Here is a 144,179-nt window from a genome sequence, read left to right on the forward strand (position 1 = left end):
ATGCCTCTGCTGTGTTATGACACATTACTGTACATCTGTAAAGACACTAAAGAAGAAGCTGACGGGAAAAATAAATCACTTTGATTGCGACTCGTTGTCACACGTCATTGTTGTGGTAGTTGAAATGAAATATTAGAACATGTGTGTTTCAGAATAGTGATTTTATCTGTCACGTCTACAAAAAAATATATAGTATAGAAAATAACAAGGAAAGGCAGTGAAACCTAGTTTCAGTAACTGAATATACTGTGGTGGTGGTGGTGGTGGGAGAGTGTATGCGTGTGCGTGTGCCTGTGTGTTGGGGCGGGGGGGGGGGATTGTCGGTCAGCGGTGTCTGACTGAGGTCGAAGTATTTATGAGAAATATAAACAAAGGGAACTTGCACACACAGACCTGTGCAGAAACCAGACCTGACCGACCTGACAGATTAGACAGAGCAGCAGAGCAGACCAGCAACCAACCCGGCAGACAGACAGACAGACAGACCAGACAGACAGACAGACCAGGCAGGCAGACAGACCAGGCAAACAGACAGACAGACCAGGCAGACAGACAGACCAGGCAGGCAGGCAGACCAGGCAGACAGACAGACAGACCAGGCAGGCAGACAGACCAGGCAAACAGACAGACAGACCAGGCAGGCAGGCAGACAGACCAACCAACCAACCAGGCAGGCAGACAGACCAGGCAGGCAGATTAGGCAGGCAGACAGAGGGTTAAGTTCCCCAGCAGCGGCTCAGTGACGAGCAAGAGGGCTGCCAGTGGTGCATTACCTCCAGAGTGCACCCAGATCCGCCAGGATTTGTAGCCTGTGCTGGATTCACGTGATTGGCTCTACTGCTGCATCCCCCCCTCCCACCACACACACACACAGACACACACACACACACACCCCTTCCCAGCAACCCCCCGTCCTCTCCACCCGCCTCTTTTTCCATCCATCCTCTCTTGGAGAGGGAAAATGGGTCATATGTATGGCAGTTAGTACTCTGAGCACGTACCGCCAGCTTTATTTTTAGGATGTGCCAGAGAATTCTCTCTCCCTCCCTCTCACCCCCCCCCCCCTTTCTTACACACACACACACACACGAGCCACGATGCATGACACGGAGCTTAAGTTTGCCTGCGTAATTAAATCCCTTCACTGCCGCCGCAGAGGACAGCCATTATTATTAGCACTGCTTTGACACGACTCGTATTTCCTGTGCCTCTCTCTCTCTCTCTCTGCAGGCATGACAGTGCCTTTCGGTTTATTTTAACTCCCTTGCGCGTCCCCGAACACCAGGCTCACTGCTCGCTCTCTGGCTGGCTCGCCAAGCTCATTTCTTTCTCCGCCCATGGCGGCTTCACCTTGGCTGACGCAGTCTGCTGAGCACGGCGATGGTGGCTAGGCTGGGCTGCTGACTAGGTGCCAAGAAAAAAAGAGAGATTCAGTAGAGAAAGAAAGAGAGAGAGAGAGAGAGAGGAAAGGAAGGAAGAGAAAATTACATACTCCAGCAGGCACTGAACTGTGTCTATATTCTACCACGTTTGGACTTGTTGTTTACTTTTTTGCTCATTCTCTTTAACCCCGTTTGTGGTTGCTAGGTGGCAGATGTTCCTGCGAACTGGGGCTATTTATGTAGTCGTGGAAGTTTTTGTCCCAACCCAGTGATCAGTGGGGTTATTCCGAGCGGCTGCATTCCAGAGTCCTTGGACAGGGCTGAAGGAGGGGGGTGGGTGCTGAAATCCTGGCCTCCCTTCTCTCTCTATCCCTCTCCCTCTCTCTCTCTCTCTTTCTCCTGGCTCTCCAGTTTCATCCGCACTATTGTTCTCTGCAAACCAGACAGAGCGAGCTCCCGCGGTTTAACAGTTTGAAGCTCGAGAGCATAATGCTTCACATGACACGCTGGCTTTGCCAAACAAACAGGCCGATATCCTCTCCACATGCAGAACATTCCCTGTGAGGACAGCCAACTCAGCCACGGTCAGGGTCAGACTTCATATGGATTCAAAAATACAGTATCGACTACAAAACTATCTTTTACAGGATTGATATAGACGTTTCAAATACTTTGAAAACACTAGGAGGGTGCAAATGCATTGCACTCAGGTACCTATGCTAAGATCACCAGAGGTGATCATTTACAAGGCAGGCCTCCAAAGATTTCTGTCCCGTTGAGAAAGCATTAAGGTTCATGATTTTTGCTTTGTCTCAATAACTCCCTACTGTAGACTTCACGTTTTATAGAATCTGTTAGTAACAGGGAGGTTCTCAAGTTGAAAGCAACCATCATGTTTTCAAAGAGCCCATTTGGCCATGAGACAAATCCACTGGAGCAACAGTGCCCCCTACTGAAAGCAGTAAAAACAACATCACTAAACAAACAACAATGAATTTTGTGCACATCTTTTCTACCTGACTCCCATGCCTCATTAAAAACAATGATTCCCTGTAATATAATCTGTTGAATCATTATTTACAATAAAAATGTGGGGGTGTAGGGAACTGGAAAGCACACACTCTCGCCTGCTCATTGTTAACACCTTCTGTTTGCGTGTAAAGTAAATTAAAATTTAAATCAGTAACTGACACATAGGTCTGATTCAGTGTCATATCCCAGCAGCATGTCAGTGCATGGCTAATGGCTAATGCAGCGGCGCTATTGTGGTCTGGTCTTGTCCTCTTCACTCCATGCCATCAGTGAGTGGTTTTTCATAGCCGGACACTGGCACTACCACGGCTGCCCACTCATGCATAAGGATTTTGATCGGGGAAACATCGTCAATGAGACAGTGAGCATCCATTTTATCCATGAGCTGCATGCCCTGCAGCAGTAACTGTGCCCTGAACTCTCCGACTCTGTCACTTTCTCTGTGACCCTCTCCTCCCTCTCTCCTCCTCCCTTTGGTCATCTTTTCACCGAGAGGGCTTTGACGTTGAAGCTAATTTTGCGACTCGTTTAGAGGGAGCTGGAGAGGTCTGAGAAACAGAACAAGGGGAGGAGAGAGGAGGAGGGAGGGAGAGGACGAGGAGGAGGACAAGGAGGAGGTGGTTGAGAGACAGAACAGTGTCTTTGGGGAGCTGAGCAGGCAGGGCCGATTGCCTTCTATGACCCCTTCTGGACAGAGTGCGACTGTGCTCGCTCGGCAGCTGGGGAGGGAGGGACCGAGGAGTGCAGGATGTTTATTTACCAAGGAAACAGGCAGCCGTGCACACACACACACGCACACACAAACACACACGCATGCACACACATACACACACGTGCACAGACACATACACGCACGCACACAGACGGGACTTGGCACTCACGCCCAACAGCTCTGACCAGAGCTCCAGGTTCCTGCCTGACCCCAAATGTATCCTCCTCGGCCCCCTCTACGACCACAGACCCACACACACCCCAAACGTAGTCACTAGCATTCTCAAGTATCCTCCACGGCCGCCTCTTAGACCACAGACACACAAACATAAACACAGACACACACACACGCACAAACACAGCCCCACAAACACATACACATAAAAGGTCTTTACACAGTCCTTTGTGAGTTTTTCCCCACATTCCATCCAAACAGAAAAAGGTATGTGTGTATGTGAGACAGAGAGAGAGGCAGAGAGAAGATTGGAGCAAAAGAGAAAGAAAACAGCTCTGGTATGAGTGTGTGAGTTCATGGAAAACACAGTCTTCCATTTCGTTTTGACTTGACGTTCCGGGCCGCCGTTCAATTTTCATATTTCATTCTTATTGTTGGGTAGGATTGTCCAGTTCCTCCCGCCTGGTATTCCTGAGAGCCTGGTCGGCGCTGCCAAAGACCAGTAATCATAAAAAGGATGGATAAAAATAATTAGACCTCGATTTGTCGTCCAACAGGGAATCTTCCAGGCCAGCAAACAGAGTATGTTACCCTTGGAGAACTTCACAGGGAAGCATAATAACCCCCTCGTGCCTGACATACACTATGCGTACATACTTAGGCTCCTGGGTATTTACACAAAAGGGAGTAGCGTTGGTAACAGGTGAAGTTGACAGCTCCTCAAAATATTCAACAACTTTGTCCAGAAGCCAGCTGTCCACCTTCTATAATCCACAACAAGAAGCTGAGCACCACTCTTGGGGGATTCCATGCTGTTGCCATGGTGACCCTAATCTGTCGCCCCCCCCCCCCTTTTCCCAGAGATGGGGAGATATGCAGCAGCAAGTACTCCTGTGAGTGTGATAGGAGGCAGGGGAGCGGAGGGGAGTAGTGCTGACTCATCACACTTTATTGACAATGACCCAGAAAAATAAGCGAGGCGGCTGAAATATTCATGCTTCGTCTGGCAGACCCATGGCCCAGCCCATTTTCAGTCAACAGACGCGCCCTTGAGCCGCTAGTGTTTTCAAAAAGCCAAGGTAGCTTTAAGCAGTTTCACCTTTCATCTTACAGTACCCCTTTAATGTGCAGGCACGACTCCAACACACATACTGTACATCTTGATTTTATTGCACTTGTGTAGAGGCGGGAAGCTTACATGCAAATGCTTATTCCATCTGTCTTTTTTACAGCTATATTTAAACGGACTCCTCTATGTTATAACCTTCCTAACTGGCTTTATGTTGGCAAGTATAAAATGCACCCCTGCTGTTTGGCAGTATACCCAACACCACATCTATGATGTGGAGTTGATACTGAGGAAGTATCCACCCTTGGACCACTGACAGAGACCGTGTTCAATAGTGGCTCGCGCCCTGCTTGAACCTCTGAGGCGTCCTGTTGGATGGTAATCCAATCCGTGTGTGCACATGTCTGTCTGTGCACACAGAAAAAAAGGCCTGTCAGGAAACAGCCAGATTTTCCATCCTCCTCCTCCTCTCCACATTTCATTCCAGTCCCCTATCCTCCGGGGCCATCTGGCATACGCCGTGCCAGGCTGAAGGTCTCAAATGTCGGGTTGTCTGCTCTTATGTAACTGGTGTGTCCTCAGAAATTAAAACAACTAGGCTGTGTGTGTGTGTGTGAGTGAGAGAGAGAGTGTGTGTGTAAGTGGGTATCGGTGTGTGTATGTGTTTGGGTGAGAGAGAGAGAGTAAGTGTTTGTGTGTGTGTGTGTGTGTGTGTGTGTGTGTGTGGAGGAGGTTATAATGGCATGAGTCATCTGTTCAGAGGGCTTGTCGTCCAGCAGCCAGCCATCTTGTGCGAGCAGATATTCCATCTCTCTGACCCGCTGCTGCAACTCTCTCTTAGAGCTGATGACGCAGCTTTTGTGCCTCAGAGCACACTCAGGCTCCACACAGCCTCTCTAAGTCGCTCAGCATGTGTGTGTGTCTGTATTTGTGTGCCTGAAAGTGTGTCCTTGTCTGTGTGTGTGTCTGTGTGTTGGAGAGAGCGATAGAGAGAGAGAGCGAGAGAGAGAGAGAGCGAGAGAGAGAGAGTGTGTGTGTGTTTGTGTCTATATGTCTGTGTGTGTGTCTGTGTGTTGGAGAGAGCGATAGAGAGAGAGAGCTAGAGAGAGAGAGTGTGTGTGTGTTTGTGTCTATATGTTTGTGTGTGTGTCTGTGTGTTTGTGATAACCTCAGAGCAGTTTGTCGTCTGAGCAGCTTAGCAGAGACCTACAGCTGGGCTGAGACGCCAGGTCAGAGGAGGACACAGGGGCAATGAAAGTGCAGTAAGTCCATGACTGACCATCCTCACACTCATTGTACGTGTGCTGAAAGCAATCAAATGGCACTAAAGAACACTGTAAAAAACAATAGTAAAAACATCTGTTTGCCTCATGCACTTGACTCAGGCTACTAAAGTGCTTAATATAAGACCCTAATACTACTATTACCTGACATTATTTAAAAAACTACATGAATTGAGATAAAATGCTTACACCAAAACGACTGGATAGTAACTGGTAGCCTACTGATGCACTGCAGACTGATGGCCAATCAGGAGCTGGTGTGCAGCAGTGAGTGCACAGCACACACAGGGCTTTCGACACAGCCAAGTGTAATAGGCACCACTCTCCACCATCACCACCACAACCCCCGCCCACCGACAATGCCATTCCAGGAAAGTCTGAGTGCAGCTGGCCTGGAAGGCTAGTGGCTGGGTTTTATTTATTTCCCCTTCAGTGGCATCACGCTGAGCAGGGCTCTGCTCTCTCGCTCTGCACCACTCCTGTGCGCCAAGGCAGCCGCTCCAAAATACATACATCAGACAGCCCACTGCAAATACTCAGGGCTGGGGGGTATACTTCCCTTTAACTACGCAGGTCAGGGTAGAAGTAGAATGCTGAGAGGAAAGCGAATCAGATCACCTTGCTGCCAAAAGGCTTAACGTTACTCAAAGACAAATATTCAGCTATTGTACAGTTCTGCAGTACAGGCAGGTCTTGAAGCGCTAATATTTGAGTAGTTATGCTTTTAATGTTGTAATTTATCATGTTCAGAAGCTGTACTTGAAATGTTGCCAAAAATTAAAGCCATATAAAAGCCTTGTTTCGTTTAATTAATCCAGCTGTCTCATGCTGCACAATTTTCAGCGCCTGAACAGAATACTAAAAACCCGAGGAAACCAATAATTGGCCTACGCTGAGATTAGGCTTGGTGTAAGAATAAATATGCAAAACTACTGGCATATATTTTCACTCACAACAGAACAAGATTTTTAGGCAAGGTTAACCACAAAATCCATTTCCCTATACAATCCGGATGCTAACGTGTGTTACTACTGCCATCCAGTGGCTATTGTTTTGAATGGCTTTATTGCAAAGGTGTATGTTAATTAGGCTACTGTTTCACATCATGTCGTATCAGATAGGTCTACATTGCAAACACCTACTTTGTAAATGAAAAACGGAATTATTAAGCAGGTAAAATAAGATATATTTTCAGGTTCCTCTGTGGATCAATGACGGTAGGCTAGGCTATTGTAAGTTTTGGTTTAGCTATAATAGCAAGTAGCATTTACTTTCATTGGCTTTTGATACACATTTCAGTAGCCACGTGCTTGTCTTTCGGCATCATTCATCTAGCAGAACACGCCGACTCGCGCCGGTACGCTATTAAAATGTACTTTTAAGGTCTTAGACATTTGCTACACATTTATTCTATCAATAGTATTATTCAAGTTAACATACTCTTACCTGGCGTGGAATAACAAGTATCTGTCAACTGGTGTTATGAAGAGCACTGACTTTATTCTGTGTACGAGGTTCCAGTTTCACACACACACGTGGCCGGTTCCGTCAAAGATACAATCAAGTATATCCGCTTTCTCACAATGATAGAACTCATGAATGATTGTGCAGTAGACGGGGTGTAGCGGTAAAATAAGAGGTGGGTAAACTATGAATAATGTGATCACGGTAAGGTGAACTGCGCCATCGGATTCTTTTAAAGCCATTCAGAACACTGGTGTTGGTTAGTGTCCAATGTTTATAACAATACCAGCGGTATTAACTGGTTCCTACTGTGTTGAGTGTATTGTGGATAATACAGTGTGATTTTTGAATGTTTTTTCTGCGTTTAGCCTCCACTGTTCTGAATGTTCACAATCTGAAACAGTCAAATCCAGACATATAATATGAGCTTAGAGCTGGCAACACAGTAAAATATTGAAGAAATTGAAAATTGGGGAGGGAAAAACACTCCAAATTCACCTAAGCCAATGTGTTTTATTGGTACTGTTGACATCATTGCCTTGTCTTAAGATTAAAATGCATCACAAAATGTCAGTAGCCTAGCTTCTACCGTCAATTGGGTTTTGGACATTAACCCAATATGGCCTAAAGCAACTCATAGGTAGTTTCCAAAAAACTGTCTTTGCTAAGAATGCACTGTATTTGGATGAACAAGAACTGCTACATTAACGATAAATCAATTAAACTGGTGTGCTGAGCATGACACTTGTTGCTATGACGGTATAGCAGGCTACGGAATACACGTGTGAAGATCACGGTAGGAAATGAGGAAATAAGACATGGCCTCCCATGTGTCAGTTCATCAAGGCTTCTGCTTTCAGAGTGTTTGCTTTGATTATGACAAGGTCATCAAATGTCCCCAATATTATAGGGTGATTGATTTTTGTGTACCCCATTTGCGTACAAAAGAAAAAAGTAAAAACACACACAGAAACAGACATATGTGCCAAATACATTTCTTCGCCAAAATCTCGAAGACAATAGAATTGCATGACCAAAAAACAAACAAACAAACAACAAAAAAAAGACATGGAAATCTCAATGTCTCTGGTCGCATCAGAGAGCAGCCTCTTGGTCTTGCAGCACTGCGCCATCTGCACCGCCGCCAGTGCCACAGAAGTAGTGGGAACAGGAGGCAGGGCAAGGTCAAGAGCAGCCATCTTGTTTTTGTCCCACCTCTCTCACTCACTCACACACTCACACTCACACACACACACACACACTTCACATTTCAATTCTCACTCAATGTCATCTTCTGCCAAACTCTGAGCACTCACTATCCGCTGAAATGACAAGAGGAAAAAAACACTTTCAGGGTCTTGCACATTCATGCACAGGCATTCCACAGAAAAGGCAACCTTGTTCTCTGTTAAATATGTTCTAGAGGTGAAATAGTTTGAGAGCCACTGCAGCAAGACCCTCCACTTTGGATAGTTCTAGAATTGTTCTTGCATTCTTGCTTGTCCCGAAAGCTACACATAGCATACGGGGGGTTTTGAAGAATGCGGCCAACTTCTTTTATTTATTTTTTTGCCTTCACGCATACAATCTTACAAGTCTTGTATGAACACGTCAACACAAAGATACAACCCCTGTTCTCTACATCTATTCCACCCCAAAACGCAACAATTCATCAGTTTCACTGTGTGCCACAGTCCACACATTACCACATATAATGTCATTGTGACAGGAACTACTACAGCAGTGTTTCTCAAACTTTTTTTCTGGGGACCCACTTTTTAAAAATGACAGACTATCGCGACCCAACTCGTGACTGTGGTAGCTAACAAACTAGATCAGCGGTTAACTTTTTCTTTCATTCCCCACTTTGATCAAGGTGCATTCTCGAGCCCCACCTGTCCCTCATCGCTCTAAGAAAGTGGTAGGTCAAGCTTAAAATTGTCAAATTTATTGAAATAATGACAAGTTCTAAATATATCCTCTTCAACAGAGTTAAAATCAGCTGGTGCTGCAGATATAATAATAAATAAATACATAACACACATATTTCTGTTTTCCAGCAACATATTAGAAAGCATAGGCCATTTTACAGCATTGTACAATATATTCAATGAAATACCAACATGCTGCATTAAATGGATCCATAATCCAGTCATACTGAGCACTGCTGGTTGGGAAATATTTTTGAAATAAACTTTGCAGGGATGTGATGTAGGCCTACTGTTTAATACATGGTATCACAAGAGTGCCTCCCAATCAGACGTTTCAGCGATTTCGCTCAGAAATCTCAAAGGCATAATACTGTCGCGATCGAGGGGCCTGTCCCATACTCAAGTTTTTTTGGTGAATGCAGTAATCTTATTTGCTAGGTGAGGTAGGTGCTTGTCTTTGCCTTGTAACTGGACATTTAACTCAAATGTATCGCTAAGATATATCAAATATATCGCTAAGATAGGCCAGCTTCGTCAAGAAATGTTCATTAGTGAACGTGCTTGCAGATCTAAACATGCGCTCTTCCTCCAAGAAGAGGCGACTCGGAGCTCAAACACGCGCGACAGCACTTACCTCGGGAAAGCCACCTTGCCTCGCTGTGAAACAGTAGCCTACAGCCTTTTGGTCAGCTACCATCTCTTCGCAAAGTGCGGAGAATAGACGCGATTTTAAGTGCCGGGTTTTTATGATTCACCACTCTCATAACAACGTTCAAAATCTCATGTAGGTCGGGACTAACTAAGCTGCCTTGACACGAGCGCTTCCCTGTGAATAACTGCGTCCATTGCACATCAGGTGCTACCTGGGCCGAGGCTACAGATAAAAAAATATATTAAAAAAACTCCTGTTTTTCACGTCAGTTCGCGCCCCACCTGGCATGTCTCCGCGACCCAGTAGTGGGTCGCGACCCAAAGTTTGAGAAACGCTGTACTACAGGGACTAACGGCGATGCCATGTCATACCATATACATTGTCTTTTAGCTTACGCATTTATCCAAAGGGTCTTACAACAATCAGGGTACAGTGCCACAAGGATATTGTTAGTCCAGCAATAAGTACTACAGAAGAATACTATAAACCATACGACTGCATACCAGGAAAGAGAATTTCAACATCAACATCATAATTTCAACATTTCAGCACCCATGGGCCTGTAGTACCTGCACAACATTCGACACACTCACCTGGCTGATAGTGGGGAGTTTAGTGAGGAGCATCTGGAAGACGGGGGGAGGCAGGGTCTGCTGCAGCACCTGCAGAAGCTGCTGAGGCTGCCCACACACTGCAATGGCATTGGTCAGGTGATCGACACCTTTCTCATAATCTCCTGTGAGTGCGGCATGGAAATCAACCATTAGTAAATCGTAGCAGTTGAATACATGTGGTGTGTGTGGTCACATACCTATTCTTGAATTCTATAATAAAACAGCAACACTTGTGAAAAGTTAGTCTATATCTTTAATGCTACTCTCAGTAATCTAGCAACCCATTATTGTAACCTGAAGTTGTATGGATAAACCTCCATCTGAAAAGAGATTGAGATGGGACAGTCTCATCCCCTCTGGGAAGCACTTGTGTTTTATGCTCTAAAAATGTAACAGCCTGGTTGCCAACATTTCTCTGAGTTTATGCTGGGTTGCTGGCGTCTGGTAATCAATGCATTATTACATGATAAGATACGCAAAGACATAACAGATTCAGCTTCCGTCATCCTCATAAAGCTTTGCTGACGCTTCTGTTAAAGATGTTCTAGAGGTGAAATAGTTTGAGAGCCACTGCAGCAAGACCCTCCACTTTGGATAGTTCTAGAATTGTTCTTGCATTCTTGCTTGTCCCAAAAGCTACAAATAGCATATGGGGGGGTTTGAAGAATGCAGCCAACTTCTTTTTTTTCTTTTCCCTTCATGCATTCAATCTTACAAGCTGTATGGATAAGAAACCTCCATCACCGAATAGAGATTCAGAAAAGACAGTCTCATCCCCTCTGGGAAGCACCTGTGTTTCATGCTCTAAAAAGTTAACAGCCTGGTTGCCAACGTTTCTCTGAGTTTATGCTGGGTTGCAGGCATCCTGTAATCAATGCATTATTGCATAATAAGATATGCAAAGACAACAGATTCAGCTTCTGCCATCCTCATAAATCTTTGCTGACGCAGTAAATGTGTGTGGTCATCCCCCCAGCTGGTGTTGCTGTCTGAACCCTGGGGGGCGTACCTTGGGCCAGGAGTTCCTCTCCCAGCTGGATCTCCTCCAGGAAGAACTTCTGCACTGCTTCAGCATCCTTCAAATCAGGCAGCTGGAAGACACAGAGAATGGGTTTAGTACTGACTCAGCAAAGCCTCATACACACCCCTGAGCTATGGGGTGTGGTGTTGTTAATGGTTGTTTCATAAGCAGTCTGGCAGCTAGCAAACTTACAACAGACTACGTTATCATAACTCACCTTGGCAAGTCCAGTCTTTGCTTTGGCAACTTTCTGATTCTTCCTTCCTAAATTGAGAAATTTTAAAGAGGTGAGAAGTAATACATACAATTTTATTTGAGTATTTCAATTACACACACGTGCCATAACAAGTAGTACAATTCCTGTGTACCAATGTTACAAAAGAGAAATGCTAAGCAACTGTGTAATTTCCCGAATTAAGGTCCAAGGTTACCCTGACTTCAGTCCTTGGCCCAAAATGAGTAGGCAACTAATTCTCTTCTCACTAAAGAATTTACATCTTCAGTCATATTAACTAACGTTTCCAAACACGCCTTTACTGTTAGGCTATCCATATTTGCTTTTTCAGCCAGGTTGATTAGCTTTAACACAATTCTTCTGCTCACAAAGCTGGCATCAGAACGTTAACGTTAGCAGCTACACTGTTTTCGTAATAGCAAAGTTACACCGTAATGTTCACTACATTAGACGATTTGGACCAATATGAAGCCAATTTACCTACACACACGAGGTCGTTATCTTTATACAAGTGTAACGTTACTCATGAACGAGTAACGTTAAAACTAGCACGACAACCCTAGAGTGACTAGCATAACGTTAACTGCTACACACACATTACCGAGTTCTACTATCGAATAAGCCACACTGTCCGTGTAAATTTAGCGTTAACCAAATATTGCCCATAGGACGAGCATGACAGAAAGATGGGTCACCTTATTTTCCACTGGTTAAAGGTTTTAACGTCACGTTGCATGAAGCTCTGACTGTGCTAGTGCTAGCCAATGCTAAATTCGGCAGCCGGCACGGCATGAGCTAGGACTCACGTTCAAGCAGTCTTTTCTTAAAGTTTGGATCACTCCGTCGTTTTCTGTCAAAATAAATACAGTATCCGATGACCAAGGCCCCGCAGACACCAGCCGCAAGCGTGCTTGTCCTACTGCCCATCATCTCCAACCAAAGTTTGGAGGCTTATCAGAATTATACAGCCGACAGAATTTGCTGCCAAGTGCTAATGCTAAGCCTCCATGCAAAACACCACATGACATTGGACGCAGGAGGAAGGACCCGTTCATGACGACAGGAGTGACTGTTTAGGTATCCTTTCAAATGCCTGACTGTTTAGGATCTGCTGCAGTCTGCACCATAGACTGTATATGGTCTGCACACAGCACACTGATGATATCAAAAGTACAAGAACATGGCATGTTCTTAAGATGGATCAGTGCCCTCTGACAGTATTTATAAAGCAAGAAAGATATTCAATGAAAACCAAATTAAAAACATATCCTCAATAGTTTATAACGTAGTGTGAAAAAAAATGTTATAAATGCAGCCTTTAACAGCCAATCCATTTGAACCTTAAAGTCCCACTATGTAAAGTCCACATAGCTCGCAAAATCTCAATCCTCAATTATTTGTAGGCCTGGTGTACATGAAAACAGCTTTCTTCTAAACAAAAGTTATGGTTGAAGTTGCAAAATACACAAAACTGCTACTTATCATGGATTCAGATTCCTACCACCACACCACCGCCTCTTCATAAAGTGTCAGGCCAGTAATCTGCCATTGTCCTCATAGCATAGGCCTACTTACACATTCAGTGTGTCTGTTTGGCCAGGCAATCTACAACCACAGATCGGGCCTGCATAGGATGGGAGAGGTCTTAGACCTGCAGGTGCTTATGAATTAAAAGGTATGCTGTGCAGTTGTATGAACAGAAGTTAATAGTGTTTCATGTTAATCATACGGTACAAACCAAGTAGTGGGCTGGAGCATGACCCGTTGTGCTCAGATTGACTGTCTAACACAGTCCACAGATAGTGGCCTTGTGACAGCAAGTATTAGACTACTAGAGGGTGGTAATAATGGCCATATATTACCACTGAATACCATAACACTTACCATAACATACTTTAATATTGGATAGTATATCAGTTATCTAACAATAAGTATAAGTAGGATACCCAAAATACTGAAATTAGTACCGGTACAGAATTAGTACAACTACTCTAACCTATAGTGCTGGTCAGCATAGTTATCTGTCAATTTAGTAATAATTTCAAACATTACATTAACAACATTTTTACCTATAAATGTGTGGGATATTTGTGTGATTGTGACCAATATTCATTGTCACTGTGCTTTGAAAACTCATCAAACATAGTCATTTAAGTTCACAAACTATGGCATTTATTTCAAACAGAGGCTTCCTTTTGCTTACATTTGTACAATAAATTACACAATGTCCATCGTCTGCAGCGCCTAATAAATACTATAGAGCTTTCTTATAAGCTTTACCATTTTCTCTTTCTTCTTCGCTCACACTCTCATCCTGTCAGACCACATTTTTGCAAAGATCCATAAAACTTTACAACCCATGTACATATTTGAAAATACTTTTCAAACCACGATAAAACACAAAAGGCATCTAGTACAAGCACAACTAATCTAACAGAAGAAAAAAAATCAGAAACTCAGAAAGCATGTGTTGTTGAAATAATGTGAACAACTATAAACGAACCGAACTGTTCATACTACCGTATATATGAACTGAAATGGAACTCACATTAGGGAACGAACTAAATTAATGCAGGAAATAAAGACAGACAGAGAGGGGAAGAAAGAAATAAAGAAAAGAAAGAAAGGAAGAAAGAAAGAAACACATGCTTTTACCTTCAGAGTGTACACAGCAACTACAGTTGAAACAGTAAAACTGCCTGTACAGAAAAGTACATGGTACAAGATATTAAATAGCTTGACTTAAAACACACTTCTCAATATACAAATGTATAACAAAGGCATACAGTTACATACAAGTGCCAGACGGAACAGACCTTCAGGCTATGGTACAACAGGGAGTCTATACAAAGGGAACATTGGAGATTTCTTCAGTGATCTTTCACATACCTATGCCTCATTCTAAATCCACACTTAAACATTATAACACTTTTCTTGGTCAGAAATTGCAAACCATATTTATACGGAGTAGTCTTTTTTTGGAAGAAAGGCAATGCCTTTCAAGTGTGAACCATTTTAATAAAACGCCACAATTTGAATTACCCAGTCTTGGTTTACGAGGTTCCAGGGAGAGGTGTTATCTGAGAGCTGTGGCAGGTCCTCTCCACTCAATAGTGATAGACTCTTATTCCGAATCATTTCCAATTACCTCTTACTCAAGCAGAGAAGAAAAATAAGGGTAACAGAGTGTAGTAGGGATTACAAAAGACATCACAATGGATCACAACATACTTTCTATCGTCAGAACAATCAGACCTGGCAATCAGGAGCTCCAATCATACATATCATTCTGTCCACTGTTGTGAATATCAGGCCACAAAGTACTCCCTTTGACAACAATAAAATCTGGTGCAGTTTTATGAAGTGCTTTTCAGTGGGCGTGGAGTGTCAGAGGGTGAGACGTTCAAAAAGCGACAACAGAAAAGAAAGAAAGGAAGGAAGGGAGGAAGACACAAAAGAAAAGGCTACATGTGGAATTGAACAGATCCTAATCGGTAATAATTATCTAATCGAGACAAATACTAATAATAACTCTGTCACTGCACATCTAAATACTGCCACGTTATGGTTGAGCCCCTTTTGTCTGGGGCTATGTAATTATTCAGTAGTAAGAAACATTTAAAATGGCTGCCAAGGATGTTGATTTGCTTATTACTCTATGATCATCTTCAGGCTCTGGCCTGATTAACCACTCCTGCCCAGTTACTTCAGTCTTTTGTAAACAAGACAAACATGTCTTTATCATCTGAAGGGTGAAGAGAATCGGTATAGGGCGGCACATTAGGTGAGGGGAGTCTGTATAAGGTCTTCATAAGGCTCATCTAAGCTTTAAATGACACCCAAACGTTAACTGACATTCATAAGGCATTGTTCCAATTCGTAACACACTTTTTGTGACAGGAATTAACATTATAGTTCAAGCTGTAGTAATGGCATGGTCAATATTTACAAGTAGCACCATTTAACTCTTAAGAAAGGCTTTATGAAGGCCATATACATGACCCTTCACTGATAGGTCATCCAAACCATTCAAACTCTCTTTGCATTGTTTCCTCAAAGTGCCCAAAGAGAGGAACCTACAAGGCACTACAGCATTGCTCAGTATTCATCCACTTATTAGCTGTCAGTGAATTATCCCCCTGCTACACACCTCTGAAGCCCTCCCTTCTTTTTGCCTTCCCCAAACAATTGGATGACGTGACTCAATCTTTAATGGTCACTGCTACTGAAATGGAGCTTAGCTGCTCTCAAAACAATGGAGATCCCATTTTTGTTGTTGGTTCTGATTTCTGTGGATGTGGTTGGGCATATTACGTTACATTACACACAAGAGGAGAGGCTAACGTGACTAAAAAACATAGTGCTGTTCTATGTTACTTCAAGAATGCTGCTGCTGCACTGAACTTCTGGATGAGTTATGATTCTGTAGGCCCCACAGTAGATAGTGCTGGCCAGCCAATTACTTTAAGGAAAAGAAAAACACTTAATGGACATAATTATTGCTTAAAAAGAAGATTTCTGAATAACAACAACAACAAAAACAGCATTGTACTTTTTTTTCTCTCCTGGCTCTCCCCTCCACATGTCTGCCTTTGAATAAAAGTGCACTTAAGTGCAATTAGCTTGCCGAGGAAACAGTTGTCGATAGAAAATAGTGCTTGTTCAGGTTTTTTTTTTTTTTTTTTCATCTTGATTTCCGGTCAGTTTCTTGTGCCCCCAGCGTCTGTGTGGGTTTGTGTGGGTCTGTCCTGGTTTGTCCTGTCGGGGAAAGGGCAAAGGCAGGGGCAGGCCCCCGGGTGCTGGTTAAGTGCTCAGAGCGCTCGCCATCGTCTCGCTTCCTGTCACCTGCACTCCACTGACACACCAGAGTTCTGGGCCGAGCTGGAGACGGTGGGCTCGGCCAGGGTCAGCATCACGGCTGCCGTCAGGGAGCTGGAGGACGGAGAGGAGGAGGAGGACGACGACGAGGCTGCCACCGCACCTGCTGAAATGGCACAAGTCATTACAAACCGTCCACCTGGCAAATCCGAACAAAGACACACAAAGATGCTCATCAAATACCCTTTTCACCTCTATGACCTGGGTCGAACTACGGTTATTTGAGCATTTAAGCATTCAATGACACCCAAATTTTAACTGACATGGACCACGGCTATGCTTAATGTGTGGCAATTCATAGCGTTGACGCCTGAGAAACGGTCGGCCCAGGTCCAAAACACAAACCCGATGCTGCTAAATCCCTCTACAATTACTAACTTGGACATGTAGTTAAAGAAACTTTCCAGACTGAAAATCAACATGGATTTAACCTTGGTGGAATTTATGAAAGAACCTCTGATTCAAGCAGTGGCTCAAAACAAAGATATTACAGATGCTATAGGTCTCAAGTTCTTTAAGGTAGCCATTACAAAAATAACAGTAACTCTAACGGTTATTTTCATTGTCAATCAATCAGTTGATTATTTTCTTGATTAATCAATGAGTTACTTGGTCGATTAAATGTCGATCAAATAAAAATGGTGAAAAAATGCAGATCAATGTTTCCGAAAGCCTGAAAGATGATTTTTGTTGCAGCTCTACTTTGATGAACCAATTGTACAGTTGGACAGTAGACTTACTTTCTCGCTCCTTCTTCTTCATACGCTTTCGTCTCCGGTCGATGGACGCCACCTCTGACTTGAGAGAGAGATAGTGATTCCGGATGTCTTGCAGCTTCTCCTGAAGGAATGATATCTTTTCCAAGCTGGTCATCTTCTCTAGATCAGCTGCATAAAACAAATAATAAAAGCCATTAGGAAAATCATATAGTTGTTAATGACCCAAGTTTAAACTAATGTTAACATTTATAACTCCTTGGATCCTTATTTCTCACATATTATGCAAAACTAGAGAAAAAGCCCTTATTAACACCTCTATGATTCAATTTCATCTAATTATTTGTGTGCCGAATATGTTTTGAGGTCTTTATAAAAAAACAAAAAAACATTGGTCATATCAACTGTATGTGGGTAGTGAATGCACCAGAATATATCTTGATTCTTATTTTCTTGTATTGTTGATGAGTATGTTCTGAATGTTAGGATTTATAGTCGTACTACATATAATCTAAAGACTGCTTTGACAATATGAGTGGCTGTTGGCCATGCCAATAAACCTAAAGATTCAATCAGTGTTAGGACGGAGATGTGGGTTCCACTCACACATCTGGAAGCTCCACTTATAAACGCGTGCGGAGCGGCCTTGGTGCTCCCGATGGTGGTGGTGGTGGTGTGTGTGCTCCCCGTCACCGTGTTTGTGGTACTTGTGTCCCGACGGGGGGGTCCTGCCGGGGCACTTGGGAGAGATGGCTGGCTTCAGGTCCGACGTGTTGGGTTTGGCGGTGGGAGACTTTGACGCACTCTCGCTGACCGAGTGGTCCTCACTGTCACTACTGTGGGCTGTTGGGGGGACGGGGACAGGGTCAGGGGACAAAGTGAGAGAAATTTGTGAGCATCAATTTCCTCAAAGTCTTGCATTAAATGTTAACCTTATTTTTTTCCTTTAGTAAATCAGAAATATTGTTCCACGTCACCTGGAACATCACTTTCATTTTCCGCATTGTCTTTCCACTCTATCATCAGCATCTCAGTAGCCCAAGTGTTCACTTATCTCTATGACCTAACCAAAATCACTTTCTTCACCATATAGTGTTACAGGTTTTGTTTTGAATCCTGTATATTTAACACCTGGGACTTTAACAATAAGCCTATTTGAGGACTGGACCCAAAGGCCTGAAGGACCATGCAAAATGACAGCCACAAATAATAAATTAACAGCACGTTTATTTGGAGACTGGGGAGCCTGGAGCAGCCGGCCCTGTGTAACTGCTGCTGGTTAATGTGTCCGTAAAGCACGCTGTTACGAATCAGAGGCTCATTATGCTGCTCATCTCCATGCAAATCTGATCATTATCTTTCTGATAGAGAGGAAGAAAGCGCTAGCAGCTGGTGCTACACATGGCCGACACAGAGAGAGAGCCAACAGCACTCCCGAGCTGCACCGTGTCACCCAGCGAGCCAAAAGGCTTCCCAGCCTCCCGGGGACTGACAAACTACACATCCAAATGTTCCCGCACATGTACGTACACGTACCTGCTTTTCGGTTCTTCTTAGGATGCAGGCCTATGCTCTTGTGACTTCTCTTGTGTTTCTTGGATATTACGCCACCTTGGGATTCTTTCTGTCGTTTCTGACCGGCTGAAGCTGCCCAAGGAAAAGATGAAAGGAAATGAGCGGTATGCCAAGACCATGTTTAAGCTTCTGTGTTCTACTCTAAAAGACTTCAAGCTAAATTGGACTACACAGCACGTTCCTGATGTCGGGTAAAACACATATTTTGGTCATGCATTTCAATTCAGTTCAAAGCACTAGATTCAGCCTTTGTAGTAGCCACAACCTTTAGGAGAACTGATAGGCAAACCAACTGAAGAGTTCATATGCAGAAACAGGTAAGTGTCATTGTAATGAATTCATTTTTTTATTCTAAATTTCAAGAAATATCAATCAAACTGAGAATAGGCTATTTTGATTAAAATATTTGTACTTAATCAAAACAACCCAACTGCAGTTTGACAACCTGAAATGCACAATAAAAAGGATGATTTTTTAATATTTGTATAATTTGCAAGTAAATTCAAATGAACTTCAACTGTGCAGCATTGGATCCTCACCTTTGGATTTCTGCTCGCTCTCCTGTTGGCTGCTGTGACTGAGGTCCAGGCTACAGGTGCTGTTGCTGTTGCAGGAGAGGCTCGTCTCAAATGCCTTCGAGGGGGAACCAGCCCTCTCCTCCTGGGGGGTCATCTCCTGCAGCTCCCCTCCCAGACTCTCCACCTCCACCGTGCTGCTGTCCGACTCACTGCGGCCCAGACGACCTTCACGGCGCTCCTCCAGCATCGGCCCCGCCGGCGAAGCCGCTGCCGGGGAGCCAGAGGCCGGGGTGGCGGGGGCCTGGGGAAGAGGCGTGGGGCTACTGCAGGCCGGCGTCCGCCCAGGGGCCTCCGTGGTGCCTCCTCCTCCTCCTCCTCCTCCTCCGCTGCCACTACCGCTACCGACGCCGCTGCTGCTCAAGGTGGGGGACTCGGGTGTGGTGGGTGGTGTGTTGATGACGGAGTTGCTCCCACTGCCGCTGCTGGTAGGGTACTCCTGCATCTTGTCCTCCTCGATCGGCTCCTCCTCGACCGGCTCGTCCTCCTCCATGTGTTCCCCGTCGGCGTCGCCGTCTGTGCCTGCTCGGGGCTCCTCGGGAGGTCCGACCGCCGGCGGTGGTGGCGGAGGGGAGTTCTGCGCCTCCGTGTCAGAGTCCGAGAACAGCTCCTTGAGCGTCTTCTTAGGCCACTGGGCCTGGATGCTGGACCACACGTCCTTCTGGCCTTTGGTCCGGCAGCCGCCTGCTTGCCGCTCCTCCGCGCCGCTCGCCGCCACCTTAGCTCTCTTGTCAGGGATCTCCCAGAAGGCAGAGGAAGAGGACCGCCCGCCCTTTGACTTCTCCTTCAGGCCGTTGTACTTCTTGGCTGGGGAGCCTTTGGTCTTCGGATGCCCCCTCGGCTCCTCCTTGGCTGTGGGCTCGGCGGCAGCGCTGGCCTCGTCCTCCGAGCTGCTGCTGGAGGCCTCTCCTTGCTCCTGTCCGCTCCCTAAAGTCCTCTCCTCTTGCTTTTTTGGCGAGCTGCTGGGCAGCCAGTCTCCAGACCTAGTGCTCCTGGATTTGCTCTTGGCCTGACTCTTTGGAGTGCGATCTGTAACCGATGCGGCCTCAGCTTTCCTCTTGCGTGGGCCACTCTCCGCCTCGGGCTCGAATGCCAGCCTGCGCTTGCCGGGTTCGGGTCCTTCCTGACCGCTCGCCTCTTGGGCATTGGCGGTGGCTGGCGAAGCCTTAAAGCTGTCCGATGGGGGCCCTCCCTCCCAGCGTTCAAGTGCGTGAGGGGGCTCGGAGGAGTTGCCTTTCCGGTGACTTCCTCGACTGACGGGACCCTCAACTCCATCATGTTCGGCCTCGTCCTCCTCCTCCCTCTCACTGTCATCTGATGAGCTCTCAGAACCTGTGACACAGAGGACACCAGAAAGTTAGGAACTATGAGCAAATCCTTCTGCTTTTGATAAATCTCATTACAGGAATTAAAATAACACCAACGAGCATTATTACTGTGTGACTGTGGGTATGTGCCAAGTGTCATACGTGTGTATACAGTACTGTGCAACAGGCATTGTCTTTCTTAAGTTATTCTAGTCTCCTGTCTTAATGTGTCTACATTTAGGTTTCATATTCTTTTGAATGCACATTGTATTGTTGTTGATTGTTAATCGATTGTTATTTCGAAAGCATCCTTACTCCACGGCACTGTTTTAAACGTGCGTAAAACTGTAGATTGCGCCATAGCCCCTCAGGCCTAAGCCAATGACTGGATATAAAAGTTTGACAATATGGTGGCGGAACAGTGGCTTCAATTCTATAGAACATATCTGAATGGAGCCACGATGTCCATCTATATGTAGTCATTGGCCTAAGCATTTCTAAACTGTGCTTAAGGAGCAAACAGAGCAGGAGCTACACTTGCCTTGAAGGCCATTGAGAATGGATTTGATTTCGCTGGACTTGACTGGACTTTGCTGGTTACCTTTGTCATCACAGTCCTCCATCTTAGTGAAAACATCGTTCCCGGCATTTGGTTTGGGGGATCGGTTGACACGGTTATTTTTAGAGGGCGTCAGGTCCTCTTTGTCACTGAGTCTCTCTATCCTGTCTTTCTCTTTTTCTGCTTTGTTCTGAAAAACATTAAAAAAGAAATCAAGTTGTAGATCAAGTTGTAGTGAATTAATCAATTAAATATCCGTGTTCACAGATCATGTAGCCAAGACTCCAAGATGGACACCTACCTTTATTTTTTTACGATGCTTTATTTTAGGTACATTCTTATTGGCTGGGCGCACAATCTTGTCCGCTTTGATCCACTCGTCATATCTGATTGGGAAAATAAAATGATCAACACTTCCATCATCACGGTTGCCAAAGGGCTTACAAGGACAAAACTAACAAATGCTACACAAACAAGCATCAGCAATACAGCTACCACACACACAGACAGACAGACAGGCACACACAAACACACACAAACATTGACACGCACACACACACACATACATTGACACACATTGACACACACACCACACCCAAACAGAAATGTCACACAGCAAGCTTCTTCATTGCCAGAAAGCCCTATCTAAAAGGTGAAAATGGAACGACAACATATTGTCCATCACAACAAGACAGCAAATAATAATCAAAAGCCAAAATAAACGAATAGATTCTGATTCTTATTGGTTTGCAAAGCCCACAATATCACAAAATACATCTTCTATGTCATCCCTAACGTTTAACCAACAGACAAACAAGGCTATTCTCCAGTCATTACAGTCCCATTCGGCTACACTCGAAGAGATCGCAAAGCTCTCTCACAGCTACAGGGGGACCTCTCCTTGAGCCTCCTATGTAAGTACGCTGAAGACACATCTGGGGGACTGAGAGAGACTTGCTCTACACAACAGCACCGCGGTATCACTGAGACGGGCATCTTCACAGACACAGAGACATGGGGTGAGTATGGGGGGGGGGGGGGGGGCATCCGAGCATAACTGCAACACATTATTGTCTCTCTGTGCCCTTCTCTCTTCGCCAGGGGAATATCAAGCTGTCGGCACTTTAAAAAAGGTCAGTTCACTTGCATTCAATCACTTTCGGTTTCAACCACTAGATGGCCACAATGCAATCTGCTAGGAGAATAAAAATCATCGAGGACATGGATGCACCTCAATCTGAATGTAGGATTTATTGAAAAGAACAATGATCAGGAAGATGATTTTGTTTCTCATGTGTCATTGACACCCATGGGGGGCTGGGGGAAATTTCCCAGTGTTTGTATTTTTTTAATTTCTTGTTGGTGCGTGTTCACAAATGAAATAGGCAATAGGCATGAATCCCCAGGTCCTGCCTTACCTGACGTTCCAGCCACAGTAGTGAACCAGGTAGAGCACCTCTCCCCCCTCCAGGTCTGACTCTTTGACAGTGGCTTCGTACGTCTTCAGACTGCGGCCTCGCCCATATCTCACCTGCACCTTCATCCCAGGGGGGTAACACTCAAATTCCTCCCCCTCCTCCCCCTCCTGACTGCTGTCAGCCCTGCAAGAAAGACATTTCAGCACTTTCCTAGCCCTAGGTCTCCCACAGAACACCACAAAACCACCACCACAACCATCACTAGGACCACAACCACCCCTCCCATCCCACCCAATGGACCCCCTGACTAGCTTCCTAGCTCCCTAACATAGCCTACTTCCTGTACCTGTACCCCCCCCCCCCACCCCCACCATTCCACTGTTTAAAAGCTCAAAAGGCCACAAAGGGGGGTCATCAGCCAGCTACCTGACCTTTACTCTCATCCCCTTACATACACACACACACCCACACACACACACACACACACAACCACTCCTAAACACAAACTGGACTTTACAAACTTAAAGGACAGCTGATTTAAGTGGTTTAAGGACTGTTAAAAAGGATTATCATAGGATAATCCTGCATGAACATGTTCTACTATTAATTGTACGGTTATTCTTTCATTCAGTTGTCCCAGTTGTTATATCCAGCATTTAAAGATTAAGAAAAATAAACATGGCTGCCTATGATTAAGAATCTCTTCATTTCTCCTCCCCCTTCAGACTGGTTGAACCTGATCAGGTTTTGGTATGTTTGACCACTAACGGCCATTAATAATGGTTTGCTGTGGGCAGAGAGTATGGGGGAGTGGAGGGTGGGGATTGGTCGGCAGAGATTGGCACAGAGTAGGTCGGCACAGCAAAGCACAGCACAGCAGCTCAGGCCACTACACAGTGATGTTAGACAGCAGCACAGTGAGAGAGGCTAGAAGTTTCTAGAGGCCGCAATCTCCATGTGAGACTCAAGCACACACATACACACACACGCGCACACACACACACACACACACACCGCACACGCCTACGATAAGGACACAATATAATGATACAATGTCTGGTTTGTCCTCAAACGTCTCGCCAAGTCTTTATCGCTTGCACAAATGCAGCAGATGCAACTCTCCCTAACTGCATCCCTAATGTGATGTTGGCTGGAGTTGGTGCTGCCCAAGACAACAGCGACCACCGTGAGTGCAGGTGCAGGGCAGGACCCAGGATCCAAGCTTATTGATTGCTGAGGTAAATTAAAAAACACTTTAAAAAAAAAAGGGGGGGGGGGGGGGTGGAGCTGAGATCTACCACTGATACCACGGATATGGCAGGTTCCTCACTGTTACTCAGCGAACACTACAATTCACACCGTAAACCACTAGGAAAAGTAAAAGTAGTGATGAAAATTAAACCAACGATTAAACCAAAACAACAATGAAATCAGACAAAACAATGACATCTTCACAAACAATGGAAGAAAATGTTTTGTCTAACTCTAAGCTCAGGACTCATTTTAAAATGAATACTACCCATGTTAAAACACCTCAGTAGCAGCAGACTAATTATTTCAAAATACACCAGTATAAAAACAAAACCATACTAGGCTGTCAATGACAACAGCAATATAAAATGCTGTGTTAAACCTAGCTGTGGATTGGGCATGACAAAATGGGACTTTTTTCCCATAATTACATAATTATAAAGCTTTTGAACTGAATGTCACAAAGCTACACACTACCACAGAAGTTAACACCACTGCAGCTAAAAGAACACCTACAGTCAAATTACCAACACAAAGCCGCCTTCAAGACCTACTGATAAATCAAACTATGGATAAAAAAAGGTAGTACCCTAAAGACAACTGCTTTACCGCCAGTCCAAAGAGAACAGAAAAAGCTGAAAGCAAAGAGCTTTGGGGGAATTGAAGCTTCCACAGCAGAAGAGAGAAAGAAAGAGAGAGAGAGAGAGAGAGAGAGAGAGAGAGAGAGATAGAGACAGAAGCAGCAGCAGTATTTCAACAGGTCTCACATCTATGCGCATGTCTCGGGAGATCTATCCTACCTGTTCTACTTTAAAGGCAAAAAGATGGAAAAAGAAAGGAGAGAGAGAAAAAGATAGGGAGAGAGAGAGAGATAGACAAGGGGGGGGGGTTAAGAGAGAGGTGACAGTGGAAGGGGTAACAGATGAAGAGTGAAAGAGAGAAACAGAGAGAGAGATGAAGATAGAGAGGGAAAGCGAGGGAGAGAGGAAAACAGATGGAGAGAGAGAATAAGAGAGAGAAAGAGAGAGAAAGAGAGAGAGAGAGAGAGAGAGAAAGAGAGCGAGAGAGAGACTGCACACGAGGAGCTCTGCACAACATGCAGTTTAGATGGAGGCTGTCATGCTTTGTCTCCTCGAGGCGTTTGAGCCGGGGAGCAGGGCAGCCATGCAGGCGACTGGAGGACTGAGGAGCTGCAGTCTCTCCCACCGAACACACAGCCACACAGAGGGTATACAGGACTAAGATGCAGCCAATGGAGACAACACTCCTCTCTCTCGCTCTGGTTCTCCATTTCTCTCTACAGAGGGCCCACACGCCACATGCATTGATTGCACACAGTGTGTAATGTTCCCTAAATGGGGAACCTGCAAGCACACTCGTTCCACCTACCCAGATAGGTCCTTGTTTTCCGATTCGTCGTAGGGTTCCGTCTTCACGCCATCTCCTTGTTCTGCTTCCTCAGTTTTGCGCTGGCGACTGACTTCCTCTTTACAATCCATCTCTTCTTCGTCATCATCATCATCACCGTGGTCACCATCGTCGTCATCGTTAGCAGCAGTCCTGTGGTTGTTGTCTTCGCGCTCTGTGTTTTGGTTTGGACCACTGGTTTCCACGCTCTCCTCCTGTTGGGGTTGAGGCAAACAGCACACTGATAAAGCTCAGATGAGCTAAATGTCTTACGTTTTAAAATGTAAAAAAAAAAAACATTCGCTCATCCAGTGTCAGCCTTGGTTGAAGTGCTGGAGCTTAAACAAATTAACGGAATGTACAAAGTTGCACACTCAAATATGTGCAAAAATCATTTAATCTACAGATATACAGTATGGGGCAGGGGCTATCTAAACGATAAGGGAGATTTTGGCTAAATGCAGTAACTATGGCCATTTCACATAAAAGTAAGATATTAAGACATAATAAATGTAGTAGGAAGTATACAAATAATAAATGCATAGAATAAAAAACTAAATGACTCTAAAAGTATAAATAACAATAAATTTCATAAATGAAGAACTACACAATTCCTCTCAACATTGTCTGCTGTTAGTATCAACTTCGTTGAAAAGAGCTATAAAAAACTTTCTATCAGGTGTAAATGCAACTGACACTGACATCCATCAGAACAGGCAATGCTGCTCCTATGATGTTTCAGTGCAGTCAGTCAGAGCTAGCAAAGCCCCCTGTTGCTCATCACTCATACAGGCAAACCCTAACCAGATGAAAGGCCTGGGGCTCTATGAAGAGAGCCAGATGAAGACATGAACGGCCGAAGGCTGGATGAAGAGAGAGGTGGGAGGGTCGGTCCCGGTGTCACTCACCCTGAAGGCAGGCTGGGGGCCACTGGAATCTCCGTCTTTGCCTATCTTTAGTTCCTCCCCAGGGATGTGTGTTGCTTGGGTAACGCTCGCTGCCCCTGCTACACCGTCAGCCTTTCCCTCTTCCTTTGCACCTGGTTTCTCTGTGGGCTTCAGGGGGAGGTCCATTCGAAAGGTGATGGCCGTGGAAGTACAGTACTCCTCAAAGCCGTACAAGTACCTGAGGAGGAGCAACACGAAGAGACAGGCTAATAAGCCACATATCAACTCTACATATACATGTGATACATATAATACTACACACACACACACTTTACAAAGGCAACATTCACAAGCATGAATAGTCAGATATTAACTAGCTAAGGTTGCTAGCTAACCAGCTAAAAAGTTCAAAGTGTGGATGCCGGTCAGCCACGCAATTCTCTTCAGTCTCAACAAATCAGTATTTCCTTAGAAAGTCAAGAGCCAGATCCACAAATACAGACAGAAGTGAACTGGCTATCAATGCGCTAGTGCTAGAGAGGCTAGGTACGGCCAGGGGAGGGTTGGCTCAGGGCCCCTGACACCTACACTGACAGTGGGTGCTCACCAGGGACTGGATACAGAAGTGCTTCTCAGATAATCATTTAGCGAACGACAAGATCCTCTACCTATTCCGAGAACTGCGGCTGTGAACATACTGACACTCACAGAGCTGACACCAGCTAATGAGCACGTCGCTGTACAGCTCAGCTGCCTCAGTGTGTGTGTGCGTGTATATGTGTGTATATGTGTGTATATGTGTGTGTGTGTGTGTGTGTGAGAGTGTGTGTGTGTGTGAGAGTGTCCGACAGGGAGGCAGAGAGTACATCAGAAACTTCGGTGCATAAAACAATGCTCACTGCTCCACTTATCTGAGCGGTGTTAAAATGGCATAGACAAGGGCCCTGCATCACGCGTAGTGCAAGAGCTGTAGAACCACTGTAAAAATTGCTTGGGTGTGATGTGATGAAAAGGATCAGTCAGTATCAGTCAGTCAGTCAGTAGCACGGGTAACCACTTACTTCCTGTAGGCACATTTCACATTGTAGCCAGCAGCGGAGTTGAGTACAGGAATCCCCAGGTCCTGATACACCTGCTTCCAGACAGACCCGCTGTCAATCTGAAAGACAGAGGAAACTTTTAGTGGTCTCGTCGGGAAAGATTAAAGCATTGTTATGGAAGAGGGGAAAAAACAGAAGATGGATAGATGGTAGTAGTAAAGAGAAATGTCTTACGCTGTCAAAACCTCCAAGTTTGTTAACAAGTCGGTAAAGCTTGAAGAGATTGAGGTTTCTGTAGCCGAGGACTGGTCTCTTGTTGATGGGCGTCCCTGTGGTGATGCAGAGTGATTACTGAATAGAGACGCACATGTTAAAGCAACACCAAATAACTTTTCCTCAGTCGCACGCACGCTATTTGTTTATCCAGCAACGGCTTTGCAAATAATGATGTCTATAGACAAGGTAGAATATGTTGCATGATTTTATGAAAGTACGATATATTGCGACATCATGCAAGTCAAATTTGTAGTTTCTTATGTCTCATTCCATCGAACTACAAACCCGCTACCCGATCTGGCAAACTTACATAGTGCGGTTATAGCCGATAGAGGGCCGTGAAGCGAATGCAGAAGTGCCGTTCACCCTGTTACGAGTTGATGAACCACGGAAACAATTTTGGAAACATTATTTTAAGGTAGAAAAACTCTTTGGTGTTGCTTTAAGAACGATAAAAATGCAGATTTCGGGGGGAGCCGTGGCGCAGTGACGGCATCGGCATCCCGTAACCATGAAATGGTGATGGCAATTGCAATGTTTTACACAGGAGCCCCGAGTCAGACAGAGCGAACGTGTTACACATTATTTCTGGATGTCAACACTGTATGCATCAACTGTGAAAAACTGATCTATGGACAGTAACCAATGCATGGGGGGGGGGGGGGCTCTCCTCTGGGCCAGGCCTCTGGGAAGGGAAGGCAAGCAGTGAAGACTCACTCACCTCGATCCTCCATAAACTTGTACAGCTGCTGGAGGAAACTCTCTCGCTCCTCTGGGAAGGGCTCCACTTCCTCCTGCGGAGACAAAAACAAGACGAAACAAACCTAAATAAAAGCTGCTGCTGGAGATGACACATAACGGAGCCATGCTGTCATTCCACTGAAGAAAATCTGACACAATTAGGGTGCTGGGCCAATGGAGAAAGACAGACGGGTAAAAACAAAATCACAGTAAGAGGCGCAATCAAACATGCCACTGGCAATAGGAGGAGAGAGACAGGAGGAAATCACACTCTCTGTGATTGAATGAGTTGTGCGATTGTGCGATTGTAACACAAAGGAAATGCAATGCCCAAGGTAAGAAGTGTAATCAATATTGTAATGACTGTGTTGAACTTAATCGCTCAGCCTTTCCACGGAGTTGGCACAATAGCTCCTGGACCCAAAACACATTTTCACACTCCACTCGGAATAGCTTCAAATATTTGTGAACGCTTACTTATTTCCTGACTCTTTTTAGACCTCAGGGAGGAAATCATTTTCAAAGACATCTCTCCTCTCTGTCAGCTAGCCATCCACAGTATGATTTAAACTTTTCATATCTACAAAAATATATATGTCACCACATTACTAGACAGTGAAATTGTTGCAAAGTAACGGAAGGTATATAAGGCATATAAATCAGAATATTCTTGAAAGATATAGAGAAAGAAAGGAAAAAGGAAAAGAAACATGTATATAAAATCAACGATAAAGAGGCTTAGATTCCTTGTTGTTTCTGTTCATAAAGATGGCTGTCACTAAGGTGGCAATACACACACAAATATACAGGTGGGAAGCTGACATAATGTCAGATAAATGATGTGCATAAATAAGGTTTAATTTGGCTTTGAAATGTTTTTATGAAATACAAAAGGCAGCATTGCAATCTGTGCCTTATATAAGCTAACAGCTCAGTGGGATATCAATATACGATTCAAATTCATTTTCATAAACTATAATGAAGTACACAGAGACTGTGATTTATTTAGGAGAGATCAAAGGAGAGGCTTGCAGTCAGATGCTACCTGGCTTTAGAAACCCCAGTTCTTAACATGTGTAAATTTGATGAAGCCTAATGCGTCTGTGTACACACACACACACACACACACATCCGGAAAACTACCGGTAACCTATGAAGTGGAAGTGACAGCGATGACCTACTTTCTGGTTGTAATAAAGAGTACCGACTGCAGCAGGCAATGTGAAATTCAAACAGGCTATGTGGCATCATTTAAAAATTTAATTACAGGCACAGGCTCTCTCTCTCTCTCTCTCTGTGTGTGTGTGTGTGTGTGTGTGTGTGTGTGTGTGTGTGTGTGTGTGTTGATATTACCTCTTCCTCTTCGCTACTTCCATCTTCGTCTTGCTCCTCCTCCTCCTCCTCTTCGTCTTCCTCGCTGCTGGAGCTCTCGTCTTTCACCTCCGTCCTCCAGGTGGTTGGGACGGCGCCGTTTCGCTTAAAGTCCCAGGCTGCATCAAGAGCTGCAGCACACAGATAGCAATAGCAGATGAGGTCTGAGGTCTGCTCAAACTGCACCAAGCAGCCCACATTCTTGCACTGAATCACACTGAATTACCTTCACTTGATAGCTGTTATTTGTGAGATTTAAATTTGTGGGGGAAAAGTGCTTTTGCTTGATTGATAAACACATACTCTTCAATATTAGAGCACCAGTCATTATTATATTCTGGTAGTTAAACAATATTTTTGAAAATCCTGAAGGGTAACTCAAGGTAAGAGCATAGAAATGATTTCATGTGTGACCCTGAATGTACTTAAGCTGCACCCCTCCGACAACCTGAAGCCTACTGCCTTTTACACATTCTGATTCAGATCCAAGACTTTCAAAATAGTCACCTGGCTAGAATGGCCTGAGCCCGGTGACATGAAAACTACCCATAAGGCAATGCTGTTTTCAGCTGGTGCTAGGAACGTAGTGATGCAGAATTGACTGTGAGGAGTAGTAGGCGACTCATAGAGAGAGTGTGATGCGGTTCTCACACCGGAACACACACTCAGAGGTGGCAATGTCGCAGTATCTATCTAACAAGCAACACATTTTTATACCAGCGCCTCACACAAACACAGCAGGCTCCTTTACAACTGGAGACATGCGCCGTTACCACATCTCATGAATCTGATCCCCCATCCATTCACCTCGCAATATTCCACAGACTTTCAGGAAAACAGACTCATTACTTGATATACATGTGAGAGGGTGTTTATTCAATACCATACGATACGATACTACTATTATTTTCAGTCTACACTGAAATTTGTTTAGCATCACTGGGCAGCCAGTTCAAAAGAAAAACGTACACATACCAGAACATACAGATACCCATATCAATATCTTAATGATGTCCAAACAGGCTATGTGATAGAAGCAAAGGTTTGTTGAAATGTTCTTGTTGCTTGCCATTTCGTTTACAGTTTAAAGTGAACAACTAACCATTTTTAAACAAAACTTTCTAATTTAAAAGTTAAAAAAAAAAAAAAAAGTCATGCATGTTCCCCTTTGTTTGTGAAATTTGAACACACTTCAGAATTTAAAGTCAACACACCACTAATCTCACTTCATAGTATATCCCAGGAACTATAGAGAGAGCTATCAAATAGAGTATTTTTTCCAGTGCACACACAGTGTGTGATAAAAGGAGTTCAAAGTTAAAGCTGACTGATATTTTATCCAAAGCGTCAAGGACTCGCAACGGCGGGAACTGAACCCAGCGGCAGGAACCGAACCCGGGTTTTTGACGCAGTCTGTCCCAGACATGCTCTGGCCACTGCACTCACCTGCTTTGAGTGCTGCGTCTGCTTTGGGCGCCGACTCTCCGTCTAGTTCCCGTACATCCTTCCGTAAAACCGTGGTGCTGCAAGAACCACATAATAACAAGCCACCATTATTCAGAAGTCTAGCCTCTGAGGGGATGCAGTGCACAAGATCTTGTCTAGTCGCACCAGAGAGCAGTCGAACAGAAAGCAGACCTGCAGTATCACCGCTCAGTCAGACAGGTGGAAGGAAGGGAAATTTGTGCCCCATTCACTGGAATGAATCATTACTAAAAGTTCAAAACAATCGGTTTTGCATTTTATAGTCTGCATCTTCAGAATCATTCATACATATTTTGCATGTATGTATTATCCTTTTTATTATTTTGATGTATCTGAAGGAGTTAAAAATCCAAAATGTACATCATTCCCTGGACACAGGTTACATTTTAAGTCTTGGTCTAAACATAAATTATAATAAAACTAAGAATTTGGTATATGGGCTGAAGAAGAATGTGGGCAAAACACTATGTGGGCAAATTAAGAGCCCTACACAATATCCTTTGTTGTTTTGATTCAGAATGTGAATCACAAGGTTGCATTTAACTTGGCATAAAATGTATTACACTATTTACAGATGCAGTTGATTATTTTCCTGTTTCTGCTCTGTAGAAGCCTCTGGCTAAATGCCACTGTATGTATTCAGGTAATAAGTTTAATGGTCCCATTGATTAATTCACAGAACACATAATACCTTATGAGATGTGAGTGTGGGATTTAACTGTTATATGCAGACCTATTGTGCACTCACGAAAGTATGATAATTTTCATAATGGATGCGTTTCTGAATATATTCTTGGCCACCCGATTGCAGAGCTTCCAAAGAACTTTTCTCCACATTAACCTGGTGACTTCACAGTTAGTCACAGTGGCACCAGGTGTGCTGGTCGGTACAACACTACACTGAAATCACAGCCTCTGTTTTCCACTCCCTCACTCCTACAGCTCTCCTAGATACAGGGCTGAACACTACAACCCTCACTGCTCTCCTAGATACAGGGCTGAACACTACAACCCTCACTGCTCTCCTAGATACAGGGCTGAACACTACAGCCCCCACTGCTCTCCTAGATACAGGGATGAACACTACAACCCTCACTGCTCTCCTAGATACAGGGCTGAACACTACAGCCCTCACTGCTCTCCTAGATACAGGGATGAACACTACAGCCACCACTGCTCTCCTAGATACAGGGATGAACACTACAACCCTCACTGGTCTCCTAGATACAGGGCTGAACACTACAGCCCCCACTGCTCACCTAGATACAGGGATGAACACTACAGCCCCCACTGCTCTCCAAGATACAGGGCTGAACACTACAGCACAGTTTGTTACTATGTCACTGCTGTGGGCTTGTGCTTTTTGAGGAGCACTCAGAGCCCCGTTTCAATCAGACAGTAGATTTGTGCACTCCAACACACCTGTCCACAAAAAGTGTGCAAAGGTCCTTTATTTATCGGATGCATCATTATAAAACAAGTGACCCGCTGTGACAATTGGAAAGCATCAGTGTCACAAACACACGTGTCCCTTTCTGTGACAGAGTAAAGTAAGTAAAGAAATAGCACATGCTGACCAAATGCAACAGCATGTTCGGTGCCTACCAAGTCATTAATTAAAAAACACTTGTTTTTTACACACCCGTAGTAGATACTTGTTACAAAGGGCAGGGGGATTTGTTTAGCTGGGCTTGTCTGTAATCAGCAGCCACCCAGCCAGCACACTTTGTTTGGCAAACACACAGCTTTTGTTTTGTCTCGTTAGGTAAGGTGTCAGTGCATCTGTACTGGCCAAGAGGGGGTGTGCGTTTGTGTGTGTGTGAGTGTGAGTGTGCGTGTGTGTGTGTGTGTGGGGGGGGCATCTTTAAAAGCAGCCCAGTATGTGGGTCAAGACTGAGTGAAGGGAGCATGTTAGGTCAGTCAGAACGGAAAGGAAGAGGTCCTCCCCCCGCTCGCAGAAGCATGACCAGATTCCCTGTGCTGAACGAACATTCCCCTGCAAGAATAAGACTCTGCAGGGAGAACTTCTTTAAGAGCAGTTTCAGCTTCCAGCAGACTCAAGGCCTTGCCTACCCAGTGCTAGATTGCGTAGGAGAACGTTTTGGAGAACGACTTACAATTTTCCATCCTTGAATGAGCGAACAAAAATGCTGTCCTTCTTCAATGCTACATCTTCATGGCAGTCAGGAGAAATGACCTTATTAGAGAAAGGAGATGGAGAGGAGGGGAAGGAAATGAGAAGAGGGGATAGTGTGATGGAGCAGAAAAGAAAAGAAATAGTTTCATATCAGGAATTATGCAGCATAGCATGACTCATTTACATTGTCCACAGTCCACAGAAAAAATCTAAAACATATCTAACTAGACTCCCACATCTAGTGACTGACAGACAGCACTGTCTACCAGCATAGTCTGCAGTGCTAAAAAGACCCTCTAGAAACCCCAGATGGCCAAATGTGCTGACTCCTAATTCAGCTGTTTATCAAAACAGTGGGAGGTATAACACCTCATACTGATAATAGAAGACCTTTATCAAGACAGAGTATTATAGTGTGTGAGCGAACAAGTCCATACAATCACTCCCCTGGTGTGTACACACGCCGGTATAGCTCCTTACATACACACAGAGAAATTTATATAAACGCTTTGCTGCAATAAATAGAGAAAAAAAACAAACAAACACATTTACTTGTGTGTCCTCATGCTCTCATTAGCTGTGCTGTGGTGTGGTGTGGTGTGCGTGTGGTCAGGACACTCTCCTGCGTGCGTGCCTGCCTGTCTCCCCACCCCTATCTGTGTATGTCACTGCCCCCTACTACAGGGCTGACGTCAGTCGAAAAGCCCCTGCTTGCATTTCTGTTTTTTCTCTCTCTCTCTCTCCCTCCATCACTCTGCTTGCTCACTCGGAACTCTCCACTGTGATTATGTCACAAGGCAACACGGCAACCAATCGGGTGCTTTGTTGTCATGCTGCGGCTGTGGCGCACATCGGCCATGGGGAGGCGACAAAGAGCATGTATCCCAGGCATGCCAAGAATAACAACCGGGAGGTGGAGTCATGCTGATTTCACAGAAACAAGTAAAGGGACAGAGTCATGGCTTCTCTCATCCTCCCCTGGTGCACTTTCCCTGCTCTGTTCTCCCCTGGCTCGACCTCACAGCTTACAGAGCCATCGCTGCCAATTCAAAACGAATCAGAGTCCTTGAAGAACCATCCCTGGAGCAAGAACCTTGTGCTTACCCATTTATGCCAACAATTTTCACAATGCACAATATACATATTTAAATGAATGCCTCATTCATATGTATGGTAACCTTGGAAAAAAGTCTTGGTGTAGTTCCACAACGCAATAATTCAAAATAAAACAGCATCCTTGAAAAACCAGCCTGGGGCAAAACAAGCATTCTTTTAAATACTTAATTATGTTCATTTATGTTATTATCCTTTCATATAGATATATGACAGAAGCAAACTTGGGAAAGCTCTAAGAGCCTTGAGCAGCTTCACAGGCACTGAAGTTAACCGTTGACTCACCAGGGCAGGGTACCATGACGTGGTCTTCTTTTTGTCTCCTGTGGCCACCACGTCCACACACACCACCTTGCCAAACAGGTCTTCATTCTGCCGCTGGTCACCCTCCTCTTCCTCACTGGAGGAAGATGACGACTCCTCCTCTTGACTGGGGAAAAGACACGACAGATACAGATACATTAATGGCAGGAACCACAAATTACAAATACACTGACACATACACTTATCCATGTACAGAAATTATTCCCGGAGATAAAGGAAAAAAAAAGAGTGTGTCCACAAGCTCACACACTCGTACACACATGCACTCATACTGGCACACACACGCACACACACACATGCACGCACCTGGCGGCAGGCACACCTTGACCGAAAGTATACTCGCTTTTCCGCACGCCTCCTTTTTTAAGACCACACCACGACCAATGAATTCATTCCTGTTGGCTCTCGCTGCCTGCGGTGCAGTGAGTGGACAAGAGCTCTTGAGCACTGGTCAAACACGGTCAGTATAGCCGCTCGGCTGCACGGCTTTCGGTGTGAGCGGCAGTCCGAGACGGCAGAGAGAGAGAGAGAGAGAGAGAGAGAGAGAGAGAGGGAGAGATGGGAGAGCGCTCCTGCTAACAGCTGAGCGGAGCGGCTCACACTCTTTGAGTACTCCCAGCGTATTACAGCCGGGGATAATGGCTAATTAGGCTTCATCTACTGATGAGTCCACACATTTGCTCCTGTTCGATATGCTATGCGACTCACTGGCCTGCTTCAATTATAATGCACAGTTCTTTCATTCTCTTTCATTCTCTCTCTCTTTCCCTCTCCACCCCCCCCCCTCCCATTCCGATTCCTGCCCTCCCATTCAGAGACATTTCGGTCTTCATCATCTGTGACCAACTACCAGTACTTGTTTACCACCAAGACGTGCATCTTACATGCAAAATATCTTCATTGGGCAATACAAAACTACTGGCCTTCAGCATTTGTGTTCCAGTTGACAGCGATACAATTAAAATAAAGAAGTGAAATAGAAAAGGGCACGGTTTTTCACAAGTGAACAGGCTTGCTTCAGGCTAGTGTTATGCTATCAGGAAAACCTCTTCTTAAATGGCACAGTGACGGCTGAAGTAAAGACCCTTTGGGAATAGCAAGAGACTGGGCTTAACTAGCACGTCTCTGGGCTAGATAACTGGCCCACTTGTTCCAATGCCACTGGGAACACCTCACTCCAAGCCCAATTCTCAATCATTCTGCAATACTAATAATGAGGAGGAAAAACGTTTTTCTTTAAAAATCATCATAGGGATATCACATCACATTCCACAACAGAAAGTGTCCACATTTTTCAATCTGAGTTAACTGAATGAGGGCCAAATTCTTATGGCCGCAAATCCAAGGCCTCCGCTAGCTAGCTCTCATCTGGAATACCTCCTCTCTCTCCGAGCTGGGATCAGGATCAACAATGCTTAGCACAATATTCCAGGTGAAAAGTGATTTGAGGCCTGCCCATGGCTGCACAATGTGCTGTCTGTGCTTGGAGTGGGCCCTTGCTACCTCCGAATACGACTCCCAACCCACTCCTAAACCGTGAGCTCAAGCATGGTCCCATAATCACCTCTGTCGGCCGATGCAGTTGAAGAGAAATGGCGCTGAGGATTTCAGGTCCATCGCTGTGGTGTTATGGGTGGCGGGAGCGGTGAGAGACTTCCATTTGTTTAAGACTTGCCAATACCGGCACAGACTACTTTTTGAGGTATATTTTTATGGGTGACTAGTTTTGCAATCATCTTCAAATTAAAATAATACAGCTAGCATGCTGTAGCAGGAAAAGTTGTGGGTTCAATGTGCCCTTGAGCTAGGCACTTAACCCTGAGTTGCTCTGGGGAGACTGGCCCTTGTAAAAACTGATGTATGTAAGATTATTTGGATAAAATCAGGCAAATGAATGTGGCAGGAAGTAATGTGCAGGACAGAGACAAACACCTGCCGTTCTCACCACAAGTCCCCTATGCATTATGTACTTCTGTGTTTTACAACTGCCCAACAAAATGGAAGCAAACTTTCACAGCACAACATCTCAAATAACAGTACATCAGCAAAAGACACCAGTCAGCATGCTGGCAAGCCTTTATCAGGATCAGCTGTGGTGGTGATTGGCGTTTGCATGCGTTTTGCGTAGTTAGTTCACTAGTGCGATACCAGAACTTCTTACTACTGCTTGTGCTTTTTTATTGTTGTTTGTGTAATGTTTGTGATATAACTGTCATGTGCATAAATGTTTTAATGTGCATAAATTTTAATGTGTTTTAATGTGCATAAATTTCTGTCATTTCTCAAACAAACCTTAGCATAATCCCCCATGGCCGCTTGAAGAAAGCTCTAGAAAGCTATTGACACTGACAAAGAAGAGGATGGGCTTTTCTGAGACTGGATACTCACACTGGATTGGATCGTCTGCCCCGGTTGCTCTTCTTCCCGATGACGGGCGTCCCAAAGTGCTCTGGGTTGGTGAGTGGGAGCCGGTCCAGCGTCTGTGACACGGAGCGAAGCGGAGCACAGGGATTACAAATTAATCCCGTGGAATGACATAGTGAGCTATCCAGACCTCATGGTGCTCAATCAAGTGTGAGCACGAAATGTCTCTAAAAACCGAATGTTTAACCCCCCCCACACAAATCTTCAATTTAGCTGCTAGCAAATGACCAAAGGCCAAAATATATTTCTATACGAGTACATTTTGTTTGCTTCGCCTACAAATGTAGAACAAGTGTGGAGGGGGAAAAGTACAGATGTGAAGGACAACAAGGAGGCAAACACAGAGGACTTGCCTCGCTCTCTGCGAAGTGACGTGCTCCTTTTAGGCAGAGCGACGAGCGCCTCAGGGTCTTCTCGTCACCGTCATCGAACACTACAGGAAAAAACACAGCATAGAGAACAAGCAGCTTAGCTTGTGTTGCTTCTTGCTTCTCTGTCTTTCTCTCTCACTCTCTCTTGTTTATTCTCTCCCTCTCTCTTTCTCCCCCTGGTGCCTCTTTCTCTCTCACTGTCTATTTCTGTCTCCCTGTCTCTATTCCTATCCCTATATTTCCCCTTATCTATCTCGCTCTCTCTCTCTCTCTCTCTCTCTCTCTCTCTCTCTCTCTCACACACACACACACCATCACTCTCTCTCACTCTCGCTTTTTCTCCCTCACTGACACACATACACACAGACAAGCACCAACATACTCTTCTCTAGCATTATCTAAAAACACTCCTCTATCTCGTATGAAAGATGGCGGCGGCAGCAGCACACACTATAACCTCCCACTGCTTTTTATGGATTCATCATAACAATTCAGTGTGCTTCACCAATGCAGAACGAGCACAAACAACTGCTCCTTCCATCAGCCTTGTTTAAAAACAAATAAAGCATCCATTTTCCAAGAGTTATTATAAATAAAAAGCTAGCCATTTCAGAAGGGGGAACGTCATTTTTGTCTTGGCACTACAAACACAACGCTAGTCACGGTCAATTACAGAATCTTGGCCTTCTGCTCAAGGGATACCAGCACTCACCAACTGTGTACAAGCTAGCATCAGTCAGCTTGTTGATGGTGGCCTCTTGGTAAACTCCATCTTGGTTTTTCACCTCGACCACAGCACCAACCTGAGAGCCAGAGATGTTATCATTACATATATGGGTTTCTCTCAATACATTGCCACTCTGTTTTTCCAACTTAAAATACAAGTCTGTAATGGCACTTGCTTTGGCACTTAGAAGTACTTAGTAGCACTGAGTATCATTCTGAAAGAAAGTCTGTCAAAAGACAACCAAAAGCTACAATACCACGAGGCAGGCTAACTTAAAGACGGACAATTAAAGCAGAGTGAATTAAAGAACAACACAGAAATTTAACAGATGTCTGAAGCAGATACAAATTGTGAAGGTAGACATTACTACTTACTGCAGAAACTTGTACTTTTGTTAAAGTTACACTATGCAGGTTTAGGTATTTTTGGCCCCTGTAGAGCTCCCTCTAGAGTCGCAATATATTTATATTTTACTGTGACTTATCCCCCCTGTACACAATGGAAATGCTTTTATTGTGGAGGTGAAGGATTAACTACAGGCAAAAACTATCTCCAAAGAGCTATATTTACTGACAAGGCAATGTTTCACGATTATCGCGAGATTTGTCGGGCCACCGTTCTTGAAGTTGCATGGCTCGTTTTCTCGGTACCGACTTGCTACGTCTATGCTGTATAGCTATGCTAGGTAAATGATTCGCCTATTACAAGTTCGTTTAACATCAAATTGGCTTTGTAAATGTTATATTAAGGAGAAAATCTTCCATAGTGTACCTTTAAAGGCCAGTGCTTTGAGGATTAGAGGATTCTACCAGGCGGTTATTGTGAAGTTTCACAGTATGCAATGCTTATTTTAAACTTAGCTTAGTTTCAATTTCAGTGCACTGCTGAATAGCTGCATTATGTTACTGACAAAGTTTTGAACTACCAACACCCCCGCCCCCCAATTCAGCTATGTCACAGCTGAGAACACATTAAAACAGACAAGCCTCAGCGCAAAAAAACAGCAACACATACCTTCAGAGGTCCTCTGATGTGTTCATCGTGAACCTCTGTGGTTGATGCGTCTGGCTTGAAGGTCACCTGGAGGGAGAAGAGAGAGAGAGAGAGAGAGAGAGAGAGAGAGAGAGAGAGAGAGAGAGAGAGAGAGAGAGAGAGAGAGAGAAGGGGAGATGACATGAAGACAGAGAATCAGTAACCAGAGTAAACAGACAGACTTCTCATGGGCCACTTCCTTCGATCCCCCCGGCACTCGTGTCTGGCTTGTGTGTGTGTGTGTGTGTGTGTGTGTGTGTGTGTGTGTGGGGAGCGATGAGTGTGCAACAGGCACTTGGTCCAGAGGGGAGACGAGAAGGAGGTGTTTATTAGGGCTGATTATGCAATTATGCATGAACCTCCACTTCATGATAGAGGGGTGGGAAGTCCCACAGGCCTTGGCCTTTCAGGGCTGGACAGCTTGCTAATGCTGGCACATGTGGTGGAAAGTATGTGGCTCCATTACATGAAAAACACCCTCTGATAAGTGTTTCAGAGAGGGGAAAAAAACCCAAAGACAAACAATTCACTTCTGTCTTTCCCTGACAAATTGGACAAAAATCTCTGAGGGCAGCAGTTGGAATCCCATCACATCCCCATGTCCACTGCATCGGTCCAACGGCATCACAATCTTACATCTGCACTGCTGACTTTATCTGTGCAATGCACATGTCCATTTCCCCACTTCCTCTTGTTCCCAATACAGAGACAATGGAGCGTGGTGGAAGATAAAATCTCGTGAGCAAGTGCATTTCAAATGTGCCAGTGCAGGGAGACTAGAGTCGCTATGTTATGCCATGGAAGTTTCCAAATAGGTGGGGAACCGTCTGACAAGCGAGCGAGCTGGGACAGATCAAAGAAGCAACAATAGCCCACAAAAAGAATAAAGAGAAAGAAAAAAAAAGATAGAGTAAGAGAGAAAAGAGCGAAAAAAATATATTACAGGAGGGATGCGGGTCAGTAAAATTGTGCATTCCTGCCCGCAGCGTGCTGGGTTCTGCTGTCATAACGCAGCCTCAGAGTTACAGGAGCGCCCTGACCCCTGCGACACACACCAGCCGTGAAATGCAGTCTCAGCCAAGTGCTGAGCACTCAAACTCAAAAGGGAAAAGGAAAAATGACTACCAACAGCACTAGTGACCACTTCAAAACACATGGGGAAGAGTAAAGTTCTTGCCCAGGCAATGCCCAACTGACCCCAACATTCTAAGGTTTCCTGCAGTTGGTTGTTGTCTTTAGAATGTTCAGAAAACCAACTTTACTGCAGGTTCCACAGTCCACACTGTCCAAATAGTAACTAACTAGACAGATGTTTGTTACCTAACAAGACATGTTAAACTTGACAAACTCCACCTAGCAACAAACCACAACAAACAGACTGACACTGCACCCTGATACAACTGAAAATCTGCATACAGATCTGAAACAACTGGTGGTGTTGGTTGGAGGTGTCAACATTTATTTGATCAGTGTGCAATCATCTTAAAGTATTTATGTAAGTCCTGAAATCTGAAGCAGTGCAGATGCTGCTGTTGAGCGAGAGTTTGGTTGTTTTTTTGTAAAGTCTATCCAGCATATGGCAAAGCCAAAGTAGAGTGTCTGGACGAGTGAAATGTGCACTCGCATCGATCCGCAGCAGAAAAGTGAGAGCGGCTCTATGAGGGAGGTGCATGCTGGCACAGGCACCACCAATGACAGCTGGTCTCTGTGTAGGCAAACTCATCTGACTACAACGCAGAGTGAAATACAATGACTGCTTAGTGTAGTGTTTGTCATAGATTTCAAACGGAAAAAAAAAAAAAAAACTAATTAAGTTGTGTTAAATTATATCCCATTTAGCATGTGCAATCGTGCATAGCAAGACAAGCGAGTTTATAGCAGAAGGATGTTTATGTGGTTAGATGATAAAGTCTGGTCAACACATACAAACAGGAGCACACCAAAGTGGTTATGTGGTTTTAGACTCATATCACCTTAACAGGTCAGTGCTGAAAACCCTAAAAACAGCACTTGGGCAACATAAGCCTTAGGTTTAAGCCTTAGGTTTACGTTTACCTCAACAGGAGCAACAAACACACTACGTTGTGAATCTAGGGAATTTCTGTTTCAAATTAGAGAGAACCCCAACCACACAGGAGGAGCTGTTTATAAACTAACACTCTACATCAAAGACGGATAAAAAAAAAACTTACGCGAAGGATTAATAACTGTACCAAGAAAGGAAGTAATTAGATGGATGTCGCCAGGACCACATGTGTAAAGCCAGCCCCAACCTTTACATTCCAACTCAGATCTATGATTTGGGTGAATCAAGTAGGCTAAAGGAACTAGAAAGTCACTCGGGGAGTTCCAAACTTGAGGCGTGTCACCACTGTGTTGTCTTACGTAACTGCCTTACCATAGCAGGGGATTGGAACAGGGGGATGAAATGTAATCTTCTACTGAAGATTTTTCCTAATACATCATAACAATTAAAAAAAAAGCAATTCAGTCTTTAAAAGTGAGAGATTAAATCATAGACACCTTATTATTCAAATTTTTATAATATCATGAATCATGAATGCTTCAGAGGAATTAAATGCTCCACTGCATATCAAGCTCTGATTAGTTGTGTCAGATAAGCCCACTTCTGCCCAAGCACATGCCTCTCTTTCAACAGGCGTGCACCAGCGCAGTCTGACACCTTGAGCCCCGTACAGAGGCCTACAAGCACTTGCAGGAGTGTTGCTGTTGCTGCTGCTGCTGCTGCGATCTTCACCAGAATGCATGTTGTCAGTGCATGAGAATGCCTTCCTCTCCTGAGTTAGCTTCCACCTGCGGTATTAAGCCACGCAGCAGGTGGCAGCTTGTGGACACAAAGGCTGTGCCGGATCAATGGGCTTGCCGGAGAGGAGAGGAGTGCAGCTTTACAAACAAATAAATAGATAAATAAAACGCCTGACAACCTTCTTTTGACGTTCCAGCTGAGGGCTCAGGTGATAGGCTGTGGGGCATCCTCAACGCTCGGCTGAGCGTCACACCGCAGCGCACCACACCGCATTACACGGCGCTGCCGGCCATGGTTGCACATGCTGCAGGGCTTTTCCAGGCAGTGGTGGCGGCTGCGACAGCAACCCGTGAGCCTCTTATCTTTTACAGTGTGTTTGACAGTGGTGAGGGCCGGGGAAATGGCCTACGCTCGGGTGGTGCTGGGGCTGGTGATGGGGGTTGGTGGTGCTGCTGATGCAACGCCTCCATCAGTCTCTGTGTAGCACAGCACAGAGTAATACTACACAAACGCCTCAAACACCAGGCCACCGCTCTCCGCGGAGAGACTTAGCAAGAGAGTGCATATCAGTGGAATAGCTTTCCAAACAGAAAGAGAGAGATAAAAGAAAGCTAGAGAAAAAGAGAGAGGGGGGGGGGGAGAGAAAGTGATAAAGACAGAGCGTCAGAAGAGGAGGGAGTCATCAACACCGGCAGAGATTGGGAGACGAAGCACAGAGAGCCCTGCGGTCGTTGAGTCTTGTGAAAGTGCTCTGCAGGGAGACGGAGCGGGAGAGCACATGATGTCACTGCTGATACCATGATAGGAATTTGATTAGGTCTCTTCAGCAGGGGGGTCCTGGCTCTTAGCTGAATTGACTAATCCGATTTCTAACAAGGCCACATAAGCAACGCTGAGCAGCAGGGGGAGGGAGTGGGCAACGTAAGGAGGCCCTGAAGAGAGAGAGAGAGAGACAGAGAAAGAGAGAGAAAGAGAGGAGAGAGAGAGAGAGAGAGAGAGAGAGAGAGAGAGAGTGGAATGAATGAATCGAGGAAGAAGAGAGGAGGACAGACAGAGTGCTGCATGGGGTGAGAGAGAGTGAGGGGGAGGCAGACAAGGACAGGAAGGAACACCAGTGTCCACTTCAGACCTTATATAAACCCAGGGGGGCATTCCAAATACATGGTTTAGTGACAGACCTGGGTAAGTTAACTCAAAGAGTATGTGGCAAACCTCCTAATAGAATAGCCTATAGCTTTATTTTACTAAGTAAATAAACCCATAAGGCTCTTCTATTAGGAGGTTTACCACTTATTCCAAGTTATTGCAACTCAAACAGGCTTGTTACTAAACCACCCACTTGGAATATCCCCGCTGGGGTCAAGAAGTACACACTTCTCTGAGGAGAACAAACATAAGGGTGAAAAAGAGGCAAAGCAGAATTTGCATTAATATGAAGGAAAAAAAACTACTGACGATGAAAACAAGGCAATATGAATGCGGCAATGTAACAGTGGGCTCTTTGATCTTATTTTTAAATCACACAGTGTTGCTACACCATATGGCACCGTCCCGTTTGTTAAGCTTGCAGTCAAAAAGAGATTAATTCACCAAAGCGCTGGAGTGGAATTCATTAGGTGGGAATATTCAAAATCACAACAACCCATGACTAATTGCTGTAATCCTCCATTTGTGTTACACAGAGTACGGGTTTTTTGCTGCTGTTATGCCGTTCCGTGTCTACTTTGATTAGCGCTATTCTGTTTCAAGCTGTAGACCAATCAGTTTGCAAAATGGACATCTTATTCTGAGGCACTTGACACGATTTACCAGTTTAAATTAGCAGCAGCTTTTAATAAATATCAGAGAGAGAGAGCAGCATTACTCAAAGACGGCATTGTGCTGTGAGACAAGCAGAGCACAAGCTGCCGCTGATGGTGCGTCTGCCTTTATGAATTATCCTGTAATTATCTTCAAGTGTTTTCAACAGTACAATTCAAAAACAGCCGTTCTCCAGAAATGTCCTCCCACGTCCATTATCATACTAACATGCATTTGTGTCCGAAAGGGATACGGCCTACACACACAGGCTTATTTCTCCTGGGCGTCTGTCCACTGAACGTATAAAAAAAGAGAGCATAGTTGTGGCTAGGGGCCTGTGTTTGTAGAAAGGACAGACCTGCCAGAATCAGGATTGTGGACTAGAAAGAGTTCAGAGAAGTAAGGAACAGGAACAGCCTAGCACCACTCTCCACACACTTTCAATATCTCATATCACTCTCTCCACATCTCCTCCTACCTCTATCCTTTCTTTCTACTGTCAGACTCAACAACAACAACCAACAAAACTCCACCAGCAGCGGCAGAAAGTCTTTTGAGTCCCTGCGTCTGAATGGAACGATAGCAAGAGTCTGGCTGTTTAGCTCCGAGGACAATGCTTCACTTGGATCACTTTAGGCTTCCACAGTCTGCAGAAAAATGACTCAACCCGAGGCCCTTAGTCATTTAGCAGCGGAGCAGAAGCCGCCAAGGCCTCTGGTGTGGAACTATGTTAATAATACAAGACATCAATATTTCTCAGTCACTTTAGCAAATGAGCCGGTCAGCATCAATACAGGGAGAGTTGGCTCCTGACAACACAGCACGACGCGGACTTGATGACCAAATAGAACCATATTACATGCAAGCCAATATGACCGCAAAACAGACTGTGACCACAGATGCAATGTCAAACTCTCTCCAGACGAGATGGATGAACTGTTTGGTGATGTTTCACGGGTTTCTGTATTATGTGACAGGCAATGAAGTTTCCCCAAAGATCCTTAATTTACTAGCTTTAATCCTCTCTGGTTTCCCTTCATGCTTTTTAATGCTATGATTTACTACTGGTTAAATAACTCATGCCAGCACCCAGGGCTGCAACTAACGATTATTAACTAACAACAATTATTTTCTTGATTAATTGATTAGTTTTTTGATTAATAAAAGATCGATATTTGTGTAAGAAGCCACAATCAGAGCATTTTAGACATTTTCCCAACTCAAACCAAAATAGCACAAACTAACTAACTGACCGATTGCTAAAATAGTTGCCAATTACTCTAATAGCTGAAAAAACAATCATTACTCAATCAATTGTTGCAACCTTGTGTACTCGCAAGACATTATTTTTAGGTATGACTGTGTACTATGTACAAATGTGTTATTCCTTTATCTATGTGTTCGGCTTTGGGCCTACAGCAAGCCACATGAGACGTACTGGCGGGATTCTTGTTCACACAATAACAATGATTAAACAAGCTAATAACACTGAACTGTAAACAAACAAACAAGCTCACACACACAAACACAATGCAGTGTTGTTGTTTGTTTTTTGTTTGGAACTAACAAACAAGTCTGGCCATTTCCTAGTCAACTAACAAACAGGGATTCAAGCACTAATGAACACAAAGTTATCCTGGCATGGTGGTATCCAACCATGGTCATCTCCCCCTGTGCTGAATGATGACTATTCTTGCCCACTGGAGATAACCAACCAAGAGCCATTTTGACGAGATGAGAGAAGCTTACCTTTGCTTTAACCAGTCGCTTGGCTGTCTTGATCTTTGCCTCACAGAAAGCCCCTCTGTACTTGGCGCTCACATCCGTGCCCACCGTCAGATATGGGGGCTCCTCCAGGGTCTGGGAGAGAGAGAAGAAAGGAGAAAGAGTGAGTGATAAAGAAAGACTGAGCGATAAGGAGAAAGAGCCAGTGAGAAAGAAAGGGTGAGTGAGCGAGAAATCCAACCAAATTACACTCACAGAAGACACTTACAATGGCAAAGGGTTGTGCTGCCAACAGCATGTCTCTGTCGAGGGATGACAGTGCCAAATGGCTGACGGGGGATATATTACTTTTCAGCCCCTTTTTAATACCACATGAGTTAAGTCGCCCACCTTTAATCTACCACCTCAGATTGAAAATGACTTTTGACATGACTTGACAGAACATGGACATTCAGATTTCGCAAATGAGTCCCGACTTCAGTTCCTGACTATTACCCTGATGGCCCTCTTGTACTAGTGATGGGGTTGTAACTCATTCTCTAAACCGTCTTGTATGGATAAATACTAGAACCCTAGGATGATCATTACACCGTTTAGGCTCATTCCCATCACGGTTGTAGCCGTGGCCCTTTGAGTGGTCGATAGTGTTTCTCTGTGCGTTAACGTGAGATGGACAGAGGGATCTCTGGCCACACATTCATCATGCTGTTCCTACTTCGCACTAATGGACAGTGAGGGACAAGCCAAAGGGGCCACTTGTTCTGAGGCAATAAAGCATCCATAACAAGGCCAGCCTGGAAAGGCAACATTAGCCGTCTAGCGATATGGATGTCATCAGTCACCACCTCTGAAAGCATTTACCACATGCATGTCACAGCAGTTTTCACACACACACACACACACACACAATAGCCTTGGGCTGTTTGTCTGATGCATTTCGAGTAGTTATTGAGAGAGCAGTATCATGTAAAACAAAATTAAAAAACTGATTTGCTGTTGTGGGAGGCCCACTACATTAGTCTGTCCTCATACATGTCTACAAGTGAGTAAAGCTTTCTCCTGATGACTCCAAACACAGTTTGAGGGTTTGGCTGACATATTTAAACAATATTTAAAACACAGTTTATCACACTGTTACTGAACACTCCAAGTTTGTATTCTTATCTTGGGTCATTGTGGGTTTTGCTCATTGACTGTATATACTGGGTTTTGCTGAGCAGATGATTGCCAACAGGATGAGAGGAAGAGATGATCAATGAGCTTCCGTTGATTAAACACCACTCAAGCTGGTCCTGCTTAGTGCGGTGGAGCAGTGGTTAGTGTTGGCACTTTGTATGTGGTCAGCTCGTTTCCCCAATGTTGTCTTTGTAAGTCATTTCAGGGGGGAAATAGTATCTGCTAAATACCCATTACCTTACAATTACTGGATGCCCTGCCTAAACCAGCAAGCATCAGGATAACCAGTCAGCACAAAGAAATTGGGTTCATCATGAGCTTTGGATCTAAAACAAGCAGTTTATTTTATCACACCAAATACTAAAAGGGTTAATCACACCAATCTCACACAAATATATTGAGCACATAATCATCACAAGCTATTATGAAGCTATTCATAATGCAGGTCTGCACAGCAAGCATCGAGTCAATGTGCCAAAGACTTCTGCAGGGATAATTTGATCTGAGCGCCCACCACCCCACTCCTCCAAAATAAAGGCAGCCTCTTCGGCATGAATACAGGACACTCGTATTTTAAATGCTCGGGTTGCTCTTTTTGAATCTACTCCTCAAAAGAGCTCTTTTCGGCTGCCTCGTTTCCCTGGCAACAAAAAATTAGAACACCTCCACGGAGCCAGGGTGGCAATAATGAAACATGAAGCTCCATGTTCTTAGCCGTTCAGACGCTTTCCCGCAGACAATGACAATTCAGTTTTCTCAGACTAGAGGAGCTTTTGCATTCTGTACTGAGCGAATGAGTTTCCTGATGTGAACAGGATTGAAAAGTGAAAAGGTACTGGATGCAAATGCATGCTCAGGAAACAGGACTGCCAGGTCCTGAAAATACTCTGATACTTCTGACACATCTGGCTTCAGAAGTTTTCAAAAAAGTACAAAGAACAAAACCAGACACCAAGTTATTTTCTGTTTGTGTGATATATTGGCTGATTGATTGAAAGTACGATACCATTTCAGTTAGCACCTCCTCTAAAAAATAAATGTCATATCTGAACTGAAAAATTTACCAAGATATTTACCAAAGCATGCTTTACCACTGCTCAGTGCTGGTCGATCCAACACTCAATTGAGGAGGACAGCACTTTTCAAGCATGATCCCATTTAACATCGAAGACCTTGTCAGAGCAACAGTTTTTCCTTCAACACTTCAAGCACAGACAATTCTGTCTAGGATCTTATTGTAAATATAGGGGTTCATCTGTTGTGTAAACAAAAAGTGATGTGCAAAAACAAAACATGCTGCCCTGCATTACAAATACAGCATACAAAAACAATTGTTATGGATGAATAAAGGTACACTGACTGCTTTCCAATAGCTGTCTAATCATATGAGGTCTTCATATGTAAAATTAATGAAAAAATAACAATGTTTTTTTTTTGTTTTTTTTTAAGTATATTTTTTGGGCCTTTTATGCCTTTAATGTGATAGGATAGTGGAAAATGACAGGAAGTGAGTGGGAGAGAGAGTCGGGGTGGAATCCGGAAAGGACCTCTGGGCGGGAATCGAACCCGGGTCACCAGCGTATGGAGCAGGTGCCCCAGCCAGTTGCACCACGGCCGGGGCCAAAATAACCATGTTTGAGGCACATAATTAATAACAGAATAAAAAAGAATATTTATAGTCCACTCACATGGCAATTTACCTTTGGTCCCACTGACAACTGTCACATACACACAAGAATTCTCAATGAAGAACAACACCACCACCACAGAAGCCTCATACACTGTGATCTGACAGGCACACGAGATAGAAGTGTATCCAGTAGGATTATGATGTGTTCCTCTTTGAGAGCAATAAGGTGTTTTCCGGCCATGCTAAAAGTTGTGCTCTCTGGTGAGGCATCAAGCTGTGTAAACCACCAGCCTCCTCAGCTGTCTCCACACACACACACACACACACACACACACACACACACACACACACACACACACACACACACACACACACACACACACACACACACACACACACACACACACACACACACACACACACACAGCTGTTCATTAACACCACAAACTCAAACACAAATGGACAAACCTGCTCCTATGCTAGTGCCACGGCCGTTGTGGTCTTTTATGGGCCATCGGTCTTGTCACCAAATAAATAATAAACAAACCCACCAAAATGTGCCAAGACCAGAGCAGGCCACACATACACACGGTGACAAAAAAAAAAAACCCAAACGGTGACACACTTACCCATACATATACTGTATGCATGCACACACACAGACATACATGCACACACACACACACACACACACACACACACACACACACACACACACACACACACACACACACACACACACACACACACACACACACACACACACACACACACACACACACACACACACACACACACTAAAATAAACCCATCACACTCCTAACTGCAAACAGGCATCAGGGACAGATCTAGAACATGGCCATGGCCAGCTGGTTCTAAAATATTTTCCGCATTGCAACAAGAGGTCAGTCTGGACAGAACAATGGACATCTTTCTCTATTACTTCAGGAAAAAGAAACTATCTAGACAAACAACAATCAACAAGTATTTAGACCAAAATAAAAACATGAATCACTGTTTTGTTTATTAACACCCTTGGGGGGGGGGGGCATCAGTGCCATTTTAAACTTTCACAAAACATTTTTACCATCGTCTCTGACAGAATATCAGTATAATATAACAGAATATTGAGGCTGAAGCCGCTATTACATCTTGTCAGTCCTTGGAGCAATAAGTCTTACAACTGCTCTTTCAGTCATGTAATCAAATTATGCCTACACTCTAATGAGCCGACTTGCTTTTGAAAATAATATAATCAACAAATGCCAGGCACAACAAGCACAGTAATAATCCTGTGCAGTAGAACAGAATGGAATCTTGCAACAGGCCATAGTCTAAAGCAAAAGTGCTCAAATAACAACATAACATTTTGTACGTTTGTTTAGATTTGCATTCAATGACTGTGTTCCTGTTTTGGATCACAAGGTAGGGAAAATATCCACTTTACCTCAACCTTCAATGAGTCATTACTGCTACAAGCCACTGACTGGTGTCTCGTGTCTTGCATAGCATAGCAAATATTTGGTATTCTTATTATTTGCATTGTCTTCTAAGTCATTGCTACTGTAATTAACATACTCTGAAGTGGGTGTGTTTGTTAAATTGTTAAAGTCAAAGCCAAAACTATCATCCACAGTGTGACGTTCCTCAATAAATATGCGGGATACACACCAAAATTTGGTACATACATGTCTTTTAGCTGGCCTCAAACTTATTCTTTGGAATGTCTTTCCTTTAGAAAGCACATAATTACACAGTTGAAACTCTGAGAGTAAAAAATGTAAGTAATGTTATAGCATTTGTGTCTATCTCTATTGATACCATTTCAGTGGCAGCTGTTTTGGTAGGGCTCTGTTGGACATCAACCCTAGACAGTACTCACTTTAGTGAAAGTGAAATTCAATAGTGAAAGAATGGCAACAAGCCTTGGGGTCTATAGTATGCTTCTAATTGCATGCTGTAATGTGGGCGGGATGAAGAAATATTAGGTACACCCCAATCATTATTACGGTTGCTGTTCAATTGGTACACTTACACTGTTGAGTGAAACAAACAGTGCAAAAACTATGATTGTGTATAATGCGCTTCATTAAGCTCATTTTCATTTACTTCATATAACAATGATAAAAATGAAATGTCTTATGATGATGCAATTTCCTGCTGATCCCCGCTTCTTCTGAGGTGGACTGAAATGGGTAGATTGTACTCTGACTAATGACTGGCTTGTTTCTTCAGAACTGTCTGGACTTACTGCCAAGGTTCATTATTTACCATAGACAAATTATTAACAATATTGGGATATTTTAAGTCTAAGTTTATGAGAGTCTATAAATCTGTATAAGATTTAAGTCTAAGCTTTAAGCAATGTAAGCAATGTAAACAATGTAGAAAATCATCAAATTTCCAAGATATCCAAGCTGGAAACTATGATGATCAGAGAAGGAAAACTGTTTGGCCAGTTTGGCTAATTTTTTCCTCATTCCTGCTCTTACTGGAGCAAGCGTGGTCTACACAAGCTTCATACAAGGGCCTTGGCTTTTAGAGGGGGTACCCTGAGAGTGAGAGTGTGTGAGAGAGAGAGGGAGAGAGAGTGTGTGAGAGAGAGAGGGAGGGGGAGAGAGAGAGAGAGGGAGGGGGAGAGAGAGAGAGAGAGAGAGAGAGAGAGAGAGAGAGAGAGAGAGAGAGAGAGAGAGAGAGAGAGAGAGAGAGAGAGAGAGAGAGAGAGAGAGAGAGAGAGAGAGACCGGCCTGAACAGGACTGCACAGAGAGCCAGTGATGGACGAGAGGGAGGAGATGCGTCCCAACACCCCACCCATCCACCCAGAGAGATTCCAACCTGGCTGGGTTAAGCCACTGCTCAGATGTGAGTGGGTCGAAACTAAGAGTAGGTCCTTACACTGGGCATTTTGATGCTTAAATCAATCGATACATCTCAAAGATAAGAGGCCCCTCCTAAAATCCATTCATTCATAAGAGTTTGGAACGTTTGTTCGGGAGAAATGACAGCTACTTGTAGCACTGTTCTTTATAAGCACAATATGGGTCTTTAAGAATAAAAATTACACTTAAGAGTTCCATGCTTCATTACTTTTGCCATTTTAGAGCAAAGTGAGTTGCTGCCCTAAATTGTTCTATGAAAAAAGAATGCACGATCACTCAAAAGGACAGAAAATATATAGTTTTAGGTGCAGCTGCACCATTTTCTGAAATCTACCCTAAACAGAAGGTTAGAAGCAGAAATTATTGGAATAGTGACAGCCATTTAGATATTTGAACACATTATGTGCTACTAACTGTCAACGGTCAACAATACTGTCAACATATGCACCCAAGAGGACAATGTTTTTTATTTGACATACAGTAGTTTTATCTGTTTTGTCCTGTTGTGGACACCTAAAATCTAACCTCTGAAACAAAAAGCTTGTGATGACTATGATGAGGCTTCATTGATATACTGACATGCTAGTATAGTAATACTATTATATGGAAACAGTGGTGTCTCAGTAGTAGTGTCAGTAGAAGAAGATGAACTATATTTACTTCTTCTCTGAGGTAGCATTACAACTGCTGGAAAAACTGTATGAAATGCTGGGTGCACTCAGCAACTTGAAGAGATGCATCAGATGTGTTGTCTTGAAACAACTGATTACCTACAGAAAGTAACTCATAAGAAATATGCTCTAGGATTTTCAAGATAATTCTGCTTCAGTCCTCCCACAAGTGAACGGGCAGCAAATGCAAGGGAGTGGACGTCCTCCACCCAGTGTCGAACCCAAAGAGACTGAGGACTTCAGGAACTACGGGTAACAAGACACTTCAGTCTTAAAGAGCCTGAAGACTTCAGTGTCCTGCCAAAACATAGCTGTGGAGACCAGGGATGCCATAATGGCCTGTGGCCACACATTCAAAATATCAAACACACACACATACACACACATACACAAACAAATCACATGTTTTTTTTTTTTCCTTCATATGGAGAAAATAATGGCTCATTGACTGTTTTTTACAGCTCTTCGATTCACCTACCTCTGTTGAGGTGGAAAATCTTTCCCAGACCCTGTGCGGCCTGATTAAACACACATGTTTTGTTCAGCTCTGTGGCAAAATGCGCCCTAGAGCAGCGAGGAGAAAAAGCCTTTGTTCAGTGCTCTGCTCACCTATGCGTGGATACTTCCTTTCACCTACGCTCACATACTGAGCACAAGGGAAGGGAAGAGGGACTCTATAGCTAATATTATGTCTGCTGTTTTTACCAGACACGTATGAGATTCAGTAAACAGTAATAAAAACAGGTCTTCCAGCATGGCTTAAAAATGCATATGCAATGAATTGCATTCAGCACTAGTTTGGTTGGGAAGAAATAAAACAAAATTCGCAACAGATATATGATGCATGTAAACTTTTCAAGGTGCAACAAATTTCAATAGTAGTTTTTGATAGAAGGTCCATCAAAACTTCCTTACGGAGAAGCACTCTAATTCTGTGGTGGATTTTCCACCATTTTTGATGATTTGAACTCAGTGAAGTATTGAAACAAAGTACATAATGCCCTTCAGTAAAATAGACAATTACATTTCTTCATTTAGCAAACACTTTTTTATTCAAAGTGACTTTTACAATTACAAAATAATTACAAATAAATAACTTGCTTTCCTTTTTATTTGGCATCGCTAGTGTGTTGCTAGTGCCTTGTTGCTCTTTATCTTGCAAACAAAGTACTCAGTGCTAGTCATGATTGTCGACAGACTGACAAACAGTGTGCTTCAAAAGAATACAAATAAGATCAGCAATAACATTGCCTCCGTAACAGGCTATCCTGATGTGTTGGTGGTGTGCAAGACAATTTAATTCCCAACAGAAATCGTTATTTTCCATAATAATAATAATAACAAACAACAAAGTTACAACAGCAGGATAAACTTACTGACAGATGCTTTGTCAGATTTCTAAAGATTGCTCTCTAATGAGTGCAATACCAAGCCGGCTTGCTTGGTGAATACATTTGTTCACATCAACTAGGCAAGGCAGTTAGCTCTGCTGGCCCATCAGAGGTGGTGCAAATTGCAATGGTATTTACAGAGGAGATGAAAAGAGTTGTCAGTGACAATACTTCTTTCATGCAACATGAAATAGAACTACCATGTCTGTGAATGCTGGAACAGAGTGCATTCCATGAAGAGCATCAAAGAAATGTGGACTAAACGACCCCCTCCCCTCCAATACAACACCGCACTACGCCACTACACAGGAAATGTAGGCATCCATGTGAGTTGGATTGCCATATGAATACAGAAAGGCTTTGCCACAACCGCAGAAGAACAGTGTTTGGTTGGTCCATTAATCCACAGTTCAGCTGCGCTAAAGCTGCCTCTGGCTCTCACATCAAATGCCGTGATTAACGGCAACTCCAGGCTAGACAACCTCCTTCAAGCAACCATGAAATATGTGTCAAACCATCCACCCTCAACTCGCAGGAAACGGTAGTCTGCTTCTGCCCATTTCTTCTCACCCGCTGGTATGACAACACTGTGTTCCTGCATAGTCAGCTCTGTGTGTGTGTGTGTGTGTGTGTGTGTGTGTGTGTGTGTGTGTGTGTGTGCATGCACGCGCATGGTCCCAACGCAGCACACAATCCCCTCCTCAAAAACACGATAAAGGGACGGGTGTTGAAACAGTGGAGGGGAGATAAAAAAAGAATCCCTGCTCGCTCAGCTCAGCGCTGCGCAGCGCAACACTCGCTCATTTCCTCTCGCTAAACCCCTGCGGCCAGCCTGTCCGCACACGCGGTTCAGCTGTGGGTCAAAGTGCTCCCCTGGCCAATCGTGACAGGATCAGTCACTGGAGGCTGGCAGAGGCTGTGCCCACTTAATGGGCTCTGCGTGTCAATCATCACTGGAGAATAAGGTGCCAAGTCCATGTGTGCAGGGATCTGGGATCTGAGATCTGCAGCTGCTGCTGGCATGGCATGAGCATGACACTGTGAACTGGGACACAGATCTTGTCTCAAACAGAAAACCCTGAGAGCACAGATCATAAGTAAAGACTCTGTCTGATCATGCCACTCTGTGTGGTTCATTAGGTCCCTAACACATGTACAGAGCTGGGAGCTGGTGTGATTTGATCTGCTACAATAATCAGTGTTTTTGTTTAAGTTTTTTTTTTTAAGTTACTCATTAATGGAGACACTCTTACATGGGAGGGATAATAAACACAGCTGGCTGCTGGGAGAAAGACACCAGACAAACACAGCATTTACCCACACACACACACACACCCTTCGTCAGCGACTCTGTCTAACTGAACGTCCTCTCAAGTCTAAAGGTGATTTCGTCTAAATGTAATATGAATGTCTTAATCGACAGTTTCTCATTCAATAAATATGTCCAGTTTGTGTCAATAGATATGTCCACACACTATAACTCTAAAAGATAAACATAAACTGTTACTAACCTTCTCTGACTACATTCCTTGACAACAGGGCTGGATCGGGAATCGACCCACCATCATGGTTAACAATGAATCTGATTGTTTGCCAAACAAAGGAACACGGAAGGGGGGATGTAGGAGAAAATTAAGCTTTTCTCACACGCTGTAAAATAATCCGACTTTGAATCCCCTCTTTGTTCAGGCCTTCCCTCATTGCATCTCCCTGGCCATGGGTAGCACAGCTCGGTCTCAACATTTCAATTACATCCTTCTGGCCAGTGCACAAACATATTTTAAGATTTTATTGGGGAGAGGGAGGGGCACACAAAACAACCCAAACCTGCTAGGTCAGAAACACAGAAACAGATGCTGGTTCGATGGAAATGAAATCTTTTCCTCTGAAAGTGAAACCCTGGTCTACGCAAGCAGGTGAGCAGGTGCGGGAAGCCACACTTGTAGCACTTGTTTCATTTTCACCTGATTGTCTTCCTGACTGAGACAAACGCTCCAAGGAGATCAGAGCGAGATGCCACGTCACAACAGATGGCACCATGACTAGTGTGTGTCATCACGAGCCGAGTGAGCAAGTGATCTCCAACACCAGCCTAACTGACTACACTGTGCTTTATAGTAAGCAAGTGATCTCCAACACCAGCCTAACTGACTGCGCTTTATAGTAAGCAAGTGATCTAAATGACCAGCCTGTCTACACCACACTTTATAGTAAGCAAGTGATCTCCAAGACCAGCCTGTCTACACTGCACTTTATATGCCCTCCATACTCTCTATATAACTTCCATATCTTCAGTTTTACAAAGGACTGTGGAGTTGTAATCAAGTCATCAAATCACACTTCGTCAGCATATTCACACAGGAAACATTGCTCATTTTCACAGTGAGGTACCGTTTTACAGTAATGCAAAGCATTGTATACAATGTATAACAAGTTAACAACATTTATTGTTTACAGAAAGTACATATCATCAGTGAATACAGTACTTTTACAAACAAATGCAAGAATGGTCAATGTTCAGGTGAACTGCATCATTAAGTACAGGACAGAGGCAACAAAACAGTCCGTGAAAGAGCTGTGCAGCTGTGCAGCACTCAATTCTGAACTGTCTGAACTGTTCTTTTTGACCACTTTCTTTAGTCTTAGACAGATGTGACAGAACTGAGCTCACAAGAACTGCTCAGCCATCCTGATAACGACAGTAACTAAACTGTGTGGAATGAGACTAACTGACTATTGCAATTCAGATATCCAAGAAAACACATTGGGTGGAGAACATTCCAAGATATTTTCACTCCACAACCAGCTGGCAGTGTTAGAATGCAAATGAACCCATTTCACAGCCTGGGTGCATTGTAAACGGAACTTACGCTTTAATCAATCGCAAAGGCAGCACAGGCCACAATAAATCTCTCCTCGCCAGCACAAGAGCACGCCGTACATAATGTGGGCCGCCACTGCATGGTATTTTTTGCGGGTTTCCATGAACACTGACTAATGTCACTGCTGAGAAAGTGCTGCATCACACAAGCTTGACAGCCACATGGTTTCATTAGCTTACAAGAGATCTTGACAGATGAAATTATACAGAGTGTCAGTGTGGATTAACTGAGAAGGGAGCTGGCCTGATATTATTGCTGTGTACCTTGAGATGGCTCAGGTTTCACTCTCTGTGTAGTATTGTTTTTTGTTGTTGTTGTTTTTTGCACTTTCATGAAAGTACACAATAGAAGAATGAAAACACTTTCAAAACATGTCTAAAAATGAACTATTTTCTTGTTGTGTCTCATGCCACTCCTGTGGGCCAATGGGACAAATCCTGTGGGCAATAGCCCAACAGCCAGTTACCATGGAGACTAGGCAAAGCCTTTTCACTGTCACATTCCAAGTAGCCTACTTTGTGGGAGACACAATGGTTTCGACTTTGCCAACTTGCTCAAGATGGGGAGAATAATTAAACTACGGCAATAGTGATGGGGGTCATCATGGGGGGGGGGTCAAGATCTTAAAACGAAAAGCATTCCATCAAATCATCAAATAACTAAAACATGGTTTGTCTGCATAGTTCAAAATCATGCCACTGTATTAATAATTAGGCTACACAAGAATGAGGCATGCTATTTCTCTAGCACTGGACTTAAACACAGTAAAACACATGTGGGCTTAAATACTGTACTATTTGTTTAAAACTCTACATCAATTTCCACAATGCTCCACCTCTAAGCCTCTATGGCCCATCAACCTATGCAACTGCCTGATTTTACCCCCTCTGGCTTTCCCCCTTATAGGCTACCTAATTCTCATTAGACACCCCGTTTTCCCATTGATCTGTGTCCAAATAAGATCCACATGGGGTTTGGCATAAATCATTGATGTGCATTATTGCCTTTCACTATGAGATTTATTTATTATAGTCACTGTTAATCTTGGTTATATTTGGCAACACGTTTGTTGGGGAATACTTCTGTGATCGTGTACTTCTTTCAGAAGGCTAAATAAAGTTGTCATTAGGAGACTAGTGCTAAAAGTTAGAAAGTCTACTAGGCTGCAGAGTGAAGTAGCCTACCGGTTGCCTAGATCCCAAACTTCCCTGACACTTATTGGATACAGATCTATGAAAAACCATAACCACATTTTCTTTAAAACAGTGTATCTGTTTCTCTTTTTAAAATTCTCAGATAAAAACATCCCCATAACAAGAGAGGCTATGACATTACTGCCTGTAAACCAGAGCTTATTAGCGCATTTTTTCTGAATGGACCACGTGACAGTAAGCCAAGGAAAATAATCAAAATTCAAGTTTAAATGGACTCACCTTCATCTCTGCACGAGGCCTCGCTGCTCCGCTTCAGTGATCGTTGTGTTTTGAACCAGTAGCTGCGAACAATATGTAAGCATAAGCTGCATGTATGTCCTGTGTGTACAACCAGTATTGCAAACAATCAAACCAGTGACTTGAAGGCTACGGCATAACAACTTGCTCGCTGCGACAAAATATTCTTTTAAAAACAGGGCGAGGCTGATTTGTATTATGAGGACGTGGATATTTATTTGAGATGCCGCATTAATGGAATACAGTAAACATCAATATACTACTACGACAGCATATCGGGGCATTCATTCTTTCAGCTCGTCGACGCGCGGTAGCATGCTATGGTGAAACGGTGAAGATGAGAAATACAATCGTTTTCCTGGTAGACAGCACAGCACCGCGGGGGTTGGCTTAAACGTCGTCGACAACGTCCGCCCTACGATTTTTACCGTGAATTTGATGTTTCCATCGTGTGACAATCGTCTGACCTAGCAGACTTTCGCCAAGTTAAGCGCTAGGCTCATGAGATGAATGAGAGAACATTTTCAGCCGTTTATGTAATGATCTCGTGTTGCTCCAGTCTCAACGTGATTTCTTTTGCCATGAGAGCATACGGCAAGTTCATCCCAGTCATCCTCAAAAGAAAGTAAAACTTATTGTTTACATGTTTGCGCAAATATGACAGATCATGCAGAAGGTATCGATAAAAGAAAGAAGTCATTCCTTTGAACTTCAAAGTCAGAAAAATCCTACGAGGACAAAAAGACAAACTACAGTAGCCGTACAAGGAGCAGGTTAGCGTAATGTCTAGCGCTACAGCATTCGATGACGCCATTTCTGTGCCACACAGCAGACACATATTCCATATGAGGATAAAACAAGCAAACACACAAACAAAAATTATGTCACACCATCCCAACAACTACAAATTACAAAGAATTTCTTTAGGGACAAGGAAAACCTAGTCACGAAATGTTTGCTCCTGGCTGGTAGTCTATGTTGGGTTTGTTCTAGGCTATCTCGTCAAGTGGGACGGCACATAGTTTCTCACTGTAGCCTTCGACGGGGTGAATAAAAAGCTCAATGACATCGATAACAATCCATTAGTTCACAAAATATACAAACGTAGTCTATACATGGCCAGATTGTGAATAACGAAGATACACTTACGCAGTAGCCTGTTTGCAGGCGGATATAATACCAACTGAGAGCATAATTCTCCGTCTACGAGAGAAAGCGCTGATACGAACTGCTGATGGCTGAGACTACATCGGCGTGCTCCACACAATGGAAAAGCTGTCAACCCAACGAACAAGGTCAAGCTGAACAAAGTCGCTCGAATCCTCCGATACCGCAATAATGTTAGATTACTGGAGAGCTTTGGAATATCGTCTGCTAGATGCTACAAGTAACAAGCTTGCTATATTTCTCCCGACGAGTCTGTTACAATGTCACCCTCGACAATCGTTGGGCTATATTCTCTGTGATAGTGGCTCACTGAAATAGCTTAACATTTTTCGAATGACATAATGTTTGCACGACACATTTTGGGCTAGAGAAAGGTCGCGTACAGTAAATGGTTTCAAAATCTCGCTGCTAACTAGAACACAACTGAAGGAAACTGCTTATGATGACTACATGCTCAACAAGCCAGCCATTTCAGTTCGCTCTTGTAGGCTTGTCGTTATTGTGGGCTACATGACTACACTGGAACAGAGGAAGTAAGCCCCGAATTTCCAGAAAAGACTGCGATAGAGTATGCTGAATTATGCACAGGCACACCGCGCGGTCGAAAATACAGTTCGAACAATATATCATCACGCGCTGAATCATTTCAGAATCTCTACAATGAGCGAGTTCTTTGGGGCGCTGCTTGATTCAGCCAAGCACAGCACAAATGCAAGATTCGATCGACCCATGAAACTCCAGACATGCACACGCTGTTTTTGAGAGTTGTAGCCCACTATTAATTCGAAATACTCTCTCAATCACAATATCACAAAGCCTTACGTAAGGGCTACCCAATAAAACAGCATTTCCCCATCAGTTGGGCTTTTTGATGGCGAGGACCGCTGTTTAGTTTTAGCGAATTCCAACACAACATCTGCTGTTTTAATGCCATTATACTTGGTCAAAACAATACATAACACGGATGGATGATGGGCCACGAAAAATTTGCATCCATTGACGAGAAGAAACAACCGTGCAAAACGAAAATCCTGTAATGTTACTGCTTAAGTAAACAAGGTTGATGACAATACACGAATGCCTCTTGTTTTTAGGAATATGTTAAGAGTATTTTGTGCATTCAGCTATTTCAGTCTTGATGTTGCGACAAACGCCTGCAAACTATCACTGTTGATCGATTTGTCTTTACTTCTACAAGGCGATATAAACCATTTCTAACACGTAGCCTACTTAGCGTAAGACCTCAAAGTATGAGCTTATAAACAACCTTACCTTGATAGTCTATCCAACTGAGACACTGAGTTCCGAGTAGTCCGTTATGAAAAAAATAAGAAATAATCCATTAGATCTCAAAGATTTGTCGCTCGACGTCAGAAAATGTTTAGACGAAGTCTGCAAGACCTCAGTCGGTGCTGAGATGTGATTCCGACAAAGTCTCTCTCCCCACTCAGGCTCTCTTTCTCTATGATCCCCCTCTTTGGGCTGAAACTGACTGACAGATACACAAATCTACCCACGGAACAAACCGTGTACAGTCATTGGACTAAAGCTTCGAGTGTCCGCCTTTTGGCTCCTTGCATTGGTCAATCTTAAACCAGTTGTTGTTACTTTTTTCAACGTCCGCTGGCGACATCGCTGTCATCGTTTCTGGGATGTGTATTTTTTAAGGTACATATGTACATTCATTGCAGGATTGAGCCACTGGATACAAAGCTCAGTATCAAAACTTCAACTCCCATAACTCCCTGCGTGAGGGGCAAGCTAGAAAGTGGACGGCCATTCCTGTTTTCCCCTGCCCCACCTACTTGTGCGCGCTTGCTCCGTAGAGAGGCCATGGCGTATTTAACTTGCTGTGTATGCGGATGAGGAGGATGGTACGAGGTCTAGCCGTGAGGCAGAGCGCATCGAATACGTCCGCGCTCTTTTTCTTTCTTATAGCGAGCAATCAGTTTCCGAAAGCCGGTCAGACCACTGTAATACTTACTAACTTATTGTTTTTATCAGTATTTAGGATATATATATATATATGACATTATTGGATGAGTCCAGTAATGAGGCGAAAGCTAACGTGCTAATGTTAGCAAGGAAATCAAGAAAAACGTCGGAAAGCGGAAGTGCTGAAGTACCCGGATTTCAATTTGCCTGACAGAAGGTGGGTGGAGTGGGGTGTTTACAGCAGTCACCCCTGGTGTTGTTTTTGTTGTGGTTGCTGATGAAACTTATACAGAAGAGTGCTAAGCCTTCCCATAAATTCCCTTAAATTAATGTCCTTAAGCCTAAGACACTAATTTAATAATATTTAATAATAAATAATGATTAAATAATCTAGCTCTTCAGATATGCCTGCTTCAATGTGTATATTTATTAGCTATGGTGACTTTGATGTGTCTTGTTTAGCTAGGCTACATGAGAGGGCTTTATTTTTAAATTGCCAGCTTCTTTGTTGCGAAACATCTTGGATGCATGTCCACATGCACGGGCATGTTTCCAGCATTTCTTCTGTTGAATTCAAAGTAGGCCTAATTGATTTATTGATGAATTGGGAAGTCTTAAGTTCGAGATGGATATTGGGCAGCCTACATGACATGTCAAAAGTTGGGAGGTCTGCCTGTGTCAGGTGATCTGGCCATGGTTGTGCCACGGATCTGTCATAGTTGTAGGCCTGTGTTATGCAGCAGTCTGTGCTGAACTTGATATGAAAACCCTGCTATTGAATTTCATCAAGTTAGATTTATGTTTGATTTAGGCCTACAACTGGAGGATACAAAGGGCTTGCTTGTGAGAGTGTTTTTGCAGACAAGTTATTTTTCTTCCTCTATGGCAAGCTGAAGTTAATTGGACATCATTGATAACTGTTTTAACTGTGTGTGCTTAACTGTGTGTGTTAAATGCCTACAACATGGGTACAGGGTACTCATTGCTGTGGTGTGGCTGCATGTCATGAGACATTTCCTTGACTGTGAGTCATCATGAGACATTCCCCTGGTCCTTTTGTCATATAATATTACAGCACCTACACATTAATGCTATTGTTTTGTTTCTCCAGATGTAGGCTATTTGTCTATCCTGATCGTGTGGTTAAAATGGCATAGATGGCCAAGATTTCACATACTTATTGTAACCTAAACATCTGTTGTTGTTAGTGCACTCTTCGTGTGTTCTTGTGATATAATTATGGCCCAAGAATGGTGGTTTGATTACACAGCTGTCAATTTGACATAGTTTAACTTCATTATCCATAATTATTGATTCCCAACACAAAAATTATCATGTTTTATTCAGTATCAAAAAGCAGCATCAAGATAAAAAAAAAAAGCTGAAGTTCTAGGCTTGAAGCTTAAGTTTTCTGTAGAGAGTGCATTGAGTTTTTTGTTATCATTGTGGAACATGCTGTTTCTTCTATTGTGCCTCCTAGCTCAGTGTCTGCATCTTATCTGCTCTAAGAAAGTGTGCGGACACTGCCTCAGGCAAATCTTCTCTGATTAGCTAAAATGCACAAGTAAATGTGCTAGGAATAACGAATAATCCACAAGTCATTCTTGAAAAATAAATACAGACGAGAACAAACAGGACCCTGATGTGCAGCATCTATATCAAACCAATATGTGTGTATTGTGTGTAGTGAAATACAGGAGGAAAAATGCAGAAGGAAACTAGGGAATTTTGTTTTGATTTGATCCTTTTTAAAGATATCCCTGTTGTGTGAGAGGCCAATGCATTTGTATTTGCTACCTTTGAGACCTGCCTACTTGTAAGACTATATCCACACACCACACAGATATAGTTGTGTCAGGTAAGAGAGTGCTAGTTCAGTAGTGTCATGGTTCTTGTGTTCTTCAACTGAAAACATTTTGGAAAGCTACTCAGAAATAGGTGGGTAGCTACTGGTAACTTTAGAGCAACCTGTTGGAGACCCCTGTTTTAGACGGTGTGACTCATAGTTAAAGGCCGCAAAGTGGCCCCATCCCTTTATGCTGATGAAGGATTATACTGTAGCAGTAAGGTTTACTTATTGAACATGAGCTATTTTAGATCCCCTGACCTTTTGTTTAATCTTTCTTTTACATATTCTGACTGATACACAGAATTCCATATTAGTCATCAAATGCATTCTGACACTACAACCAACATATCAGCCCTGACACATACAACCAATGTTTCAACCCTAACACTGCCTTGGCAGCCTTGAGGCTTCGCAGATCAGATGATTGTTTGTATTGCATTGTTATTCCTGCGGAAGCTATGTTGTTTTCAACATCTTTAGTCAGGCACTAACATCAGCTGTCAGCCGGGTAGACTTCCAACAGGGGTGGCATGAGAATTCAATGTTTGTGTGTGTGCAGGCGTCAGAATGTAAGCAACCAGACCTCAAGTAAGAATGAAATCCTGGTAGTATTTTTGATTCAGAGGAACACCTTTATTAGTCTCTTACCCCATTCGCTCTCTTTTAGTGGATCCTCTGCTTATACATTTTCATGATTCCCTTTGAAGTTCGGAGAGAAACTATCTCTTTATGTTTATTTGATGTCGTTGGGTTTCGTCTGAGCCATCAGCTTCTGTTATCCTCCCCTATGCTTGTTAGCCGAATGCAGCAGAGAAGAGTCAAGCTTGTCATACACAGCAGATTTGATGGGCACGGTACAGCAAAAAAAAAAAAGCAAAAGCGTGCTGGTATGAAAGCAAACGAAATGCACAATGAGCAAACCTGCCAGAAAATAATTGCTTGCGTCTTGCCTGTGTCAATCTGTCCCACTATTTCCAGCGGGGAAGAGTCTGCGTGTAGCTGTGCTTTTATTTCGGATCAGAAGAGCAAGCCCTTTCATTTGTTTAGAACACATATTAATATTCAGTGTCTTTGTCCCTTTCATGTCTGCCTTCCTCTGCTTCCTGCCTTCCTCCATCCGGGACCCCCACCTGCTGTAGGTTTATTGATTCACTGGAAAGTACAAGGGATGGATGGGGACAAGGGAGCTGCTTCGGAGCGGATTCTTCTAGAACCCTACAAGTACTTGCTTCAGCTGCCAGGTGAGGCCCTTTTTAACAATGTACATCCTGTATTTAAAGCAGACAGAGAATGGAACACAGTTTTTACCTTGGGTTTGTTGAATGAGGGGAGTTCAGTGCATGATCACAAACCCGAACCCGACCGTGAATCCGAAAAGATTCTCGGACTTTGCAGTGTAACATGACCAATAGCACTAAAAGAGGAAGTTCAGACCAGGAAATGTTACAGGAGAACTGGTTGTCTGTCTGTCTTGGACTCCATCCAGCATGTGTAACCGTTGCTGGAGTCTTTCATAATAAAAGGTCAAACCACTTATACTTGGTAGCTTTTGCATATTAGTGTTGAACTGGATCTGCTTGCTTTGCCGATCGTCTTGTCTCTCTTGTCTGTTTTGTGTAGGCAAGTTTCCCTCCGCAAGTTTCCCTAGTCTAGTCCTCACGCTATTTTCAATAGAGATTTTCATTGAAGTTTTGTTGTCGGACGAGGCTTAAAGTGTAATTCGGGAGTAAAAACAACCTAGGGTCTATTTACGATAGTTAACAACTTCAGACTTTTGATTGAGAGCAAAATTACGTTAATTGGTGGTGTTTTGAGCAAGACTGTTTATTTGCATTAACCACTAATAATGCTCAAAATATAATTACACTTCTGTGGTAGTGTGGTGAGTGTTGCTACAGACAAACTGAAGTATTGTAAACTTTGAAAGTGTACAGAGAGGTCATAACAAGATCTGTATCTGTAGGAAGAAAATTCCATGGCTTCATGGTCTGGTATCGTCAAATCATCGGGTGTGTTTGAATCAGCGCTGCGCAGATCTGGTTGAATCTTTCAATACAAACATGCCTTACATTTAGCCAGATCTGCACAGCGCTGATTCGATCGAACGCGCACGCTGATTTGACTGAAATGGTGCCACTGGATAGCAGGGGGGAAAGTGCACATGTCCTCTGAGCAGTGCAGTGGTAAGTTTGCAAAAGAGATGACGACATTCATTCCACATTCCACTCACTGAGGGCAAATTAGGCCACATGTGTGGGAGCTTGTTGTTGCGCTGTTGTGATGTTGTGACTCCTAGTTATTGAATGCTTTCTCAGTTCAATCTCACTCTAACCTAAACTTGCCATTTGATTTGAAATAATGAATGTGTTATAACAACGTATCATTAATTTATTTAATCCGTCACAGTTGGATTCTAATTTAAAAGGTAAAGGACTAAATAAGCCAAGAGAAAATGTTCTGACTAAACTTATACCATGTGGGTGCACATCAGCAGTGTTAGAGACCCCACGCTGTATTGTACGTCAGTGAAGCATCAAAATGAGTTTGTAGCTGTTATTTTTAAGTTAAATGAGCTGCATCGTGTTGCTTTAAAGGTACCCTTAACAAGTTTCCTACCCGAAAGAAACAACCCTACTAGAAAATTGCTAGGTTGGTAATTGGCTACAAAGGGCCGCTCAGACAATGGCAGAAGTGCCGTTCATCATGTTATGAGGTTATGTGCTGTCAAAATAATTTTGGAAACGTTATGTTAAGGTAAAAAAAAAACTGTTAAAGGTGCCATGTGTAATGTCCACCAAAAAATCAATTCATACTCCACATTCCATAAAAGATGGGGGCAGTATACCTCCAGAAAGTGAGATGGTCTACCCTAGAGCAGCGGTTCCCAAACTTTTCCCCCCGCGTACCACCGGCTACATTCCGACTCGGCTCGCGTACCCCCACCATCCGACACATAAACACATAAAAACGTAACGCCCCCCCCCCGTTGACGATATTTGTCCGTTTCCCGGTTTTAGGTGCGTGCATTTGGTCAGTTAAAAAGTTATGATTATGAAAAGTAGCCTGCATAGTAGCCTAAATACATCCACATACAATATCTTATAATAGGCCTACAACGACGTCTGACAAGGATGTATTCGTTTGGACAACATTAGGCTATACAGCCTAGAAAGGCTAAACTAGGCTACCTTTAGTTTGTTAAATGTAAAGCCTAGCTTAATGTTACCTTTCTTGCCCATCTGAAATAACTCTTAGCTTTGCTCCTTCCCTCCTTTCTGTTTTTGTTGTTTTCAAAAACCTGTTATATCCGCAAAACTTTCCCCCCACGGACCATCCAACGCATTCAAAAGTAACGCATTCTATTAGCTATTCCAGGCGTCATGTTTAATAAGCTGCCCTTTTTTTGATGAACACATACAGAGTTTATAAATGATATCCTTTAATTTCATGTTTCCATATCATTATGACCTGATTCGAAATGATGTATTTATTCATTAATTAATTACAAAAGATTTAAAATTTTCATTTTACACCTGTCCGCCATAGCCCTTTTCATCTCGCGTACCCCCTAGAAGCAGCTCGCGTACCACCGGGGGTACGCGTACCACAGTTTGGGAATCCCTGCCCTAGAGTAACAACCGGGAAACGTGTCTTGCAGTTTGGCTGGTGGTTATGTTGCCCGCATACCGCCTCCCATGGCCGAAACTGGTATTATAACACCTGTCGGGCTGTGGCTAGTAATTTAGCATGCTAATTCAGGTTGATATCTCTGCAGCACTATACCTTGTCATTTTTTTAATGACATCATCGCCCTTATTTCTTCTCATTCTTTTGATGCTCATGAAGCTCATTTTTTGGATATTTTTACCTCAATTCTTACACATGGCACCTTTAAGGTTGCATTTAATGTTTTGTGATGGTGTTGGCATGATGCACTTTGATTAAAGCACGGGTGGAAGTGCAGAATGTTTTTATTGTTTTTTTTTAATTTTTATTTATTTGAGGTAACAGATGAAGGTTAAAGTAAGTAGCACGATAGGAATTCCCCTTTTGGTCGATGTTCAGCATTTTTAGCGCTAAGGAGGCTAATCATCATGCTAAGAGTCTAAGAAGGCTAAGAGTCATGCTCCTACCTGTGACAACAGCTTAAAGCGATGGTTCGGAGTAATTTTACCCTAGGGTTCTTTGCACCATGACCCCGAGCCAAACACCCTCCCAGAACCTTTTTTCCCTTGGTCGAGCCCTGGTCGAGTAGCGCCGTCAGAAACGAATGACGTTCTGCAGTCATGATGGAACCAACTTTTATCTCGTAAATTACCCCACTAATAATGCCCTGAATGGTACGAAACTTCTGCAGTAGTACAACTACGACATTTAGTCCAATAACGAGGCATTAGAAAGTTTGTAAGTGCACCAGGAGTTTATTTAAATAAGACTTGCCTGATTATCTGCTACTATACCGCTGCGTCAACGTTTCTTCCGTGATTTGGGAAAAGCCTGTAAAAGTCCTTGCAGGAAGCGATTACATCAACGTTTTTTGGTATATCCAGTTTTAAATATTTTTTTTCCGAAGTGTTTACAACTTAGTAATAACTAATAATTGTTGCAAACTGGACTACGAACAACATATTAGTGCATTCCTGGATCTACATCCTTATGCATGCTTCCTGCCAGGACTTTTACAGGCTTTTCCCAAATCACGGAAGAAACGTCGATGCAGCGGTATAGTAGCAGATAATCAGGCAAGTCTTATTTAAATAAACTCCTGGTGCACTTACAAACTTTCTAATGCCTCGTTATTGGACTAAAGGTCGTAGTTGTACTACTGCAGAAGTTTCGTACCATTCAGGGCATTATTAGTGGGGTAATTTACGAGATAAAAGTTGGTTCCATCACGACTGCAGAACGTCATTAGTTTTTGATAGCGCTACTCGACCAGGGTTCGACCAAGGGAAAAAAGGTTCTGGGAGGGTGTTTGGCTCGGGGTCATGGTGCAAAGGACCCTAGGGTGAAATTACTCCGAACCATCGCTTTAACATGTGTGTAAGAGAGTGTTATTTTAAGGTAAAACAACTATATTCTATTTCTTTAAGGTCGTACTGTTTTTGTCGATCTCTTTTTTTTTTTTTTTTTTTAATGTCTCTGTGCTTCTGTGAGTGGTTTAAAAAATCCAAGCTGCATCTGCGTGAACAGAATGGGGGCCTTGCGGTGAGCGAGTCCAAGGAGAGACATCTACATTTAGACCGGCTTGTGCAGGCTGTCTCTTTCAAAGCATGCTCCCCAAAGGGCTAGATCAGAATTCCGCTGTTCCATCTCTGTTGTGTGGAGTGGCATGCAAGGTCTGCCCCCATCACGGAGAGATGAGGTTTGGCGCAGTGACTCAAAACCTCTTTATTCAGTTCTCTAAGTACTGTGTGGATTTTTAGCCATGGTTAGATTAAGAGTGAAGTGAACCACTTTTCTCACAAATTAAAACATGTGAACAGACACTATTTCACATCCTTAGATTGAAAATAAAGTTACAGTGTAAGCAGACAGAAAATGCATAATGGAAGATAAATGTCAGCAGTGTTTCCCACAGAATTGGATTCTATTTGTGGTGGTAGGTGAGGGGGGCGGGGTTGGTTGTAGAGTTACAGCTCCTACACACAGCTGCGTGCGTTGCTGTGCTGGAGACGCATCCCATTCACTTTACATGGGCTCACGTCATCCGTTGCCGAACTGAATTGTGGGTCGGTTGCGTCGCGTTTCTCCCGTCGCTCGCGTTGAGAAGTTCAGCTGTTGCTGCACCGACAGACGGCACCGGCCAATCAAGCCAATCGATGAACAGCACCAACCAATCAAATTACGGTTATACTTCAAGTCATTTGCATAGCTACCGTCGGGAACACCCACTGGCATGCGTTGACGGAACGCAACTGTGTGTAGGAGCCGTTAACTTGAATGCAACAGTTTTGAACAAATCTGTGCAGCGTGGTGATGCCAACAGCAATTGTTAATGTTTTCCATGAACATGCATGCAGGTTTGTTGAGAGACAGAGAGACAAGGAATAGTACAACATAGAAAATCATTGTGTGGTGGTCAATGTTGATATTGTGGTGGGCCGCCACAAATAAGTCGATGTATGGGGAAACATTGGTCAGTATTGTTCTGATTGCTACTGAATTTTGTAAACATATATCATGAGTGATGTGAGTGAGTGATGAGAACTTGGTCTGATTTTTGTTGTTGTTGTTGCAGAACACAGTGGTTTTATCTATGTCATGACAAAGAGGATGTACTTCCAAAATGTACTCTTACTAGAGTGGTACAACTGCTGTTAAAAAATGTAAAACAGGTGCTGCTTTTTGATCCGTTATGTCAGACTGCGTGTAAAATTGTATAAATAAAACACGTATCGGTCACTAAGGCTTGTCTTGAGGTAGAGGATGATCTGATTAATTTCCCCCTCTGGCTTCAGTTTAATTAGCTAGCTGTTGCCATTCATCTTTGAGGTAATGTTTTTCCACATTGTGCACAATATCCATTTCAGAGTTGTGTCTTAAAGCTACCTTTTTTAAGACGGCTAATTTGTTGTGCTTATTAGATGACAGCGGTAATGTGTAAGCTATTGCATTGGATCAGAGCCTCTGGAATTTTCTCTCTCTCTCTCTCTCTCTCTCTCTCTATCTCTTGCGCGCTATTGATTGCCCTAGGATGGTTTATTTTAGTTGAATTTGAAACAGTTTGGTTTCTGGGCCACATCACTTAAAGGTAATGACTGTATGTTCCATGTTGGTGCGTTTAAAAAAAACTTGTCTTGTATAAAGACCTGGCTCTGTTATTGGGAAATAAACAAGGTAGCTCAGATCAAACCCTAAACGACCCCAGCCAATCAACTGGGTGCTCTTGGAGCACTGGCAGAGGGGGGCAGGATTTGATTGGAAGTATAGCTCAAATATCCACAACGTTTCACAAAACATAATAGCAGACATCATTTTTTAAACCAGTCCAGTGTTGGTTCTCATCAAGCACTTCCCGCAGCTTTTAATGTTAAGACTCATTTCTTCAGCTGAGAAAGCATCCAATTGTTTAGGCTTCTCACATTATGCTAGTGGTTTCTCTTCTTGGTAAAGCTGTTAAACCTATGGATTTAAAAGTGAGTAGTAAACACTCTTTTAAGTGTTTAGCTAAAGCAGCTTAGCCAGCATTGAGACACTTTGTGATGAGCACAAAGGTTTACGCCCTTTTAACATCACTTAGTCATGCACTTTTTATCACTCCAAACCAAAGAATCGTTAGTTACTTAAAGCAGCTTGCAAATATGCATTGTTTTTGTGATTCAACTGTTTGTGCAACAGCATAACTGTAAAAGAAAAGCAGCCTATTTCCCATGTAGTGATTGCTACATATTTGCTTACTGAGCCAATGATAAAGTAACCTCACTAGTCTTAATGAGAGCCATCCCTCCCCCTCTGGCACTCTTGACGCTTGGGTTTATATGCCTGCTCTTGCAGAGGCTGGGCCTGCCTCCAAATATCCCTGCAGCGCTTGAAGGGATATTTTCATTTCTAATATTTATCTTACTCCTGTTGAGCTTGTCAGCCTTAAGCCGGGGCCTGATTGCTAGACCTTTCCAACACTGGCCGCTCCGACAGGGTGGAGGCGATGCTGTTGTTGCTGGCCCAAACAACGTCTGTTCTAGTCTTTCTCCAGAGTAGCTTTTAACGATCTCTCTTTTGTGACAGTGGTGGGTAGGGAACTGTATGCAGGGCGGTGGAGGGAGCTTTTTTCCCTTTTCTTCTTCTTTACTGGGGTTAGACTTTCAGGATTGCACTTGAGGGGAAAAGTGGAAAACAAAAAAATAAGCTGTTCGCAAAAATGAATGGTTCGGATTTACCGTCCCCTCCTGAGTTATTGGCTACAGACCTTACAAATCATCATAAACCTGGGATCGGGACTGAGTAGTCAGCCAGAAAAGTAAATTATTAAATTTAACGAAAGCCCCAAAATAAAACTGTGGCTTGCGTGTAAGTGCAGGCGAAGAACAGAGGTTGCAGGGAGGGTTCTCCACTCTGCTGTCCTAAATGGAAATCACAGGAACTGAAAGACTGTGTACCATACCTCTGCCCATAAAGTCCCTCCCCGCCCTCTCCTTGTTTGTGTTCCTGGCTGCAGAGGGGAAGTGAAAATGAAAGTCACTACTGTCTGGTGAGGAGGTTTTTCCAGGGTTTTTCCCACCATTATAGACCTGGTATACTCCTGCATCTAAGAAGTGCGCCATCAACGCGGCATGCGGGTGGTGTCGTGTGCGTCCCACGCACGTCTTTGAGGAGCATACCACCTCCTTTAGTTAGTGCGTGATGCTACTGATATCCCGGATGCCACAATCAGTGGTCTAGTTCACTTCAGTTGCGGATAAATCCATGTGTGTATGTGTATATCTGTTTGGGAAAGCTTACAGAAATGGGCAGCTTCAGACCCTAACCTACATATCTTATGTTTTGATCATTGTTGTTTGTTGTGATCATAGGTGTTATCATTGTTATGAACTAGGCACATTTCAGGTACATTTTCAATTTCATTTGCTTTTTCCCTGGTCAAATTGTCCCTTTAGTAGGCCTAGTTGTTGCCCAATGCTAGATATTCTGTTATACATTTGTAATGTCAGTTTGTATTGATTTATCACTGTAAATGACAATTAAGGTAATCATTTTCATTTTTCATTCTTTTTCTTTTCAGGAAAACAGGTGCGAACCAAGTTGTCCCAAGCTTTTAACCACTGGCTCAATGTACCAGAGGATAAACTACAGGTAACAGCTCATGTCTTTCTGCCTTTTTGAACCACCTTCTCAAACACATGCCCAACATGCACAGCTAATAACTGTTGATGTCTGACATGGACAAAAACTGGAGTCAACTATGCATGGGAGGCTAAATAGTAAGCAGCGCAAACTAATTAGGAGACTGCAGAGGCAGATTTTACAATAAGCTTAATGTTGTGCTTTGTGTATAGATTATATACTATGTGTTGTATAGTGTGCCTTTGTGTAGGCAATGCACTAGAGGTACTGTCATGAGGTTCAGGGAGACTGTCTCAGCTATCTATGCGTTTGGGACTTTCCATTCATTGCTGATAGTGTCCATTCTCTTGGCAATTTGTTGTATTTTTTGTCTGCATTTGTTAGAGGTGTTTGTTGTAAATAGTCTATTTTCCATTGGATTTCATTGGTATTCACTGGGAAGGTACAAGTTTACAAGCATAGCTGTAAAGCTTTGTCCGGAATTGCTGTCTGGTATATGGATTTCTTACCCGCACTGGCTGTTGTTATAACTAGCATTTATAATTTCCACACTTCATTAGCTTGGCATAGACTTTACCCTCCTAATGAAGCACACCACAGTGTCTTGGACAACAGTCTAGGCCTATTTGTCTGCCATGATGGCGGTTAATAGCCCATTTCCAATTGACTGAGTATCTTAGTCAAGTTAACATAAATATTTGAGCCTTTTTTCTCCAGCTTCACACTCTATTGCATGGCATCATATTCATTCTAGTCAGGTATCTCCAATCCGGGGCAAACCAGCACTGCACATTCCATGTTTGTTTTTATGAAGGTCCTGTGTGAAGTTTTCATTTCCTGATTTACTGAGGCTGGCTTCTCATTTAGATTCAGGAAGGAGACGATCGTTTTTCAAGACAATTTTTCTTTCCCCCCTTCCAGTGTTGCCTTCTATTCTTTTTGTCTCCTCTTCTGTCCTCTCCTCTCCTCTCCGTCTGCATGTTAAACTGCCCTTGCGGACCATTCTGTCCTTCCCAGCTCAGATTGGCTCCAGATGGGATTTGGGAGGCCACTCTCTCCACTGAGTATTCCAAGTACAAAAGAATATGTGTAGTGGATGTGTACTGGTGTCACCAACGCCCTGGGCTGACACACACATACACACACAGACACCATCTAGAGTTAGCCAATTACTGTAGATGCCACCTTACAGAGTACAACAGTATGTTGTTGATGTGGATTGGTGGTTGAGCTGGCAATTCCCTGCTAGCGACATGAGCCAATCCACACAAATTGATGACATAATGTGTGGCGAATCGGAAATGTGGCAATCAATTGGCTTGTTTGTGAAAGTGAGGCCAGAAGTAATCATGCGTTCCATTTGTACTTGCTGACGGCTTGTGCCAACTCGTAACTTGTGAAATGACGTAACTTCCTTGTCGTAACATCTTGCCGTGAACTGGGGGTCCTATGACTTGTACGAGATCGCTTCTCGTCAGACTAGTTTAGGGGGGAGTGCCGTTGCGTAATTTTGCGTAACTTCCTGTTTTTCAGACAACTTGCTACTCGTAAGGTGAGCACATTGGACAAATGGATCGCACCATAAGCACATGCAGGATGCCATTTTTAAAGATGGTGGCAGCCAGCTGGAATGCTAACTGGCTGAAGCTAATGCTCCAAATCCTGACCCCCTGGAGAGGTCTATGGCGAGTGGGGCAGAACCGTTTCATATTATTTATTTACATATATTTATATGTTTATATACAGTATATTATATTTATTTTTTATATATATATTTTTTTTTCATGTTATCGAATGCTATAAGAGAATAAGGCCATCAGTAAGCCACCAAATAGCCTTCCCCAACTTTACAATTTGAGCAGTTGGGAGCTTTGGGCTATTCAGTTGTTAAGTCAGACGTCATGTTGTTTCTGGGGCCAACAGCTCTTTCGTCCAAAAAAGTTTATTAGTGCAGCCAGTCTGTCTTCACAACCTGTGCATCTTTTAGAGAGGGTTACAAAATAATAATAAAACAAAAGAAAACACTTGACTCTATGACTAACAGTAATTAGTGTAGCTGTGCAGCATGATATAATCAAGGGTAACATCCAGGCCTCCATGATAAATAGGATTTATGAGCATTAAGAGTGTTAAACATTTTAAAGCAAGTTCAGTATACAAATATATGATAATCTAATCCAGAACTGGAATTTATTGAAGAGTCATGATTAAATAATGCCGTGTCTTTATTGACAATTCTAACCCCTAAAAGTATTTGATATTAGAGTTTTTATTAACTCATTCTCAATCTCAAATATATATTACCATATATGGTAACACTTTATATTAAGACACACTAGAGATGCGCGGATGGGCTATTATTTCAACCGTAACCGCATAGCAAAACGTATCATCCATCCGCCATCCATCTGCACCAACGTTTTTTGACCAATTTTCAAAACCGCACCCGCCCGCCATCCACTGGTTGTTTTAATGTATATGGGTGATGCGTTTGATTGGTTCAACCGCCACCCGCCCGAATTTAATTAAAATATTATATTTCTTCACGTCCTCCGCCCGATCCGTGGTTTAAAATTAGCCTCAAAATTGTTTTTCCAAGGTAAACACGTGTACTTGGTTGGGTGAGTTGGTAAGGAGGCAGTGTTGACCTATGGACAGCAAGATTAAGAAATTAAGTGTGCCATGCAAAACTAGAAAAGCACTCCGAGAGTGCAGACCTCCGCCAAGCGAAAACATAACCGCCTCCTGGATCCAGACGGTGATCCGGATCACTTCCAAACTTTTTGAGTTATCTTGCGAACAAACAGATGAACAGACAAACAAACAAACAAACCCTGATGAAAACATGACCTCCTTGGCGGAGGTAATAACTATATAACAGCATGCACACACAAACCCACAAGAACTATATACAATATGCAAAATAACCATATCCAGCATGCACACGTACACTATATATATATATATATATATATATATATATATATATATATATATATATATATATATATATATATATATATATATATATATATAATCTCTCTCTTGTACACAGACACACATACAGTAGTCATACACACAAAAACACACTCTCTCTCTCTCTCTCTCTTTCTTTCTCTCTCTCTCTCTCTCTCTCTTGCGCGCACACACACACACACACACACACACGTGCCTCTTCTCTCACCACTCCTCCTCTGTCCTGTTGTCATCTCTAAAAGAAAAAAAAAATCAATGCAAATAGATTTTGGCACTTAACCATCACATCATGGTCCATTTGCAGAAGCCTGCTGTCCAAATTGAGTTTTGGTCCTGATGCAGTCGTGTTGTGTTACCAGGAAGAACGGAGTAAATGCACCTCTAGTCTGCAGTGCTCGCTGTTCCTCCAGGCATAGCCAATGCTCAGTGGAGTCACTGAGGGAAATGAATACAGACTATTTTCAGTGTGAAAACTCCCAAGTTTGCAAAAAAGAAAAATGGCAAACTGCAGTTTCATCAATAGACATTAACAAAGGTCACTGTATGTTCTAGCATTTTGGTCAAATTTATAATAGTCATTATACTTGATTATATCATTTACAAGTTGGCCACACAGATGAGTGTATTAGTCCAACGTTATAGGCAGATGCATTTTTTGAAGGTATGTTATGACAAAACTAGGTTGTGGTTTGAGTGCACACCCATGTGCCTCTACGTAAAGAGGAAGTTAAAAGTTTTTGTTTTTAATGCAAATTCAAGGTCCCAGTCCCCTCCCTCTGTAGAATTACCATCACATTTTAAAACAATTTGAGATTGTCAAGACACATGTATGCTTCAGGAAGATACTTTTCAGCAGGTACCGTCACTCAATTAACGTTCTAACTAACGTATCTGGGTTCATCCAGAGCCTTATAGGTTTATCTGGGTTCATCGAATTCAACATGGAATTTTAGAACCTAAAATCGGAATGGACTCTTTTGTTAGAATGTTTAAAACTCCACTGCTGAAGGGCTAACAATCTAAAATTGACTGAGAAAAACTGTGATAGCAGCCTCCTCACATTCCTCCTTATTTCAGATTTAAAACACGCCAGTGCATTAGGCTATTGACCCTTTCAACAATAAAAACAAAAACAATGCTTGAACATTCTATTTGGGCCCCAATCTACTTCCTCTGCATTAAGATAACATATGGAATGTTAAAAAGGAAGTCTTGTGGGGCCAACTATGATGCTGATAATGGAACTCTCTTGAAAGGGTCAACATAAAATGCCTTATGTGGACTATGTGGATTTATGTGGATTTAGCCCAGTTGATTTTGATTGTGGGCCTGCTCCACATGTAGTATTGCCAGATATCCACACACATGTTTGCGTTGGCAGATTTCCTCAGTGCCAGGAACCAAACCTTGAAAAGAAGGAAAATGACTGCTGGACTCACTTCCACAGTAACATAGCCTACATCATTACAACAATCATCATACTAGTTTGCCTTAAATGTGGCCTGGTGTTCCCTCGACGTCTATTGTGTCAATGTTCCATGTCTTGATATTGTGCTGATGCATTTAGGCAGACTCGTTATGGCTACATTGCCACAATGGTGACATTTGCTTTCATTGGATATTTGAAATAATGGTCTAATCTTGGACACTTATACAGATTGCTCTAGATCTTTTGTCATTGTAGAAGGCTATTGCTTGATGCAACACATTTGAAGCAGTTAGATGCCATCTGTTATCTCTTGTCTTGAATAGGAAAAAGACTGTATGGATAAAACCTAAATAACCACTGTAATATTCAGTGTGCCTTCCTGAGTTAGTTATTTAACCCTTAGAACCCGATTGCCGCAAAGTGCGTCAAAAAACACACCCTTTCTTCTCTGTTACATTGCTCAGCGAGATGAACCCTTTATTGCATGACAGAGAAGAAGTGGGGCTTTCCAAAGAGACTACGCACTTGTCTGTACGAGCAAGTATGAAAATTTTTAAAAATCATGAAATCAAATCAAATCAAATTGCATCATATTTACAGTCTATACTTCTCTGCGTTCACCTGCGCACCCATTACTCTCGTTTGAATTACTCGCGAACCCGTGATCGCATAGATATGGTAAGCATATCAGATGAAAGAGGAGACACGGGGCTATCCATTGGTACCATGGATATCGATCCTTCTGGCTTCTAAAAACAGACGAAGTGACTGCAAAATATTAACGTCATGTACACAAACCAATGCTGCACACCCATTACTCTCGTTTGAATTACTCACGGACCTGTGATCGGATAGATATGCCACATATGTCAGATGAAAGAGGAGACACAGAGCTATCATTTGATACCAAATACATCCTTCTGAGTTATAAAACAGACGAAGTGACAGCAAAATAATAACTTCATATAGCTGGACTTACCCCACGTTTTTGTCGGTTTTTGTGGCAAAGCATGTTTATAATCCAACGCTATCGTGTGTTTATGGCAAAGCATGTTCATAATCCGGTTTTGAGATCCTAGCAAATTCCTGCATGGCATCCAATTCAAGGCTCACATTGCATCCCAATTTGTTCAACAAAGAAACACCTTTTTTGCCTTTACTTTGTTCATGGCAATGCAGTAAAAAGTTGAGAATCATTATGAGTGCATACACCACACATGCTAACATGCAAACTTGGGTCAAGTCAGGTCAGATCAGTTCGTGTCACAGATATGGAGCGCAGAAAGGTCATTTTTCATCACTAAATAAAAAATGGCATTTATTTCCGTAAATCACACACCACATATTTCTGTAAATTGCTCAGCCCCAGAGTATCCCACCAACATGGCAATTATATTGCCCGATTCAGGACAGTCTGCCCTACACACACATGAAATGCATGTAGAGCTATGAGCTTGCTGTGGTGAGATACATGTCGAAATATAAGAATTTTTATAATAAACTTTTTATATTTTAATTCTTATATATAGGATAGCCTAGACTCTGCTGAAAAAAACAATATATAATATGTGTGTGTGGCACTTACAATGACCAGAATAAATCCTTATGAATAAAGGTAGTGAAAATGCCCTAAAAACAGCTTAGGGTTCTAAGGGTTAATAATGTCAGTAATGCACTTAGCTGGCTGAGGTTTGATTGCTGAGAATGTGCAGGCAACAGACCTGTGTCCCCAGATGATGCTATACTACGCTACACTGTGCTTCAGTTATCCGGTTGGTTGTTTGTAAATCAGCTGATCAGTAGGTTTCCTTCCCCCCATACTGAAGTGCTAAGCCTGTGACATCACATTAGGCTTCCTGTTCAACAGGTCTCCCTTTGTCCTGAATATTTCATTAAACCTATCCAGAAAAGAAAGTATGTAATTCTAGACAGTTATTTTCCTCTCTCAGCTCTGTCATCTCTGAAGACAGGCACTTTTCTCTCGGGGCATGCAGAAGCTGAAAAATAGAATGAAGATATCCGCTGTGGTATGTGGCTGACTTATCAGGGTTTGAGCTTGTACATCTGTCACACTCTGAAGTTCAAAGCAATTACGGTCTCTGCGCCAGTGAAATTTAAAAAAGTGGTTTTAAGGTTTCGAAATTTGGTGTTGCCCAGCATGCCTCTAGTTACTGGTTCACTGATTCACCTCATTGCCTGTAGTAATTGCTTGCTCCGTGTTAAAGTATTGCAGCAACTTAGGTCCATTTCAGAAAGAATGTTGAGTTCTGGGTAGATATTGACATGAGATGGAAAAACTCCCAGCTGAACAATTTAACAAAAACATTATATCCAAGACAGGATAATTTAGGGTTTGGGAGTGGTTCATGATTTGACTCAACACAATGTTGGCATTGTATTTCATGTACAGTTCTTTATCTACATGCTTTGAATAGTTATTTTGTCTGAAAATATGTTCAAACAACTATTTAAGTATGTTGCATCAAGATCCAGAGTAATTATTATTTTATAAAGAGACAGAGCAGAGTGATGACTGAGGTTCAGAAAATTCAGTGCGTCAGAGGCTGATTTTTAAATTAATTAGTTCACACACAGGTCTGATTGAGTTCATAAAAATTAATTGCACAGTTCATATATCTTGACTTGAAAGTACTTCTGTGGGTTTTGTTAAGTTTTTCCTTCTGCAAGAGATTGTGCTACAATTGCAGTCTGTTTGACATTATGCAGAGAAAATGAACACACATTCTGATTCTCTTTCATCCGTCATGGTCATTTCATTCAAAATTGTTCTTGTAAATGACTGATTAATTTCATTAATTTGCATTTTAATTGGATGATGTAGAAGAAATGTAGACCTAACTGTGTACGCCAAAGCTGCTCGGTTTATGACAAACTCTACATTGCACCGTCCTCTTAACTGTTCATGGGACATTTTAAAATAAAACTAGACTTTACATTAACAATATCACTAATTTGCATACCAGTCAGAGTATGCATGATTGCTAATATTAGCCATTTCTTTGGAAGATGGAAGATGGAAGATGCTCGACACATAAAGAGAAATAATGATCTAAAATTCCAGACTAATTTCAACAAACGTCATTTGTTGTTTGATGTGTTGGGTGTAGATTGGGTGGAAGAACACGTGGGCCATTCCATTTTAGCATGGGAGTCATTCAGACATTCAGTTGTGTTGCATTCCGGAATTAGTTTTACGTTAGAGCAACAACAAGTAACCTTATTCTTCTCCCTAATTTCTCAACAGACTTGGGAGTTGAAAACGTTTTTTTTTTTGTCTGTTTTTTTTTTTTTTTTAAACACGCCTGTGGAGGCCAGACAGGCGGTTTTGTGTTTTTTTTAAAAGACTCAGCAGAAACAAGGAGCCCAGATAAAGATCCTCCCCCTCAGCTCTGTGCGTCTTGTAGCTGTTTAATGGGGGAGAGAGAAAAGGCTGCATTTCACATCCCTTCAGTCAAATAGTGAATACCAAAAAAGAGGCCAGTAGACCACATTTTCTTTCTCCAACCCCCACCGCCCACCCCTCTCCCTTCAGCCCAGCTCCCATCTTCATGCATATGTTTACTGGGTTAATGTGCTGATATTTGAATTTGAAGGAGGAGGGGGGGAAAAAGTGCCAGATGATTATGTGTGAGAGCTAACACGATTACATCAGGGTGCCCCGCTGTGAGCCTCTCCAACAGGGCCACGTGTTGGGGTGTGTGTGTGTGTGTGTGTGTGTGTGTGTGAGGGCTCCCCTCAACGCTGCTGCTGCTGCTGCTGCTAATTAGCTGCTGTAGGCCATGGACTAGTTTATTTGTTGTCTGCTTTGCCGAGGCCAGACTGTGTGTGTGAGAGAGAGAGAAGAGATGCGTCTGTCTGCACCCTACAGGCTGTGCCAGTCTGAAGGAGGTCACAGGAGTTGAGCCCTGTGCCAGTCCACTTGCCAGCCTGTCATGTGTGCTAAGCCTTGATTCCTGACCCCCTACACACACACACCACCACCACCACCACCACCACCCAAACCAACCCTCACCAACATCATCATTACTCACTAGCTCACTTTCATTTCTCTCTTGCTTTCATTTCTCGTTCCTCTCATCTTTACACTTTCTAATTCTCTCTCCCTCTTTCTTACCATCATCCTCCTTCCCCTTCATTTTAGCTCCTTCTTCCTGCTCTTTCTTTCTTTCTTTCTTTCTTTCTTTCTTTCTTTTCTTTCTTTCCTTCTTTCTTTTCTTTTCTTTCTTTCCTTCCTTCTTTCTTTCTCTCTGTGGCAGCGGCGGCATGGTTTTTATCCGGCGGTAAACTCCAGCTGAACCCGTTGCCGGGCAGCAACAGCGCGGTCATTAGTATGGGAAAGGAGGGCTGACGATAACCCACCACCACCCCTCCCAGCCTCCAGTCTCCGCTCGTCTGCCGTCAATCACCCCTCCCTCCATGCTGCGCATGCCAGTCTGCCGCCGCGCCGCCTTTGTTGAGATAACGACCTCAGACATCGTTATTATGATACAATTATGCCGCAGAGGAGAGACACGGGAGGGTATGAGCAGGACGAGCCTCTGTAGGAACATTGGACAGCATCCAAAGAGGAGCTAAACAGTGCTGTGAACTAAACGTAGTGACAGAAATAACGTTTACCTGTGTACACGTGTGTGTGTGTGTGTGTGTGTGTGTGTGTGTGTGTGTGTGTGTGTGTGTGTGTGTGCGCTTACAACGGTACCCAATCCCCTGTGGTGGTGTTGTGACTCACCTGGATGAACAAGATGCTAGCGACACATAGATCACAGGGTCAGTGCACCATACAAAATGTACACATGCAGATCTACACATCTACAGACTGGTTAAAATGTGCATCAGTACTTTGGATTAGCATCAGCTAAGTGACTAATGTGTATATAATACAGACCTTTCAGTCTCGGAGCTCTCTGAGCCATGAGACAGGTTCAGCTGTTAATGATCAAAATATAAAGCCAAATTGAATTGAACAGTGGCATAGCCCCTAGAGTCTTTTACATAATCTGTCTACAAAGCGCCTTAAGACAATTTCAGTTGTTATGCAGTGTGGTGCTATGTAAATGAAGTTGCATTGAATTGAACCATGACGTTACACAGCCATATGTCAGGGTCAGCAGGAAAGAAAAGAAGGAAGGAGATGGAGACAGGCAATTGTGGCACGTGGCTGTGGCATGACGTGGCAGCAAAGGTACGGCTGGCTGTGTGTGTGTGTGTGTGTGTGTGTGTGTGTGTGTGTGTGTGTGTGTGTGTGTGTGTGTGTGTGTGTGTGTGTGTGTGTGTGTGTGTGTGTGTGTGTGTGTGTGTGTGTGTGTGTGTGTGTGTGTGTGTGTGTGTGTGTGTGTGTGTGTGTGTGTCTGCAGGGAAGATGGAGGAGGCGGGAGACGGACAAGGTGGGGGAGGGGGAGATGATGACCACTGCTGATCTCAGTAAACCCTCTCTCCTTCCGTCCATCCTCTCCCCTCCCCTCCTGACCTCCCCAGCCTGGTGCTTCTCCTCCCCCCAGTCCTGTCCTCTGAATGGGCTTCAGATAGGGATGGATGAATTGGTGTCAGGTCTTGGTGTCTGCCCTCTCTCTTTCTCTCTCTCTCTCTCTCTTTCTCTCTCTCTCTCTCTCTCTTTCTCTTTCCCCTTCTCTCTCTCTGTCACCCTCTCCCTCTCTTTTGCTTTCTCTCTACCTCGCTTTTTTTTATCTCCTTTTCTCTCTTTCGCTCTCTCTCTGTCTCATCTCAATTCATCTCCCCTCCTCCTCTCTGTGTTGAAGGCCGTTTCTGGCGTGTGGTTTTGCAAGCATGCGTATATGTGAGTGATCACATCAGTGTGTGTGTGTGTGTGTGTGTGTTTGTGACTTGCCCACAGTGTGTGTGTGTGTGTGTGTGTGTGTGTGTGCACGCACGCGCGCAGTGCTTGCGTGAGAGAGAGAGAGAGAGAGAGAGAGAGAGAGAGAGAATGTGTGCGTGTGTGCATTCACCTCAGACTCACGCTTAAGATGCAGACACTAAGTGGGGAGACTTTACTTTGTTCTCCTGAGGGAATCATTTGTCCCACTTTTCCCATCCACGGCGCTGGAGACTCGTCTGAGGCCAGAGTCCACGCTGGAGAGAGACAAATGGAGAGAGAGGGAGAATGGGTAGAATACAGAGAGAAACAATGAGAGAGAGAGAGGGAGAATGGGCAGAATACAGATAGAAACAATATCGTAGAGAGACAGAGTACAGGAAGGGAGAGAAGGGATTACAAGCGTACAGAAAGAGACATTTGCATACGGTGGCATCAGTTCACACTCATCATCATCATCATCATCCTCCTCCTCCCTCATCGTCATGTAAACGGGCATCCTCTATCAGAGTTTCCGCTAGAAAAAAATTGTGCCGGTCAAAGTGACCGGCAGAGGTTTCGTTTTCCGGACATTTTGATGATATGACGGTCAAATATCCTATTATTCCTTCTTAATTAGTCAAATTGAGGAAAACTGGAGACAGGCTATGTAGCTTAAAGAATGACATAATCAGGCTGTATAGAATGCAACATGTTCATTAGCCTAACTTAAACATGCCTAACAAGATCTAGCCAGTATATTTTCATGGACAGCAGGAGTCTGCTTCGTTCGTTGTTTTAAAAAGTTTTGTTGCTGCTACCCACGTTATCTCCAGTGGTGACTGTTTAACTTACACAGATGCGCACACACAAGAATGAGCGCTCACACCACTACCCCCTAATGCTATGCCTCTTTATTTGATAACAATTGTTACGACCCCCTGTGCCCTCCTCAGGCCATCCCATGTCAGTGCACGGGCGGGGGTTGGACCTGGGGAGGTTAATTGGTAATTGGGTGCACCTGTAACCAGGTGCTGCTATATTAGGGGCTGTCCTCTCTTTCCCATTAGGCACTTTTCTTCTTTCATGCAGGCACCTATTTTGACTTTCTCTTGCACTGGCACTTTCACTCTCCTTTATTCTAGATCTCTCTACTTCTCTCTTTTCTTTGTCTACTCATTTAGTCTCTCACATAATCTACTGACACGTACATTGCATCCACAAACGCACGTCACTTCTCCCATTCATTTCCCCCTAGACATCTTGTATTTGGTAACGTTGCTTTGCGTTAATTTAATAAATTATTATTTGCTTTGAGGCTTTATGTCCGTGTCCCTTTTTATGTTTCGGTCTGGTAACGAGCTGGCCGTAACACAATAAATTAAGAAATGTTTCCTATTCTGGGAAATGTTTAGTTTCTTTTTCTTTCGGCCGCGGTTCAATGATACCATTTAATTGTGCCAGAAATTATCCGCGGACCAGTAATCGCCTCGTCGAGGAGGCCCTAACCCTGCAGATCATAGACAGAGAACGCATAGGCCTACTGTATGCTTTGGGTAAAGAACACTTTGCATGTCCAGTGTACACGGAGAATGACAGTGTCTTGGAGCGGCCGCACCCCAGCAACTCCACTTCCAATATCACTGATTCCGACAGATACCGACACTTCTACTTTTTATCTGGTGGTGGTGGAGTTGACCGGACATCTGAGGCTTCAGACGTTACCAATTTATCATGATCCATCGCGTCTGGCCTCTGAAAAAACTTTCAAGGCTAGTCTGCCTGGGCCTGGCCATGTTTGTACCGCCTCACTCATTTCTTCGTTGTTTAACATGGACGTTTTAAGCCGCGTGCGCTTCCTATTTGAAATGCAGCATAGGCTATGCGTGTTGTTTAATAGCTTACTTTTCAAACGGTAGAGCCTGTTCATTTAAAAACATAGCCAGAGGACGTATAATATAGGCTTACATATTAAGGCTTTAGGGGACGGTAATATTAGCCAATTTCAATCGGACAATTTGACCGGAGAGATCTAATTTTGTCGGACATTTCATTTTTTATCCGGCCAATGTCCGGTAATTACCGGACAACGGAAACCCTGTCCTCTATGCTGGGGGCTCGCTGGCCTCCTCTCCCTCATTAGCTTCCAGGAGGGCCAGCATTAGCTCCAGCCAGTGACTGAGTGCAGGTGAGTGGATTTGTCAGAGTAAACAGACACCAGCAATGCCCCCCCCCCTCCCCCCTGAGGATCGCTGTGTGAGTGCAGCTGCAGACACCAATCCCCACATGGCTTCATCATCACGCCCAGAGGACAGCCTGGCTAGTGCTGGCGTTAGCGCTCGGCGCTCTCCCTCCACTCTCTGCTCAGCCCTACTTTATGTGCGGAGTCATTTCTCTCCGCTCTCTCCACGACCTCTCCACGCATCCCTCCGGGCGCCTGCTGTCCACACGGTTTGCTGATGTCGCCTCTTAATGCCACGGCTCTCAGAATTGACTTTACTCCAGCAACCATTACGATACTCCAGCAACCATTACGATGCCTCCCAATTTATGATCCAAAGTGCCATAACTAATCAGCACTCTCTCTCTCTCTCTCTCTCTCAGAATTTGACCATGATGTCATTGATACTCCAACTTAGTCATAAGTAGCATTGCTTTTTTTTTCTCGTATCGTCATGGTCCTTTAGAAAACGATTTTATGTTAAATGGAAATGGCCCCCTCGGCCTTGTTTGTGGAGTGTATAGTGTATTCTCAAGTGAGGCCGCCATATAGACACGCTGCCTGCTAGATGCTTCTGCTGACTAGCTAATTGTGTGTGTGTGTGTGTGTGTGTGTGTGTTGAGAGAGCAGGGCGAGTGAGCACAAAGGCAGCTTCAGTTTGCTGGGCGTGGGGCCAAGGCCTGAAAGTTCAGGCGTTTATCCTCCAAACACAACCTTTCCTCCGGCACAGTCCCACCCCTCCGCCAGCCTGGCACACGCACACACACACATACACACACACACACACACACACACACACACACACACACACACAGAGCCTGACTCATCCTCAGTGAGTGAGTCTCTCCTTCACCACACCTCACTACTTGAGTGAGTGAGTGTGTGTGTGTGTGTGTTTCCCCAGGACTTACCTCCACAGCCCAGCTGATAAGCTGTTTATCTGTCTCCATCAAGGAAAACCACACTCACACACTCGGCTGCTGAAAGCGTTTGAATGGCCAAGTGTGTGTGTGTGTGTGTGTACGCATGTGTGTGTGCATGTGAAAGAGAAGGAGAGAGAGAGAGAGAGAGAGTGTGTGTGTGTGTGTGTGTGTGTGTGTGTGTGTGTGTGTGTGTGTGTGTGTGTGTGTGTTTGTCTCTAGGCTTTAACTTGACACTGTAGCCCCCTGGCAATGAGTGAGAGGGAAGCCGCTCTGGGAGTTTTACTGGCCGAACCTTTAAAGGGACACCAGGCAAGCCTGATGCTTTTTCTCTACGAAACTCCCCCTCGCTTGGTCTGAAGCTCTTTTCCTTTTCTTTGCGTCTTCTGTCAAGGGTTTTCGTTGCTTCTTCGCCGGCTCTGCCATTGTACACACGTTTGCAACAATCTCTAGCGTTTCTTTAGCCTGCCTGCTTCGGTCGGCGGGTAGGATACACTGAACTTGCAAGCGGGATATTATTCCTACAGGCAGTAGGGGCGGGCGAGAGAGTCTTCATTTGTCCTGTAACGAGTCATTTAACCATAATACCGACTTCCGAAGATGAGTAATTAACATGAAAACGTTGCCTGGTGTCCCTTTAAAAGAGAGAAGTGTGTATTTTAAGAGGTTGTAGTTCCTGGGTCTGCCACATGCAGCCAGTGCCCAGTCACAGCACAGCCAATCCAGTGGGAAGCCAGCAGCCGTACAGCCGTAATTGGATTAAAATTGTCCTGACCTGATTGCTGAGATGAAGCATCATTCACTCGCGCTCTCTCTCTCTCTCTCTGTGAGCGTTGTTTCTCTCACCCTCACAGACACACACACTCACACACACACACACAACACACATCAACACACAATCTTTCTCTCACCCTCATACACATACCACACATTTTTTCCCTCCCTCTGTCTGTAGTCGGACATGGAGCGGGCTTTTCAAGCTCAGTTTCCCTGCATTCTCCTCTCTCTCTCTCTTTCTCTCCTCTCCTCTCTCTCCATCCCTCCCATCCCCCTCTCTCTCTCTCTCTCTCTCTCTCTCCCCCTCCCCCTCCCTCTCTTTCTCTCCCTCTCCTCTGTTGTGTTGGCCGCCCCTGCTGATAATCCAGTTATTGAGTCAGCTCCTCACACCAGCCCAGATCAGCTGCTGCTACAGCCTGCACTCACTGCCTGACATTTGGACTGCTGACCTTGTTTGCTGTGAAGAAACTCTAACCCCAAACACAGGGGCTGCCCCTGTGTGTGTGTGTTCGTGTGTGTGTGTGTGTGTGTGATTGTGTATGTCAAATGAGGGCATGCTAAACTTGCTGTCACAGCAGAGCTTCCACAACCCCACCAGCCGCCCCCCACCTCCACCTCCTGATCAGCTGTTTTGCTAATCTCAGACATGAAGAAGGCCGGGGGAGGGAGGGGCGCAAGGTGAATGAGCCTTGAGCTACCACTACCAGTGTCACACCTAATTACTCTTAAGAAGTGACTACATTTCCCAGCATGCCCCTCCCCCTCCCTCTTCCTCCCAGTCATTCCCCACCATATGCTACCGTTCAGAGGGATGAGTCTGTTCAGCACCCTGGATGGACACACGTTTGCCTGTGGTGTGTCTCCTGCACTAACAGCAGCAGACGACAGTGCATGTCAGGCCACGTCTACACACACACACACACACAGAGTTGGCAGCAGACAGATAGAGCATGCCAGGCCACGTCTACACACACACACACACGCACACACACACATTTGGCAGCAGACAGATCTCACTCTCCACAACACCAGTGTTAATATAAAACTACCAGCTAAGACAAAGAGACTACATTTCCCAGCATACCCTTTTTTCCCTCTCCCCACCATATGCTACCATTCAGAGGGATGATGAATCTGTTGAGCAACAGCAGCAACAACATGTTTGTTTGCAGTAGCAGAAGCAGCCCACGTCCAAACACACACACACAGAGGTAGCAGCAGACCGATAGATAGCATGTGCATGATAGACCCCCCCGCCCCCCCGCCCCCCCCACCCACACACACACACACACACACACACACACACACACCAGTGTATGATTCATCATGCATGGATGTTAGCGGTTTGCAGTTTGAAGCCTGCATCATTAGCTCCGTGGCATTCTCTGTCTCCCCAGATCTCACACTGGTCCAGTCAAACAGTGTAACCACCTTACAGTGGCAGGACCAGGAGAAGTTCTTACCTGCATGCAGAGTTTGGATTAAACTATTCTGACCCCTCTGAGAGAGAATGACGGGGTTAATCATTGGTGATTAACTTTTGTTAGATGGGTTAGTCCTCAGAAGCAGGGTTGCTTGAAAGTATCTGAAAAATCTTGGAAGAGATCTGAAAGGTGGCTGTTTTAGTCAGAGTACCGCACATGCTTTTGACGAGTTGTGTTGGAGGTGACTCGTATTCAAATAAATGGTCTATTCCTCAGAAGTGCGGTTGCTTGAAAGAATCTGAAAAATCTGAAGAAATCTGAGAGGTGGCTGTTTCAGTCTGACTACCACATGTGACCTGATGGCTGTGTTTACTTGGCTTTTGCAATGAATGGTGGTGGTGAAGGCGCCCTCTTCTGTCCACCTCCTGTTACTGCAAGGCTGAAGCCACGTGCAGTGGGACTTCTATGCTGAAGCGTTATGGCCCCTTGCCTGCTTGTACTGAACAGGAAATGCCTGGGACTCTGCAGGGCAGGGTTTGACACAAAACAACACACACACACACACACACACACACACACACACACACACACACACACACACACACACACACACACTTAGCAACATGGCACTCCCTCTCTTGCATGGCGTGCCATTCCACAGTATGTACAATAACAGCAACACTGCAAATACAGCACTGCCCTCTACTGGCAATGTAATGAATCACACCAACACCTTACTATATGCATACACAGCTGTTTGTGAGTTTAGAGTTGTGTGGGAGGGATTACCCGTCTTTGATCCTGATCATCAGTGACTATATCCATAACTAAATCTGTCATCGGATTCTAGTTGGACTTGTGGATGTGTGAGTGCTTGGAGGTGGAACTAACTACATAGATAAAGTAGTAATCAGTGTTTTCCTACTTTTAATGTTAGACTATGTTCAGCTAGTTTTATAAGTAGTGTATAATGTTACAGATGTTAATTCAACAAAATGATTTTGATAACCAAACATGATTGTAATGTTGGTGTTTGGTTACTGGTCATTAATGAAATACTCTGTATATACATGTACCATAGCATATGAAAGGTATGGGATCTGATGCTGCCAGCCTAGATCATCTGGAGCATTTCTACAGTACAGCTAGCCTGGCCTCCGCCTGCCTACGTACTTCCACTTGATTTCTTTTCCCTGCAGTACTCTGTCTGGAATAGCTCTCGTTCACTTCATTACTTTGGCAAGTTGTGTCCGAACCAACCAGTGAACAGAGGGAGAGCGATCCTGAGAGCGATTACGTTTAAGTTGCAAGCCTATCGTCATTACCAAACGTCATTACCAAACGTTAGTGATTGAACTCCAATGATTTCAAACTTCAGACAAGCGTCCACCAACCAGGAAATAAACGTTTGCCAATCGATCTAGGCCAGACTCACTGCGAAGTCAGGTATCCAGGCTACAGTACAGCTGCACTGCCTATGTTTGGCCTCTGTGCGCCATCATTTTCAATTAACTTCATGCTAGAAATATTAAATGTAGAGATGTAGTGATTCCTCGTTGGAATGATTAAGCTAGTGTTCTAGTTTTGGGTATTTCAGAAAGCGTTTTAAGACTCCTCTGTTTACTTTGTATCTAATTAATACATTCGCCCCTACAGTCATTACAATGATATGAATTTGTTATTATTCTGTTACCTTTATTCAGTAGATTAGTAGTATTGTATAGAATGTAAGCCATTTGTTTTTACTTTAATTTTAAAGTAAGAATTTTAATGATAATGTAATGCTTTTTTGTTATTGTTATAAATCGCTTTGGACCATACCATAAGTTTGTTTGTGTATGTTTCATTTTCTTAGTTTCTAATAAATGCGTTATTCCTCTCAGGTGATCATTGAGGTGACGGAGATGCTGCACAACGCCAGCCTGCTGATCGACGACATCGAGGACAGCTCCAAGCTGCGGCGCGGTTTCCCCGTGGCCCACAGCATCTACGGCATCCCGTCGGTCATCAACTCGGCCAACTACGTCTACTTCCTGGGCCTGGAGAAGGTCCTGACGCTGGAGCACCCGGAGGCCGTTCGCGTCTTCACCCGCCAGCTGCTTGAGCTCCACCGCGGCCAGGGACTGGACATCCACTGGCGCGACACCTACACCTGCCCGACAGAGGCCGAGTACCGTGGCATGGTCCTCCAGAAGACGGGCGGCCTCTTCGGTCTGGCCGTGGGCCTCATGCAGCTCTTCTCCGAGTGGCGGCACGATCTCAAGCCCCTGCTGGACACGCTGGGGCTCTACTTCCAGATCCGCGACGACTACGCCAACCTGGCATCGGCCGAGTACAGCGAGAACAAGAGCTTCTGCGAGGACCTGACGGAGGGCAAGTTCTCCTTCCCCACCATCCACGCCATCTGGACGTGCCCCGAGAGCCGGCAGGTGCAGAACATCCTGCGCCAGCGCACGGAGAACGTGGACATCAAGCGCTACTGCGTCGACCACCTGGAGAAGGTGGGCTCCTTCGCCTACACCCGGCAGACCCTGCGCGACCTGGAGGCCGAGGCCTACCGCCTCATACGCGACCTGGGGGGCAACCCCGAGCTGGAGGCCCTGGTGGTGCACCTCAGTCGCCTCTACAAGGAGCCCGAACCCTCGTGCAGTAGCAGCAGCAACAGCAACAACAATAGCAACGGCGGCAGCAGCAGTAGCAGCAAGACGCAGTACTGACTGCAATGGGCTACTGACCTGCAACATCACAGACATGTACTCTTGGTTGATTGTTGATCAGCAACAGCAGCAACAAGACTCAGCTCTGACTTTAATGGACCTGTGGCGTTGCAGACGAGTACTAATCAAGCTTTACTGTAACTTCTTTGTTTGAGGTCCGTGAACGTAGGAAAACACAATTTTCAGTGGCATAGCAGATATGTCCTCCCTGCAATTGTTTAGTGCTTTATATATTCACACAAAAGTTGTCTGTGTACATCGATTACTGTTAAATGCTACACTTTGTTCACACCACTGTTATGTTGCCACAAGAACAGAAATAGGAATGTCTATTACATCAATTGATCATCAGCAAAGGAGTTCCTGTAAAGCAGTTAAGGTCCTTACAGAAAATCTCCCTTTTCAGTATTGGCAGATATCATGCTGTTTTGTTGGGGGATAGTGCCCTGCTGTTTTGGCAGAAAAGTTAAGTAAAGGATATTTTTCATAAGAGTGCAGAGTGTCTGAGTATAGAATTGGCACCGAACTGTACTTCAACTTCCCTTCCATTTTGTAAGAGCTGTTCAGAAGGTTTCTCAAATTTAGGAGGGTTTTCTCCTGCTTTCTCTTTTTTTTTCTTCCTATTTCTTTTTTCTTTTTCTAATGACCATTCTGTGCCATGACTAGTCGCCAGAGAGTGCCCGCCGACTGACATCCCTGCAGGGGGAGGAGGGTGGTGGGGGGGGGTCTCCCTGAGGGTCTCAGCGCCGACAAACCGATACTTGAACAGCCGCACTCCCCGGGCTGTCCCCTGCACACAGAGAATCAACGCCGGAGGAGAATCAAGTGACTGAAGCACTGCTAAGCCTTACATACGTTAACGTGTCTGTCTGGGTTTCTGAGGTAGGATAGCCCCACTCCGCTCTGCTCTGCTGGGGTGGACGGACGTTGACGTCAGCATCAGTGTGAGAGTACAGTAATGGAACTCTTAATAATTACTGTAGAGCGCTGTTGCCTCCGTGGTGGAAATGTTCACTGACAGGACAGGGACGTCGAGCCTGCTCTACTGAGACAGAAAACTGACCTCAATATGTCGAGTTTGACACGGAAATGTTTCAAATGTGAACTTGCAGTGTGTATTATTTCTTCAGGGACTCTTCTGTCCAGTTGTGTATTTGTATCTTTTGCTACCCGACTGTCTCACCTCATATGTAAAAAAAACGATCTTTACATGTACTGTTACATTATTACAGTGGCGTCTCCTAACATCAGTAAGAAGGGATACAGAGTGTGCTGTCTTGGAGAACTAAATGGCTATAAAATTAGGTTCTCAATAAACACTCCACAGAACCATCTGAAATGAACACTTCTGTTGTACAGTCTCCAGTCATTTCACGTAATCTGGTGAACTCACCCACTTCATTAAAGCACATCCAGCCCCACTCCATCAAAAGAGGGCAAATGATGCAAGAAATCACTTTATTTTGGAGACATTGTGATGTGAAGTACACTCTGTTTTGGCCAAGACCTTTTGCCTAATATTCTCTGCCAGCTCTTCTAGACTTCATGCAATATTCAACACCACCACCATCTTTTGCATGCAGCAGTAGCCCTTTCCAGGTTGTCGGTGGTAGGCATTCCGTCCTTTCTAGTTCCTTCCTGTCCTGATGGCTTTCAGAGATGCCCCCTGCTGCCTGAGTGACTATCTGCAGGAGGCCACTCTTAACCACACATATCTGTTTCGCCAGGGGAACATGCAACAAAGTGTTTTCTACCAAGCAGAAAGACTATATTATAAACGATGGTAAAGCAACCAGTGGCATTGGCTACTAGTCTGGGTGAACCCAGATGAAGCGGTTTGTAAATTCAGAGCAAATTCGAATTTGCTAACAGGTTTGTCTGGGTTCACCCAGGCTAATTGGCTACCCATAGTAGAGCTGTTTTTGTGTTTGTTTTGTTTTTTTAATCATGTGGGAATCTGACCAATTTACAGATCAATTTACACTTAATTTGTTTTTGTTCTTGGGGTAAGACTAAACGCTGCAGAAATGATGTAATGTTAGCTAATATAATACCTCAATAATAACCTCTTTATAATACATCTGGATGAGAAAACAAAGCAGCTGTGAGAATCTTACTATGATTCAGTTCAGAAACACTGCAAGGTAGAGTTTAATTGCAAAGCAAGCTGACTCAGTATTAGGACTACACTTTAAACAGATCCAAAATCCACAAGCATCAGAGCAAGCATTAGCAGAAGAATTCTGATCAGATTCTGATTTCGGTTATCGGATTGGATCAAATCTTGAAATTGGGTTGTTCAAAGGCAAACAAGGATCCTGAAATCGGATTGGTTCACATAATCTAATCTTGGTTTTGATCTGGATAAAACTTGAGTTGGATTGGGATACATTTGATCCAAAAAGTTAGGATTACCCTGATCCCAACAGAAGGGTGGATTTCGGGCACAAAATGTTACAGTAATAGGAGACGAAGTATGACTTTGTATTCATTTATTTATTTGTCATGGATAAGATGAAGGGTCTGATAATGGAAGGGACTGTTTGTATTGTTTTATTGTGGTGTTTTCTGTCTCTTTAGATAACACAATCACAAAGTAGGCTACATCAGGCCACCTATTCTAACTGTTGTTCCTCACATAGCCACTAGGATGAGTAGATTGTGATATAGTTCCATTTATAAACAATCCGGATTTCGTAATCCTGAAAAGGTTTGATTAGGTTGATCCTCAATTGCTTTGAAAAACATATTAAAGAAACATGGATTACCTGATCCTGAGCATGGGATTTCCAAATCCGGATCATTTTGGCCCAGATTAAACTTTTTTAACAACTGGGCCCTGGACATGATGTAATAGGGACCCTTCTTCAAAACATTATGAATTTGTAAAAAAATCAGTTGATTTTCAATTTCTAAATGATTAAAATATGTCAAATCATTGGGAATGCCTTAAACATGTGTCATACTGCTAGAGTATAGCCTACTACATTCAGTTTACGCTAGTCTGGAAACTTTTTTCCTTTCAATGTCCATAAAGGGAGGACTAACTTTTGTGATAGTCATATGGAGCAATATCCTGCCAAAGCCTTGAAAACGTAAATGCTAATTAGTGTTTTACAATAAGCACTACATGATGCAATTGAATATACTGGTGTGGTTTACTGACTGTATTAGACTGCTGTCTGCAGTGCTTTGGAAGAGTTAATGTGATGTACTGTATGTATGTTTACATTGTTGTGCTAATCATGTTAAGATCTGGAAATGGCTCATGGCTAATGGCTAATGAGGATGTGAGTGTGGTTATGTTGATGCACACTGCAAGGTAGGAGCACAGCTTGTGTGTGATCCTCAAAGAGTGCTCCCTCTCTCTCTCTGGAGTTGCCAATTATGTGGGGCACGCGCAAACTCACCGCTTTGAGTTCAATCATTAGCGCACGCAGCCAACCTCATCTTATTAGCTTACCACGGGTGCCCCCCCCACACACACACCTTTTTCAAATGTTACACAAAAGCCATCACCCCTGTGCTGCTTCTGTAAAGCCTGTGCAGAGCTCACATCAAATAATGATCATGTTGCCATGGGAACAACATCACTGTACCAGCATAGGAGCTCGGCACTGAAAGTGGCGTGTCACTTTTTTGCTTTGGAGTGAGTTGCACTCCACTGAAATCAAGAGCAGTGTATTATTTCACCATGGTGCTTTTTAAACGTGCAAGCATCGGTATTTCAGTTATGTCCTTAGGCTATAAGGTTCCGTAACCAAGGCCTACATCATATTTCTCCATGATTGCTAATAGGCCTATACTTTAAAACAATTAGCCGCAAATTACATTTTTAATTTTGAATATACTGACTGTACCATTGTTGTCAGTGAAGTCTGTATTTCAATTTGACATGTTTCCTTAATCTCTGATGACATATCATGGTCATTTTATGATTTGTCACAACAAATGTCTTATATAGGCTATAGCTTCTTTAATCTGAAGCCAGTAAGATTTCCCTGTAACTCTGTTTATTCAATGAATCGTTCTCCCATTTATTTCATTTGTTTACAATTTTAATATAACCACATTATATATTTACATATAACCAAATAGGCTATATTATATTCACATATAACCAAATAACTGAAATTAATCAAATAGAGCATGCAAACCGGGCCATACATGTTCCCTCAGAATTTAACCTTTATTGCAGCATTTTTATGTGTGATGACAAAACACATTCTGCTCCACTGATCTCTAAAGAATTCTTTAGAGATCAGTGTTCTACTCCCTTCTGTCTAACAGTTACTGGAACGGCAAGCTTTAAAGTGATTGTTCATGAAGTCACTGACACAGGTGAGTGTAGGATGCTGTAGCTTACACAGCACCCCCACCCTGCGAACACATATTCTGTTCCCTATAGGCTTTCTTAGCCTGTGTGCTGTCCACATTCTTTACCTACTGCCAAGGCATCGATTCAAACAACAGAAGGAACGGAAAGCTCTTTCATTGATTTCATCTACTATTCATACCATTCTTGTGCCATTTGTTTTTACAAGAATCCAAGAAATGCAAGGACGGAGAAAATATGAAACATTGACCACCAGTGTGTTTCATACGAACGTGTATTTAAACAAGTAACCTAGAAGTTAGAGGTACAAGTTCACTCTTCAAGTAGCATATTTATTCAGCGTACCCTCATTTTCACTCTTGTCCAGGTGTTAATAGTTAATGAGGAAAATCACACTTGCATCACAGCATCAATAATTCACCGTATTAGAGGGTAGCTTCTTCCAAAAAGTGAGACGTTCAGAGCCCCTGTTTAAATAAGAGGGCTCTGTAATAAACTGCACAAAATGCCATTGCAACAAACAATCAGTTCTGTGTTTAAAGTATTCACTTTATGGCTACAAATAGGTCAAGTGAAGCATCAAAAATCAATCAAAATGTCATCTCACAGTGAGCCCCTGTGTTCGAGTGAAAATCAGCCATTAGGTGGAGCAAGCTCACTGTTGTAGAATTGCAGTGAGGCTTTGTAAACATTGCATCTCTCTCGATGCAAGGTCAACGCCTCTGACAATATCTCACAGAACATATTCAATGAAGCCATGTTTGAGAGCAGGCTGCAGAATCTCTGAGTGAATGCCACAGCAGACTATAGTCACTGTCAGAGTGAGCCAAACAGATCAGGAGGTCTCAGGAGTTGTTTTAATTTATTTATTGCGCTGGAGTTTTAAAACGGCCTTGGTTTTCTGTATCATTGCACAAAATGTTGTGGATGTCAAACATCCATCCGTAACGCTTGTTAAGTCATTACAGTGATTTATCCATTGCACAGCAAACTGTCCTAAATTTTATATTGATACATAAACTTCTTAGATGTGAGTGAGCTATCATTTCTCTGATTCCTGTTCATTTCAGATTGCAACTCATGCTCAGGCATTGCCCTCCATTATAATCTATTGCACTTTGTGTCCAACTCAGTGAATTTCTCCTCATGGTTCTCTCGCTCTGCATTGCTTGGTCTGTGCATTCCCAAAGTTCAGACACAATCCTAGTATAAGTATATATACTCTTTTGATGCTGTGAGGGAAATTTGGTTACAAGTCCGAAGCGCTAACCAGTAGGCCACGGCTTCCCCCAAATCCTTGCTCCATATATAGGAAACACACAAAGTAGACACCATTCCATCAAATCAGCACATTGCAGGAGGCAGAGGTCAGGTGTTGATTGGCTGTTGAGCTAAAATATACCCCTCACCAGGATCAAGGACTGTCTGTAACTTTAAAATGTAGAAAATACGAAACTGCTGTCTCTATTATCCAAGTTTGCCTCTATCATATCATACCTTCATCAACCCCCTCAGAGATTATCTTACCTTTCCCCATGAGAGAAGCATCCCCTCACTCGAACATCTCATACTGTTTTCAACATCCCTTAACGGCATCAGGGAGTAAACACAACCTTTGATGTCAAGCAACTGCTGACACTAGGAAAAGTTTTATTAAGGGAAATTCTGGAATAAATACAATTAATTGGGCTCTTTGAAAATGGAGTATGCAATTTAATTTCATAACTGCTTATGGAAAAGTAAATAAGCAAAATTTGGAGTTATTACAGAATGCGCCTGCCTGAAGGATATTTCTGCACTATAATCATAATTAAATATTGCTGTGTCTGGGCAGAGATGCTGCTAATGGACCAGCTACCCTAAATCTTGAGCTGTACACCTAATGCAATATTAAATCAGCGATAAACAAGGAAGCAAAATGCCATTTGTTTTATCAAGTCTGTAGAGCTTAAAATGGATTATAAAGATAACACTGGAGCGAGATATCTTATTTTATATTTTCACCGGAGATTTACTTTTAATGCTGTTGTGAATGCGAACCGATAGCAGATCAAACTAAGCTCTGTTATGATGAGATGATTGGACCAGTGCAGCTTGTTCCTGTAGCTTAACTGATGGGCCAGCCAGTAAAGCAAGGTGATAGCAGCTCTAAGATGATAGTTTCAACATCGTTCAGTATTGTGGTGCTGCTACAGTGTTTCATTTTTGTTCTAACGTGTATTCCTGTGTGTGGTACAAGCTCAAGAGGATGACATAGAAAATACATAAATAAATAAATAAATAAATAATAGGCCTACAGTCAGGTAGAGATGTAATCCTCAAGTCTATGAGTGAAATATTTTTCATTTTTAAGATGATCTATTGGACATATCATGAGAGTAAATATGGGTTATTTATTAACTGTTGCCACGTATGTGTTCAGATGCTTCAACTGAGGAACTCCAGCTCTTTTTAAATCTCAACTTTTCTTGAGTGCATTTTCTCCATGTTAGTGTTCCTCCACAGTCTGTTCTAACATGCATCCCTGTTCATGCATTTCCCTCTCAACATTATTATTATTTTCTCTCCCTCGTCTAATTCCCTTGAGTTGCTCTTGGAGACAGGTTATGCTCAAGGTCATTCTATTAAAGCTGCCTTTTTCTTGTTGCACACAGCTATTGTCTATATGCCTATCTTGGTCTCGTGGGCTTGACTCTCTAGGCACAAAAAAAAAAGGCTTTGGGACAATGTTTATTGGTAATAGCGCTTCATGAGAAATAGGTAAAAATTAAATTGATTGTTCTTGACGCCCTATCCTCTTACCCCACAAATCATTTATCAACCTGCCTCACGAACTTTATGTGCAGAATTTTTTTTTTATACACTTACAAATGCTGGTCATTTCCCCTGGCAATAGCTTTGACCTTCGCACAGATGTTTGAAGCTGAAGGAGATGCATTGACCATGTTTCTAGGTTTTGCTGCAAACATACTGACTAGAGTTGTATTGACTGATGAGAAGACAGTCAGTTGAAGTATTGAGTTTAAGAGGGAGTGCTGATGCCTTTCAAAATGCATTTGTTCATCTTAGGACAGTGCCTAGAGTATCAAGTACGAACATTAGTTATTTCTGAGTCAAGGGTTTTAAGAAAATGTGAATAAATGACCAGTTTTAGAAAATATTGACACCCTGATATTTCACACACTTGCACAATGCTAGATTTACGCCCTAATTTGTCCACTGGGGGATTCATGTCTCAATAATTTGGTCTGAAAATTAAGACTGAGATGCATTTGCCATGACATGGACTGCCTCATCAACCAAACAGCATTTAAGTAGTGAAGTTGCTTGTGGCATGACTCCCAGTCCTTTGGAAATTTCAGCTGAAGATAAGATTCAGTTACTGCGATGTCAAGATCATGAAATCGAATGGAATGTCCAGATATACAATGTTAGAGAAGGAGATGGTCTGCACACTGTATATGAGCTCCAAGAAATACTTTATTTATTCTTAAAAGGCAACGTTTCATCTCAACAGATCTTCATCAGGCAAATAAGAACTGGTAGGGAAGGCCTATATCACATGACCATATAGGCCTAATCAGACACCTGCCTTAAACAGGCAGGTTGCACCCATGGGTGGCAATCAGCACAGACATGCAAGGCACTAGGCCCAAATCTCTCATTACAATGAAAGCTGTGTGTTTCTTTTTAAACGAAACAACATTATGCAAAATGCATGTAATGGCAATGCATGGAATAGCAATACATATAAAAACAGTTAAGTGTATAAAAATGTACAATTGGCTATGTCATGGAAACATCACAAGAAAGGTTTAAGATCAAAATACATGTTTAGACCCTTTGGAGACATGGTATCTAAAGTATGTATATAGAAATCTTCTTTTCTGAGGAGGAGATTGTCTATATCTCCCCCTCGTCTGGGAATAGAGACCTGTTCAATCCCAATATATTTAAGAGTGGATAGATTATGCTTCAATGCATTGAAATGAACTGCCACTGGATTTTTTTCATCATTTAACCATGTGTTACTTCTGTGCTCCGCAATGCGTTTTTTTAAATCAGCGCTGTGTTTTTCCAATATATGCAAGTCCACACGGGCACTTGATCATATACAGGTGCTGGTCATATAATTAGAATATCATAAAAAAGTTGATTTATTTCAGTAATTCCATTCAAAAAGTGAAACTTGTATAATGTATACATTCCTCACATACTGATATATTTCAAGTGTTTATTTCTTTTAATTTTGATGCAACTGATGAAAACCCCAAATTCAGTATCTCAGAAAATATTGAAGACACCTGGTGCCACACTCTAATCAGCTAATTAACTCAAAACACCTGCAAAGGCCTTTAAATGATCTCTCAGTCTAGTTCTGTAGGTTACACAATCATGGGGAAGACACCTTGAACAAGGAGGGCAAGACACAAAAGGTCATTGAGGCTGGCTGTTCACAGAGCTCTGTGTACAAGCACATTAATAGAGAAGTGAAGGGAAGGAAAAGATGTGGTAGAAAAAAGTGTACAAGCAATAGGGATAACCGCACCCTGGAGAGGATTGTGAAACAAAGCCCATTCAAAAATGTGGGGGAGATTCACAAACAGTGGACTCTAGCTGGAGTCAGTGCTTCAAGAACCACCACGCACAGATGTATGCAAGACCTGGGTTTTAGCCGTCACATTCTTTCTGTCAAGCCACTCTTGAACAAGAGACTGTGTCAGAAGCAGCTAAAAGGTGGGCTAAAGACAAAAAGGACTGGACTGCTGCTGAATGATCCAAAGTTATGTTCTCTGATGAAAGTAAAGTTTGCATTTCCTTTGGAAATCAAGGTCCCAGAGTCTGGAGGAAGAGAGGAGAGGCACAGAATCTACGTTGCTTGAAGTGCAGTGTGAAGTTTCCACGGTCAGTGATGGTTTGGGGTGCCATGTCATCTGCTGGTGTTGGTCCACTGTGTTTTCTGAGGTCCAGGGTCAACGCAGCTGTCAACTGTCTAGTTTTAGAGCACTTCATGCTTCCTGCTGCTGACCAACTTTATGGAGATGCAGATTTCATTTTCCAACAGGACTTGGCACTTGCACACAGTGCCAAAGATACCAGTACCTGGTTTAAGGACCAAGCTATCCCTGTTCTTAATTGGCCAGCAAATCTGCCTACAGCACTCAATACTTAGTTGGGGCTCCTCTTGCCTGAATTACTGCAGCAATGCGGCGTGGCATGGAGTCGATCAGTCTGTGGCACTGCTCAGGTGTTATGAGAGCCCAGGTTGCTCTGATAGTGACCTTCAGCTCTTCTGCATTGTTGGGTCTGGCTTATCGCACCTTCCTCTTCACAATACCCCATATGGGGTTAAGGTCACACTCTAAAAAATGATTCATGAGGTTAGTAGATAAAACTTAAAATGAAGAACATTTTCGACATAAAAAATTTTAAGTTTGCTACTTGTACATGTATAGGTGAGTTGACAACTTATTTTAAGGAGTTTGTCATACTAAAAAAGAAAGAAAGCTGTCTCAACTTATTAATATATGGATTTTCAACACACAGTCTTGCTTTCACCTAACAATAGAAAGTATTAAGTTACTGAAACTTGTAAATCTCGTGACCAAACTTATAAAGCTGATAACACGACTGAACGTTCAGGACCTTCCAGACCACGCCTGAGAAGTAACAGAAAGTATGGCACAGGATCCTGTAGCCTGCATCGAACATCAAAGGTAAGTGCAAAGTAGTCTAGCTAGCCTACTATTTTTGTGTTTGTTTTAAAAGCAACAGCTATCAAACAACGGCACACATTGCATCAAAATCTTTGTCAAGTGACACTACAAATGAAATTAACGCTACAGCTTGCCCTTTTGCTAATTTGAATATTTGAAAAGATGGATTTTACCTAGCTATCTACAGACAGTAGCTATCGTGTCTTCCAAGCTAGCTGCTGCTTGCACGGTAATTAAACCACTTTGGTAGCTGGCGCCTTCAAAGTTACCTGCAGCCTGCCCTTTGATAATTTAGAGTTAGTAAAGGTAAATTTAGCTGTCTGGTGTCTTCAAACTTCACAGTGGCAGCTGCATTCAGCACTTAACATTTTAGCATTGCTAGTTCTAACACTGCACGTGTTTGAGGATCATATTTGGTCGTCCTAGTTGGTGGGCCATTTGACCATAGACATAATATACTGTAACACTCTGCAAGGTTGTCTTAAAATGGTCTTTATTGGTTATGCACCAAAAACACACGAACACATAATTCCGGGCCAGACCTGACCCTTATGCTCCAGCACTAAACATCTATCTTAGGCTGTATCTAAAACACACACTAGTTAGACCCGGTTATTAGGCTTGGGTATCGAATATCGAGTATTGGTTGGAACCGGGACTATCTTTGCGATTTTCCCGGAATCGTTCAAAAGTTTAAATTTCGATTCCTACTTTCGATTCCCAGTCTGCCGACAGGAAGAAGAAACGGCTGAACACCAACGAAGAAGCGCATAGTTAATAGAATTAAAATTCATGGAGAAGGTCAGACTATTTCATTCAGAAAGCAGGGTTCCCGCTGATCCTTAAAAAGTCTTAAATAGGCTACAACTGAATTTTCGAAAGAGAGGTATTAAATGTGCGTATGGGACCGCCAGCGAGTGCAAGAGAGCGAGTGATGTCTCCATCCAGTTTCGTGTATTTAAAACGCAATTGTATAAGTGATAGGCTATTAGGCTACGGGAGGAAGTGTAGTGGTTGCAGAGTGAAGATGTTTTTCACGGGTTTGGTTAAAGGTGTGAAAACGGTAATAATACAGTAGGCCTATGTACAAAATAATATGCCTGGCGTTTTCGTGGTGTAGCTGAGGCCTGAGAGATAGACAGGGTAGCTTACGTGGAATGAGGGAGCCTACGGTAGAATGAGCGGGAGAAAGAGTTGGTAAGCCAGTTAGCGATAGGTTGGCCATATGTTCGAATTTAGGACGGACATATGGATTTTAAAAGCCCTGTCCGGCGTCCGGCGCAGCCTCAAGCCGGACGTTTATTTGCTCTCCTTTTTGGAGTTGCGCTTGGCATCTAAAGTCTTTGCTCGGACGCAGCATCGTTTCACAAACTATGGACGCGAAGACTGCTGGTGAAATTATGTGCAGTGCTTCGCAATCAGGAGGAAATACTGTATACCGGTATGTTAAGTTGATCTGTTTGCATCTTTCCAGCGTGTGTTGCTGGCCTAGCCTAGGGAAGAAAATATCTGTCTAATAGCCTACCTGTAATATCTGCCAGCAGCTTGCTTGCCAGCGTTTCCCAGTAGGCTAACTTAGGCCTACTTAGCAAAAGTTGTGAAATATAACCGCATATGTTTTGAATGTCGGCGACTGCTACATAAAAATACGTGCGTTCATAATACGTGCGTGCTTGAGATGAAACCAGCAGTTTTCAGCAGGATCATGCTAGGAGGACCTGTCTCTTAATTAATTTAAAACAAGTAAATGGTTTTACAATGTTTCAGTCAAGCTTTGGTTGGTTTAGATACAACTGGTATGCAAAATGTAAAGTAGTGGATTAACTTTAATTTGCTGTGCTGCATATTGGACAATAGATGCACATAGTAAATTATATAAAGTAGGCTTATTAAAATATGTAAATAGCTTAGTTAACTTTGAAAAAAATATTTAAGGGAATCCAGTCCAGTGCACATGTCTTTGGCAAGTAGCCCTAGGCTACTACAGACACAGGTGAAGAACAGCCTCAGCAGTAAGCAAAACCAAATATGTACAGTACAGCCAGCTTCAAAAGCAAACAGTCCAGACCCTAAAATTGGGCATTTATAGCTGTGAAGGTAATTCACACACAATTATTTTCTTTCGCCAAAATATTTTTGGTAACTTCTGTAGACATCCAAAATGGGGTGGGGGTTAAAATTAGTAGGAAAAAAAAACTATTGCATTAAACAGTCTTGTATATCTTTTTGCCGTGGTATAGTCTTAATTTTCATTTAGATGTCTTGAAAAGGTCTTAAAAGTCTTTAAATTTGCACTTGGAAAATGTGCAGATACCCTGAGAAAGACCGTTGGTTAGCTAGCTCATTTAAAATATCCTAAACTTTTTTTGACCCTGCCTTTAAAAAAAATCGGAATCGAGAATCGTTAGGAACCGGAATCGAAATAAGAAATCGGAATTGGAATCGGAATCGTTCAAATTGAAACGATACCCAACCCTACCGGTTATGAACACTGTAATCAACTATAAACATAAACACGACAGTCAGGACGCACAACATTGGTAACTTGTATGGTTAACATGAACATTCAACATAACACATCTAACGAACAGCATCATGGGAGCACAGTCATCAACAGCTAGGCTCAGATCATTACACAGCCCCCCGAGACTTAGTCCATGTCCCCTTGACTCAAGTCTTACCCTACGTCAGTCCATGAGCCTGGCTGGGACGCGACGCTGGCGTTGTGGGCGCCCCGCTGTCGCGGCGGTGACTTCCGGTGAAGGCTGCACGGTGATCGGTGTTAGAGCCACAGCTCCATTGTCACCAAGTTCCACAGAGTCAGTGTCAAAGTCTCCACGACCCTCAGCTAAGGCCAGGGGTCGATACGGGGCCAGTCGATCACGGTGGAGAGCCACAACTCTCCGACGCTTAATCAGTCTCACACGATAGACCACATCAGACAGCTTCTCTAAGACATCGCACGGCCCGACCCACTGGCTAGTGAGTTTCGGGGAAATGCCTTTCTTTCTCTCCGGGCAGTACACCCACACTTTATCGCCGGTCTGGAACTCCTGGCCGCGACAGCGCGTATCGTAAGCTCGCTTTTGACGTATTCCAGCTTCACTCATAGCCTGCCGGGCCAACTCGTGTACTCCCTTCAGTCTCTCGCGTGCTTGTAGTATTCCAGCCCTGGCTTACCTCCAATCTCCGCTTCCGGAGGCGAACCGAACACCAAGTCCACCGGCGTGCGTAGCTCTCGCCCGAACATCAGAGCTGCCGGTGTGCATTTCGTTGACTCTTGCACCGCTGTGCGATATGCCCAGAGCACTAAGGGCAAGTGTAAGTCCCAGTCCTTTTGTCGGCGGTCGGCCAATATGGCCAGCTGCACTGCTAGCGTCCGGTTAAACCGTTCGACCAGCCCGTCGCTTTGTGGATGCAGAGGTGTCGTTCTCGTTTTCCGGATGCCCATGCGCTGGCAAACCTCAGCAAACACCTCCGCCTCGAAATTCCGCCCTTGGTCGCTGTGGAGCTCTTCCGGTGCCCCGAACCGGCAGAACATCTCAGTGACCAGTCTGTCCGCTGTCGTGTGGGCGCTCTGATCTGGCACTGCATACGCCTCCGGCCACTTAGTGAAATAGTCCATAGCTACGAGCACGTAGCGATTTCCCCGCTCTGTGACTGGCAGTGGGCCCATGATATCGACGGCTACCCGCTCCATGGGAGCCCCGACTGCGTATTGCTGCAGCGGAGCGTGCGAGCGTCGCGTGGGGCCCTTCTTCGCTGTGCAGGCGTCACAGCAGTGAACATGCAGTTCAACGTCCAGCCTGCATCCCGGCCAATAGAAGTGGCCTCTCAGCCGACGAAGAGTTTTTGCGATGCCGAAATGAGCCGCCCCCACAGCCCCATGTACCTGTTCCAGTACACGGGCTCGTAATCCAGCAGGAACCAGCAACTGGAAAATGTCAGATTGTCGATCGGGGGCTCGCCAGTGTCTATACAACAGTCCTTGACGTGCCACTATTCCCGGCCACTGTGAATAAATCGCTTTGGTCTCTGGATCGAGTGCGGATACGTCAGTCCATGGCGGTCGCTGACCGGCTTCGATCCATGACCACACTCGGCCAAGCGTGGCGTCCTCCGATTGCGCCTTCCGGATCTCCTCCCTCGACATCACGTCCACCGGCGACTGCGCGTCCATGGCCTCAGCTGCCGCTCTGCAGTGCTGTGTTGTGGCGTTGGGCTGCGGTGCGTTATCTCTCTCGCTGGCGTGAAGCTGGCGAGCGTTGGCTCTCTTGATGGCGCGGCGCTGGCGAGCGTTGAGTCTCTCGCTGGCGTGCTGTTGGCGAGCGTTGACCCTCTCGTTGGCGCGACGCTGGTGAGCGTTGAAAACAGCGACCCTCTCTCTCTCTGCCAGCGGTGATGCAGCCTGTAGCCGACGAGCGGGCTCCGATTGAGCCGCGGCCAGACTCCTCTCCTCCCTCCGGTGGCAGTGTTGGCACTGGTCTGCTGCACACGGACGCCTGGACAGGGCGTCCGCGTTGCCGTGAAGGCGACCCGCCCGGTGTCGAATCTCCATGTCGTAGTCCTGGAGCGCCTCCAGCTAGCGAGCCAGCTGGCCCTCCGGTTCTTTGAAGTTCAGCAGCCAGGTGAGTGACGCGTGGTCCGTTCTCAGCAGGAACCGTTTGCCGTAGAGGTAGGTTCGGAAATGGCGCACTGCCACCACCACAGCCAACAGTTCCCTGCGTGTCACGCAGTAATTCTTCTCCGCTCGGTCCAGTGAGCGGCTGAAGTATGCGACCACTTGCTCGCCCTGCCCGCCTGCTTGTGAGAGGACGGCGCCGACACCCACGTCGCTGGCGTCGGTGTCCAGGATAAACGGCAGTCGAGGGTCAGGGAAGGCGAGCACTGGGGCCTCGCATAGCGCCCTCCGCAGCCGCCGGAATGCCGCGTCGCACTCTCGCGTCCACTCGAAGAGCTGGCCTTTGTGCGTCAATCGATGCAGCGGGCTGGCGACTGTAGCAAAGTCCCGAATGAAACGCCGGTAATATGACGCCAGGCCCAGGAAGCTCCGCAGCTCAGCACCGTCGCGTGGAACAGGCCAACGCCTCACCGTCTCCACCTTAGCTGGGTCGGTGGCCACTCCGGCGGCCCCCACGACATGGCCCAGGAACCCGGTTTGCCTCCGGAACAGGTGGCACTTTTTCGGGTGCAGTTTGAGCCCAGCACCTCGTATTGCGTCGAACACCTTTTCCAGATGTCCTATGGCACCGGTGAAGTCCGTTGCATGACACAGGATGTCGTCCAGGTAAACCACGCAGCATGTTCGTGGAATGCCCGCCAGGACACGCTCCATCAGCCGCTCAAAATTCGCTGGCCCGTTGCATAGGCCGAACGGAAGTACCCGGAACTGCCACAGCCCTTGCCCGATGGTAAACGCTGTCTTCGGCCGAGCTTCCGGGGCTAGCTCAATCTGCCAGTAGCCACTGCGTAAGTCCAGCGAGCTAAACCAACAGGAGCCGGCAATGCTGTCCAGCGCATCGTCAATGCGGGGGAGCGGGTATGAGTCTTTCCGGGTTACCTGGTTGAGGCGCCTGTAGTCAACACAGAACCGCCACGAGCCGTCCTTCTTCCGGACGAGTACAGCCGGCGCAGCCCAGGGACTACTGCTTGGCTCTATCACTCCTGCCGCGGCCATTTCCTTGATCTTTTCTTCAGCTGCTTGTCGTTTGGCGAACGGTAAGCGATGAGGCTGAAGTCGGATGGGCCGAGCATTTCCGGTGTCGATATCGTGTTGGACCAGGCTCGTTCGGGTGCAGTCCTCATCTTTTGCAGCGAAGATGTCGGTGTACGCTGCTAGTAGTCTCCGCACCTGGCTACCCTGTGCTTCACTCAGCCCCTCACAGCTACGAGTGCAGAGTTCATTTACGGCTTGCCTTGTCTCTACAGAGGGCCGCGCTCTCTGAGTGGAGAGTGGAGATTGCTCAACCCGCGCTCCTGGCTCCTCTCTAGTGGGCGTGAGCTGAGCAGTGGCGAACTCAGCAAGCGGACCTGGACGAGACCTGTTGTTTTCGCGGGCTTGAGTTTCGCGGGCTTGTGTGGGGAGGGGCGGGGACTCAGCAAGCGGACCTGGATGAGACCTGTTGTTTCCGCGGGCTTGAGTTTCGCGGGCTTGTATGGGGAGGGGCGGAGTCTTGGATGGCGAGCACTCTTTGCGAGTTTGCTTCCTGCGGGCTCGTGTGGAGCGAGTTGGAGAGTTCTTCGTCGCGCCAGCTCTCCGCACTTCATGCTCTGTCTTCCCCGCCGTGTGCAACACTACGCTGCTCGTCCCTAAGTGTAGTGTGGACCGGGAAATGTCCACCACAGCCCCCCATTTCTCTAGCACGTCCAGGCCGAGAATGCAATCATCCTGAATGCTAGCCAACCAAAGCCGGCGGCTCGCCGTCTCACCGTTGATGCACACGCACACCGCTTTTTGTCCAAACAGTTCCGCTCGCTCTCCGGTAACTGTTGTGATGCGTGTTTTTGTCTCTTCCCAGCCTCTGGGTCTGGCTACCAGCGTGCCGGGTAAGAGACCGGGGCGCACCAGCGAGATGGTGGAGCCAGTATCGATCAAGGCACGACACTGAGTCCCGTCTAGCGTACAGTCCACATAGAGTCCTCTTGTTTGGCCGAGCCGGCCCAGTCGTATGCAGTCCATAGCCAGGGAGGTAGTGAAACTTGAAGGTGGCATCCCTCCCGCCGTGCCACCCCCCTCTAGTTTGACTGGGGCGCGCGCGTGAGGGGTGCTGGGGCGGGACAGTACCTCGCGATGTGCCCCGGTTCACCACACCGGTAGCATCCGTCTCCGCTGGCCGGCCTCTTCCACTCGCGTGGGCGGCGTTGTGGTGGCTGTGCTCTGGTCTGTCGCGTCGTCTCCAACTCCTCCCCGTCTTCCTCCATCGATGTCTGGCGTACGCAATGCCTCGACTCCGTTGTGTGGAAGATGTTTTCCACCCGTTCGGCCTCCGCGAGCGCCACGGCCAGCGAGCTGGGGGCGCTCAGGCGAAGATGTTCTCTCAGCCGCTCCGGGTGGATGCCTCGCACAAACGCTTCCAGTGCCATTTCTTCATGTAGACTCTGGCTGTACGTTGGGTAGCCCCGCCGGGCATACAGCTGCAGGTCAGCCGCGAACTTGCCCAGTCTCTCGCCCTTGTGCCGCCGTCTGGATGCGAGTTGTTCTCGAGCATCGCTGGTGAAGATCCTCTGGCCGAATCGTCGTTGCAGAGCGGCCTCGATGGCAGTCCAGGTTGCTTGCTCTGCCGGTGGCAGGTCTTCTAATACTTGTAGCGCTTCTCCTTCCAGGGCCAACGCCACCTGTATGCCCGTTCTCTCCGTCGACCAGCCATTCAGCTCAGCTGCCAGCCGGACCTGCACCAGGTATGTCGCCAGCGGCCTTTCACCATTGTAGCGGGGCAATTTGGCGTTGGAGCGCCCTTCTGCCGCCGTCGCACCGGGGACCAGCCGATTTCCATCGCTCCCGTGTGGAGCGGGTTCCAGTGGCGGGATGCTGCCATTAGCCCGGTTTGTCTCCTCCTGTGGCCGGGGGCGGGTTTCTTCGTTACGGTCACGCTGCAGGCTGGCTCCGTCTGCTGGGCCCAGCAGGTGGCCATGGGCGAGCGCACTGTCGAAGAGCCGTCTTGGCAGGAAACTCATCATCGCCGGGGTATCGGTCGCAGCTTTCTCCTCCCGTCCAGTAGGGGTCGGCATCCCACTTCTGACACCAATGTAACACTCTGCAAGGTTGTCTTAAAATGGTCTTTATTGGTTATGCACCAAAAACACACGAACACATAATTCCGGGCCAGACCTGACCCTTATGCTCCAGCACTAAACATCTATCTTAGGCTGTATCTAAAACACACACTAGTTAGACCCGGTTATGAACACTGTAATCAACTATAAACATAAACACGACAGTCAGGACGCACAACATTGGTAACTTGTATGGTTAACATGAACATTCAACATAACACATCTAACGAACAGCATCATGGGAGCACAGTCATCAACAGCTAGGCTCAGATCATTACAATACATAGACGCCGCATCGACCGCTGCTCCATACTAGCGCTGACGAGATTTGGAGCCGCCATCTTGGACCGGTCATCCACTCCACTCAGTGTAATCTGTTTGGCCGGTGCAATGAGCTGTCAGCACACTTAATTAATCATCTCACTGAATACCGAACAGATTTTCACACGGTTTTTTTGCAGCAAAGGTCATACATGTAGCTATGATACAGGCCACATCGTTCGAAAATACAAAATACAAGCAATAGTACGGTAATGTTAAATCTTACTTGTGAAAAGTTAATCCCCCCGAGTATGGTCCGCCGATTTGAGCAGGAACATGCTGCACAGTGCCGTCATCTTGTGTTTTCTGCTGCAATGCAACGAGGAGTATGACCGGTCCAAGATGGCGGCCGCATTTCTTGTTTCCAGCAGCCAATGCGGTGTCTATGTATATTATGTCTATGCATTTGACATTCTTAGCTTAACCTGAACATAGGCCTAATAGGTAGGTCAACATTTATTTATTTTTGAAGTTTGAGAAATATTCTGTGTCAATCCCTGCAAACCACGTAGATTTTGTTCATTTTGTTGTTTGTCTTGAGGTAAATTTTCTAACATTGTGCCTTTCTTTTATACAGATAAATGACAAATTCAGACGGATCTCTACATTCATTCATTGCACAACTGGACCAGTTGCCATTGCTTTAAAAATAAACAATGCTTTCAGAAAATTTAAATTGCTGTGTGCTTTTATTCAGACAGAAGTGAAGTAAGTTACTATAACTTAAAAAGATCCATGCAAATTGTTACCTTAATTTTTTTAAGTCATTTCAACTCAAGTTGTTTTTTGAGTAAATATTGTGAGACTTTTATAGTGAGAAGTTGGAAGAACTCAATTAGTTTAGCACAATCAACTTGATTTGTCCTCTAAAAGATTAATTAAGTTGAACCAACTTAATTATATTAATTTGATCATATAATATAATTCAGTTGTTCTAACTATATAAGTCTCACAATATTTACTCAAAAACGGCTTGAGTTGAAATTACTTAAAAAGATCCATGCAAATTGTTACCTCAATTTTTTTAAGTTGAGCCAGTGTATTTTTTAGAGTGTACATGCTCATACTTTTCATGTTCATACTTTTCAGTTGAGTTGTAGAAGTGTGCACATGTATATTAGTCTGTGTGTATTCATACTATTGGTCTGACTGGGTCTCTATTAAATCTATGGTATCAAAATTACCATCAGTTTAACCATCATTTAATAGAGACCCAGTCAGACCAATAGTATGAAATCAGAAACAGAGTTTATTTACAATGATGCGCATCAAGGGAGAGGCAGCATGACTTCACCTAAAGATCCATCAGCTGCTCTAACTAGACAAGGAAATAGTTAGGGTTTAAGTATCCTTCCAGGCTGACGGGAGATGGAGTTGGTCATCACATCTCATGTGGACTACACTGAATCAGACTCTGATTAGTGGCAACCTGGCAATCCGGAGCAGATAGCTTCTGATGCAGCCATGCAGAACAGTGAAACACTGCAAAGTCATAATATTCCCGCTTATCTCTAAATACAGTCACACACAGATATACACAGGGACACAGTCATAGTCATTACATAGAATCATACTTTTAGTATCAAAGTGACCCACTAATGAGAAATGCAGAACATTAAACCACATATTGGATATAATGTTCTATTCCATTTTCTCTCAGTGTAATGAATGAATATAATATACAAGTTTCACTTTTTGAATGGAATTACTGACATAAATCAACTTTTTGATGATATTCTAATTATATGACCAGCACCTAGACATTTTTAGTGTTGCATGTTATCACACCTTTTATCTGTAGAGTTTTCCCGGTATGTGGATGGGTAAAATATTTACATTTATATGGAAAGTTACATTGTGCACCTGTAATTACCATTGGGAACCTGTGGGGAAAAATGTGCAGTTGGATTATCTTGTGGTTGGTCTGCTCTACAAGAATGTGCGTAAATTACATGAGTGTTTGTAGACAAAACGTGGGCGCTGTCTAAAAGAAACCTCTTTGAGTGCAGGGTCTGAGCTAAGATATACATGACACTATAGACAGTTAATTAAAAGAAGAAATCCTATTCCTGCAGAAGGTGGCTTCTCTGTCCCCTTATTGTAGGCTATACAGTAAATTGCCCATTTAACATGATTTCCTGCAACTGCAGTGGTTACCCAGTGCTAGATTAATGTGTGCCGGGGTAGGCCTGTGTCAAAGTCGATGAAATCTGTATTAAGACCTTATGAATCATTTATTTTGTTTGAGTGCTTGGAGACTTCACTTGAATGTTGTTGAATGTTGTTGTTGCTTTGTTGTTGAACCATGCAGGAACATGAAGTACCTAAGCTAATCTTTTGTAAAGACTGAGCTTGTGATGTCATTAACATGATTGAGGTCATTACAATGCAAACTACCATTAGATGTAATAAACAAAACATAATCAAAACGGCATAATAACTATATTGTATTATTTGACTTTTGAGATGGCATTGTTAGCTAGACAGCTGGTTAAATCAAGTACTGAAGGATTGATCTGTGATTGATTCACATTGCCAGCATCATCATCACTACAGGCGAAGAGCAGAAAAGGTAACACTGATATCAGATGTGAAATGGAGATGACAGCGCTTTGACAGGATGAGCTACAGTAAGACGAGCTCCTGGGACAGACAGCAATCACAAAATGTCAAATTAAATCGTCCAATCACAGGTTTTAGAATTTTATTTGAGAAAATATAGCTGCAAGCAGCAATGAGGGGGCCAAGCAGAATAGGCCGGAGTAGCTACGGTGACAAGATAGAACTCAGCAGGCATCCGCGATCAACACTTTCAACAACTTTCACATCAAAACATAACTGATTTTGTAGGGCTGAAACAGCGCTGAGTATTGCCGCCGCCTCCACCAGCCAGCCCCCCACCTAATCACCCCTGCCCGTCCCACGCTGTCCCGCCCCGACACGCCATGGCACGCACGCATTAGAATTAACTGGATGGAACATATCATCAGTTTCACATCAAAAAATAAAAGATCGATAAAACAAGCAACTACAGATCAAAATGCAATATTACTAATTGCTGCACTCCCTACAGGTCAAAGGTCACCACATGTTTTGAACTTCCTCCTAATAGGGTCCTGAATCTATGTAGTAAGTTTGGTTATGATACATGGCAGGGTTGCTGAGATATGAGCTCACTTCAGCAACTACTGGCCAAAATGCAATTTTGTCAATTACAGAGCCCTCTAGAGGTCAAAGGTCACCAAATTTCTTGAGCGTCCTACCGATGGGCTCAGAGGTGCATGTACCAAGTTTGGTTTTGATACATTTAAGTGTTGCTGAGATATGAGCTCACTTCCTGTTTGGCGGCTTCGCCGCAAAGTTCGAAAGGCTGTTACGGGCCAATGCTTCTGGCAGTTGTTCCAGAAATCAAAGCACTCATCAGGTATGGTCTGAAGATGGTCTCTGCCAATTTTGGCGAGGATCCGCTGAAATTTGTGACCTGCGGAAACTTTTTGATGTTTTTGATTAAATCCAATATGGCGGCCGAATCAATTACGATGATATCACAAATTGGCTTGGGTCGGCCTAAGGACCTCCAACAGTACTACCAGACACCACTAGAGTGTTTTAATTCTAAGCACAACTGCAGTTACAGGCCAAAAGGCATGTTTCTTAATTACAGCGCCCCCTAGAGGTCAAAGGTCACCAGATTTCTTGAGCGTCCCCCTGATTGGGTCCTGAGTCCATGTACTTAGTTTGGTTATGATAGATCAATGGGTTGCTGAGATATGAGCTCACTTCCTGTTTGGCAGCTTCGCCGCAAATTTTGATTGGCTGTTACGTGCGAACGGTTTTAGTTCCGAAGACGAAAAGGAGTATCTTTTATGAGGCTTGGTCTGAAGATCGTGTGTGTCAAGTTTGGTGACGATCGGACAAAATTTGTGACCTGTGAAAAATTAGTTTCACTTTCACTAAAATCCAATATGGCGGAAAATCCATCATGGCGGAAAATGACGTCATAGTTGAACTCTGCTTGGTCCAAGGATTACAACGATACCTCATTTTTGACAATCGGCCATACGGGTCAAAAGTTACATGCGTGAACGCACGTCCAAATTTGGCCTGTTGGTGGCGCTAGAGCGCTTGAGGTGCCATCATGAAACTTGGTGACATTAATCATTGGACTGTCCCTAATCAGTGTGCCAAATTTCACAACCTTTAACCAGACGGTTCTATGGGCTGCCATTGACTTCCATGGCGGAATAATAATAATAAGAACAAAGAGAAACACAATGGTTGCCTCGCAGCTTCGCTGCTTGGCCCCCAAATATCCAAAAAGTTACACAGCCCATGGCCCTGCTGCCCCAACCCACCGACCTTGAACTTGCCACCGACTGAGCCACTGGTTATTGCCCAGGCCATTGAGAGAGCACTGAATTGTCTGCGGTGTCGCTCTGCCAGGACTGATACCAGCAGCAGGAGCCGACCCTGAGTCTAGCAGTGTCAGGGAACCTGGGACCAGCCACTGACCAGCCACACTGAGGCTGGCCCTGCAGGTGGGAAACCACAGTGGATGTGCCGCGAGTAGAACCATACCATGCCCTGCCCTGTCTGGAAGCCAGAGCCGTGGTGCTCCACACGGCCACTAACAGTTCACAAGGCATGCTGCTGGGGTGTAAGACTGGGTGTCTCTCTCAGGGGCGCCTGCAGGAATTAATGGTACGCACACCCATCGTAATCAAACAGTCCAAAAGTAAATTAAATATCAAACTAAACTGAAAATGTCATGCTTTTGAAGGCCTACCAGTATGCCGCTCCAAGAAACGCATGTCTCAAAATAAAACTAAAGGGCTGTCTCGAATACAATCCTGCCCCTAAAGGCCTGTACTTTGTCTTAAGACCCCGGCCATAATTTGAGGATTTACAGTATCTTAGTAGAGAAACTGGCTTCAGATATCCAACAGAGTAAATACGAGTGTGCAGTCTTAGCTGTGGTTAGTGACGTGATGCTGTAAATGGGGAGTTTTACATAGCCGAGCGTAAACCTATAGGTTATTATTTATTTGGCGTAGCCTACCTATAAGGCCTTATCAAAAGTGAGGGGGACGACTGATCTCTTCAACACTGCGGGGGATTTGGCGCTTGTCACTGTGTGACAGAAGCAGAATGGGAGAATGTGTGTAACAAAAAAAAAAAAAAAGCTTACGAGTGATTTTCGCGCAAATGGGAGAATCCAATGAAAATGACAATGAAGCACTAAACAGATGCTGAAAACAGCACTGGTATTTCGCATGGCAAAAGTGGGGGGACCCAAACTAACAATTTTAAAAAGTGGGTGGGTGTTTTGTAAGAATTTAAGAAATGTTTGTATATTTTAACTTTTAAATGCATCAATCAGGTGCACTTTCAAAATAAATTCAGAGGTCAGACTTGCTTATTTTTATGGAAATATTTGTGCTGTAGCCTAAGCTATTTTGTACTTCAGAATTATAACCATGCACACACAGGTGGAATAGTTATGGTGATATTGCAATAAGTTCACAACCACAAATGCTACATGCCACAGTACAGAAATGTTCAAAAATGTGTGTACATTTCAGCACTCCATGAAATTATGCAGAAGTGGTCAGCTAGTTATTCAGCTAGTTCATTTAAGATAATATATTGGTCATTGTAATGGCCATAGCTTATAGCCTACATGCTCTTCCTTTTTCAGGATGTACCCATATCTGGGAACGTATGATGTGAATGTTTGCATATGGCTTATGTCAGGCTTTATATCAATATTTGTGTCTCATTATTTGATTTTCTTCATATTTTTGCATTAATGTCACTAAGAAGGATACCAATATAAATATATTATTTTATATGTGTAAGTGGGATTGGCTGGAACCTGACAATATAAGAACCATGATAGTGGGATAATCTATGGCTGAGCAATTTACAAAAATGTATGTACTGACAAATAGTTTACATTATAATTTCACCCCAATGAGGCTATGCAGAAATGTGTTGCAATTTCAAAACCGGATTACTCAGGAACCACTTATTGCACAGAGGCATGCTTTATATCCTCGTATTCGGTACGGTTTGCTGTTTATTGTTTATTGTGATATTGTGTGAAGGGTTAGTGTGATATTTAACCGAGAGTAATGGGTGTGCACTGTGTGCAAAATGCAAATATGATTAGCCTAAATTGCACGTCGGTTCAATGTTAATTTTCTCGCGAACCATTTATCACAGCAACTTGACGCTAATATCATTAGAAAGCTTAGATTCCGCTCGTTCACATGATGTGTGATGTGTCATGTGTCATATGTATAGGTTTAGTTTAGTTGAACCTCATCTGCCAGGTATTTGACCTACCAGGTTGACACTTCAGCGTGAAAAATACTCAAAGCATACCTGAAGCCGGGGAAATGCGCCTGGGATGGCTTCTGAAGTAGCATCGCAAATGAGAGAAAATTTAGAAAATTCCACAGACAGGGGGTGCTCTTGAACCCTCTCACCATCTCTGAAAGCATAACTAGTCGATCAGTGGCTGACCGACCGGGTTGACACTTCAGCGTGAGAAATCGGGGGTGTGGCGTGTGAGCGTGTGAAACTAATCAAATGCGTGTGTCTCACGGCCAATGCGTGAGAGTTGGCAGCTCTGGTCATCACAGCCTTCATCAGAACATGACAAAATGTTACATGGCCAGTAGAGACATCCTGCTAGATGAAGCTTTTCAGTCCTCTGCTCAGCATCGTTGCGGCAGACCCAAGGTTCCTTCTCTACGCAAACTTGCCAATTTACTGTTGCCTTTGAAACTTTGAAACCCACTCACCCAATCTTTGAATTCACAAGAGTACTTTATTCTTCGAGTCTTCAGATTCTCATGAAGAGAACTTATATTAGACATAACATCTGGACATGTTCATCATGGCCTTACTCTCAAGATTGATCATGTTTAAGGTGGATCACGTCCATATGAAAACTTGCTATGGATCACTGTCCTGAACATATTGTGGTAGGTAGGACTATGCTGTTGGGAAAACTGAGTGTGATTGAAATAGAAGTTGAAATTGGAGCATTCCCATTTGGACCCTTGGTCTAATAATATCCCACCCTCTCTCTCAAATCTACAAGCCCCTGCAGGTTTCAATGCACACACACTGCACCCTCATGAATAAATGATTTCCTCTTTTTTTGGAGAGTGAGGCTGAGTGACATCGGGAACCTCCAAATGTGTTCTCTGAGCACCGAGGGTTCAGGAAAAAGAAATTTGACCGAGGCAGTGTTAATGTCATTCAGTTGAGGGGTGGCAGATTTATCATCCCTTGAGTGAGGGGGACCGTGTCGGCCGCCCTATTAGCTAGGAGGTGTTGAGCGACAGAGATAAGACCGTCTTCGTCCTCCTGTCAGTCGCTCTGTTCGGCACAGGCCTCCTACCAACCCCACCACGGTATATATGTCAGGGTCTCGGACAGGCCACAGACCAAGACTCCAATATAAGGGAGCGTAGGTGGGTCATAATGAGAGTGCTGATTTGTGGAGGTGGACACCTAGGGCACTGGTTCATAACGAATTTATAAACTACCACATTGAGACTGAATCACTGAATGTAATACACAACTTCTAAATGATAAGGAGCGTGCAATCCCATGTGCGGTGTGTCTGCACAGTATATAAATTTAATGAAGACTTTGCTATCATAAGACTTGCTTTATAATAATGAATGAAATCGTTCTGACTTTCCTACCTGTTTGGGAAGGTGTTTCTTGTTCATATGCCACACTTGAGCTCTCACTTGAGATCTTATTAAAACAATCAGTGGAGATCAAAGAGACCCGGATCTCCTTCTTGGTGAAGAGGAAGAAAAAGACTTTATTGATTAGAACAGAGTACTGACAGCTTTCACAGCATGGGGTTCCTCTACTTGCTGACAGTGTTCCCATGACAGACACACAGCAGAGATACCAAAGTCTGGAGACAAGACCCAGTTAGACGTCCACGATCCAAGTGCAGTTAAAAATGTTGCCATACATAATTTAGCTTTTTTTCTCGCTGATGAAAAAAATCTGTTGTGATACAAGATGGACTGAGTTTTTTTTTTTACACAATCACAGGTGTTTCGAATGCTCCGCTCATATATATTTTAAACACAGATGACTATGTTGTGCTACTTTTGTTGTATAACCAATCCATTAAGAAAGCCTCTGAGTGGCGCTAGTCTATTTCATTAGTCCATAAACACTGAGAGAGCCTTGCAAATTTGCCAGCAGCTCTTTTATTTATTCTCTGTAAAAAATGTGTGATGCCTTCTAAGTAATTTGCTACCCTCTTGTTATGTCTGGGGCGGTGGAATAGGGCTGTGTAATTGTCAATTTTGGAAACCGGAGGCTTTTTGAGACGAGACAGGCTGAAAAAATCCAATTTTAGTTCTCAGTCGCTTAAAGTTAGCATCAAAACAGCACATAAGACCACACCGAAAGGACAGAAGAGTGGCTCGGTAGCTTGACAAATGTACTGTTTCCTTTCTTTTCAGACATTGTTATTACACTTCTAGAAATAGCCGAGTGAACAGACAGATCGCAGAAAGAGACTTAACAAATGTAAATAAAAAGAATAAACAGAAAAAGAGTCAAGTCAAAGAGCAGCCAGGAATTCTGACTGAGAGTTGTTGACATTCGTGCAGTATAGATAAACCCTTCATCACAGCCAGTCACCTTTGGATTCTTTTGAACACTCCCTTTTTGTCCGCCAACCAAAAATAATGATCCCTTTAAGCCAGCAGACAGCGGTGGAGACGGATGAAAAGTAGCACCCAGCATCCCGGCCCCTGCGATCTCTCACAATCGAGCCGTTCCGCTCGGGTGCTCTAAGAACTACCACTGCCCTCGTTTCCCCCAGCGCGCGCATGCGCACGTGGCGGCGGAACATTCTAGAAACAGAGGAGAACAGTGCGGGGTCGTCTCGGGGTCATGTTCCACAGTGAAGCGGAGTGATGGGGCAGGAGAGGGGTGATGGGTGGGGCAAGTGGGACCCTGGGGCAGGGGCATCTCAGTGGTACCCCCAGGGGCATCCGCAGGGATCCCCGCAGGCTCGCTTGCGGTCCCACAGGGCGCGGAGCTCCTCGGCCGTGTGCTGGGGGGATGAGAGCATGTCCACGTAGCACTCCTTCTCACACAGCCAGCCCGAGTCCTGACCAGGGGCAGAGACAGCGCAACACACACACACACACACACACACAGTTATGATCCATTGAACAAAGCAAGCGCAATTATGCATTCATCATCCAGCCCACTGGGCAAAGTAATGTGTGTATGCCTACAGAGTCCTATTTTGCAGTTAGTTAGTATCTATGTACACTATGCAAGTAATAATATTGTTCCCAATTCCACATTAATATTTGCAATTACTTTTTTTTCACTTGTCACCAAACTACCGGTAATTAATTATCCTGAACAGTGAGGAGATGGAGCTGTAACACTGGAACACTTAAATCCATGAGTAAATGCTCTGATGGGGTGGGACAGAGAGCAGAGGATGGGGACTGTGCTGGAATGCATTTTACCTGATATTTACGAGGACCGACGGCAGCCATCCATATACCCATGCTCACATCTTCCCCCTGGAAGAGTGCACACACACACACACAGACACACACAGAGTGCTTTTAGGACATTTCCCTTGGTTCAGTTCGTGGCATCCCATTTGCTCATTCGAGCTCATTTGTCAAAAGCATCAGCTGTCTGCTCCGAGTGCTCCACTAGACTGCGAGTGGGAACAGCAAGTACCTGATAGGCTTTGAGCTTCCCCGCATTGCTGGCCAGCCATTCCACCAGGTCTCTGGAGACCACGTAGCCGGAGCCACAGGCGAAGGCCGGGTACGCCGGACTGGCGTACTCCAACTCCTGCCACTTCCCTGTGCGGTCCACGGCCCAGCTCTGACGGAAACTATGACAAGGGCATAGCAGAGGAGAGTGTTAATGCCACAGCAGCCATTCCCACGGCAACCCTCCCAAACGAAACGAAAAAAGCAGACTGTGTGTACAGTCGGATCAATGTCTATAATACCAAAATCTTAAAACAATGCAACTGCAGGATACACCTTTTTATTTATTTTTTTGGGGGCTTTTGCCTTTTTACGTTGATAGGACCGTGGAGAGAGACATTGGAGAGTGGGAGAGAGAGATGGGATAGGATCAGAGCATGACCGCAGGTTGGAATCGAACCTGGATCCCCATGGGCACTGAGACGTCAAATCTCCCCCAGGAGCCTCTTATTTTTAACAAGCTGATATGACTAAGCAAAGACCTGCTGGTCTCTAAACTTTGGGCAGTGCACAATGGGAGGGGATACTGCAGTCCGCAGCTGTCGGTTTGTTTGACAGTCTTAAAGACTAATCTTAAGAGACTGTGCGAGTGTACTTACTTTCCCCACCAGAAGTTGTTTCGTTTTAGGCCCTTGTGGTCAATCTTCATTAATACGGCGTCCACATCGATGTAACAATCATCATCCGTCTTAAGGAGCAGACTGAAGTCAGCGTTTCCCACCGACCTATCACAAGAGGGAATTTGCAGTCTTAATTAAAAACCTCACCCCGGATCCTCTGCCTTTCCCAAAGTGGATTTACTGTGTAATTCCGACCTGAGGGCAGGCAAGAGAGAGAGAGAGAGAGAGCGAGAGAGAGAGCGAGCGACCGAGACAGCGAGAGAAGGGGTAGGGAGCAGAGTTAATAGACTTATAAAAACAAAAAGAGAAAGTTAGGGAAGGAAAAAAAGACTGTAAAAACTGTTGAGACTGTAAAAAAAAATGACACACTAAAATTAAGTTTGGAAGGGTCCTATTTGAGCCAAGTGGGAAGTTTAGAAGACATATCAGACAGGGCCTCAGTATCTGAGAGGAGACGGGAAGGGACAGAGGTGAAAGAGTGAGAGAGTTGGAAGAGGAGTGTGAGCGGTAGAGAGAGAGAGAGAGAAAGAGAGAGAAAGAGAGAGAGAGAGAGACACACACATTGAGTCGAGTGGTTACCCACCACTTGTAGAACTGCAGCAGTTTGGAAGGCACGTTCCGGTAGGTGTCCACTACGTCCACGAACACCAGGTCCCCATGCTGCCGGCTCTCCTGCTCCAGCGCCGCGTCCTCAGCCCTCAGCGTGTCCAGGTGGGAGCTCTGGCGCTCGGGGCGGCCCCTCAGCAGCTCGGACAGGGCCTCTATATCTGTGAGAGACGGAGAGTGATGGTGGGAGAGAGAGAAGAGGAGAGGAAGAGAGAGAGGGAGAGAAGAAGAGTAGGGAGAGGTGGAAGAGGGTGGAGAAATGAACCGAGAGAGGGAGAGACAGAGAGAGACAGATTAGTGGGGGAAGGAAAGAGATGAGGAGGAAAAGAGAAAAAAAAGAGAGATTCAAAGACAGGACGAAGAAGAAACGGCAGGGAAGGAACAGGTAGGAGATAAATGGCATCATACTTCAGGGATGCGAGCGACTTGTATTAGAGTATGAAAAATGTGGCTTCGCACCAAAAGAACATTCATTGCACAGGCAGGCAGGTCATTAAATATTAGTGCCCCCCTACCATAGACGGAGAAAGTGAAGCCTCCAGCCAGACCTGGGAATCCAGGTGCGCTTCTGTGAGGTAAGGTACCCTCCTCCACCTGCAGCCCAGCATACCAAACAAACTCAGCCTTTTCCCCACCTCAGGCAGAATGACTAATAACGTCAGCTTTAAAGATCAGAATATGGGCAGACATATGAACCCACCGGGTGGTAACAATATAAAGTAATGCTGGTTGGATACTTACTGAGCCTAGATTGAGGACCCCTCCACCATCGTTGAGCTTAACTCTGGAGCCATTTACGATGGTCAGGCCAGTCAGATCTCGACTCTCCCAAAGTAGTGTCCCCTCGAAGCCCTGTGCGTATTTTCCGAGGTTAATGAAATGCATACTTCCAACGGGGTTAATATGAGAGCCTGATGGATGAACGACTTATTCTGGGCTCTTGAAAATGAAAGTGAATCACTATCTACTGGACCGCATACAAGTTGGATACATGTGTAAACATCTCGTATAGCTGGAGCATGGATGCTGTCGCACGCTCCATTTCTGTTTTTATTCTTCAAATATTTAGAGAGAACTCAATAACATGCAGTCCCTCCCAGCCTGAAGCAGAGCCTGTAGCTTTCCTTCAGGCGTCTGATCATATAGGCCACGCTCGAAATTAGATCCCAGCTGTGCAGCTCCACAAAGGCAGCATTTTGTTTGCTGCACTGAGGTAGTCCTTAGACCCGCACAACTCTGGAAAGGTAACAATTACATTTCCGCAGAATACAGACAAATCAATGCACCAAGCTCAATGAGGTAATCATTGCCTTATAATGTAATGTCAGAATGAGTGATGTCTTTTGGTAAAAAGAAACCCAACAGTGTATTGTCTTTTTGAACAATAATACCAATAACATAATCCATTACTATAAATATGTTATTATATTAGGAATTATAGTACATATTGTGAATGAATTTTATTTTTTAGCTTTTTTTCAAATGAATAATAAAATCATTTGGTTTAACAACGTAACACTATGATCATTTGTCAGCCTCCATTTTAAACAGTTTTTTGTAAATGTAGGAATATTTCCCAGTCTCAGCTCACCACTGCTAGATAACAGGAGAGAAGAGGCGGCCAGGCCCTTATGAAGCAGGCCAGCCTGACTTTTTTTGTCAGGTATTACACATCACCATATAAAAATGTTCTAATTAAGCAATATAGCATGAGTGAGTGGGATTGGTCATGGATATTCCCACGGGTGTTGTTCAGCCATAGCCAAGAGGCGTTATAGAATATTTGCATTGTATCGCGGAGTGATTTATTATTAGCTGTGCAAAGCAAAGATTCTAGAACAGAGCAAGATAGATCAGTTACGTCATAGGCATGAAGTACGCTCTGAGCCCGACAGGGCGCCATTTTGGTAAGCTCAGCGCAACATTTCATATACAGTTCCAATTCTATGAGCCCACCTGAACAGCTGTTTTTAACGTTGCCAGCTGTTTTTTTTTTTTACTCGGTAATGAACTGCAAGAACTGACAGTGTGAAAGGCCTGATTTATCTTTTTCCAAGTTTACACTGAATAAGGAGAGGTAAATAGGCCTATTATTTAGACAGAAGTAGCTATTGCACTGGTAAATAGATCACATAAATTCCCATTGAAAGACTGTATAGCCTACTGATAAGCTAGCTAGCAGGCAAACTAACTTAGCTAACGTTATATTATCACCATTGTTCTTTTTTCTACATGTAGCCTAGGCTATACGTTAACACTTTGTTCACGGCCTGCTTAAACACAGCGCATAGGCCTAGGCTATTATTATCAATCACTAATAAGGTCAAGATTTCACTCAAGCGTCTGATGTAACTTAAATAAATGCAAATAGTTGGCCTAGGCTAAACACAACCGTGTTTGACACTAATTATTATCGTTTCCATGCAGTCAAAAACTCCCAAATTGTCCTGCTTGCCTATGTGAAATGCATATGACCACAGAAGTTCGTTTTCAAAAATCATTAGCCTATATACAGGCTGGAGCCAAATTAAAACATGTCTTTGTAAATGGCTTTGTAAATTAGGCTACGTTTAATTAAAACGTGTTCCTTGCGTGCGTTCATTCTCTCATTCCCTCTCCAAAATGTTCCTGTTCTAGGTTGGCCAAGTGCATGAACCCAGCATCGGTGCGCGTCACATGAAACACAATTGAGACAATAGATTGACCATATTGTACAACTACAAAGCCTTATCATGAAAAGTGGAACTTATAGAACGAAAATGAGAAATTGCGCAGTCGGCTAAACGTTTTAAACTTGCGCAAAACTGATTGAAGCCGCACAGCTTGACCATTGGACAATCCTACCACAAAACCTTTCCATAGGCATGCAACGTTTATGACATAAAAAGTGGAATATGAACGCATTTCATCACACCTGATAAATAAACGGGGCTGTGGCCGCGATTTGACTGATTTATTGAGCTCTCAGCGAGGTGCTGACTTGCGCGTCTTTGATGAGCGTATACGAAGGAAAGCCCTCTAATCGGACGGGCAAGACTGACAAGTAGGCCAGCCCGTGGCTACGCGTAGCCTATGTCAAACAGGTGCTTTTTCTTCGACCTCCACAAGCTACAGTTAATTCCATAGTCGTTTGAATAAGTTTGCGATTGACAACGCGACTGACAACGTTGTGATAAATAGGCATTCTAACTTTTGCAAAGTCAACTTGAATGCATCAATTTTGAACAAAGTCGTGTAGGCTACACCGCGCCAGATGTAGTCTGCATGAAGTTCTTGCACAAGCCACCGTTTTGATTTCCGTAGGGGAGATGCGGGCTGAACCCGCTTGAGGGAGAGAGGTGCAGGGAGAGAATGGGTGCTCTACACTACGCACATCTCTATGAAATAATGTAGCCTAGACTAATCCATATTTTAAATATTTTAAATAGGCCTAAGCAATCATGGAAACAATAAGTCAATAGGCTAGACAGATATTGTGAGTAGGCCTAATGCAGGAATGGACGTTACAGTTATTCAGTAACTATAACGAATTACTGAAATTTAAATTGTAATGTGTTAGACTACTTCGTTTCCCAATAAAGTAACGAAATTACAGTAACACGTTACCCCCAACACTGGCCTATTGAACTTTGGTGGATATGGCAGTGCAGCCTAATTTACCCTCGGAAATAATTCTACATTGTCAATACAATATATTTAACTGGTCTAGACATGGTGTGGTCTATTGGGTTTCACGTAGGCTAATTTCAACATACAGCTTTACAGAATAAATATTGTTAACATGTTAGGATCAGCGCCATAGGATTCCCACGGTAGCCAGCGTCTGTGACGACACCTGAGCTTACCAAAATGGCGCCCATAGAGTCATAGAACGTACTTCAACATATCCAACGTATTCTCCTGCCAGTAATCTATCTTGCTCTGTTCTAGAATCTTTGGTGCAAAGTCTGAGTTGAAATGTCAAGAGATATTCCAAGTAATGGAACGTCTCTCGGCCAATCAGAAACAAATAAATTGTTCCATAGAACCCAATTGTTGTATGCCACTTTATTGTATTATTATTACACGGCTCTTCACAATGCAAGTAGAACGCTCCATTGACTTGAATGGGATTTCCCAAAGTTTGAGCGGTCATTATTTTTGACTAGAGGACCTCTGAAAAAAATAAGGACCTCTGTCAATGTCAACGGAGTTTGTGCTTCTAATTCAGGTCTTTCATATCACTCCGCAACTACTGGAACTTCATTCCAAAGTTAAAAGCAGACAGTTGATGAGCTGTATTCTAAGTAAGGGATAATGTATAGAACGCCGGTCATTATTGGGAAAATAAGTCCAGACAGGGCGAACCGGACCTTGTTCTGCCCTGAAGGGACTTATTTTCCCAATAATAACTGGCGTTCTATACATTATCCCACTTATTACATGGCTACTTGCCAAAACTAAATAATAAACTCCCCACAATATGACTTTATCCTACATAGCCTAACCTATTTGTTACCGTTCATTGTGGCATTTGCTGAGAAACAAATAGTTCGCAACACACGCTGAACTTGAATCAAACATTCTTTAGAACACAGCTTTCACTTTTGAATGACGTTCCAGTCCTTGCGTAGTGATATGAAAGACGTATCAGAAGCACAAAACCCGTTGCCATTGACAGCGGTAATTATATTTTTGCAGTGGTAATTACAGTGGTAATTACATGAAAATATTTTACCGTAGAACTTTGAGAAATCCCATTCAAGCCAATGGAGCGTTCTACTTGCCTTGTGAAGAGCCGTGAATGTTTAATTCAAGTTCAGCGTGTGTTGTTGCGAACTATTTGTTTCTCAGCAAAAGCCATGATGAACAGTAACAAACTTGACAGTGAACAGTAACAAATAGGCTATAGCCTAGGCTATGTAGGCTAAATAGTCATATCGTGCGGAGTTTATTGTTTCGTTTTGGCAAGTAGCCGTGTAATAAGCAGGATATTGGGTAACACTTTATAATAACTACACACAATTCATCATTTATTAAGCCTTTGTTACTTATTAGTTAATGGTTTGTTCATCATTAGTCATTTCTAATTTATCATCAGTAAAGCATTTGTTCACACAGTTATAAATAGTTTGTTCATAGTAAATAAGCCTATATCTAAAATATGTTTATACATATTGTTAATACTTAATAAATGATGCAATAATATGTTTTTGATTAAGTAATATTTCCATTATTTAACAGTTGTTACATACACATGTACTTATGATTAGTTAGGGTGAGGATACATATTTTATAAACCACTTCCTAATACTACATATAATTAATAATTAACTTAGGAGTTACAAGTGGTTAGTTAATGATATTTTGTGAGCTCATCTAAAGTGAGGACGTTGTATGCCTTGCAACACATTTACAAATGAGTTATAAAGTTTACACTTGCATTTATTCATTTAGCTGACACTTTCACCCAAAGCGACTTACACATGTCAATGAAATTAAAGGGCAAGGCCACATTGGTGGACGCCGGGGTTAGAACCCCAAACTTTATGGGTTACTGCATGTTAACCCGGCTCCCTATCCACTACACTACCTCTGCCCAGTGGTATTACAACAGTCAATTCAAAAATATAATATAGATATGCATGTTTACTATGAACAAACCATTTTTAACTGTGTGTAAACATGATTTATAGATGAGAATTAATGTAGGAATAATGCTTTACAAATGAAGAATACAGCGTTTAATAATAGTTTACAGATGTTTAATAACAGTGTGTATTAGAAGAAAACAGAAACTCTTGCATAGTTGTAGGGGTTTCTATCTGGGCCAAGGTAGTGTAGTGGATAAGGAGCTGGACTAGCATGCTGTAACCTGAAAAGCTGGGGGTTCGATTTCCGGCTTTCACTGTTATGTCAATGGCCTTTAATTTAATTGACATGTGTACGCCGCTTGTCTGCTAAATGAATGAATGTGACTGTAATCTTTACAACTCATTTGAAAATGTGTTGCAAGGCATAGAAAGTCCTCATTTTAGATAAGCTCACAAAATATCATTAACTAACCACTTGTAACTCCTGAGTTAATTATGAATTATAGTATTAGGAAGTGGTTTATAAAATATGTATCCTCACCCTAACTAATCATTAGTGCATGTGTATGTAACAACTGTTAAATAATGGAAATATTACTTAATCAAAAACATATTATTGCATAATTTATTAAGTATTAACAATAATGTATAAACATATTTTAGATATAGGCATATTTACTATGAACAAACTATTTATAACTGTGTGAACAAATGCTTTACTCATGATAAATTAGAAATTACTAATGATGAACAAACCATTAACTAATAAGTAACAAAGGCTTAATAAATGATGAATTGTGTGTAGTTATTATAAAGTGTTACCGGATAATGTATAGAACGCCGGTCATTATTGGGCGCTGTGCGTCTGGGTCCAGTTCACCCTGTTGGCACTTATTTTCCCAATAATGACCGGCCTTCTATACATTATCCCTTATTTATGTTATTCTTATCAAAAGGTATTATTATAGAATAGTATAGAATTACAGTATAATTAAGTAATTATATTGAGTATATTAACTAAACAATATATATTGTATATTATATGTATATAATATTTGCATTGGGTGCCACAGTATTCTCACGTCACCTCTCACTGATGGCATGAGGGAAATATGTTCATAATAGTAGATGGACCCAAATATCGCATCAGAAGCTCAGTGGTGTTCATATAATCACATTCTCTCAGTTGGTTTTGTTTCAAACCACAGATGTTGCCCCCCTCTCTCTCTCTCTTTCTCTCACTCGGTAGGTTCACCTTGGGTAGGATGAACTGTTCCACAGGTTTATAGCACACTCTGTTCACGCACGCTCCCGGACTGACGGTGCTGAACCTTGCCGTGACCACCGCCTCCTGCACAGAGGACACACACACAAAAAAAACACAAGGTGAGCTGAGCGCTACTGCCAGCCATTTTTGTCTGACGTGACAGAAAATTACATTTAACTGCAGTTGAAACATTTAGTCTCCTCACTGGAAAACAATTCTCCCTGCCGCAGGTGGACTGGATCATTTTAACTATAGGTATAATCAACAGTCCGACGTTTTATTTTCTGTAACGACACGCAAATCAATTTGACATTTTTCGGCTGCTCATCTAAAGAGTACACATACTCTTCGTAAGGGATGGAGGGAGGAGTGCGGATTGTTGATTTTAACCTTGGGAGCCGTGAAGCTGCAATAAATGTACAATCCATTCTGTCTGGCGGAATAAAAGTTTACTTTTCAAAGACACAATCCACTAAAACAGTGGATTTTCTTGCCTTAAAAAGACACCCACACTGAGGTGCTTTATAGATGAGCCTGCAGCCGTTGTGTGCACAGCAGTAAGCGCTGCAGCCTTGAAGACCATTTCTATGACTTGAACAAGTAAAGCATGCGAGTGGGCTCTTTTCCACTGCAGCACCAATACTGTTTCTGTCACCTTCAAACACACACACACACACACGCGCACACACACACACGCACGCACACACACGCGCGCACACACACGCGCGCGCACACACACACACCATTATTACACAGTCAGACCATTTGGAGAGAGTTAAAGGTACAGTGCTTGATTCTTGATTTGTCTATCTCTATCTTCCAGAACCTCTAGGAGACTCATCTCTCCTGAGAACACTTCCACACTTCCTCTCCCAACGCCACTAAAACTCTAAAATACACAGCTCACAAGTCAGAGCTCCATGGACTTCTTTACCTGTTCTCCTTGCATTGTGTCAATATAGATAATAAATAGAGTTTAGATAATAAATAAAGTCTCCCACTTGAAAGTCTCTTTGGATGAAAGTGTCAAATTAATAAATGTAAATGCCTGATTCTGGCAAAGCTTTGTTGATATTTGAGCTGAACAGCCAATCAAATTTGCATCCCTCCCTTCCATACTCCTGAGGCAACATGTTGATTGGCTGGAATAATGTACGGCTCTGTCCGTGCCATTTAGTTGGCTTCCCATTTACAAAGTCTGTGCATGAACACCAGGCCACAGTATGTGGACATACACACAGAACCACCTTTTCGGTCTTCGCTCCCAATTTGACAAAGTAAGAATTAGAATTAGAATCACAGATTACACCTTTAACCCCTTTAACGGAGACTTTTTGTTCTCTCATCCCTCCTCTCTGCTGCTCCCTACCTCCTGGTCCACCTGCAGGAGCCTGACAGTGACGTTTCCGCGGAACTCCTGGCGCGGGCTGTTGGTGAAGACGCCCAGCTGCGTGATGACCACCGGGTGCAGCACCTTGAAGTCCAGGCTGACGGCGGAGACGTCTGTGGCGGGGGTGAGGGCTGAAGCGTCAGGCACGCTCAGAATCGCCATCTCCTCTCCGGCCGCTGGAGACAGACCACATCAGTTTCAGCTCCAGTTAGCAAACGCATAACTAGCGAGTGTGTGTGTGTGTGTGTTTGTGTGTGTGTGTCTGTGTGTGTGTGTGTGTGTGTTCCGTGCTCCCCATATATCCCCACACACACCCAACTCTGCCACCAGCATGCTAACATGTGGATTAGACTGCTGACAAGCACTTTGGATGCGGAGTGGGGATTACGAGATGGGTGTGGGTGGGTAGGTGGGGGTCTGCTGGAGGGACAGGAAGAGAATATTGAACCGGGAAAGATAACGACATGGAGGGGGGGGGGGGGGTTAAGAAAAGGGGAGATATCTCTCACTGATGCAAGCTTTCTCAGCGTGCGTCTGCATAAGTTAATCGTCAGCAGTTCGCTCCTTGGGAATGGGGATGGGGTGGGGGGGTGATGGCATTGAGGGTGGGGGGTGGGTGCACGGGGGTCTGGAGTTTGCTGGTTGGATGGGTGGAGGGTAAAGGAGGGCCCACTCAGACTCACCAGCAAAGATGGTCGGTGAGCTCTTAATTGGAAAAGGGCTTGTTTATTACTTGAGAGATCAATAAGATGTACGAGACAGTAAAGAGAAATGCAGAGAATTGGGCTTCTCCTTTTACCACCTCGCTACCCCCCACCCCCCGCACAACAGCCAATTAGGCCGCTGGGGAAGACGGGGCACGGCAAATGTGTTTCTTTTTCTCCCGCTCCCTTCCGCTAGCGCTGACAAGAGATGGAGGCGCTTTTAGTGTCGCCGCACGCAGTGGGGGCAGGCTAATTAACATGGCCGTGTCTGGAGTTAAGTCAGTGGGGTGAGTCAAAATAATAATGAAAAAAAAAAAGAAAGAAGAAAGTAAACAAAGTCCTGCCTGCCAATCCAGTGGGAAAATCAACACATGATGCAAATAATTTTTCCCCCTGTGCCAAAACAAAACAAGACACCTGCAACCAACACCCAGCGTTAAAAGATGTAATTGTGTTTAAAACGCAGCTTTATAAAATGACTCACTCTAACTCCCATTAAAGCATTGCTGAGGCGATCTCCACTCCCCTCTCTCTCCCCTCACCACTTGCTTGCACTTTCTGAAGGCAATTCAGAATGCACTCCCAGCCATTAACATGGCCTGCCGTGGGGAAATGCAGCACAAAAAGGCTGAACAGTGACTGCAAAGTCAAGAGTTGGCCTTGATGCCCCTTTGACAGAACATTTGAGATTTTCTGGACCGTTTCAGTGAGGCATGAAACAAACAATACGAAGGAAAAAGTTTTTTGGCAAGCAAGGGGAGGAGATCATCCAGGCTGGAACAAAGGACGGCCGCAGGGCAGGAGTGAGAGAAAGAGAAAGAGAGAGAGAGAGGGAGAGAAAGAAAGATCGAGGGAAACACACAAACAAGTTTCAAAGTACATTTCTGATTTAGCTCTGATCAGCTCGATTTAAAGCAGAGAACAGTTTGAGTTAAATTATACTCCACCAAACAGCTTAATTTGAGCTTAATTTGTTTGAACTGACAGCAGATGCAGGAAACATTTCAGTGGTAAATTCAGCTAATTTCTGTCTTCACTCAATGGTTGATATCATTTCTGCACTGCTTTAAAAAACACTGTAAAAGGAGCATACCTATGATTGCACTCAAGCAACATCAAATAGAAAGACGCTTTATGAGTTAAAGGTTTATTGTTGAAAGTCGACGTACGCATAACACAGATAGCATTACACAACATATAATTATTGAAGAGGTATAAACTCATACTGATCTGAAAGCTCACATTTTTTCATGTATAAAACAAATGTTAATGCAATTACATTTCAAAGGATTCCAGTGTTGTATTGAGGGACTGATGTGCTTGGATGTCTGAGAAAAATGCCTTAATGCATGAATGCAGAAGAATGTGAATGTGTGTGTTTGTCTCCTGTGTATAGTGATTTGAACATGATGTACTGTACCTGTCTCAGTAAGGTTCAACAGGGAGCAGGAATATAGATCCTCTCTGTCTTTTTCTGGTATCGGGCAGCCATGTTGCCCAATGATAAACTTCACCTGTACCCTAGAGTTCAATAATAACAGCAGGAACATAAGTGCTTAATTGAACAATTTGATTGCATGAACCAGCACAAAATTCATTTTTACTCTACATAACATATCTGTGTGTGCAATGCGTTATTTCTGAACTTTCCTGTATGGTATTTCTGTTAACAATCACATTGGAGTGAAATAGACTGGAATCGTGTGAAGACATACATCCAGACAGTGCAATTATGGTAGGGATTGAGACCTATAAGCAAGAGGATCATACAAATCTGAAAGAACAATAGCTTTAACAGTGTACATGTTTAGGTTACAAAAACAGAGATGATCTTGGCTATGCATGCAGCTGTGTCCAAACTGAAATGGATAAATTGTTTTTCCCCTTACTTATCATCTGTTGTGACTGAAGTAACTCACATGATCTGCATGTAATTCAGGAGGCTCTATCTCCACTGCAGAAATTGCACGGAACCTAGACTTCAGAGATGCCGCATACATACCGATTCTGGAATTGAGGATGTTCCCCCAGGTAACCGGACCAAGTGTCCCTTATTGCCTGCCTGAGGTCATGATGATGCCGGGCAGATAAAACTCCCACCAACAGCTCGGGAGCAGAAGGTTCTTCTGATAGACATACAACAGGTACGATAACAAAGGATGTGACTTTACCAAATGTGAAAAAGTCTTATATTAAGCTACACTGTTGATTTACAGTAGGCTATCGCCATATAGCCATTGACAGACAATAATTAAACATTAATATTTCTGTTAAGGTTTTATACTGATCTACCTATTGCAATATGATCACATAATCTCCTAATGACCGGCACCGATTTGATTAATTAGACATTGATTTGCTGTCAAAAGTCATCAAAGCTTGTACGAACTGGATTTAATTGCAGAACTTATTAAATATCGACCGACTGTTGCCAGGCAAATCCCTCAGAAAAAGTAAATGGTGCATGCCATATACATGAGAGAGTCAAATTATTAGGTTACTAAATGTAATGTGCAATTATTTTATAGCCTACGCGAATTAATTTCCCAACCAACGCTTTACGCGAAATAGAGCGACGGGTGGTCGCTTAACTTAACTAGCCTACGTAAAGCCAAACAAAATAGCCTAACACAGACAACCACATACAGTAGGATACTCCCTCACTTAATGTTTGTTACATCGTTCATTACACTTCTGCTCATTATTTGAGCTACACCAGATTCAGAGATTTGCTTAACGTTAACCACTCCTCAACTTGTTTATTTCTTAAGGTCTTATAGGTTGGAAATGACAGCATCAGGCTCCAGTATTTAGGCAGACGACCCATCCTTTTCCAATGATAATAATGATGTAGAAAGTTAAGAAACTGATGAACTGTAAACTATACCTGAAACCTTGGAATCCAAAAAGAAGGCGGCTCTGTCTGTCACCAGCCAAATATGTACCACAACCGCGACAACACACGGAAGCAAGAACAATCCTAGGCTTCGCATGGACGGACTCCTTCAGATAAACACTCGTTTTTAACGGGGTAGATGCAGCGTGCTGTCGATTGACTGCATTGCATTCCTTCAGCTTTCGATACATTTCGAATGTGACTACTTCATGTCTGCTCCTGAAAGCGATGAGGGTTGATGACGATTCGTATTCAACCAATGATCTTGAAGAGGCGTGGTTTGCATGCCCTTCTGGGAAATGAAGTACTTTGAGATTCGATAATGGGGCAAGATGGCATTCCACTCGACAGTTTGTATAATATGACTCATTTTACTTGTGATAATAGTAAATAAAAATGAAGAAAAACTAACTGTCATAGGCTACCACGCGGTACCCTATCTATGTCTTTACGATTTTAATAGGCTAAAAGGCTATAGGCTAAAATATAGGCCTACAATCAACATATTGAGGTTATAATATAAACGTTAATGTAAACATTCATTCTCAACATTATTAAACCCCGAGTTGTTTATATTCTCGCAATTTTAGATTTTCTGCATTAATCAAACAACAAATAAGTGGGGTTCTATTGGCCACAAGGTGTCTCTATCGAACCATTTTAATTTGTGACATTAACCGACTCATAGCTCTACCAGGGAAAACATGTCTTGGTTGAATGGTTTTTATTTCTTTCTGTTATTTATAAGACATTATAGTACTTAAGCAATAAACTTTAATAATGAAGTTATTAATTTGTACAGCTGCACATTGTCTACACATCCAGACTTCTACAAGAGAAAAGTGCAGACAAGCACCAATAAACCATATACTTAAAAGGCAAGTGTTTTCATCACAAGGTTTCTTACTTTTCTAGATTATTTACGGGGGTTTAAGTACATGCAAATTACTTTTCTGCTATACAAAGGTTAACATATCTCAATAAGGTATGAAATCATCCATCTTGCTCAAGTTTATTGAGACAGGTGTGCATGCCCCAGAGGGTTTGGCAAGAACACTGAAGGTCTCAAGCATTATTCTGTGATTCAGGCACTATTCACTTAAATTCGTTCACCTTTTCAGTGCCTTGTATTGGCCAGTTCTGATGGCTGTATCATCATAGGTAAAATCGGAAAGGTATGAAAGTATACCAAGATCAAAATTAAACAAAGATATTAAACATGTCAAGCAAAGCATTTGTGACACCCTTCCAAATCTTACATTCTGAATAAAAAGAGGATTCAGGGACAACACTCAATCAGTAAATTGCTCCACAAAAAAGTAATTCTCTACCTAATGTATCTAATACTTTAAATTAGTCAAACCTAAGTACAGAAGAAATTACTGAAACACATCACATGTGATATGACATCCTACTTAGTGATGTGCATTACATATACAGAGAAAATTATGGGTTGAAGGAGGCCCAGCCTAAATTACATCAGTGTAGGCCTAAAGGACATAATTGACATTGTGCTTGTGATGAAATAAGATTTTTTTTTTTTTTTTTAAAAGACTGTGAAGTAACAGAGTCGAAGATACGCTGTTGTCACAGTAATTGGCACTGATACCACGCTCTTCGTGTGATCCAGTCTCTTCCTGGCTGGGGGAGCAGTATGAGAGCCGTATGGGGGAAACTGGCCTTTGGTTTGGCTTTACAATCAAAGGCCTCATACTTCATGTCAATTCATTTCAATTCAATTCAGTCCAGCTCCGTTCAGGACAGGCAGAAAAAAGGAAGAAACAAACAAAATCACTCCGACCAAGAAAGGAAATCAAAACAAAAGAAAACATTAACAAAAAAATCCAGCCATTCAACAAACATGCCCAGTAAATATTATAAGGCAACAGAGAAAGTTAGAAGAGGGACGGAAACAGTGGTGAGGTGTTAAAGAAAACCAAACAAGTGATGAATTGCGGAATACCAGACATGTGAGTGTTTGTGTATGTGTGTGTGTGTGTGTGTGTGTGTGTGTGTTGGGGCAGCGTCTGAAAGCGAGCGTGAATGTGTTCTCTTGTGCCTGTGTGTGTAACATCAGAGGGATATTCTGGAGGGGACGCACTGCACTACGCTGCACTGTGCCCATGCCCCTGTGAAGCTCACGAGCCTCCGCATGGCAGATGGGGCACAGTCTGCCTTCATGCCATGTCCTGGGTCTGCACAGGGTCCCTACCCAACTCCCCCACCTTCATCTCAACACATGTACACACACTGGAATGAAATGTCATCTTTTTACATACACATTTACAATAAAAATAAAGCACTCGGGCAGCCAAAGAACATGTAAAGCAATCAAGCTATGCCCTTATGATGATGCAGTATTCAAGAGATAATACAGTATAGTACAGAATAACCCTCCTGATGGATGGAAATTTACATTTCACGATTCATGATTAATGTCAATTAAATATTGGCACATTTTGCATGATATCCAGATAAATAATCAGTTATTTAATACCTGACCATTTTGTCATATAGGCAAATAGTATTGTACGATATTGCCATTCCGTCCTTCGTAATTTATCAAATGTTATTATTTCAATGAGCATGTATGCCAGGGTTTTAACTAAAGGGAAACTCATTCAGCTGCATTGTCAGAAATGGGAGATGGTGTAGGTTATTCACTTCTGAATGTAATACCAATTCAGATGAAATAGGTACAGTGCTAACACATTAATGTAATCAGTGTTTGGTTAGCATTTTTTCCTGAGGCATGTAAACGTCTAGCAATCAGAAAGAAAAACAGAAGGATAATTTACAAAAAAAGACTCTCATCTCATAAGCAATGAGCAAGGCAGCTCTCTAAATATGAAGCTATAACACACCAATTAAAGGCAAAGTAAGTAGTATTTGTTGTAAAATAAAATCAAATGCTTCTGCACTTACAATAATGACATAACTCTGATGATTTTATAAATCAAAAACATTATTCTCCATTGTTGTCTGCACTTGATGCTGTACTTTGCTCCTCTGTTTTTAGACATTTGTTTGTCTGGACCTTCTAAATGCTCAACAAATACAATAAAAAACCACCTCAAACAAAGCATTAACATGCATAGAAATCATAGGAACAATTGCCAACTATTGTCCTTCTGATATAAGTCATTATTGTAGGTCTAGAAGCATTTCAATTTTTTTTTTCACGACACAAACAACTGACCACGCCTTTAAAAGAGACATGAGAAACTGAAGGGGTTGCCAGATCCACAGCCAAATCCCCCATTCCCATCACCCCTCACCCAACCGCCCCCCCCCCCCCCCCAAACAACCACCCGCAGCCCCTATAGCCAGGGTAGGCCGGCCTAGTCAAGTGCCTGGGCAGCGACCTGGTAAGCTTAAGCCAACCAGCAGGACGCTGGTGCCAGCAGCAAAAATATGTCTCCTCTCCTCTCCTTTCCTCTCCTCAGGGTGGAGTGTATGTGTGCGTGTGGGCAGTTGCGCCCTGCCGCCGCTCTCAGAGGATGGTGCAGAAGAACTTCTTCTCCCGGAAGGGGTTCTCCGAGGCCGGCACGGGCACGATGAGAGGGTCCTCCCGTATGTGCGCGTCACAGTAGGCCATCAGGTCCGCCGCCGCTTTGGACACCTACACACCAGCACACAGGCAAGGAGATGGCAGTGAGGCTGTGTGTGTGTGTGTGTGTGTGTGTGTGTGTGTGTGTGTGTGTGTGCATGTGTGTGTGTGTGTGTTAGTATTTGTGTGGGACACTTTGGGATGTTTTTTCACTCCAGTTAGGATGATTGATGCAACACGGGTCAACTTTTCGAGCTATGTTGCCGGGTAATCACATGGCTGGTTCCTAGTGTTCTGATTGGATCATCCCAATAATTAAATTCTTAATTAAAATTTTCCCAGATAATATTTAGTTGCCCTATATGAATGGGAAAACACTCAGACAACATCACTCAGCTCAAACTGCCTAGAAACATTGCTGAAAAAGCTGACCTGTGTATCCAAGCAGATTTTTATCCAAGGCAATACAAAGCTAGATTAGCATGGCCATAACCGCACTCGCTTTGTAAGACAAACTGACTTGTGGTCGTCAGTAAATACCCCAAGGTTAACACAACGACGCTGAAAGACTAGCCATTTTCTCAGTGCGTACATGCCTCTCATACGAGAAGAACCGTATTTGCAATGATGCCTTAAATATAATAACAGCCTGCATTGGCTGTTTTGCGTTTGAAAGTATTCAGCTCCACTTTGGGTGTTTACACCTTAGTAGTGGATAAGATTACGAGGAATGGGAGGCTTGATGATTGGGTATGGGTGTAACGCTGCCCACAGCTCCTGGCACAACGAGCAGAGCTGGTGCTTGAGCCCTGTAGGATAGGCACAGTCTGATAACCACTCTAAACACAGTAATTAGGACAACCATCTCCTTCCCAGACATAGGCAAACACACACACACACACACACACACACACACACACACACACACACACACACCACAAGATAAAGACACACATTACAGACTGAACGACACAGAAACACAAATTGACAATCACCCCCCTGTGGATATAGACACACACACACACACACACACACACACACACACACATTTCTATAAATTCACACAGTGAGAAAGAAAGACAGAGAGAGAGAAAGAAAACAAGAGAGTCACAGTGTTTATTCATTTCCCTTAAAAATGAAAATGAATTCAACTTTACGTAAAACTTGTGTTTTGTCCTCAATGTTCAATGTTGTTTTCTGTGCCTCCGGAAATGCCTTTGGAAAGCACATGTTCATTTCTGCAGGGTCTATAGGCCTATGAATATAAATCACTATGTTTGGTTTCAATATTGCTTACATGTTTACTGTGTATTTCAACTTCTCTCTGACTTTCACTCTTGTATGGAAATATACATAGAAGCCCATGAAAGAAAGAAGATCTTTGGGTTTTGAGCAACAGTGTGTATGGTATATCCAAAATGTCATATTATGACAGAAGTGTTTATAATGTGAGGCGAATGTTTGCTTTAGAAATGTGTTGATGACATTTTGAATGTTGTTTCATTTTGCTGGTGATTTGAGGCATTTTGCATTTTGTGGGTTTTGTGTGTAGAGTTTTGAAAATGTGTGTCAACAGTTATAAAAAAACTGTAAAACACCGACCTTCACTCCAGCTCTCACGTCACAGTTCTACCTCAGCACTCACACAAGCAAGCACATCAATCATTCAGTGATTCAGTTACACAGTTCAGGAAGGACCACCCATGACCCCCCGCCCGGCTTTCCTATACTCACATACACACACTCAACATGAACTAACACACACACACACACACCCGACTAACGCACACAAACACACGACTAACACACACACACACACACACACATATCCTCCTCACACACATTGGTGTCACACCCATACCCCCTGGTCTACACACACCAGGGTCACTTTCCCTACCCAGACCCCTGGAGAGGGCATAGCAGACCCTTCCCCCCTCTTCGCTGAAATAGCAACAGTGAAACTTTGACATCTTACCTATTTTTAAGATGTAAGTCTAGCTTTTTACTTACAATTACTGTAATTCCTTCTAAATGATCCAATTGTATTTATTGATATTGTTTTATTGTTATAACTAATTTTCAGATTTCCAAGAACTATGAGGTACCTTATTGATGACTATACTATATACAACACAATTTTGCAGCTACTTCCCATGTTACAATACAATATAATAATTGAAAAAAAATACATTACGTATAAAACTGAATGTGTATCTCAATCGATGATAATTAACCTTAATAAAGAACATTGTGCAATGATGAAGGAATATCATGAATAATACATATACCCTGAGTATGAACTGAAATTACACACACACACGTGTGTGTGCGTACAGTATGTGTGTGCAATTGTGTATGTGTGTGTATGCATGTGTGTGTGTGTGTGTGTGTGTGTGTGGGGGGGCGGGGGTGCACAAAAAGTACAAGGGCGGGCAGCGTGGATGTGACATAGTGCTGACATCATGCTTGCCGCGCCTGAGCCACTGGTTGCAGTGGGAGTTGCAGTGGGAGTTGCAGCGGGTGCACAGTTGGTGTCGTGCCCTCAGCACAAGCGGTTAGCAGTAGCTTCAATGCTCACTCAAGCAGCCCCAGCCCCAGCCCTGCCCGGCCTCTCCGGCAAATCAAGATAAACTAGTGCACGCAAACAGACAAGGACAACACACAGACGGACAGAGAGAAAAAAACACTGAGGGAGGAGGAAGATGAGGATGATGAGGAGGAGGTATTCTAGGTTCTGTGCTCTATAAATGCACACAGACAGTCTTAGTTTTTTTTTTAAAAATCATGAATTATGGATAACACAGTGCACAGCATTGGTGCTTCATATTAATTAATCAATTATTCATTCTGTTAACAGTGGTCCGTTTGGCTGATTGAAAAATAGCCTGTCCATTCGTTCCGCACTTTGAGTAGAGCATGTGGCAGTATGCTGGGCACGTTTAGCCACGCTCAGTAAGAAAGGCACAATATATTTTCAGGCTCATGCATGGGCATGCGGGGTGATTTAGTGGGGATTACTGTAGTTTTGTCCATGGATGAGGACAGCCTGCTGGTCTGGCTGGATGTGGCCCAGCCAAGGCTGCCAAGGCAGGGGGAGTTTAGGCAGAGGCTTGCCCAGTGAAGAGGGACCAGAAGCAGCTGCACACGAGACGAGTCTGGGGCTCTGGATGTGTGTGTGTGTGTGTGTGTGTGTGGATGGGGGGGGGGCAGATTGTGCCAGCTGGCCCCCTTGGGTACTGATGACCCACTCCACACACGACACACCACACCATACACACATGACACACACACACACACACTCACACACACATACACACACTACAGAGGCTTATGACTCCCAGTGGCTGCTCACTCAACCCTGTTTTGTCCATCACTCGTGCCCCAGGGCCTCGTCAGAAGGGAGACACACCCAGGCTTTGATGTGTAATGAGGGAGAGAGGGCATGGCTGCCAACAGTGAAATAAAAAATAAAAACAAAGTGAAATATAAATCAAATGAAGTGAAATTAATCTCTCTTTAAATGTCTTTTGGCATTCATTACTACTTGATCTGTACTCTCTCCAAATGTCATAATCTTCAGTAAGAATATAGAATCCACAGAATCCACACAGGCTACATCCTTGCACAACTTAAGCGTGAAACATGAATAAAAAAGACAGGGTCCATTTCTCCAAAACACAGAGTCAATGTGCTTTTATGCCTGGAAAGTAAAAATGACCCTCACAAGAAAAGTGAGTAATTTTAAAGGGCTCAAGGAGAAATGAAGAGAAATCAGATCTTCCGTTCCCAATTAATTCATCCAACAGTGTAAACAGGGAACTGTCACCATCAGGTATTATAAGACTCCTCTGTTGCAACGTGAGTTGCAATAACTTGGCCTGATTCTAACGTACTGCGAATCCCAGTTCAAGCACAACACCCTCCTCCCCCAGCCACCCAGGCACGCACATACACACACACACACACATGCACGCATGCACACACGCACACATGCAGGCAGGCAGGCACGCAGACACGCACACATACTGTACACACACGCACACATAAACACACACAAACACGCACGCACACAAGCACTCACGCAGGCAGGCAGGCACGCACACACACACACACACACACACACACACACACACACACACACACACACACACACACACACACGCATGCACACACGCACACACGCAGGCAGGCAGGCACGCAGACACGCACACATACTGTACACACACGCACACATAAACACACACAAACACGCACGCACACAAGCACTCACGCAGGCAGGCAGGCACGCACACACACACACACACACACACACACACACACACACACACACACACACACACACACACACACACGCACGCCCTCACGCAGGCAGGCATGCACACACACACACGCACACACACACAGAGACTCTGGGGATGAGCACTTGCTCCTGTGGCCCAGGGAGCCGAGGCATGACGGTGGTGTGCCTGCCTGCGCCGGATGTCATCCATCCCTGGCAGAGGCGAGTCGGTGTAATTACAGCACATAAGACCCTGCTGAAGGAGTGGACCACTAATTAGCGCAGATCACCTTGATTGAGGGATTACAGTTTTTCTCGATTGCTTTTACCTGCTTAAGTAAACTGGAACCCACTTGGTCTTCATGACTACTTTCTTTGCACAGCAGAAGTCATCTCTTGCGAATGTGTTCACACATTTTCATTGGGTTCACACATTTCTCACACCCTTTTGCAAAACAGTTAGCACAGATGTCATTCAAAAGCCCCAAACTCTATTGGTTTTCCCATGCTAAACAAAAGGAAAACATCTTTTCACAGTTGGTATAGATTCCTTGCATAAGTCTAAATCTCTGATACACCTGTGTGAAACTCCTTTGCACAATTCTTCAATCAGCAATCATTCATTATACATAAGAGATGTCTGTTTTGTGTAGCTATTTGCAAGTATGGATGTAATGCACATTTAGACAAAGTACTGTACTGTATTGCCTATTTGGTGGAGAAAACAGTACAAAAGGTGTTTACTGTAGGTTTATTTCGATGAAAGTTGTAGTTCAATGAAATTTACAGTATCTTGCTAGGTGTTTGCTGTATGTCTTACATGTCAATGACAGTTACATCTTGGGAGGAATTAATAAATTATTTTTTTACAGTATTCAGTAAATTTTGTCTTTTCACAGTTTTTTTCTGATACCAGAAAAATGACTAAGTAATGGAACAGACATAGCCAAAATGCTCATTTTGAGAACTAGATTTTGCATTTTGTTGTCAAGTGTGTAATGATTGATTAAAGAGTGTTTTTGAATTGGCAACAAGTTGTAGTGTTTGAAGGCAAGATTTGCTTTTGCTGCATGTTTTAAGTGTTTTGAGAAAGTGTTTGCAAGCAAAATGTGTCATTTTGTGACACGGGTGTTAACTGTTTTGAGAATGTGTTGTCAGAGTTGACACAGGTATCAAAACGATCGAGAAAAACTGTAATGAGATCACTCAGTCTGTGAGCTAGCCAGCCAGTCGTGGCTTCTCTCATCTCCTAGTCTCTTCTCCACGCTGCTGTGGTCATCCGCCCCATGCCTCAGGAGAACTCCCCTAATTAGATTAGGAAGAAGGGTGGTGGTTCCTGTGCTATGCCAACCCCCCCACACACACTCCTCCCCACCCTTTCAACCCCCCCCCTTCTCTCTGAGGGAATGAGGTTTGTTGTGGTGGCACATTAGCAGAGAGCTGGAGCTGGAGCCTGGATGAGGCCGGATGGAGGCGTTGTCCCTGAACTGCTGCCCACGGATGAGGTCAGATTCCTGGGTGAGAATGACTTCAGCTCCCCCTGCAAGCTCACAGGGATTAAGCACCAAAAAAAGCTGTGTGTACTAACCCCCCCCCCCCCCCCCCCCACCCCCAACACACACACACACACACATACATACATACAGACACACACACACACACACACACACACACACACACACACACAAACACACACACACACACACACACACACACACATACATACACACACACACACACACACACACACACATACATACATACAGACACACACACACACACACACACACACACACACACACACACACAAACACACACACATACACACACACATACACACACACACACACACACACACACACACACACACCCTTGCTAAAACTGACTGGAACTTTCACTTTCATTCAGCCTCAAGAGAGACAGACAAAAAGAGACAGAAAGAGAGACAGAGAGGGAGGGAGAGAGGGAGGGAGAGGGTGAGAGAGGATCAAGTGAGGGGGCAGTCTGTGTGTGTGTGTGTGTGTGTCAGACAGAGAAAAAAAAGAGAGAGAGAGTTGGGGGGGGGGGGGTCCAGAGATGTAGAAGAGGTGGTGAGAGATGCAGTAATGGCGAGATGAAGACTGGAGAGGAGAGAAAGAGAGAGAGGAGAAGGAGAAGGAGAAGAGGGAGAGATCTATGCTCTGTAGACAAGGGCTGGGGATGAAAACAGGCTTTGTGCGCGGTGGGCGTCTGTGACAAGGGCTGCTAGGCCTGCAGGACAGCTCATAAAGCCCAGCACACAGTGGCCGGCGCTGGGGGGCAGAGCGCTCCCACACCACACGAGAGCCACACCGGGTCAGATGATTGCTGCCGCGTCGGGAACGCTGTCTCGAGGACGCTCATCAGACACGCAGAATAGCCACGTCCAGAGGCAAGACTTTTACACAAACCTGACTCTCTCTCTCTCTCTCTCTCAATATATATATATATATATATCTCTTCCACTCTCTCTCTATCTCTTCCACTCTCTCTCTCTATCCCCACCTTAGTCTTGTTCTTCCTCCAAAAAGACAGGAAGAAGAGATGTGTGTTGTGAGGACTTCCACACTCCCCAGTTTAAAAAAAAAAAAAACAAAAAAACCGAATAAAATAACATAAAATAAAATCACAATAAGCCGAGGCAGGCGAGATCAAATGAAGCGCGCCTCCTGGCCCTGTCTTCACTCGCCGCGCTCAGCACATTTCAGCTATTACAAAGACAATCACCACATAAAACGCGCCGCTATCGAGTGACAATGGCATTCATCTACACGTCTCAGTGGGGGGAGAGCCAGATGAAAAAGTGCAAGTCAAGAAGGAGAGGGGGGGTGGAGGGGGTCTGATTTCTTTCGGGGAAATGTCTACCGTCTGCAAAACGATCTTATGCCCCATCTGCGAGGGAGATTAAAAATAGAGGGAGTGGTGGAGTGGAGAAATCTCTCTAGCATAGCCACCCCCCCCCCTCTCTGTCTTCCACTCTGTTTCTCTCTTCTACTCTGTTTCTCTCTTCTACTCTGTTTCTCTCTTCCACTCTGTTTCTCTCTTCTGCTGTCACTCTCTTTGTCTTTCTCCTCCTCTCTCTCTCTCTCTCTCTCTGTCTCTCTCTCTCTCTCTCTCTCTGTCTCTCTCTCTCTCTCTCTCTCTGTCCCTCATCTCCCCTCCGAGGTCCAGTCCAGCCCAGCTGTGCCCCTGCCCAGTGCTCTGCTGCGGGTGCCTTGAGCGGCTCCATTAAGAGCAGCCAGGGCTTGCTGCTGCTCATGCTGGCCATGTTGGCTGATGTGCAGTCTCTGTCTGTCTGGGGGTGATGCTCAGTCTCTGACCTGCTCTTTTCATGGCCACGTCAGTTCACACCAGCTGTGCGAGACATGAACTGAAATAAAACACCCTCATTTATGGACAATGGGTAGGCCTATATTGTCACAGCGATCAAATACATTTGGTGATTATTTAGATAGTATGTCTGTGAGTTTATAATGTGTTTTTTTCTTTTACTCTGATAAGCATATCATAAAACGGTTATATAAAAGTTCTTGGGAACCATGCTGATGCACAGCATCATAGGGCAGTATGTGGCGGCATCTATACACTGTAGGGCAGTAAAAGGGCAGTATGAGGTGGCATCTAAACAGCATAGGGCAGTAAAAGGGCAGTATGTGGTGGCATCTATACACTGTAGTGCAGTAAAAGGGCAGTATGAGGTGGCATCTAAACACCATAGGGCAGTAAAAGGGCAGTATGTGGCGGCATATATACACCATAGGGCAGTAAAAGGGCAGTATGAGGTGGCATCTATACACCATAGGGCAATAGACAGAAAGTGCCAGCCCAAGGACCGTATGCGGAAGAATCTACACACGTACCTTTATCCTATCCATGCAGGCCTCCATCTTGAGCTGCTCCACAGCTTTCCTGGCCTGAGAGATACTGGCTGTGCTGTTGTTGGCCATGCTGTCCTTCATGGTCGTTTCCTGCAAGTCGTGAGGAACACAAACAAATGATCCTTTGAGCATGAAGAGGACAGTAAATGAGCACATTCATAAAGTGTTCTCTTCTGCTTCCAGAGCATTCTGCGTTTTTATGCCTCAAATCTACCTCATGACCACAGGGAGATGGACAGAGAAGGTCTTCAGAGAAGGTGTTTGGGCTTGGCAGGGGCACTGCTAGATAATAATAATAATAATAATAATAATATGTTTATTTTATATAGCGCCTTTCTCAAACCCAAGGTCGCCCAAGGAAACACAATAACAAACAAACAAAACAATACAACAAAGACAAGTTATCTGTATGGAGCTATGTGTTGGGTGTGGAGGAGAAGTGATCATTACAGTTTTTCTCAGTCGCTTTGGTGCTTTTCTCACATCACTATTAACATTTGCACAGCAGTTAGTGCAATTCTCAAAACAATTAGTGCAAACTGCAAAACCTAGTGAATGACCTGCAAAAGCACGTCACTTGCTCAAAATGGATAGTCCATTCCTCAAAAGCAGGTATTCATGTCAATGAAACTGTCAGTGTCATCAAAATGAGAAGTCTTGACACCATCGTTTATGAACAAGATAGTCAAATGGCTTTGTCATGTTTTCATTATGACAGTTCTCTCAGTGTTTTCCAATGCAAAAAAGGTCAGAACTCGGTGACACTACCTGAACATGCTCAAGACAGCACTATACAGTACTTGTACAGCCATTTGAAAACTACAGTAAAGTTACACATTGCTGTAGTTAGGTGAGTGAGTACAAGACACTGAATACGTACATTTTTACTGTATGCTCTTTGCAATTCTACAGCATTGTGACAGAATTTGATAACTAGTTCAACAATTTTGTATGTAATGACTCAAGCAATGAAATGAAGACTATTAGTTTTATTGGGAACTACTATTCAGCATTCATAAGTATAGTTCATTTTGACTGACATGACATAAGCAAATGATAATGTTAAAAAACAGCAGAGAATTGTATGAAAGCAACTGATACATGTCCAAAAGTATTTGCAATTTGTTCAGAGGAAGGAGAAATTGCTACTATGATGTGCACAAATGACTAAATGTTGTGGAGGTTGAACTAATAGTTATGAGAATTTTCATTCTGATCTGAAAAAAGCACCAAAGCGACTGAGAAAAACTGTAAACAGAAAGGTCTTGAGATGTGCTTTGAAGAAAGGAAGAGAAGGACAGGCACGAAGAGGTTGGGGGAGGGAGTTCCAGAGTTTGGGGGCCAAGGCACTGAAAGACCTGCCACCCAGGGTGGAGAGTCTGGAGCGGGGGATAGCCAGGAGGTTTTGGTCAGAGGATCTGAGTGAGCGGGAAGGAGTGTAAGGGGTCAGGAGGTCGCAGATGTAGGGGGGAGTAAGGTTGTGGAGGGCTTTGAAAGTGAGTAGTAGTACTTTGTATTTGATCCGGGACGGAACTGATAGCCAATGGAGTTGATGGAGAATGGGGGTGATGTGTGCTGATCGTCTGGTATGGGTGAGGAGCCTGGCTGCAGAGTTTTGAATATATTGTAGTCTTTGAAGGGTTTTAGTGGGGAGACCAAGGAAAAGTGAGTTGTAGTAATCTAAACGGGACATAATGAAAGAGTGAACCAAAGTCTGTGCATCACTAGCAGAGAGGAAGGGTCGGAGGCGGGCAATGTTACGGAGGTGAAAAAAAGCAGTCTTAGTGAGTGACAGTGTCACAGAGTGGACAGGTGAGCCATCAATGTTGAGAGTGAGACGGGGAGATTTGGTGAGGATGCTTTTAG

The 144,179-nt window shown here is 43.8% G+C and overlaps 5 protein-coding genes and 2 non-coding genes across 10 annotated transcripts in view; 1 reads left to right on the plus strand and 6 right to left on the minus strand.

Annotated features, from left to right (window-relative positions):
* Positions 1 to 7,609: 7,609 nt before the first annotated feature.
* On the minus strand, positions 7,610 to 12,590 carry tomm20a (translocase of outer mitochondrial membrane 20). Its single transcript, XM_076285508.1, has 5 exons — positions 12,376 to 12,590; positions 11,552 to 11,598; positions 11,323 to 11,404; positions 10,293 to 10,435; positions 7,610 to 8,438 (listed from the first exon to the last, which is right to left on the minus strand). Exons 1-5 carry the CDS (start codon positions 12,497 to 12,499, stop codon positions 8,394 to 8,396), a joined length of 441 nt encoding a protein of 146 aa, XP_076141623.1. The 5' UTR covers positions 12,500 to 12,590; the 3' UTR covers positions 7,610 to 8,393.
* LOC143124972 (small nucleolar RNA SNORA14) lies at positions 8,529 to 8,663 on the minus strand. The gene has a single exon (XR_012987209.1). It is a non-coding gene; the product is annotated as a small nucleolar RNA SNORA14 (small nucleolar RNA).
* Positions 10,851 to 10,985, minus strand: LOC143124970 (small nucleolar RNA SNORA14). Its single transcript, XR_012987207.1, has one exon. It is a non-coding gene; the product is annotated as a small nucleolar RNA SNORA14 (small nucleolar RNA).
* Positions 12,591 to 13,718: 1,128 nt separating the features above from the next.
* On the minus strand, positions 13,719 to 60,188 carry arid4b (AT-rich interaction domain 4B). 4 transcript variants are annotated; one of them, XM_076285511.1, is made up of 24 exons: positions 59,996 to 60,188; positions 57,539 to 57,600; positions 45,500 to 45,610; positions 39,166 to 39,231; positions 38,137 to 38,227; positions 37,407 to 37,486; positions 37,018 to 37,109; positions 34,591 to 34,735; positions 33,173 to 33,252; positions 31,017 to 31,093; positions 29,553 to 29,701; positions 28,180 to 28,252; positions 27,417 to 27,511; positions 27,204 to 27,301; positions 26,164 to 26,380; positions 25,238 to 25,470; positions 22,598 to 22,780; positions 21,481 to 21,565; positions 21,222 to 21,369; positions 19,278 to 20,645; positions 18,700 to 18,810; positions 17,770 to 18,006; positions 17,188 to 17,334; positions 13,719 to 16,553 (listed from the first exon to the last, which is right to left on the minus strand). In XM_076285511.1, the coding sequence occupies exons 2-24, from the start codon at positions 57,542 to 57,544 to the stop codon at positions 16,411 to 16,413; spliced, it is 4,035 nt and encodes a 1,344-aa protein (XP_076141626.1). In that variant the 5' UTR covers positions 57,545 to 57,600; positions 59,996 to 60,188; the 3' UTR covers positions 13,719 to 16,410. The 4 variants fall into 4 exon arrangements, with proteins under 4 accessions (XP_076141626.1, XP_076141624.1, XP_076141627.1 ...); XM_076285509.1 differs by having other exon boundaries at positions 21,162 to 21,369; XM_076285512.1 differs by lacking the exon at positions 22,598 to 22,780 and having other exon boundaries at positions 21,162 to 21,369.
* Positions 60,189 to 60,542: 354 nt separating this feature from the next.
* ggps1 (geranylgeranyl diphosphate synthase 1) lies at positions 60,543 to 90,928 on the plus strand. Its single transcript, XM_076285513.1, has 4 exons — positions 60,543 to 60,875; positions 63,647 to 63,748; positions 71,230 to 71,300; positions 88,752 to 90,928. The coding sequence occupies exons 2-4, from the start codon at positions 63,676 to 63,678 to the stop codon at positions 89,583 to 89,585; spliced, it is 978 nt and encodes a 325-aa protein (XP_076141628.1). The 5' UTR covers positions 60,543 to 60,875; positions 63,647 to 63,675; the 3' UTR covers positions 89,586 to 90,928.
* Positions 90,929 to 115,573: 24,645 nt separating this feature from the next.
* On the minus strand, positions 115,574 to 130,801 carry b3galnt2 (beta-1,3-N-acetylgalactosaminyltransferase 2). Its single transcript, XM_076285514.1, has 12 exons — positions 130,580 to 130,801; positions 129,695 to 129,818; positions 129,113 to 129,213; positions 126,968 to 127,164; positions 125,587 to 125,682; positions 119,500 to 119,610; positions 119,274 to 119,352; positions 118,736 to 118,919; positions 118,132 to 118,257; positions 117,495 to 117,654; positions 117,272 to 117,328; positions 115,574 to 116,898 (listed from the first exon to the last, which is right to left on the minus strand). Exons 1-12 carry the CDS (start codon positions 130,683 to 130,685, stop codon positions 116,758 to 116,760), a joined length of 1,482 nt encoding a protein of 493 aa, XP_076141629.1. The 5' UTR covers positions 130,686 to 130,801; the 3' UTR covers positions 115,574 to 116,757.
* Positions 130,802 to 133,919: 3,118 nt separating this feature from the next.
* The window catches only part of gng4 (G protein subunit gamma 4), a 13,726-nt gene continuing 3,466 nt past the window's right edge, over positions 133,920 to 144,179 (minus strand). The window contains exons 2-3 of the mRNA XM_076286540.1: positions 142,296 to 142,403; positions 133,920 to 134,210 (exon numbers count right to left, since the gene is read on the minus strand). Of these exons, the coding sequence (XP_076142655.1) occupies positions 134,082 to 134,210; positions 142,296 to 142,394 (228 nt within the window). The 5' untranslated portion in view covers positions 142,395 to 142,403 and the 3' untranslated portion in view covers positions 133,920 to 134,081. The remainder of the gene's footprint in view (positions 134,211 to 142,295; positions 142,404 to 144,179) is intronic.

This window comes from Alosa pseudoharengus, unplaced genomic scaffold (genome assembly GCF_046254945.1).
Source record: "Alosa pseudoharengus isolate Yale_2024_CS ecotype anadromous, Long Island Sound unplaced genomic scaffold, YU_APseudo_1.1 YU_APseudo_1.1_scf_15, whole genome shotgun sequence".
Lineage (NCBI taxonomy): Eukaryota > Metazoa > Chordata > Actinopteri > Clupeiformes > Clupeidae > Alosa > Alosa pseudoharengus.

What these genes read in the sequence shown, in the direction of transcription:
- tomm20a (XM_076285508.1), bottom strand. Translation starts at nt 12,499, where the DNA reads ATGATGGGCAGTAGGACAAGCACGCTTGCGGCTGGTGTCTGCGGGGCC. An exon ending in TAAGAAAAGACTGCTTGAAC is followed by an intron (nt 11,599 to 12,375) that starts GTGAGTCCTAGC and finishes TTCTCAATTTAG; the next exon opens with GAAGGAAGAATCAGAAAGTT. An exon ending in AACTCCCCACTATCAGCCAG is followed by an intron (nt 8,439 to 10,292) that starts GTGAGTGTGTCG and finishes TTGTCATTTCAG; the next exon opens with CGGATAGTGAGTGCTCAGAG.
- arid4b (XM_076285509.1), bottom strand. An exon ending in ACATCAGAGGACCTCTGAAG is followed by an intron (nt 38,228 to 39,165) that starts GTATGTGTTGCT and finishes TCTGGCTCTCAG; the next exon opens with GTTGGTGCTGTGGTCGAGGT. An exon ending in TCATTCAAGGATGGAAAATT is followed by an intron (nt 31,094 to 33,172) that starts GTAAGTCGTTCT and finishes TGGTTCTTGCAG; the next exon opens with CACCACGGTTTTACGGAAGG.
- ggps1 (XM_076285513.1), top strand. Translation starts at nt 63,676, where the DNA reads ATGGATGGGGACAAGGGAGCTGCTTCGGAGCGGATTCTTCTAGAACCC. An exon ending in GTACTTGCTTCAGCTGCCAG is followed by an intron (nt 63,749 to 71,229) that starts GTGAGGCCCTTT and finishes TTTTCTTTTCAG; the next exon opens with GAAAACAGGTGCGAACCAAG. An exon ending in TACCAGAGGATAAACTACAG is followed by an intron (nt 71,301 to 88,751) that starts GTAACAGCTCAT and finishes TATTCCTCTCAG; the next exon opens with GTGATCATTGAGGTGACGGA.
- b3galnt2 (XM_076285514.1), bottom strand. Translation starts at nt 130,685, where the DNA reads ATGCGAAGCCTAGGATTGTTCTTGCTTCCGTGTGTTGTCGCGGTTGTG. An exon ending in GTTGAACCTTACTGAGACAG is followed by an intron (nt 127,165 to 129,112) that starts GTACAGTACATC and finishes GTCTGTCTCCAG; the next exon opens with CGGCCGGAGAGGAGATGGCG. An exon ending in TCGGTCCTCGTAAATATCAG is followed by an intron (nt 116,899 to 117,271) that starts GTAAAATGCATT and finishes GCCCCTGGTCAG; the next exon opens with GACTCGGGCTGGCTGTGTGA.